Source organism: Anolis carolinensis, chromosome 5 (assembly GCF_035594765.1).
Source record: "Anolis carolinensis isolate JA03-04 chromosome 5, rAnoCar3.1.pri, whole genome shotgun sequence".
NCBI classification, from domain to species: domain Eukaryota; kingdom Metazoa; phylum Chordata; class Lepidosauria; order Squamata; family Dactyloidae; genus Anolis; species Anolis carolinensis.
This window is the reverse complement of record NC_085845.1, coordinates 40,452,144-40,596,322: the sequence shown is the minus strand read 5'-3', so window position 1 is coordinate 40,596,322 and position 144,179 is coordinate 40,452,144. Positions and strand designations below refer to the sequence as shown.

The window sequence follows — 144,179 nt, the reverse complement described above, 5'->3', positions numbered from 1 at the left end:
TGTGGAAAAACTAGCACACTTTCTGCAGGTATTTTGGAATCCATAGGGACAATCAAAAAAAAAAAGCACTTCCAGTAAGGGAGACTCATAGAATAGAATAGTAGAGTTGGAAGAGACCACATGGGCCATCCAGTCCAAGACTCATCCTCTCTCTGTGTGTGTTGTTACTCTACTGCTTTATCAAACCTAGAGGTAACACTGAATTGTATAAACATAAGTTCTAACATGTTCTACCATACTGATAAGATTTTGACTAAGGCTCCAGATGCAGATTAAATGTCTGTGGATTGAGAAGAGGGTGCGCGTGGATGGAATGGATGGAGTAATGCAAAATTTTAGATTGTGATTCATTACTGTATTGTGATATTGTGCATAATAAATACTCATATATAAATGGAAATTTAATGTGGGGAAAGAGAGAAATAGAACTAAAGAGTCAGATTATGTGTCAGATAAAAGGCTCTGATTTTAGTCCCAGAAATAGAGTATATGCCTGTTAGATAAGAACCATCCTAATATGGATTAGGCTTGTCATCAGAAGGATGGCCACCTGGAAGTCAATTGGTCATGCCTGTAATAGTAGTTATATTCTGCATCAATGGAAAAACTGTCACATTAACAGTATTGCAGATCTTTAGGTTATAGAATACCATCTTAACAGGCCACTTTATAATGCCTCTGAAAAAGAGATCCTGATGTTAGTGCAATCCTTTTTTTGGTTCTAATCTTCTGCCTAGGAAAGTTCCCTTGAGACAGAATTTCCCCTGCAGTCTTTTTAATTCTTATTGTTTGCAGTCTAGTGTTGCTGTTTCATATACATTTTGAATTTATGCATTCTATTTGTGTTTTATTCAGTGCTGTTACTGTCGTGTTTTCTGTCTTGTGTGCCATAAAAATAATCCAAATAAAATAAGTCTAGCTCTATATGAAAAAATTATGCTTAAGTGCATGATACCTAAATACATACTAGAAGAACATATTTAGGTATCATACACTTAAGCATATTTTTTCATATAGTTACAATTTAAAAAAGATTTTTTTCTAGTAGGTATTTATGCCAACAATATCAAACAAAGTGAATTTTACAAGATGCAGGTATACTTGCTGAATACAGTGAGAAAGACATGATTTGGCTGGGCAACTTCGATGGGGTTTTGGACACAAAGTTAGATAGGAGTAATAGAATAAAATGTAAGAAAGAAGTTAAATTAGCATGTTCTTTTATGAAAGAAATATATCAATGGGACATGTCTGTTATTTGGAGAACCCTTAATCCTACAGAAAGAAAATTTACGTATTACTCCCACAAATACAGAACAGTCTCTAGAATTGATATGATATTCAATACAAAAGATATCATCTGTAGAACAGAGAAGACAGAGATCCGAGCAAGGACATTTGCTTATCACAACCTGATTCAATTGAAACTAAGATATGAAAACAGCAGCACAACAGAATGAACAATTATATTCTGAGGATAAAAAGACACAGGGAAAAAATTGAGATGGAATTAAAGGGTTACCTGAAAGACAACGTTAAAGATAATATTGAGGATAAAGTGGTTTGGGATGCCAGGAAAGCCATAATAAGAGGGATATTAATTCTAGAGATGTGTGTGAAAATTTTTCCTTTGTTTCCTTTGTGCTATTGTCTCGTTTCGACCATTTGTCTACACAAAACAAATAATGACATTTTCGTAGGAAATGAGAGGTGACACGAAATGAAAGATGCACAGTCATTGTGCTTGTTTTCATTTTCATTTCATTTCTGCCCTGTAACAGTAAGCAGGTACTGAGAGAAAGCTGCTTTCCCATTACAGCTGATGTGTACCAATGGGTGTGTGTGTGTGTGTGTGTGTGTGTGTGTGTGTGTGTGTATATATATATATAATGATAGCTACTGTGGGAACCTAAGCTGAGTCTGGGAGAGGAGTGCCTCCCCATGACAGCTGATGTGTGTCAATGGGTGTATATATGAGGGTTGAATGAAAAGTAATGCCTCCACCTTTGTAACTCCTCAACAGATAGCAGTACTGGTATGCGGCAGGTACTGGCTTGTTCAGTAGACTCTCCTCTACAGTTCCATTTGGCAGGAAGACTTAACATTGAACGGTTGTGTTGTTAAAGTGTGAAGTATGGAACCCTGCGCAGACGGTTGGTCAATGCGACTTAAGCAACGTGCAGTCACTGAATTCTTGACAGAAGGTGTCACCTCAAAGGAGATAAAATTAAATGGACAACTGACAGAAACTATAGATATACAGAAAGGGACCAGAAAAGGCTGCCACTTTCGTCATTACTATTTATTCTGGGATTGGAAATTCTGAAATAAGAATCAGAGGATTCAAAGTGAGAGGCCAGGAAATCAAAACCAGAACATATGTGGATGATATGGTATGTGTACTATCCAACCCAACACAGAGCATTCCAAAATTATTAGAGATAATTAAATTGTATGGAGAGGCATCAGGATTTAAAATAAAGATAAACCCAAATTTATTACAAAAAATATAGACAACAAAATGGTTAGGAAGCTAGAAGTGGCTGCTGATTGTAAGGTAGTCCCAAAGATAAAATATCTGTGAATTATGATCTCAAGCAAAAACATTTACTTGTTTCAAGATAATTACGGGAAGACATGGCCAGAGATCAAAGGAAAGCTGAATAATTGGCAGAAGTTACTATTAACATGACTGGGTAGGATATCAATAATTAAGATGACGTTACTCCCCTTATTTCAGAATATACCCATCATCAAAGGGATTAAAAGTTTTAGTGTATTGAAAAAGGACATCATAAAATTCACTTGGGCAAGGAAAAAAGCCAGGCTTGCTTACAAGGATTTAATGGATACCAAATAGAGAGGGATAAAATTTCTCAGACCTAAAAACATACTATGAAGCCACCTGCATGAGCTGGATCAGAGACTGGAGACAATTCAAGAATATAAATTTACTTAATTTAGAAGGACATGGAATTAGATATGGGTGACATGCATACCTATGGCATGAAGGAGAGAGATTAAATAAGGCCTTTAATAAACATATAAATAGAGGAAGTCTAATCCACAATGTCTGGAACAGGTATAAGTTAGGTATGGAACCAAAAACACCCCTCTGGCTGAGACCAGTAAAAGCTATTGTGAGACTCACCTCTAAAGATGATGTAAGAACATACAGGGAATTTCTTATCAGGTTCAATTGACAATTGGTACTGAGGGGGTAAGATGAACTGGGTATTCAAGACTGGTTTTACTATCTTCAATTATACAAAAGATTCAAAAAGGACAAAAAGAGGGGATTTGCCTCAAAAAAATCAGAACTGGAAAATATACCAGACAAAAAAGGTCTAATATTTATTATTATTTATTTCCAATATTTCTATCCCGCCCTTCTCACCCGAAGGAACTCAGGGCAGCGTATAATTGGCAACAATTCGATGCCGACACATCATTAAAACAACGACATATAAAAATGTATTACAACCAGTTAAATACTGTATAAATTATAAAACATAAAACATATGCTTAAAATAATAGCCATATTCTATATTACAAACTGGAAGATAATTGTGTAAAAACCTCCATGATTTCATGGGCAAAAAATCTAGGGAGAAGTATAGATTTTGACATTTGGGAAAACCTGTGGAACAAAGGCTTCAAATTTACAGTGGCGACTTCAATTAGACAACTTATATAAAATGTTCTACAGATGTTACACAACCCTAGCTCTTCTAGCCAAAATAGGTAACTCACAGTCAGAATCCTGTTGGAGGTGTAAAATAAAGAAAGGGACCTTTATTCACGTATTATGGTCTTTTAAATTGGTGCAGGTCTATTGGAAAAGAATAATAAAAGAAACAAATAAAATGATCCATAACAAATTTAAAAAACCCAGAGATGTCCTTATTAGCTACATTCAGAGATAGTTAGGACAGCCGGAAAGAAAAATCTGCCAACTCAGCTTCGTGGCTGAATGCATTTCGATTGCCAAAGATTGGAAGGGTGAGAAAATATTAAACATTAAAAATTGGAAGGATAATTTGTGGGATTATACACAGATGGCCAAGATTTCTAGCAATCTGAGATATGAAAATCATGAAACTTGAAAGAAACTGGAAGCTGGCCTTAGCATACTTGACAGGAGATCTTAAGAAATAAAAACAAGAGGAATTTATTGAGCTAGAAGTAAAGAGGGTTAAATAAAATGTGCAAAAAACTCTGTGAGTTTAAGTGATTGAAGCCAAGGTGGTGGGTAACACTAGAGGTGGGTTGTGGGGTTACTGTATTGTGGATGGTGGGTTGTCTATGTATGTGTGTATATGTTTGTAATGTACATTGTGAGCGTATTACAATTTTAAAATAAAAAGAGAAAAAAGATAACTAAAATGTAACTTATTTCTAAACAAATATGCAAAAAATGTATCTAAGAACCATGAAAAAACCAATAGGAAATAGATGTATTATTTTGTCATAATATCTTCAAGAGTCTTCCAACCTGATCCCTGAATTCATTTGCTTAGAAGATGTTCTGAATTGTTTAATAAGACTTTTTTTCCAAGTAAATATGTTCAGAATTAAAACCCAAAGTGGATGCTGATACAATGGATGGGGAAGGGAGGGACAGCTACTGTCTGAATAATCATCCATTTATTCTAATGTAAACGCAAGTCAAGTTGCAGTTTTCTCTGTGTATGGCTTCCAAAATATTGGAAACAATTCTAGAAGTAGGCAGTTTGAGTTACAGGAAAATGACCTAATTCTCTACTGCATATAACTATTTCTACTCCCACTGCATTCAAGACATTCTGTTCATCTTCTGTCCTGTGGTAGCTATAAAATGCCAAATGTTTAATTAAATGTTTCCTCCAACCAGTCATAAAAGACCCTGTATTATGCTTTCAGCTTTAGAGTTTTTACCCAAGAGCAGCACTATGCTTTCAAATGTTTAAAGAGCCCCTTCTGATTTTCTTTTCAGTTTCCTTGTGAATCTTTCTACAAGAAACTCAAATAAGTACACACATGCTCTCATGCAGCAGAGTAAAACTAAAAAGCACCAGTTAAAGTCTAGAACGTCGAATAAAACAGACCACTAAATCAAAAGAAAAATTCCACCCTCAAAGAAACATGGGATTAAATAAAAGAATAACATTGGAACAGCTGTACTTTAGTTATTGTTCATTCATTATTCTCCACTGACAATAAAATAGATACCACAAAGGATTTTTGTATTAATTATTCTGTATTACAAAAAGATACTCTCCCCTCTTCATGTGTGCTAGGATATCAAAATCTTTTGCTGTTTCCTTTGCTTGCTTTTTTAACTTGAAGAAAAAGTATAGCAATTGCAAGTAACTGAAAGAATCAACTATATTTATTCCTTCCCAGATGATCTGACAGAGTGTGGACTTTTGAGCAATGTGGCATTTCAACTCTGCTTTGGTCACCTTAGTGGATTATCTTCATCTTAACAGTGACAAGTGATGTGTGTCCCTGTTGGTGTTTCTACATTACTCAGAGCCCATTCTCACAGACCCAAAAACCAAACTAATTAAACACCTGGTAAGATCCAGATCTTAGGTAAGATCTGGGTTTTACCAGGTGTGAGCCCTGTGTAAATTGGGCCCAGGGACTGCGTGATGTCATCCCCAGGCCCTTTGAAGGCACTTTGTTTCAGTGGTTCTGGTCATACCATGTAGAAAAACAAATTGAAACTGAACTCAAACAAGACAAAGGTGCTTGCCATTAAGGATCCTAACCTTGGGATGGAGGTGTATCAACCAGTTCTGGATGGGGTAATACTCCCCCTGAAAGGCTATGTTTGTAGCTTGGAAGTGCTCCTGGATCAATATTTCCAAATGTCAGCCCAGATAGTTGCAATGGACAAGAGTGCTTACTGGTAAGCTTCAGCTGATAGACCAGCTGAACTTCTTCCTAGAATTGCCTTCTCTCATACAATCCTCTCAAGACACTGAGGTCCTATGTGGGGTGGATACTCCAACCAGCCAAAATCTGACTGGCAACTGTCAGCCAGAGGACCTTTTCATCAGCCGTCCTAAGGCTGTGAAATAACCTGCCAGAAGAATCATGACTGGGCAGCAGGAAGCAAATTGATTTCCTGAGAGAGATAATTTGTTACCACCCCAGGTGACTGTCACATTCCTTTGTTTTTAATCCTGTATGCCTTCTATGTAGTGATGCACATCTCAGCAGGGAATGAAAGAAAAAATCTGCACAGTGGTTTGAGACCAGGTTTCATGTTTAACATAATCACCATCCTGGGGCTCAAAATGATTCCAGGCATGGCAATCTAATCACCTGTGCAGTGAAAATAGTTCCTCCTATACCAATTTCAGTGTAAATGTGTCCTCTGTCTGGAGGTAGTGCTCCTACACACCTTTTTTACTGGTACTTTGTCTATCCATATGAATCTGATGCTGATGCTATAGTTCCATTTCCATGCAGGCTTCCTTGGTTCAAGCAAAGAAACTAACAACCTTATCACAAAGTCCAGGCGAAGTGTCCATCGCTCTGCACGCAGCTCCTTCTTGACAATACTTTTCCTATCATACATAGGAAGCATCGCCCTTCTCTGGAGGATTTGTGCTGGCTACATTACAACCAGCACAACACTGGAAGCCTCTTGTCTTGTAAGGGAAACATCCAGGTATGCTTCCACCCCAGTTGTGGGCATGATCTCTGCAGGAAGTTATTTGATGACATGTGATGGCCAGCATGGGGCTTCATCCCCAAAACAGGCTGGAAGCAACCTAGGACACTGAATTTGTTGAGTGTGATGGGGTCATATGATGAACACCAAGGCTCAGGTGATCCATGTAGTCTAGAAACTGAGTGTAATTGTATGACAAAGAAGTAGGAAGCTGCCATGTAGTCTACATTGGATACTGCTTTTGTTCCTGGCTGGCAATTCAAAAAAAAAAAAGAAAAGAAAGAAAAGGAAAGGAAAGGAGTGATCAGTCCCACTAATCCATTTCCATGTTACTAACCCATTTCCATGGAGATAATAAAGGTACTGAAATGCCATCTCATGTAAGTCCTGAGAAATCGTGAACTCAAATGTTGGCTACCAAAAAACAAGCAAATTTGAGGATGTGTGCATTGTGAAATCCTCTGGAAAGAGTGGAAGTAGAATTTTTAATATTTTCATCATTGTGAATAAGAACCACAGAATAAGAAAAAGAGAGACATGTGTATACAAAATTTAAGCTTTATTGTAATTTGTATTTGACCTCAGCTAGAAAACTCTAGAATTCATAAGTCATTGAATATACCCTCCTAAAAATCCAACAGAAAATGTAGATAATTCTCTGTGAATGTCTCTTACATAATAAATGGCATATCTAAGAGAATATAAGCAAAAGTATTTCCATGTGATGATCATATTGGAATTATTGAGAACCTTGGTTTGCAATGGAAAATTAATAAAATGGGTCATTAATCATCTCTATGGGATTGCAGTGCACTGTTTAGAGCAAAGTTAGGAAAGGATCATGTAACATCAAACAAATATATTTCTGTACTTTCTTGTTAACCTTGATGAAAAATGGAAATGTATTGCAATATTTTGGAGCTGCTTAATGACCCTTCATATCACCCCTTGCTAAAGCTCAATTCTCCTGTTAATTTTTGATGTGCTAAAGTCATCACAAGGTCTATTAACAAATAAATGTCTTCTTGTACTTAAAGTCCAAGTATAGGGCATGTGACAGGACATTTTTAACCAGCCTTCCTTGAACTTATAGTACTAGCTTAGAAGAGCCATTATGTTAGACAACTGTTGCAAATGGCATTTCCCCCACCACTGAATTTCATTATCCATTGAAATGTTAATTGCTTGCTAACACTTTGCATGAAAATGAAAGCATTATTCCATGATTTACTTTGTTTTGTTGTGTCTTAAATCCCTACCTTTCATATAACTGTTGCTTTTGATGTGTTTTATGTAGTGTTCCTCAAGGCTGAAAAGGAAGAAGAAAGGGGGGGGGGAGAGTTTCTATACCAACTGGTTTTGTAAAATAAATCTTATAAATCCTTAGCTGTGTGATAAACCTCATAACACACTGTACTAGCATTCACACTCAGATGCAAACAGAAATGCAAACAGAAAACTGAAAAACTAATTGAATTGCTATCAGAGTTTTTAAAAACCAAAACCATTATTAATCTATTATATTTTCAAACTACACAACATATGTTTTATATCTTCCAGAACAATTAAGAACTGGGTGAAAATTGGAAAATTTAAGCAGCATTTGGATCGCTGTGATTCATAGTTTCTCTTTATTTGTCATGAAACACCCTTCCTCTCTTCATAGCCTTTCCAAGATGGAGCGACATTGTTTGATGGAACAGAGATATCCTCTTCAATTTGCTTTATCTTTGCTGCTGCACTACTAAGCCATCATTTTGTTTTCTCTGCGGTCACTACCACTGCTTCTCAATAATATAAATCAATATGGATGTCAGGGATCAGGAGATGATAGTTCCAAACACTATGAAATGAGATTCGCTTAAGAAAAATGCAGCTGTCCCACACTTGTCTACCTCATCATGATTAACAATAGTATAAATACACACATATAGGTTCAGACTTACCTTGGAGTAAATCCCATATAACTGAGTGGGACAGTTGGATTTATCTCTGTGTAGGAAAGCATAGGAGAACATTGCTTCTACCCTTTTGTGTTCTATCTCACAAAAAAATTATAAAATTTTGCCATGAAATTAAAATTATTTCTGGCTTCAGCTTGGTGGCCTCATATCCTTTTGTAAGTCAGGAATAACAGATCACCTGACACTGATAAATAACTGCCTTCAGCTCTGTAGATCACAGGCTTCTGGAAAATTACCTGGGGATGCAACAAACAGTGGCCCAGCCTCTTCAGCAATGTGCACAATGTGGCTGTGGTGTGATTGCTCTCCTTGAGTCACTCACATAGAGGTCATAAACTAGATACATAACCGTGGCTGCATCTGGTTCTACCTTAGGATAAGGTTAATTATCACCCTCACACATAAATCCTTGTCATAAAGAAGCAAAGCAAATCCCAAAAATCCATTTAGGGCTAATGAATTTTGTCAATGTATTGTATCAAAGCAAGGGTTCATAAAGCCTGCATCCTAGAATAACTACAGCACATATATGAAAAATCCGGCTTCTCTCTTTTTCCCTTGTCCTCATTTCCTCCTTGTCCTTCTTCTCTAATTCCTGATAGAGTAGGATGAAAACATCAACATAATCACTCTCATCATCCTTTCCATGATGGACTGCACAGGTGATCACCTAGGGAAGTGTCTACTCCTCATAAGAGGTAGCTGAATAGGAAATAATACTGTAACGAATGTGTAACTGTACTAGAGGAGAAATTGTAGCAAGGAGCAGTTCCTATGTGCAAGCTAATTATGAAGAAAGCCCATTCCCACCTGAAACTGTACCACCTCCTGACATATTAGTCTGTCCAACCAGAGCACTCCATGGCTGGTTATACCCCCCCCCCCACACACACACACACACAGAGAGACACCAGTAGTCTCACCAGCCATGTCAGCTTTGATTGGTTATTTCTGTCATCTCAATTTCTCTAGGCTAAATTTTGGTAACCTCACCTTAATTACACCCGTTACTGCTTTTCTGCGATGGTGAACTGACTACTTAGTGCAGTGGTTCTCAACCTGGGGTCCCCAGATGTTTTTGGCCTTCAACTCCCAGAAATCCTAATAGCTGGTAAACTGGCTGGGTTTCCTGGGTGTTGTAGGCCAAAAACATCCGGGGCCCCCAGGTTGAGAACCACTGACTTATTGTATACATCAGCCTTTTTCAAGGCCTTAAGCTGACCAAAATGGCCATTAAATTCCTACCCTCTCTCTCATCTTCAGATAAGACATAATTTAAGTCCTATGAAGGTCTATACATCTACTAAATGTGGTCCAAGCCCTGAATAAAGATCCAATAGCCATAACATGAAGGACCTAAGAGTAAAAACAGTGGTTCTCAAAGCCCAATAAAGCCTGACTGGGGGCTAACTGATATCAATGCACCTAAGAGAGGGTTACAGGGCCCATCTGACCTGATCGCCACCTAGCGCCTCCAGCTTCAAAACATCTACTACCTTATTATTACACATGATCAAAGTACCATTATTCTGATCCCAATTGAGGATTTGACTAAGTAGTGACCCAATCATTATCCCAGATCAATTGAATTGCCATTTCCCCAGGACCAAAATATTTGTTTAGGCTCCCTCAAGTTATGGCCCCACCAATCATGACCAAACTCTAGCCAATGCCCAAGTGGAGCCTAACTTTCCAAATTCCCAACTACAGGTCCACACCTCTTGCCCGAGCCCATTTGGGGACTAACACACAAACCATACCCCACCTCAGCAATTGGGCTTAACTGGCCAAATCACGGCCCCACACAACAAACACAGTTTGCAAAAAAAAAAAAAAAAACCGTAAGTGAGCCATATTACACAGCAGCGTGGAAAAAAGACACTTGCTGTGAACTCCATTCCCACTTTTAATCTCCTTCCAGTCCCTGACTGCTCTGAAGGAGAGGATTCTTCCACATGAATGAAGTCTGGTTAAAAGAGGAGAGTAGGGGGTGGCAAGAGTGCTCTTTATTGCAGCACATAGTATCACAACATACCCTGGTACCTTCTTCATTGAAAGCCAGCAAACATCTCCTACTCACCCACCCCCATCGGTGAGGGCCAAATTAATGTTGTATTTTATTGCTTTGTTTTATATAATATGAATGTTTTCATATACTACACTATCTAATTTAGTGTGACAGGTTTTTTATTCCTTTATTCTCAAGAATATGCTGTTAGATATTAATTGCTTGAGTACATTTAGCTGTTTTGTTACAGGATAATGAAAAAAGTAATTTACTATTTAAAACACACATTGAGCAGTGGGGATTTAATGTTAACAATCATTCTCCCCCCCCCCCCCCCCTATTCTTTGGCTTGTCTAAAAATATTTTTTTTGATACACAGAAGCTAAGTCTCCATTATTTTCAGTGTACCCCACACATTACAATCTTTGGTCTCATGTATCAAAATTATACAAAATTATGTAGCACTATATTCACAGATGTAACAAAACACATTAATGTGAGCAAGTTTAGGAACCAGACAAGCTTTATGATTTAAAATAGGTTCAGGAATATGCTTTTGCTAGCAGCTGCACTCTCTTCATATTGAAGTGATTGCTGGCTGTGCCTCCTTAGTGACTGGAATCCAGTCCCATTATCTGGCCTATATTAAAGGGAGAGCTGCAAGACTGATTCATAGGGAGCCGTCCAAGAAGAGGCAGGAGATGGGAAGCCATAGTCAGGAATTATGTTAAGCTAAGAGACAAAACAGGAAGGAGACAGAATTGTGTAGTTCAAGAATAGCATGTCCATATTCAATTATAATTAGTAAGAGCAGACATTGTATGAACTGATAAAGGTGGGGAGGACAGGTATGGGTTCCTGCCTCCCCACCTCATATCCTTGCTGCCTATCAAAATGTTTAATTGGAAAGCTCTTCCGTATTTCAGCAGTTATACTACCGAACTAATGTCCATGTAAGTTTGAATCAGTGCTACTCCTACATGAGATCAATTGTCATGCAGCATTTCCTGATTAACACTGTAGATAAAGCATTACAGGAGAGCAAGGGAGCAACACATCTCAAATTAGCACCCATCAGGAAGCAATAAGCTGCCAGAAGTTATTATGCTGACATTTTGGCTATCACAAAGATCATGCTTGTAGGAACAGGGAAGGAAAGATACTATACCAAATATATATTGTATTACAGATGGATCATTCTGATTATTGTTAGATCTAGAGTGGGTTGAATAGCAAATTGTAGCAGGTTTTTATCTATGAGCTCCTAAGTAACCTTATTCAACAACCATTTTTGCCATTGCATGTGATGTCTTTACTTTTTATATGTTATTCGCTACTTTGAATCCCAATGCAGAAGAAAAATGGGCTATAAATAAATAAATAAATAAATAATACGCAGAACAATTTCAAGTTTCCTAAATCCCAGCTGTATTTATTTATCATTATTTTTAACAGAATTCTGAAATCTTAATTCTGAAATCTAACATTAGACTTGCCTATAAATGGCCTGAACTTGTTTTATTGTCATTTTTATGTGTCCATTCCGCCTATAAATAGAAAAGTTTTCATTCTGAATCTGAGCCATTTTCTCTTTCACACTGTAAAGGTGTTGGAGAAACTACTAAATTTATTTATAAACTGTTTGTACCTAATATACTAATATACTAACTGTTTGTACCTAATATACTACTGTAATGCGCTCTACGTGGGGCTGCCCTTGAAAACGGCTCGGAAGTTCCAACTGGTCCAATGAGCGGCAGCCAGGATGTTAACTGGGGCCCCTTACAGAGAGAGGTCAACCCTCCTGTTCAAGGAGCTCCACTGGCTGCCATTTACTTTCCAAGCCCAATTTAAGGTGCAGGTGCTTACCTACAAAGCCCTGAACGGTTTGGGACCATCCTACCTCCGTGACCGCATCTCCGTCTACGAACCCACGCATTCACTTCGGTCATCTGGAGAGGCCCTGCTCGTGATCCCACCTGCGTCGCAAGCGCGGTTGGTGGGGACACGAGACAGGGCCTTCTCTGTGGTGGCCCCCCGACTCTGGAACACCCTCCCCAAGGATCTCAGACAGGCCCCTACATTGGCAGTCTTCAGAAAGAACTTGAAGACCTGGCTGTTCCAATGTGCCTTCCCAGATTAATAGGAAATCTCCAACACCAAGTCCCATAAGCACTTTATTAGAACTAAGATCGTATATCGCACTCTGCACTTGCCCTATAAGCCTTATATATCACCTGTCACTTCAGCACTTTTAATCTTGTACCCATTACTCCGGCCCGGCCCAGTTTTATTGTGTTTTAGCGTATTGTTTATTGCTTGTTGTTTATACTGTTTTAATTGTTTTTAATTTGCCTTTTGTTTTGTATTGTTATATTGTGTGTTGAGGCCTTGGCCTTTGTAAGCCACATCGAGTCCTTCGGGAGATGCTAGCGGGGTACAAATAAAGTTTAATAATAATAATAATAATAATAATAATAATAATAATAATAATATGTGGAATGAAACATTAAGGAGTCATATATTACACACCTGTATGTGTGTCAATCATTTTCTTTTCAATGCAAAAGGATGCCTCAACACATATCAATACACCACTGGGAAAATGTTCATTACTGACATTTTTTTCACATTTCCAGACATTTTGTAAAAGATTAAGGAAAGAAGGAAAGAAGGATGTGTTCACAAAACATTACTTTTGCATGGTAAAATAATCAGTATTATTTACACAGAAAATTGTGTATTTTAAAAAATAAAAAATTGAAGGCTTCTGTTCACACATTAAGATAACAATAGGAATTTTTAGCACAAACTTTTCAAAAACCCCAAGGATTAAAAAAAGTACACACACATTATTCTTAACCTTATCTAGTTTGAGAGATAACTTTATAGAATGCATTTGTTCTTGCAAGAGATAATAGCAGAAACAAGATCTACTTTTGTATTGCATGTTTTAATGCATATTTAGGAATGTGATCAGATGTAGATCATTCCACCTCACCCACATACAGAAACACAAATCGAGAGGTAATACATTTTTTAATTTTGCAGTGGATCATACAGGCGTTCTTTTCTAATAAAGGGACATGCTGCTTTCTTGCTTGTGTGAGTTTCTGCCAGAGCCTGATCCCAGAAGGGCAGTTGGTTCTCGCAGAAGCAGAGGCAGCAGGAGGACATTTTTGCTCCCTGGCTTCAGGTAGGATTTGGCTAAGATTTGGCTAAGATTTTAAACTGAGTGTGGGCTTGGCTCCTGTGGTCAAAGTCTAACTGTTGTGTGACTGTTGTGTTGAAAGAGAGCCAGGTACTTAAGTTGATTGACAGCAGGCATTGTCCCCTGTTAATTGAGTTTCTGGGAAAGCTTTATTTGCCAGTGTGAGTTTCTGCCAGAGCCTGATCCCAGAAGGGCAGTTGGTTCTCGCAGAAGCAGAGGCAGCAGGAGGACATTTTTCCTCACTGGCTTCAGGTAGGATTTGGCTAAGATTTGGCTAAGATTTTAAACTGAGTGTGGGCTTGGCTCCTGTGGTCAAAGTCTAACTGTTGTGTGACTGTTGTGTTGAAAGAGAGCCAGGTACTTAAGTTGATTGACAGCAGGCATTGTCCCCTGTTAATTGAGTTTCTGGGAAAGCTTTATTTGCCAGTGTGAGTTTCTGCCAGAGCCTGATCCCAGAAGGGCAGTTGGTTCTCGCAGAAGCAGAGGCAGCAGGAGGACATTTTTGCTCCCTGGCTTCAGGTAGGATTTGGCTAAGATTTGGCTAAGATTTTAAACTGAGTGTGAGCTTGGCTCCTGTGGTCAAAGTCTAACTGTTGTGTGACTGTTGTGTTGAAAGAGAGCCAGGTACTTAAGTTGATTGACAGCAGGCATTGTCCCCTGTTAATTGAGTTTCTGGGAAAGCTTTATTTGCCAGTGTGAGTTTCTGCCAGAGCCTGATCCCAGAAGGGCAGTTGGTTCTCGCAGAAGCAGAGGCAGCAGGAGGACATTTTTGCTCCCTGGCTTCAGGTAGGATTTGGCTAAGATTTGGCTAAGATTTTAAACTGAGTGTGAGCTTGGCTCCTGTGGTCAAAGTCTAACTGTTGTGTGACTGTTGTGTTGAAAGAGAGCCAGGTACTTAAGTTGATTGACAGCAGGCATTGTCCCCTGTTAATTGAGTTTCTGGGAAAGCTTTATTTGCCAGTGTCGCGCGCGCCTGACGGCGCGCACGAAAAAGGCACCTTTACTAACTATCCTTTGCAGTACATACAGGAAACAAAGCAACATAAACAAATACACAAAGAGGTGGTTTGTTGCAGTTTGCACATAAAGTGCGTGCATATTACTTAACTGTACAAAGATCCCACTTGGCCACCACGCTCACCAAGAGATGCAACAAAAGCAAAACATTCCCATCACATGCACCAGCTGTGGCATGTTCCGCTTTTTCACACAAAAACTAGACAACTACATCTGCTCCAAATGCAAACAGATGACTCTGATGGAGCAGAGGATCCAACAGCTCGAGCACCGTATTAAGACCCTTAAGGACATTCAGGCACTCGAGCTCTTCTTGGACACTGTACAACACGCTGCTGTAGATCAGCAGCCTGCATCACACCAACACCACCAAGACCATGATCAGGAACCTTATGGGGAGATCAACTCAAAGGCAGACAACCCTCAGGCTTGGAAGGAGGTCACCCATAGAAGGAGACGCAGGACCAGGCAGCCTCCGCAGAACTCCTCTGCTCAGCTGCATTTACACAACAGATTTGAAATTCTTACATCATTAACATACAATCAGGAAACACATCTTGTGGAGGACCACAGTTTCTTAGATACCACTCAGTGGACCACCCTGGATCAATGCGCAGGGGATAGCCCTGACGGGGACAGTGCATCACCACAGTCACACTTATGTAATCATGCAAATGCTCCATCCCCAATCATAGACCAGGAGCAACAGGAACATCCTTGGGAGAGTAATGGGCTCTCGGATGTATCTCAATGGATTGTCATTGATGAATGCACTGGGGATGTTGAGGAGGAGGACAACACTTTACACCTACATGATTCACTTCAACAGGAACACTCTTCAGGGGACATACACACTGTCTTGCACAAAAGGGACCCTGTCAATCCTCAAAGGAAACAGGTCTTGGTAGTAGGTGACTCCCTCCTTAGAGGAACGGAAGCCATCATTTCCAGACCGGATGGGATGGCTCGAGAAACATGCTGCCTCCCGGGGGCAAAAATACACCATATCACTCAGAGGCTCAGCAGGCTCCTAAAGCCCCATCACCCTCCCCACCTTATGTTGATTCATGTAGGTACCAATGACACCGCTAGGCATACTTTTCAAAAGATCACAAATGATTTTCGAGCTCTGGGAACAAAGCTAAAACTGTATAATGTACATGTGATCTTTTCATCCCTCCTCCCTGTTGTAGGACACGGCTCTACAAGGGCCGGAAAAATAGTACAGGTCAATAACTGGCTCAGAAAATGGTGTCAAGAGGAGCATTTTGGCTTCCTTGACCATGGTCTACTCTTCCAAGAGGATGGACTACTGGCAAGCGATGGGGTGCATCTCACACAAGTAGGAAATCATCTTTTTGCACACAGACTCACAAACCTCATCAGGCGCACTTTAAACTAGATCCACTGGGGGAGGGGAACAACAGCCTGGCGAACACTATATTACCCACGACCACAGGGAACCGCCGAAAGGCTAAACGGAGGGCTGCACAAACACAGCAAGGACCAAGTACAGAGAGCACAATAATCCCAAATAAACAGTTCGAGGGGAAGTCACAGGGGCTTACATGTCTTTACACTAATGCTCAGAGCATGGGAAATAAGCAAGACGAACTCCAACTCCTAGCACAGCACCACACATACGATGTCATAGGCATCACTGAAACCTGGTGGGATGACTCCCATCACTGGAATTTAACCATTGAGGGCTATAACCTCTTTCACAGAAATAGAACAAAGGGGAGAGGAGGGGGAGTAGCTTTATATGTCAAAAACAGTTACGTTGCAGAAGAAATGCAAGACTGTAATCCGGGAAACCAGCTTGAAAGCATCTGGATAAGAATCAAGGGAACCGGGACCCAAAAAGATCTTGTCGTGGGTGTCTACTATAGACCTCCGAGTCAGGATGAAGGACTTGATGAAGCCTTCTGTCAACAGCTGACCAAACAGGCACAAAGAAGAGATATAGTAGTCATGGGCGATTTCAATTATCCCGATATCTGCTGGAAAACAAACTCAGCCAAGAGTACAAAGTCCAACAAATTCCTCACTTGCCTTGCAGATAATTTTATGGTCCAGAAGGTAGAAGAGGCAACAAGGGGATCAGCAACTCTTGATCTAATCTTAACAAATGTGGAAGACCTGATCAATACAGTTGAAGTGGTTGGATCCTTAGGGGCAAGTGACCATGTGCTCCTGCAGTTTGCAATACAAAGGAATGCTGAAACTAAGACAAGTCAAACACGCATTCTGGACTTTAAGAGAGCTGACTTCCAAAAAATGAAGGAATTACTGAGCGGCATTCCATGGACGCCGATATTAAAAAACAAGGGAGTTAAGGATGGATGGGAGTTTTTCAAAAGTGAAATACTCAAGGCGCAAATGCAAACAGTGCCAACAAAGAAGAAAAATAAGACAAGTGCAAAGAAGCCAGAATGGATGTCCAAAGAACTTCTAACTGAGCTAAAGCTCAAAAGTGACAAGCACAAGAAGTGGAAAAGGGGAGAAATTACCAAAGAAGAATTCAAACGTATAGCCAACACCTGTAGGGAAAAGGTTCGCAAGGCTAAAGCGCAAAATGAGCTCAGGCTTGCCAGGGACATAAAAAACAACAAAAAAGGCTTTTTTGCTTACGTTGGTAGAAAAAGGAAGAAAAAGGAGGCGATAGGGCCATTGCAAGGAGAAGATGGGGTGATGGCGACAGGGGACAGGGAAAAGGCAGAACTACTTAATGCCTTCTTTGCCTCGGTCTTCTCACAAAAAGAAAGCCATCTTCAACCTCAGCAACACGGAATGGACGAAGGATTGGGGGAAATCCAACCCCAAATAGGGAAACAAGTTGTCCAGGAACACTTGGCCTCTCTAAACGAATTCAAGTCCCCAGGGCCAGATCAGCTACACCCAAGAGTACTGAAGGAACTAGCGGAAGTTATTTCAGAACCACTGGCAATTATCTTCGAGAGTTCTTGGAGAACGGGAGAAGTCCCAGCAGATTGGAGGAGGGCGAATGTGGTCCCTATCTTCAAGAAGGGAAAAAAGAACGACCCAAACAATTACCGTCCGGTCAGCCTCACATCAATACCAGGCAAAATTCTGGAAAAGATCATTAAGGAAGTGGTCTGCGAACACTTAGAAACAAATGCGGTCATTGCTAATAGTCAACACGGATTTACCAAAAACAAGTCATGCCAGACTAATCTGATCTCTTTTTTCGATAGAGTTACAAGTTGGGTTGATACAGGGAATGCTGTGGATGTAGCGTACCTGGATTTCAGTAAGGCCTTCGACAAAGTCCCCCACGACCTTCTGGCAAACAAACTAGTAAAATGTGGGCTAGACAAAACTACGGTTAGGTGGATCTGTAATTGGCTAAGCGAACGAACCCAAAGGGTGCTCACCAATGCGTCGTCTTCATCATGGAAAGAAGTGACAAGTGGAGTGCCGCAGGGCTCCGTCCTGGGCCCGGTTCTGTTCAACATCTTTATTAACGACTTAGACGAAGGGTTAGAAGGCACGATCATCAAGTTTGCAGACGACACAAAACTGGGAGGGATAGCTAACACTCCAGAAGACAGGAGCAGAATTCAAAACGATCTTGACAGACTAGAGAGATGGGCCAAAACTAACAAAATGAAGTTCAACAGGGACAAATGCAAGATACTTCACTTCGGCAGAAAAAATGGAAATCAAAGATACAGAATGGGGGACGCCTGGCTTGACAGCAGTGTGTGCGAAAAAGACCTTGGAGTCCTCGTGGACAACAAGTTAAACATGAGCCAACAATGTGATGCGGCTGCTAAAAAAGCCAATGGGATTCTGGCCTGCATCAATAGGGGAATAGCGTCTAGATCCAGGGAAGTTATGCTCCCCCTCTATTCTGCCTTGGTCAGACCACACCTGGAATACTGTGTCCAATTTTGGGCACCACAGTTGAAGGGAGATGTTGACAAGCTGGAAAGCGTCCAGAGGAGGGCGACTAAAATGATTAAGGGTCTGGAGAACAAGCCCTATGAGGAGCGGCTTAAAGAGCTGGGCATGTTTAGCCTGCAGAAGAGAAGGCTGAGAGGAGACATGATAGCCATGTACAAATATGTGAAGGGAAGTCATAGGGAAGAGGGAGCAAGCTTGTTTTCTGCTGCCCTGCAGACTAGGACACGGAACAATGGCTTCAAACTACAGGAAAGGAGATTCCACCTGAACATCAGGAAGAACTTCCTCACTGTGAGAGCTGTTCGCCAGTGGAACTCTCTCCCCGGGGCCGTGGTGGAGGTTCCTTCCTTGGAGGCTTTTAAGCAGAGGCTGGATGGCCATCTGTCGGGGGTGCTTTGAATGCGATTTCCTGCTTCTTAGCAGGGGGTTGGACTGGATGGCCCATGTGGTCTCTTCCAACTCTACTATTCTATGATTCTATGATTGTGGATGGTGGGCTGCTGTATGTTGTGAGAACAAGAAATACAAAAGCTTTAGAAAAAGTTGCTACTGTTTTTTATTAGTAAAGAAAGTGTAATAGTGGACTGTGTGATGTGAAAGTGCATCTTTGACATTTGGCAAAAGGAATGGGGCCCTGCTGCTGTTCCTGGAAAAGTTTCAGGGCAGGGCCACTGGGGATACCTATTTGGGGATTTTTGAAGTAGCTTTTTCTAGAAAGAAAATATATTACTAAAAATCAGGGGATGACCCAAAAAGTATACAACTCGATGGACTAACAGTGGTAGATGTGCCCTCCATGTGTGGCCATTTTCATCCTGATAACTCTAAAAATGATGAGAAAGAGAGCCTGGGAATTCCCCCCCCACACACACACACAATTGCCAACAATGGACCAAATTTTGCCACATTTTTAAGCTGCAGACTGAAAATGGCTTTTCAGATGGTGGCTGTTTTAGGGAGGTTCATGAAAAATGCATCTGCGAGTCCACCAAAATTCAGATAACAGAAATGGATCTCAGTTCAGCTGAATTGCACATGCCTATTATTGACACTGTTTTACTAAAATAGTGTCTTTAAGAAAAATGGCAAAATAAATATTTGCCTTTTAGATTTGTGGGAGGGGGGAGGTAGGGAAATAAATGATGTTTGCAAATGATGGATGATTATATCTGTGGGTACAGAAGCTATGGATATGGGGGGTTAACTGTAAATATGAGAATTTAGCTATGGGAAGAAGATTTTGGGAGTTTTATTCTAACTAAAGCAATACATTTTCCAAACTTATATATGACTGTATTGTGGTCCTGTAATCACATTTGACATGTAGTGTCCCTGCTACGATTTATGTGATCTGAAATCTAGTAAAAAAGGGAGAGTTTGACTTCAGCACTGGTCAGCATGGGTTGGGTTTTGCTGGAACCTGGCCATTTAAGTGTGAATCGATGGCACAAATTAATGTATTATTATTATCATTCCATTTAAACATTTGACATTAACCCAAATGCTAACTCCAATAAGAATGGGACTATATATGAATCAACATGATTTATAAGACTTCTCTTGTGTTATTTCAGCTGATATTTTCATTATTTTGTTTGTTTGTTTTTTGTTTCTGAATTTTAAGTATTTGCTTTAACTTTTTTAAAAAGAGCTCCCCACCCTTTAACACACACACACACACACACACACACACACAAAATATGTAGCCAGCTGACAATTTAGGTTAAAATACATGAGAGGTTTTTGCTAGATTCAGCTATGGTGTAAAACAGCAAGCAGAAAAAGCCTCAAATAACCTGACACTATTTATCACTACTGTAGCCTGTTCAGAGAGGCCCTACAGTGAATCAGAAACAGTGGCAGGTTGGGATTAAAGTACACTGACAAGTCTCATGAAGGAAACTTGTACAATGTCTATGTATACTTGGCTCAGGCTGACATCAACTGTCTGCTGCTCCAGGAACTGTCCCTTATTTTTAGAAAGGAAGGGAGGAAACAAACAAAGGAAGTTTTTCATAAAAGTGCATGTGCTAATAGTTTTTTGGAAAAATGTTGAAGTAACAATATTTCTGAAAAAAAGACATCTATAATACTATTCATGCAGTCTTTTTTTAAAGAAATCAGTGCATTGTAAGCATGCATGAAAACTCATAATTGCCAACACATAGTTTTTTTATTGCTGCTGTGAATATGTTGCTTTTTATTCTTGTTTTGTTGTCATTCTTTTTTATGTCTGGTGTTCTATTATCTTACTTGTTGTGTTATAGTTACCCCATACTGATTACCTGACTAGGTTAGGAACTAAAATGTTGTCATTTCAATCCATTTCTGGTATCACAAACAGTTTAGTCTAGGTTTCTAGCTTTTGGGATGGACCAGTTTCTTATAACAGGACAAATGCAATGTAATTTCCTTACCTGTAAATTTTGTCTTATTCAATTGTATGGCAGTGAGACTTATCACCTCATCAGATGGTTGGTTTTCCCCATCTTAATGAGCTGCCAGTATGCTGCCAGAATGGAGCCTGCTGAAGTCCATCAAATTATGTAGGGCTACTTCCGGTGGGGCTCTATGCTGGCAATGTGCCGGACGCATGCCAGCAGTGTGCTAAGAGGAAGCCCTAAGGAGTCGGGTGACTACCCATTTCCTCATTGAAGAAGCCGGGGACAGCATGCAAGGAAGCAAGGGACAGCACAGAAATGTTGAGGCCCATGACCCTCAATGGTACAGGGAGAAAGCTGAATGATACTCCACAGTTTTTCTTGCTGTCCCCCCCAACCCCAGGCTTCTGGACCTCCATATGATGAGGTTCTTTGCTTGAATGCTGGATGGATAAAAGACTTAGTTACAGATCCTGCCTCTGGAAGGACAAACCACAGAGATATAATTTAGAATGCAAATGGTGTTATTAATTTATTTTTGAGAGAGCATACATGCTTTTCATGATCTGTAAATATTGAGAGAATTGCAAGCCTCTTCAATAGGTTGTCGAAATAAATAGTATGGTGGGACTTGATAATAGATATGTAGAAGTATATATTTAACTATACTATGGCATTTCAAAGATTTCTAAATGACTGCTGTTAATTTTTTTCAGCATATTTTTGGTTCTGGGAGGAGAAAGAAGAAGAAAGAGAGAAGACAACAATTTTAATTGAGTTTTTTTTTTTACATAAGCATAAATACCACTTGCCAAAATGGGAGATATATTTGGGCATACTTTAATACGAACTGACCCAATTTATAGTACTTAACTAATATGTAAATTGAATGCAATTATTCTACAGTTTTAATACATCTAATTTTTGCAGCACAGTTCTGTGATGGGAAAAATGTGTGCAATATACATAAACTAAGGAAAGCAGCATACAAAAAGGCATACATTGTAAGAATGTGGTAATAAAAATATGTATAGCTGTATAGATCTGAGTGCAAAGTCTTTTATAAAAATTAAACTGATCAATATGGATTGTCAATTTCAATTTCCCCATCTGCCAACAGATGCCTGGAACGATGAAGCAGTTTTTCATTCATAGCTTTGAGACATTCAGGAATTTCCTCCCACAATGATATAAATGTATTTACCTGGTCCTCATTGTTAGCTAGTATCATATCCGCAAGGGGATCAGCCATTCTGAATCTGATTCTAGCCAACAATGAGGACCTGGCAAATGGAGTGGAAGCGGTGAGATCCTTAGGTGAGAGTGACCATGTCCTGGAGTTTGTGATACAGATGAAAGAGCAATTGAGACTTCTATAATCCAGTTCAAAGCAAATAACCTGGGATCAGGTCCTGGGATATAAAGACAGTGTAGAAGGTGCCTAAGAGAAGTCAGACATGCATTCTAGATTTTAGGAGAGCTGACTTCAGGAAATATAAGGAAATACTGAGCACATTTCCATGGACAGAATTCCATGGACTCGAGGAGAGGGGCCCTGTTTGAGGGGGGCCTTGAGGGCGGGGATAGTGTGATGACTCATGGGCCTTGTAGTCCTGTTCCTAGTACTATTGTGACAGACGAAGAGGAAAACATGGGATTTTTGCCGGTTCAGCAAGAGCCGGAGCCTCTTCACCTGCAGGATGTTGACGTTTGCCCTCAAGAATTCAGCCAAACAGGCCTTGGGCCGAACTCCCCCCCCGTTTTCCCGGAGGGACAATTATACTAAAGATAGGGGAGTCAGGGAGGCTAATCGCAGAAGCCTGAGAATCGCTGCCAAACAAATGGCTGATTAGGTCTGCTTCCCTTGGGAAATTCTAAGGAGTCATGCATCTGGACAGAGTTGGGTTTCGCTTCTCATTCTCTAGGGAAAGAGTTCTGTTGGCGGGAAAACGAGACCCAATATAGGTGTTTGTCGCAAGGGGTACTTTGCGGAGTCAATTGATCAGCTTGAGGAGAGAGATCGTGTGTGGACTTCGTAATCCCAGTTCCTTGCTTCCCGGATCAAGCTTCAAGTCAAGCCTTGTCTCACGTTTTACCACGGACTCTGTTTCATGCTTTGTCAGGACCCAGGCTACAGAGCACCAATAACCATGCGCAGAGGCCAGATTCTATCTAATATCTTTATTAAAGGAATATATAAAGTCAATAAAAACAAGTGAAGAATATAGTTCAGAAGTAGACCTTTCAGGAAAGGTCAAATATAGTCCAGGAAAACAATGTCCAATATGTGATATTAGAGTCCAAAGTTATAATCCAATAACCGAAACACACACTTGCCGAGCAAGTGTGGGGAAATGACAGGGTCCTTTAGTCCAATGGAGCTTGACAACAAGGCTGGAAACAAACTAGATTCTTGGCAAACAAGACTTGATACGTGGCAACAAGAGGCAAGAAGCAAGGATGAGGTCCGTGGCGAGGTCCGGGGACAAGGCAGGCTTGGAACTAGAACAAGGTCCGTGGCAAGGTCCTGGAAACAAGGAACTGGAGTAGCGTAGTCCACACATGATCTCACTCCTGAAGCTGACGAATTGACTCCGCAAGGATTTCCTTGCGGGTAAACACCTATATAGGATCTTGTTTTCCCGCCAAGGAACACTTTCCCTGGGGAACAAGAAGCGAAACCCATACTGTGTCCAGATGCATGACTCCTTAAGATTTCCCAAGGGAAACAGGCTTAATCAGCTAATTGTCTGGCAGCGATTCTGGCGCTTCGGCGCTTCGCCTCCCTAGCACCTCTATCTCGATTATAATTATCCCGGCGAGAGAACGGGGGAGATTTCTGCTCAAGGCTTGTTTGGCTGACTTCTTGTGGGCAAACATCTTGCAGGTGCAGGGGCTCCAATTCTGGCTGAAACGGTGGGAAACCCAAGTTTTCCTCTTCGTCTGCCACAATAATACTAGGAAGGGGACTACATGGCCCATGAGACATCACATGCTTCATGTTCATCTTGCCTTCAGTCAAGGATCTAGTCGAGAATCAAGTTATTTTCCAGCCTTGTTGTCAAGCTTCATTGGACTTTAAAGACTCTGTTATTTCCCCAAACTATTGCTTGGCAAAGTGTGTGTTTCGGTCAAGTGGATTAAAACTTTGAACTCTAATATCTTATATTGGACAATACATTTCTGGACTATATTTGACCTTATCTGAACTATATTCTTCACCTGTTTTTATTGATTTTATATATTTCCTTAATAAAGATATTAGATAGAGACTGGCCTCTGTGTAAGGTTATTGGTGCTCTGCAGCCTGGGTCCTGACAGTTTGACTCCGCCACCCTAAGCACCAATTAACCTAAGGCCAGAATGTCTACAGGAACCAGAGCGGAAGCTCAACCACCCAGTTACACCATTTCCCAGGAAGAATTCAATAGAATCCGAGACACACTCCGTACGCAGGAGGGAGAAATACGGGGCTTGAAGGAACGCGGAGCCCGTCTCCCTGCCCTAGCGCTACCAACCAAGTTTTCTGGAGAAGCCTCCAAGGTCCATGTTTTCCGTCGCCAGTGCCAGACGTACTTAGAAGCTCGCCAAGCCGAGTTTTCCCAAGAAGATATCAAGGTGGCATGGATCTACAGTCTCCTAGATGGGCCTGCGGCCACTTGGGCGACGGCGCTGTTTGATGCGGGTTCCACGCATTTAAGCACCGTGCAAAATTTCTTGAACCACCTTAGAAAGACCTGGGGAATCGAGGACGACGAGGAGGCGGCCGGCCATAAACTCCGGCGTCTCTTCCAAGGGGACAGGCCGTTGTCCCGGTACATAGCCGAGTTCCGGGTGCTGGCTCAGAGCACCGGCTGGAACGATATAGCCCTTAGAGGACAGTTTCGCGAGGGCCTCAACATCGAGATGCAGGAAGAAATCTCCAAGGTGGATCCCCCAGGGACTCTTGAGAGACTCATCAACCAGTGTTTACGAGCTGAAGTCCTGCTTGCCAACAAAAAACAGTGGCTCCGAGGCCAGAGTGGAAGAGCCGGAGTGAAACCTCCCGTTTCTGCCAGTGTTCAGCCAAGTCCAGTATGGAGATCCCCACCGCCAGCCCCAAACCCCATGGGAAGCGAGGAGGAGCCGATGCAGTTGGGCAATGTGCGCCCCAGACTAGATGTTGCCGAAAAAGCCCGCCACCAACGTTTGAATCTATGTTGGTACTGCGGGAATGGGGGCCACTTCGCCAGAGAATGTCCAGCCAAAAAGAAGCCCGCCGCACGCCTGGCGGCGGCGTCCTCCGCAGAGGTGGAGGCGGCCGAGGCGGCTGGAGCAAAGCCGGCGGGGGAAGCCAGCGACCGGGCGTAGAGAGGCTCGCCAACCCGGTCAAAAACCCCACTCAAGAGCCGCAAACCGGGGTCCTATTCCTCCTGGTGGTCACGCTGTGGTCAGCGAAAAAAGGACCCGTCATGATCCATGCCATGATAGACTCAGGGGCAACAAACAATTTCATCGATAGAGAGTATGCCGACTCTCTGGGATTACAATATCATGATTTCAAGAATGCCCGGGTGGTGCAGGCCATAGACGGCCGACCCCTAAAGACGGGTCCAGTAAGCCAATGGACTGAACCCACCAGAATGTGGATAAGGGAACACATGGAAGAAATTTCCTTCTTCGTTACCGAGGTTCCCCACTTCCCTGTGATTTTGGGTATCCCATGGCTAACACTCCACGACCCAAACATCTCCTGGTCCAACAGAGAACTGCAGTTCGCCTCAAGATATTGCCAAAACCATTGTCTAGTAGCCAAGGTCTGCCATGCCACAGACGCAGAGCCCATCATCACCTTGCCCAAGAAATATTCGGACTTTTGGGATGTTTTCAATGAAAAGGAAGCCGAGAAACTACCCCCACATAGACCCTACGACTGTGCCATTGACCTGGTGGAGGGGGCCCCAATTCCGCGAGGACACCTCTACTCCCTGACTGAACCAGAGCAAGAAGCTCTCAGGGAGTTTATAGAGACAAACCTCCGCAAGGGGTTCATCAGACCCTCTCAATCCCCAGCTGCCTCCCCAGTGATGTTTGTGAAAAAAAAGTCAGGGGACCTACGCTTGGTTGTGGACTAAAGAGCATTGAACGACATCACAAAGCAGAACCGCTACCCCCTGCCTCTGATCTCGGACCTATTAGACCGACTCCGAGGGGCCAAGGTTTACACCAAGCTGGATCTCCGTGGGGCTTACAATCTAGTTCGCAGAAGAGAAGGGGACGAATGGAAAACCGCCTTCCAGACCAAATTCGGATTATTTGAGTCCCTAGTCATGAATTACGGATTATCCGGAGCTCCCGCAACATTCCAGCATTTTGTCAACAATATCTTCCAGGATTATCTAGATCGGTTCTTGATCATATATTTGGACGATTTTTTGGTATATTCTAGATCACAATCGGAACACGAGCAACACGTCAGAATGGTGCTACAACGATTGCGGGATCATGGACTATGTGCCAAGTTAGAGAAATGCGCCTTTGATCTACAAGAGGTAGACTTCCTGGGATACCGCGTCTCGCCACAAGGGCTCTCCAAGGACCCGGCAAAGGTTTCGGCAGTATTGGAATGGCGGGCGGCAACCAACAAGAAGGAAGTACAGCGCTTCTTGGGGTTTGCAAACTACTACCGCAAATTCATCCCAGACTTCGCTCGCTGGTCTGACCCAATCACCAGCTGCATCCGAGGGAAACAGCCTTTCCGCTGGACGGAGCAAGCAGAGAAAGGGTTCCACCAGCTAAAGCAGTTATTCACGACCCAGCCAATTCTACAGCACCCTGATCCTAAAACCCCTTTTGTTGTGCAGGCTGACGCCTCTGATGTGGCAATTGGGGCTGTACTCATGCAACCAGTGGGAGAACATTTTTATCCTTGTGCCTATTACTCCCGTCAACAAACAGCCCCAGAGAGAAATTACACTATTTGGGAGAAAGAACTTTTGGCCATAAAGGCAGCTTTTGAAAATTGGAGACATTGGTTGGAAGGGGCCAAATTCCCCGTTGAAGTTCATACTGATCATCGAAATTTAGAACATCTAAGGACCGCACGAAAGTTAAATCAAAGACAGCAGTGCTGGGCTTTGTTCTTTGAACGTTTTGACTTCCAGATCCATTATGTGACCCCAGCTTAGACCAAGCAAGCAGATGCTCTATCACGGAAACCAGAGTATGCTGCAGGACGCAGAGAGACCTCAGAATCTCAATTGCTGCAACCCGAAAACTTTGCCACACTCACAGTGGGAAATACCAAAACCACTCCAATTGAACCAACTCCCTCTAAACCGGAACCCCTTTCCACTCAAGAAATTAGAGCCAGTCAACAGACAGATGCCTGGGCTCAAGAACAGATTCGCCAAGGACTACGTTTCCCATTCTCACTTAAGGACGGGCTACTATGCTACAGAAATCATGCTTACATCCCTCCAGGTCCTGGCAGAGAAAAAGCACTTCATTTGTGTCATGACAGCAAACCAGCAGGACATTTTGGGCTATTTAAAACCATGCACTTGATCCTGTGAGATTTCTGGTGGCCCAAGATCCGCAAGGATGTGGAGAAATATGTCAATACCTGTCCTGTATGTCAGCGTTCCAAGACACGAAGGGAAAAGCCGTCAGGGCTACTGCATCCCCTTCCTACTCCTTCTCGTCCATGGGAGATAATTTCCGCGGATTTTATCACTGATTTACCACCCTCCCTTGGATTCACCACGATTCTAGTAGTGGTGGACCTTTTTACCAAGTTGGCCCATTTCATCCCCTGCGATGGTCTCCCCACGGCCAAAGAGACTGCAGATTTATTCCTTCAACATGTTTTCCGACTACATGGATTGCCCAAGAGTTTAGTCACTGACCGTGGATCTCAATTCACCTCTCGTTTCTGGAAAGCACTACAAAAACTATTGGGCATAGACTCTCGTTTATCTTCAGCTCACCATCCCCAAACGGATGGGCAAACTGAGCGCACCAATGCCACTTTGGAACAATACCTTCGTTGTTATGTAAATTACCAACAGGACAATTGGGCTTCCCTATTACCTCTGTCAGAATTTGCTTACAACAATGGTGTCCAGGCTTCAACTAAAGAAACCCAGTTCTTTGCAAACTACGGTTTCCATCCACGCTTCTTTCCTTCTGTCATTGAAACCTCAGAAGTCCCTGCAGCGGAGGATTGGCTGCAAGAACTCACAGCGGTACAACAACTCTTGCACCAGCAACTGGATCAAGCCAAGGAGGACTATAAACGCCACGCTGACGGTCATCGCCAGCCGGGCCCCGAGATCAAGGTAGGAGATTGAGTTCTGTTGTCCACTCGCTTTTTGCCCTCCCACCGTCCCTGCTGGAAGTTAGATGCCCGTTTCATTGGTCCCTACCCAGTGGTGGCGCAACTTAACCCTGTGACTTTCAAACTCCAACTTCCACGCTCCATGCGCATTCATCCGGTGTTCCATCGTTCCCTGCTCCTTCCGGCGGATGGTGTACACCCTGATGCTAGCCGGCCAGCCCCCGCCCCTGTTTTGGTGGACAGAGAGGAGGAGTTCGAGGTTCAGGACATTTTGGATTCTCGCTTCCATCGCCGCCGCCTTCAGTATCTCATTGACTGGGTAGGTTTTGGCCCCGAAGAACGCTCTTGGGAAGACGCTTACCCCCGACTTAGTCCGCCGCTTCCATCAGGCCTACCCTACCAAGTCGCGGCCCCGCGACTCGAGGAGAGGGGCCCTGTTTGAGGGGGGCCTTGAGGGCGGGGATAGTGTGATGACTCATGGGCCTTGTAGTCCTGTTCCTAGTACTATTGTGACAGACGAAGAGGAAAACATGGGATTTTTGCCGGTTCAGCAAGAGCCGGAGCCTCTTCACCTGCAGGATGTTGACGTTTGCCCTCAAGAATTCAGCCAAACAGGCCTTGGGCATACCTCCCCCCCGTTTTCCCGGAGGGACAATTATACTAAAGATAGGGGAGTCAGGGAGGCTAATCGCAGAAGCCTGAGAATCGCTGCCAAACAAATGGCTGATTAAGTCTGCTTCCCTTGGGAAATTTTAAGGAGTCATGCATCTGGACAGAGTTGGGTTTCCCTTCTCGTTCTCTAGGGAAAGAGACCCAATATAGGTGTTTGTCGCAAGGGGTACTTTGCGGAGTCAATTGATCAGCTTGAGGAGTGAGATCGTGTGTGGACTTCGTAATCCCAGTTCCTTGCTTCCCGGATCAAGCTTCAAGTCTAGCCTTGTCTCACGTTTTACCACGGACTCTGTTTCATGCTTCATGTTCATCTTGCCTTCAGTCAAGGATCTAGTCGAGAATCAAGTTATTTTCCAGCCTTGTTGTCAAGTTTCATTGGACTTTAAAGACTCTGTTATTTCCCCAAACTATTGCTTGGCAAAGTGTGTGTTTCGGTCAAGTGGATTAAAACTTTGAACTCTAATATCTTATATTGGACAATACATTTCTGGACTATATTTGACCTTATCTGAAAGGTCTGCTTTTGAACTATATTCTTCACCTGTTTTTATTGATTTTATATATTTCCTTAATAAAGATATTAGATAGAGACTGGCCTCTGTGTAAGATTATTGGTGCTCTGCAGCCTGGGTCCTGACAACTGACCAGGGGGGCCAGCCACCGTTGGCCGGCCCCACGACAACATCCCACCACCCAAGGGGAAGGGCGTGTTGCCTTCGCGGCAGCTAGTGAAATGGGGTCCCAAGCTCCACTGACCAGGGGGGCTGGCCACCGTTGGCCGGCCCCACGACAACACCCCACCACCCAAGGGGAAGGGCGTGTTGCCTTCGCGGCAGCTATTGGAATGGGGTCCCAAGCCCCACTGACCAGGGGGGCCGGCCACCGTTGGCCGGCCCCACGCCAACACCCCACCATCCAAGGGGAAGGGCGTGTTTTCTTCACATCTGCTAGTGAAATGTGGGCCCAAGCTCCACTGACCAGGGGGGCCGGCCACCGTTGGCCGGCCCCACGCCAACACCCCACCACCCAAGGGGAAGGGCGTGTTGCCTTCGCGGCAGCTAGTGAAATGTGGTCCCAAGCCCCCTGACCAGGGGGGCCGGCCACCGTTGGCCGGCCCCACGACACCACCCCACCACCCATGACATCTCACCCAGCACTGCCCATTTCTGCCAAGAAGCAGGAATTTCCTTCTTGATTGTCTCTCTCATACCACGGTGTTTGTTGCATCACCCTGGCCAATCACAAACAAGATCCAAGCCTTCCGTTTGTCTGGGCACCACACTCGCATCAAACAATGATAAACTTGTTGAGATCCCCCGGTGGGCTCCATTCCACCATGTTTCCTAACCAGACTTCTGTGTCGACCAGACCAGAGCCCCAAAGTCTGTAGCCGCCATAAAGGCACACTCCCTGACAGCAAACCGTCTACGGCCCTGGCCACAGCCCTACCGGATGGACACAAGCAAGCTGGCAGTCCGCAGGGTAGTCGTGGCCACCATCACATCAATAATGATAATAATAATAATAACAACAGTAAGATCTTTATTTGTATTCCCCGCCCCATCTTCCCGGAGGGACTCTGAGCGGCTTCCATGGGGCATGCCCGTCAACAATACAATGGCAGCAATTAAACCAATAAAAAATATATATAGTAAAAAAAATGTTGCATCAATAACACATAAAATAAAAAAGCTGTCACAGTCAGCATACAGCATTACCCGCTTAAAAAACAGTGGTGTAAAAACACGGCTCTGGGCCAAGGGCTGAATACTTCCACAGAGATGAGGTAGTTTGACAGTTAAAAATCAATAAAGTGCGAAATACTCTTGGCCTGGCAACCAGTTCTTCAACTGGCAGCGATCCACCCCACAGTCCTCGAAGGCTTTTTGGAAGTGGAAGGTTTTAAGGCTCTGATGTTAGGTTCATGTTTCTATGGAGTTGCACTAGAGGGAAGACTTGTGTGTGTCTGGTGTTATTAAAGATCTCTAGCAGCTGAGCTGGAAAGAGGGAAATGACTTCTGTTGGTATACAGTTTCAGTAAAGTTGTGGATGTAAAAAAATGAAAGATACTGTCTTTATGGAGTAGAAATGAATCCAAAGAACTAAAAAATAGCACAAATGTTGAGACAAAGGAAACCATGAAGACATAACTCATTGTTTTTAATAGCAATACAGAGTTTCTGAGTGGTTTGTTTCTCTACTTATGGGTCTGCGGAAGATTAGCATCACATACTTACCCTCTGTGTCTTATCCTCTCAGACACACGCATAGAGAAAAAACTTGTAGCAGACAATGGCTGGGATCCATTAAAAAAAGGTTTATCCCTGTCATTGTAGGATTTCAGTTATCCCATATTGTAAAAGCATTGTAAAGGGGTTGGAGATAAATAAAATGTTTTCGTTATCCTAAACGACAAGAGGCTTTGGGCAGGGTGTCCCACATTTAACGATGGCTGTGTGAACAAATTTGGCTTGTAAGCCACCTTTCGTCTCATCCGTCAAAACACAGTCCTCATTATCAAATACAAAACGCTAAGAGTTGTCCTGGACTGTTTCAGCAAAAGTGTTGGAAAAGTGCACCTGATACGTTTGCACAGCAGACATTTCTGCAAGTACCATAATATTTTAAGATGTCAAAACATAAAATTATTTTATTTCTTTCATTTAAAAAAATTAAATCTAAATTATTTTATTTTATTTTGTCCTCATGTTGCTTGGGCCGCTGCCCCAAGTAATCCGGACCGAGTCCACGCAGGGATATGTTGTCGGGAAATAGAATTTTTTTTAATCATTTAACATTGATCGTTTTAATAACTCTCACAGAGTCCTCCTCGCTTCGAAGGGATTTCTTGATATTCCAGGACCGGGAGTTTGGTCTCGAGGAAGCGTATTCTCTGATCGGTCTATCGGCAAGCTGCTGCAAGGGGTCACACCATCGTCGGCCATGTTGAATACTCTCTTCAAAGCCTTGAACTGCTTGGAGGATAATTAATGGAATGAGCTGGGTTATTTGGGAATTCCAAGTCACCTAGTCTGTCCCACGAAAAGTGTTAGTTGACATGCTGGGAACAGAAAACGGATCAACCGCCGTTTTCATGATTGGGAACGGGTTGCGGCAGGGCCGCATAAGTTCAGCCTCTGGAATCATCTAGTTGTTTGTGTGGAACATTAAATGCGACATGCGTGGCTAGAGGACCTGTAGGCAGGATTTGAAATTTATGGAAGGCACATTTACAACCTATGGTATGAGATAACAGTCTGCTGGCTGAAAGAGAGTAGGGGCAGAGGAGCCTTCTCTCAAAGGTGAAAGAAGAAAGGACCTAAGCTTGGTTGTAAGAGAAGGAAGCCAAAGGGAACCACACAGATTTATAACTGTCAACAACATGGATTGGATGTCGACGGTTTTACAGACGTTTTATTTATTCTTGTGACATATCACTGTAGGTGCGGACTGTGGCCTGCAAGTTAGTAGAGGTTTTGCAGAGCTATGTCCACACTAGACAAAATAAGAGCAGAGACTTCACGCAAACATTGGAGGACCGCATACTCACATTGTCATCGCAATGCCATACCCCAGCAACCTGAGGATGTGAGAGCTTGACCGTAAGGAAGGCAGACCGTGGGAAGAATGGCACTTTTGAAAATAATTGCTTTTTGAAAAAGAAGACAGTGCCTGGGAGTGTAAGAAGACCCAACTGGTCCATCCTCCATGTTTTAATGCCCGTCCGCTTCAAGGAGGTAGTGAAATTACAGGCATAGCATCAGGATGGCATGGACTTGAAGGAAATGTCGCCGTTGATGTCCGACAGGGAATTCTTTTGTGAATCCGTCCGAGAGTTCTCCATAGATCGGAGAAGACTACAAGTCTTAGCTCAGAGTGAAAGACTTTCTGCGGTGTGATTCCACCCTCTTCTATCGTCCTACCAACAAACCAGCAAAAAGCAGTTCCCACGCCACAGAACCTGCGCCCAGAGGTCACTAGCAGCCACAAAGGCACACATCCTGATGGGCAAACGGCACCGTCCACGTGCGCGGCCAGAGGGCGAGGGGACCCTAAGGCGGCCGTCCCGCGGCAACAGCGTCGACCACAGCCTCTCAAGGCGATGGGACAGTGAAAGAAGAAAATTTTGAAAAGTGGTGGACAAGGCCGAGGTCCCGCTTTCTGCGGTGTGATTCCACCCTCTTCTATCGTCCTACCAACAAACCAGCAAAAAGCAGTTCCCACGCCACAGAACCTGCGCCCAGAGGTCACTAGCAGCCGCAAAGGCACACGCCCTGACGGGCAAACGGCACCGTCCGCGTGTGCGGGGACCATTATTCGGCCGTCCCGCGGCCAATGCGTCGACCACACCCGCTCAAGGCGATGGGACAGTGAAAGATAAAAATTTAGAGAAGTGGTGGCCAAGGCAGAGGTGTACTACTTAATGTGGCAAGACACAGAACCACAAAGGTTCTGATGGACCGTTATCTCTGTAAAGTGAGACTCTGCCGTATTTCTTCACCAAATATGTCTTACCGAAGGATCCACATCAATTATAACAATGTTCTTTCCGTACAGGAACTGCGAGGATCTGGAGAAGACCTAACAGTCATGGCTCATTCCCGAAATATTTTTGGACAAAAAAAGGGTAGAGATTTGAATGTAATCCGTTCTGTATCCAAAGCGGATGCAATATCCTACCTTGGCTTTTATGGACTAAGTTCCCCCAGAATATCCTTCTTCCCATCCAGAATCATTATTACAGGAGACAAAACCTATAGGAACCTCAGGGAACGGCCTGATTTACCCAAAAACGAAAGTGGGCAACGGTGTGTGATGATAAAGACGAGAACGGAAGGGATGAGAGGAGGGAAAGCATGGTAGGATAGAGGAGAGAGTTTTGGACATAGGCCAAAGGGGCAACCCCCCCGCCCCCCAACAGAAATAGCCAAAGTTAATCAGAAGCAGAGCTGCTTAAAGGAGGAGAACTGTTGTTCTAGGAGGCGTCGGTGTCAAAATCCAAATCGGGGAAATTCAACACGGGAAGGTTGGCCTTCAGGAAGACCAGTTTCTCAACTGTTTGAGGGTCCAGCAAGCTGCGGTGGGGCGTGACTACATCTCCCGCTAGGCTGAAGACCCTTTCGCTCTGCACGCTGGTGGGAGGACAGCTGAGGAACTGGCGGGCTACGTGCGACAGATCCGGCCACATGTGATCACGTGAAGCCCAATAGGCCAATGGATCACAAGAAATTATCTCAGGAGGCTCCTCAAAGTACCTGTTGACCGAGCATTCGGCCGAGTCTACCTTTTGAGCAGAAGCCAGCAAAGAGGAATCTTCCAAGCAGGCTAGTATGGCCACCGTCTCTGCAAAGAAAGCGTTTCCTGGTCGCGGCTGGAGATCCGTAACCCTACGGCAACCCCCTGCCGGCTCCCCGGTACTATCACTCTCGCCACTAGCGCTAGTGCTGGGGGTGGCAGGCATTTCCGGTAGAGGGGCCGCTGTGCCCGTTTCCCCCACCCTGGCAGCAAAGACCTCCCTCACAAGGTTAACTAGTTGGGCCTTCCATACGGTAAAGTCTTTTGGGCAGTTTCTTACTTTAGCCGTGGATCACACAAGGCCGCCAGCATATGGACCTTGCTGGAAAGAAGTGGTTCTAGGCGTTTCCGTACAGCAAAGGACAACCTCCTCACCACCTCCTGGGCCGGCGGTGTCAGCGGTCCAGCCAGGGAGTCCAGTGTTCGACCGGCCCCAAGCCTTTCTAGGTGCCTCCTTAGCCCCAAGACCATGGGCATTGCCTGGCTAAGAAGGGCTTTTGATTCCAAAAGGGTCTCTGTGGCATGTTTGAATGGCTTTAGGACGTCTACCAGCTGGGAGATGGTGTCCCACTCCTGCTTAGTTGGAACAAGCTTGCTAACAGGCGCAACCAATGTAAGGGAGATGCCGTGTACCGCCTTCTGCTGCTCGACCATGCGTTCGAGCATCTTATAGGTTGAATTCCACCGGGTAGAGATGTCCTGGAGCAGCTTGTGCTGCGGGAGGCCTTCAAGGCTCTGCCTGTCTCTCAGCTGCCGGGCTGCCTTGATGCTCCTGTGGAAGTAGCCCGCGATCTTTCTACAGCGCTCGATCAGCAGGGAGATGTTTGCGGTGCTGGCCGGCTGCTCTTCCGGGCTCTTTAAACCTTCCTTGACGGTATTGTGAAGCAAGTGGGCCATGCAGGTGACATTCAAAAACCCTGCACTTTCAACCGCTTTGATCATATTTTTACCAGCGTCAGTCACCATGAAGCCCCTCCTCATTTCTTCTGGCCTGCACCGCATCCACTCCCCCATCATGTTTTCCAGATAGCTGCAGATTGTCTCTGCCTTGTGATCACGATCAACTACCTCCAAAGCGAGGAGTGCCCAACGATGGGATGTATCCATACTGCCTTCCTTCTCCCACCAATGTGCCATGAGAGAGAGGTAGGAATGGCCTCCTCCCAAGCTTGACCAAATGTCAGAGGTAAAATGGATGTGTCCTCCCATGGCGCTACGCAACATCTGGATAATGCGTTCCTTGCAGCCCTCGTACAATCCGGGAATAACTTTTCTGGAAAAGGTGTGACGTGAGGGGATTTTGTAGCGGGGGCACAGGCGTTTCATAAGGCAGACGAAGCCTTCTTGTTCAACCAGGCGGAAGGGATGGTGATCAAGGGCCATCATCTCTCCCACACTTTGGGTTATCTGCTGGGGTGTGGGTAATGTTTCCCCCGTTCTCTTCCTGGCTAAAGGAATGCCCCAATCCTCCAAGGTGGACTGTGTCTGCCTTCCACCATCTTCACCAGGAGAACTTTGTGTGCTAATGCTGCCACTGGAAGGGCTTGCAGCTCCCCCGCCTACCGATATCAAGGGATGGTGTCGCTTCATGTGAGAACTCAACCCCGAGGTCGCAAGATGTCTCAGGTCTCTGCCTCTGCTGATATTTGCCCCACAGTGTCTACAAACTGCCAAAGTGGCACGCTGAGTGTGGACATGGAAATGGTCCCAAATATATGACCTTGGCTTCCCCACAGCCACTGTGCGTCGGCACACAGAGATAGGAGTCGTGGGCACCCTTTCAGCAGCATGAGAAAGTCTATGATTTGATGGTACAACCTCCTCTACCTCCTCCTCACTGTCAGTAGCGGGTGGAGGGGTGGGGTTATCTAGATCCTCACTATCCACCACCTGTAGTTCCAGGACGGCAACACCTGTATGTTCCATTGATCGTCCAGTTGTCTCAGCTACAACCGACAACTGGCTCCGGGTGGAGGGCTGTGAACTTTCAGCAGTCGAACAGCCAGCTTCTTCATCAAGTCCACCCACTCCCATCGTTCCGCGTTCAAGACGGATGGGACCCACCCTAACTTTTTTTGCCCCCCACAGTGTCCGGGCTGTTGCTTGACCACTAGCAAGACTTGCTCCACCAGACCCGTGTTCAGCTGAACGCTTCATGATAACGGGAGTGTTTTTAGGTAACAGAAGGGAGGAAGGTATTGTGTTACTGGGGGGAAAGATGTGTTGTTTCTTGATTGGCAATGTGTTCTGGGTCTAACTGCCGCAAACCCTTCTATTACAGTAGTTCTTATTGTTATAAGTTAAAAAGGGGATACCTGTATTTTCCAGACCTTGATAGGGTTAATATAGGAGAAAGAGATTTGCAGCAAGCCCTACTTTGGCAAACCCTTTTGCCAAACTTTGCTTTTGATTCACTGCGGCCCTGGCACAGACAAAAAGCCCTGCTTGAGCAGCTGAGAAGGAAAGGAGGCAAAATCAGGCTCCCTTTTTTCCCAAAAAGGAGGTGTTGTTCTACAAAGGACGATGGGACGTGCAACCCTTTTGCCAAACTTTGCTTTTGATTCACTGCGGCCCTGGCACAGACAAAAAGCCCTGCTTGAGCAGCTGAGAAGGAAAGGAGGCAAAATCAGGCTACCCTTTTTTCCCAAAAAGGAGGTGTTGTTCTACAAAGGACGATGGGACGTGCAACCCTTTTGCCAAACTTTGCTTTTGATTCACTGCGGCTCTGGCACAGACAAAAAGCCCTGCTTGAGCGGCTGAGAAGGAAAGGAGGCAAAATCAGGCTACCCTTTTTTCCCAAAAAGGAGGTGTTGTTCTACAAAGGACGATGGGATGTGCAACCCTTTTGCCAAACTTTGCTTTTGATTCACTGCGGCCCTGGCACAGACAAAAAGCCCTGCTTGAGCAGCTGAGAAGGAAAGGAGGCAAAATCAGGCTACCCTTTTTTCCCAAAACCCTTTTGCCAGACTTTGCTACTACCGTTGAAAAAAGAAAAGTATCCTAATCAAAACGAAAGCCCACCCCGCCCGCAACAGGCAAAATGGCGCAGCAGAAAAATTGCAGGCCGGGTGGGAAAATGGCAAACGCCAATCTTGTGGGGGAAAAAGCCCACAGGCCCTTTGGAAAAAAAAAAAACAGAAACACCCAACAGTTTCCAACCCCACCCCACCCCACCTCACCCACCCAAACTTTTCTCCCGGTCTTCTAATCTGTAGCCTAGCTCTAGCTCAGCCAAGGAAGCTGTGACGCAGCAATCTTGCCTGCCTGTGCCTGCGGAATCTCGCTCCCAACCTACCCTCTCTCTGCAGATCCCGAAATGAGCCACGAGGCTCCCGTGCACCGTCTTTTCATTCAGGACGTACTACCAGCCCCTCCCCCGGGTTAAACGTGCTCTCTGATTGGCCACAAGGTGGAAACAACAGCTAGGGTGCCCCAGTGCACTTAAACAAGTTTGGGTGATTTGCAAAAGCTTTTTTTCCCAACGAAAAAAAACGACGACATAAGAAAAACGGCCAGTTGCGGTTCGAAACCGCGATATCCAGACGTGTGGACAATCAAGGTCGTATATTGCTTCACAAGTAACGAAAGTAACGAATTAATAACGGGTAACGGGGAAATCGAATTATTTGAGCAAGCCTAGTGTCTAGTAATGGTACATCTCTATTATGCTTTGACCAGACATCACCTGGACTACTGTGTCCAATTCTGGGCACTACAATTCAAGACAGATATTGACAAGCTGGAAGATGTCCAGAGAAGGGCAGCTAAAATGATCAAAGTTCTGGGGAACATGTTCTATGAGGAGAGGCTTAAAGGATGGGGATGTCTAGCTCCCAGAAGACATGGTTGAGAGAAGACATGATAGCCATGCATAAATATTTGAAAGTATGTCATAAGGAATAGGGAGCATCATTGTTTTCCACTGCCCTGGAGATTAGAACCCAGAACAATGGGTACAAATTACAGGAAAGGAGATTCCACCTCAACATTAGGAAGAACTTCCTGATGATAAGAGTTGTTCAGCAATGGAACTGCCTCAGAGTGTGGTGGAAACTTTGGAGGCTTTTAAACAGAGACTGGATGGCCATCTGTCAGGGTTACTTTGATTGTGTGTTTTCTGCATGGCAGGTGGTTGGACTAGATGGCTCATGTGGTCTCTTCCAACTCTATTATTCTATATATGTGCAACTTTTCTATGAAAGATGTTTAGCTTTTGGAGGTTTTCTGGAAACCATGAAGTTCTTCCTGAAAACTGTGCAGCCTACCTTAGAAAACTGTGTAACTTTTGATATAGAAAGTTATGTTTCTTAACACTTTTTAATCCCCCACCCCACAGCTCTAAGAAAGTTGCCCCTGCTAAAACATCAGTACAACACAAGATCTCAGTGTGTTGGATTAACACACAAATGTATGGCTGTGACACTTCAATGAGATACTCAAACACAAACATATATGTTAGTCACAATGAGCAACGACCAATAAATTAATTTTTGAAAAATGTATCAACACACTGTTGAATGCCATTGGTGTAAGATACTAATTGATATTAATGAAGTCTTTTAGACCACTGAAGGATCTAGTTAAGCACGGTTGAATCCAGATTTTGCTTGCTGGTGATGACTTTCAGAATGATTCATAGCTGGCTCAGTGGAAGGAAGATTCATTATGCCAGAAAGGTCTTTCTCAGTAATGTATCTTAAAGAACTACCAAATGTATTGTGGAAATGTCCCCAATTTGAACTCATACCGCACATTCCAATGCAGGAAACCCTAAGCACTAGTTCCTAATTTAAGTTTATGTGTAGCCAGGTTTGAGTGCATCATTATTTTAGTGTACAGCGTGTTTGGTTCTAAAACCTTCAGGCATACTAGCAGTTTCAATGATCACAAAGTAAGGGCAACTTATACTGATATGTGCTGTTGCCTCAGGCCACCTTCCAAATAAACAGCAGCACTAGCTTTATTCTGTATCAGAGTGTCTGCTTTTGAAAATTACTCAGCAGCACTCTGCAATCAGTGCCTAAATGTTAGAAGCTGGATTCATAAAACATGAAATAAAGACAATTTAATTCTCTTTCTTAGTATTTCCTTTGTGAAATAAGTCTATAGCTAATCCATACTGTGAGGCTTAAAAGTGGTTATCTTGCACCCACATGCTATTACTTTGATTATATTTGGTAACAACTCCCAACCCACCCTACTGTCAGTATTTTATATATGTAAATCTTGAATTGCTGTTATTGTTCAGAAATGTCCTTCTTTGGAACTTGTATTTCTTGAGTGTTAATTGGTGTTACAAAATGAAGTGTGTGTTCTTTTTAATAACTTTAATAAAGAATTCTGCACTAAAGTCCACATATAATTATTCTATTTAATGTCTCATATATATATATATATATATATATATATATATATATATATGAATAGCTATTGTAATTAGGGGTGTGTAGTTTGTCAAAAACCCATCCCATTTTTGGTCCTGTTTTCAGCCAGTCTTCCATTCCGTTTACTGGGAAATTCCAGAAATTGGGAGGGGGGAACACTGTTCTGTGATCTGCCAGCTGGAAGCTCAATGTCGAGGCTTCTCTTTCCATCATGCTTATGGCTATAGGGATGAAAATATCCACACTGGAAGGACACATTTACGGGTGCAAGCCCCTACCCAAGTTTCAAAATGTTTAAGTCATGTATTGATTTTTAGGAAATTTTTAAAATTTCATCAGTACCACTTCTCCCTCACCCAACTCTCACTCCCACTGGCTTTCACTCCCCTCAAAGCCTGAAACTTGACCCAACAGAACCACTTACACCATGGCCACAACTCATTATAATTCTTATAATTTATAATTATTCCTATTTATTATATGTTTAAGAGAGAGTGTGTGCACTGCAATATTTTAACAAGCACACACAAACCAGAAAAAAATTTAAACTCACAGCCCCCCCTCCCAAATGTACTCCCACTCACTCGTCCCTGGCAAAATTACTAGTGAAATAAAAGAAAGTCTATAAGAAAGATAGCCCCCAATGGCACAGCGAGTTAAACCACTGAGCTGGTGAACTTGCTGACTGAAATTCAGCGGTTCAAATCTGAGTGAGCTCCTGCTATTAGCTCCAGCTTCTGTCAACCTAGCAGTTCGAAAACATGCAAATGTGATTAGATCAATAGGTATAGCTCCCGTGGGAAGGTAACGGTGCTCCATGCAGTCACGACAGCCACATGACCTTGGAGGTGTCTATGGATAATGCAAGCTCTTCAGCTTAGAAATGGAGATGAGCACCAACCCCCAGAGTCAAACACAACTAGACTTAATATCCAGGGAATTCTCAAAAAGCTATGTCTAAGCACTAAGAAGCAGGACGGCACTGAGATAGAACTCACAGATCTAGCTAGCACGATCGATCTCTCTCAAATGCCAGGATGACACAGAAAAAATGGCAGAGCTCACCCTGACATATACATAGACCAGCTTTGCAAAAAAAAAAAATGTGATCAGCTTTTTTTCTAATTGGCTCTGGCGAGACTAGCGGGGCGAGGGAAGGAAAACCCTCCATCTGCAGCTGCTCTTCTCACATGGCAGCCCCAATTCAACTGGATGCAGTCGAAGATCGGCCATTGCATGCCCTGTTATGGATGACCTCTGGCTGACAAGTGACCCGAATCCCCCAAATATCGTATATCAAAATTACATAATGCACAGCACACCCCTAATTGTAATGCTTTCCCAAATTCTGGCAATGTTTAGAATTGAATGGAATGATGATGATCTGTGAATGAAAGGACTTTTGTAGTTATCATGGACAAACCACTAAGTGGTCAAGTTTTAAGTCCCTGGGACTAAGAACCTCTGCCCCAGAAGACTTATGGATCTGGATGGATTTCTCTTGGCTTCTCTCACAGCATATGTGTGATCTCCTCTCAACTTTTAAATTCAGTCAGAACATTTTCTATCCCAATTGCATGTGACGTTCGTGAAAGTTATCTGCTTTTCTTTTCTTTTTTCTTTTCCCCCATTCATTCTTTCTTCTTTTAGAGGGAGGACCCTTAAGCTTGCTCTCTTTTTTTAAACAGAGGGAATGAAATTCTTAGCTCCAGAAGTTTCTGCAGTTAGATTTCATATTGGTATACATAAGCCAAATTTTAAGATGTCTAACAATTCTACCTGGGTATTTTTCTAAATAATTGCCAATCATTGATTCATATTATGACTACAATGGGAAGATTCGAAATGCTTGTTTCCCTATCAGATATAATTAATGCAATATTTAAAGTTAAAATTGTACTAAACATTTTGAACAAATAGGAAATGTCATTGTGTGACATTCATTAAGATATTCTTCCAAATGCAATATATGTTAGTATTGTTGATTGTTCTTACCAACAAATATAGATAAATTTCACATTTTTGCTTCAAAATTCTTATGATTTCAAAAACATATCAAAATGTATTTCTCAAATTTACAGTTGGAAGTACATTCTCACACTTCTTTTACACTATATAATTATAACACTATGCCTCCACTTTAACTGCCGTGGTTCATTCCATTTGGAGAATTCGGGCTTAGGGAGTCGTTTTATAGAATTCTCTGATAGATAACAATAATGACTCACCAAAATACAATCCCAGGATTCCATAGGGTGCAACCATGGCAATTAAAGTGCTGCAACTGTGTAGTGTAAAAGGCAGTGTCAATGGACATTTTATCTTTAAAGTTATCTTGGCTCCTTCATTATAATACTATAAATGAGTAGTTTGAAAGGCATTGTTAATAAAAAAATGTCATGAATTAAAAACACACACATAAAGCCAATAATCTATTAAATTGTTTCTCTAATATATGGGTTCTCAAACTTTTTTAGCTGTAGATTCTTTTTAGAAGCAAAAGTTTCTCGTGGAGCCCTAAGAAATGTTTCTACAGTATTTCAGTGGAAGACCCCCAGGGCCATCCCTTCCAACCCCCTTCTTCCATGTAGGAAAAGCACAATGAAAGCACCACAACAGAAGGTCTCCATTGTAACAACAACAACAACAACAACAACAACATCAACAGAAACCCCAGAGGCCATCCTGTCCAACCGCCTTCCACCATGGAGGAAAAACACAATCACAGTACCCCCTGAGTGGTTGGAGGGAAATAGGGTTTTGGAAATGAAAAAAAGTGGGGGGGGGGGTATCTTTAAGACTTACCGTGACCACTAACCTCTGCAGGGGTGGTGGACCCATTAAGATGGTCCGCCCCAGGAGACTAATGGAACCAGATGGCTTCCTGAGGTCTCTTGGGGATCTTCCTGTCATTGAGGCTGACGATCCTGTTGACGTCTTGGTTGATCGCTATAACAGCGAGATGGCCAGGGCGATAGACACGATCGCCCCCGAACGTCCCCTGTCAACCCGCCGACGCACCAAGGCTCCCTGGTTCACAAGGGAGCTGGCTGTGATGAAGCGGTCGAGAAGGGGTCTAGAGTGTTCCTGGCAGAGAACTCGTAGGGTATCCGACCGAACACGGGCTAGAGCCGCTATTAGGGCCTATTCTGCGGCCTTGCGGGAAGCCAGAAAGGCTTTCTCGGCTGCCCGCATAGCATCTGCAATCAATAGACCAACGGAGTTGTTTTGGGTTGTTGGGGAGCTCCTCCATCCTCCCCAGGGGGAGGAGACCCCTGACAACCCAGCAACCCAGTGCAGCGACTTTGCGCACTTTTTTGCAGATAAAGTCGCTCGGATACGCTCTGAGTTGGACACTGGGGTTAGTGCAATGCCAGGTGAGGTGCCTGAGGCATCTGTCTGTCCGATCTTGATGGATTCGTTTCAGCTTGTTTGCCCTGATGACGTGGACAAGTTCCTTGGAGCTACGAGAGCGACCACTTGTTCCCTAGATCCTTGCCCCTCCTGGTTAATCAAACTGACCAGGGGAGATTTGTTAATTTGGCTTGAGAAAATTATATATATATAATTTTTATTGAAATTTTTGCTTATACATAGCAGTGATCCAGAGGGGAAGAAACTAAGGGAAAAGATTGTGCGGGAAAGTTTTTGAGGGAGGGAAGTGGGTAGGTTTAGGGGGGAGGGGGCAAAGAAGAAAAAAAAGGGGGGGAGGGAAAAGAGGGGTAGGGATAAGTTGAGGAGGGTAGGATAAGGGGGCCAGGGAAGGAATGTTGCCTAAAGTTTGGGGGGGGGGGGGTGGGGAGTTGGGTGACTTCCATTCTTCTCTTCCAATGTGGCATCTTCTCTCTTCAATCATATTCTTTTTTAAGATACTCGTCGAAATCTTCCCAGTTTGTTCTTTTCATGGCCTTACCAGAGTTACTCTTCATCCAAAAAGTTAAAATGTCCATATCTCTTATTTCTATAATTTTATTTAACCATTGGTCTTTTGTGGGGGGTTCTTCCGATTTCCAATGTTTCGCCAAAGTTATCCTCGCTGCCGTTATAAAATAAGTAAAAAGTTTATCTTTATTTGTCTCCATTTTGATTTCAGAATCATACAACCCTAACAGGAGGAGTTCTGGTTTAAAAATCATTTTTAGTTTAAGAATCTTATTGCATTCTGAGTGTATTGTTTTCCAAAACTTTTCAATTTTTTTACAGCTCCACCACATATGTAGGTAGGAGCCCACTTGGTCTTTGCATTTCCAACATTTATTACTAACATTTTTATACATTAAGTTCAATTTTTTTGGTGTCAAGTACCACCTGTGTACTATTTTTAACCAATTCTCCTTTAAATCTGAGGCGTATGTATATTTCATTTTTTTTCCATATTGATTCCCATTCATCTATGTTTATAGGCCTCCCTATATTTTTGGCCCATTGTATCATAGATTTAGTGACTTCTTCTCTTTCGGTAACCCAATCTAATAATTTTTTATAGAGAATAGTTATACTTTTCTCCTTCACTTGCAGGAATTTGTCCCAAAAACCACTTTCTTGATTGAACCCTACTTGTCTATCTTTTTTATAGAATTCCTTAATTTGAATATATTGAAACCACGAGACGTTTTTATAATTCTTTTGTATCTCTTCCATGCTTTTTACAAAGGGCTCTTCATCTCTGTTATTTAGTCCACCCAAGATCTCCTTGTATGTTGGCCAGATTGTCCAGCCTAAGAGCCTTCTTTGGTTTGCCTCGAGGGGCGATAGCCACAATGGAGTTTTTGTGTAGAAATAATTTTTATATTTAATCCAAACTTTTAACAGGGCTGAGCGAATAAAATGGTTTCCAAAATTTTTTTCTACTTTCGTCATATCATACCACATATATCCATGCCACCCCCTTCTTAAATCAAATCCCTCTATGGTAAGTATTTTTTCTTTTTTAAGGGTTACCCATTCTTTCACCCACTCCAAAGAACAGGCCTCGTAATATAATCTTAGATCGGGGAGACCGAAACCGCCTTTTAGTTTGGGAGTGATCATAATTGAGTATTTGATTCGAGGTTTTCTATTCTTCCAAATAAATTTGGATATATCTTTATTCCAATCTTTGAATATTTTTGTATTTCTTATGATTGGGACATTTTGAAAAAGATATAATAATTTAGGAAGTATGTTCATTTTGATTACCGCTATTCGCCCTAGTAATGATAAATTTAGATTTTGCCAATTTTCGAGGTCTTTTTTTATTTCTTTCCATTTGGCTAAGTAATTTAGTTTCAGGAGTTGGTTGTTCTTTGCAGAAATCCAGATCCCCAGATATTTAATTTTTGTTGCTATTTCTAGTCCTGAGATTTTGTGTAGATTTTCTTGTTTTTTCTTAGTCATGTTCTTGGTTAGAATTTTTGTTTTCCTTTTATTTAATTTGAAACCTGCCACTTTGCCGAATTCCTCAATTTTTTTCTAGCCAATTGTTTAACTATCTTTGTGGGTCTTCTACTATACAGATTATATCATCTGCAAAGGCTCTTATTTTTATTTCTTGTTTATCCAATTTTGTCCCATTTAAGTTTTTATCCTTTTTTATGGCTTTAAGTAGTATTTCTAGGGCAAAAATAAATAACAGCAGAGATAAAGGACAGCCTTGTCTAGTTCCTTTTTCGATGTGGAATTCTTCTGATGTCAGGCCATTAATACTAACTCTAGCTTTTTGTTGGTCATAGATAGCGTTAATAGCGTTTTGAAACTGCCACCCTATATCTATTTCTTGTAACAGTAATTTGAAAAATTCCCAATTTAGGTTGTCAAATGCCTTCTCGGCGTCTATTGAGACAAGTCCTAACTCTTTTTGAGGGTTTGATTCATAATATTCTATTATATCCAATATGATTCTTACGTTATCTTTTGTACTTCTGTTTTTCAGAAATCCCGTTTGGTCCTCGGAAATCCAATCGTTTAAAAACTCTTTAAATCTATTTGCCAGAACTTTTGTGTAAATTTTATAATCTATATTGAGTAAGGATATAGGCCGATAGTTGCTGATCTCTTGTGCTTCTGTTCCTTCCTTGTGTATCATAATTATTTCAGCCTCCTTCCAAGATTCAGGGATTTTTTTCAAGTTTAACGCCTGATTCATTTTTTTTTTCAAATATTGTATTATTTCTTCTTGTACTGTTTTACAAAATTCTCCTGTGAAGCCATCTGGGCCTGGTGATTTATTTGCTTTAAGATCTTTTATTGCTTTTTTTATTTCCTCCTCTGTAATTTCCTTATTTAGTCCAAGTCTCTGGTCTTCCGTTATTTTTGATAGCTTATGTTCTCCTAAGTACTTTACAATGTTTTCCTGACCTATGAGATCCTTTGAGTACAAATTTTTATAGAAGATTTTAAATTCCTCCTTTATTTCCTCGTCTTTAATTATCTCTCTATCTCCTACCTTTATTTTAGCTATGTGTTTATTTTGTTTCCTCTTTCTTATCATTCGAGCCAGCCACCTACCTGGCTTATTGGCATTTTCGAACGTTTGTTGTTTCACCCATTTTAACCGATTGGCTAGTCTCTCTATTTCCCAAGTATTTTTTTGTTTTTTTTAATAATTCTAATTTCCTTTTCGTCAATTGATTTTTGGGATTTTGTTTAAGTATCTTTTCTTCTGAATCGATTTGTTTAACCAAGTCGCTTATTTCTTGGTTCCTTCTTTTATTTTTACTTGTGCTTAATTGAATTAAATCTCCTCTGATTACCGCCTTATAGGCATCCCAGATTGTCTGTGGGCTCACCTCAGGGGTATCGTTTAGTTTAAAAAATTCCTTTGATTTAATTTTTATTCTATCTATATCTTTCTCTAATTTTATTAAATTATCATTTAGTCTCCATTTTCTCTTATGGTTTTTATGATTTATTACCATAACAAGTGGACAATGGTCCAAAAGGTCTCTTGATAATATTTTAATTTTGTCTATTTTGGTTAACAATGTTTTGGTCACCCAAATCATATCGATTCTTGACCATTGATGATGTCTGCTAGAAAGATGGGTATAGTCTTTTTGATTAGGATTAAGTTCCCTCCATGTGTCTTTCAGGTCAAATTCTTCCTTAAATCTTATGAACATTTTTGGCAGGGTATTGAATTCTTTTTTCCTCTTTTGATTATAGGTTTTGTCTAATTTATTGTCTAGCACCCCATTGTAATCTCCGAAAATCATGATGTGATCAAAATCTATCTGATTAATATTTTCCCAAACAAATTTTATAAATTTCGTTTTTGGGCCGTTTGGTACGTATATATTACATAGAAGGATTTTCTCATTTCCAATCTCTATCATTACCCCTATAACTCTTCCTTCATTGTCCTTGAATTTTTCCAACGGCTTAAATTTGGTGTCTATATATAGTGCAACTCCTCTTTTTTTCTTAATATCCGAGGAGTAATATACCTGTCCTAATGGGTCGTTTACCAAATATTTTACATGTTTTTTTGCTATGTGTGTCTCCTGTAGGGCTGTAATATTATATTTTTCTTTCCATAATTTTCTAAATAGTCTTTTCCTTTTGGATGGCGAGTTCAGACCGTTAATATTGTTTGAAAAACATTTTATTGTTTGGGTAAAATCATTCATCAATTGGGCTGTCATCGATTGGGCTGTCGTCGTCCTCTTCATCATCTGCCTCTGAAGATGGGGCTGCTTTGTCCGTCTTGTCTTTCCGTCTTAGGTTTTCCTCGATTTCTTTTGGTGAGTCAAATCTTCTCTTTTTTTGGGTTTTTTGGATTGAGCACTTTCTCTTTATTTGGTGATATTGACTCTGGATCTATATCTCTCTTAAGTTTCCTGTAAAAGTCCCTGGCTTTATCTTCTGATGTCAGCCAGAATTTCTCTCCTTTATAAGTTGTCATAATCCCCTCGAATTTTTCCCACCTAAATCTGATGTTCAGCTTTTTCAATTCATCTGTGAGAAAATAGTATCTCCTTCTTCTATTCATTATTGATGCGGGGATTTCCTTCATTATTGCTACTTTTCTTTGTTTATAGTAGGGTGGGTTGGACAAATTACTTTTTAAAATTTCATCCCTGGTATTTTTCTTGATAAAGCGGACAATTACATCTCTTATTGATTGGTTCTTCTTTGCGTAGTTAGTTTGTATTCTATAGACCCGATCAATTTGAGAATCGGCCTCTGGTTCCGAACATTGGAGAATTTTGGCGATCAGTTGTGACACCACCGTTCTAATATTTTCTTTAGAATCTTCTTCAATATTTCTGAATCGCAATTGGAATTCTGACTCTTGATGTTCACATTTTTCTTGTATTTTTTCTAATTTTTGATTTTTGGATTCTAAGCTTTCCAGTTTCTATTGCATTTTGCTTTGAATCTTTTCCGTTTTCTTATTGTCCATTTTCAGTTCTTTTATATCTTTTGTGTTATTAATCGTTTCCGCTTTTATTTCCTGAATTTCTTTTGTATTATTGAGCATTTCATTTCTTAGGGAACTGAGTTCTTCCTTTAGATCTTTCATATCTTCTTGTAGCGATTTCTGTTGTTGATCCTGCTTAGCAGCGATGGCTTGTACCTCCTTTTGGATCATGTCTTGCTTAGCTGAGATCGATTGAATCTCCTTCATTAGATCCCTTAGATTTATCTCATCATTCAGCGATCCTCTGCGTAACATAGATTTGTTGTCTTTCGGGTCTTTTTCCATTTTCCACTTTGCTGTTATCATTATTTCCTTTGAAATCCCAGGGATTAACACTCTCTTGGTGCTACTTTGTTATCTGTTGAAATCTTAATTGATTAATTAATAGAATAGTTTGTAAATGCAGATAGACAATTAATTTAAATACTAACAGTCTTCCCCTTCCCTGAAACAATTAATCTGAATAGCAATTACCTGATTGTTTAAGTTCTTAATTAATTAATTGTTTATAGTTAATTTAATGCCCAAAATTTAAATTACATATCTTTATTTGTTTTCTATGTGGACAAAAGAGAAAAGAAAAAAAAACACACCCACAGCAAGGGGGGGGGGACCGCTGGCTTCCACCTCTGGAGGAGTCCCCTTCTTCTTCTTTCTTCCTCCTGCCTTCCTTCTCCTCTCCCCTCTCCCTCCTTTTCTTCTCAATTGAGTTTTCTCACTTTATTTAATTATTCTTGAGAAATATATTGTCTCACCTACATTGGTATCTTGCCTTAATTCTCTTGTAGACTCTCTATTGGGTTGTCCGGTCCGATGCTGTCTTCTCACACGTCTCAGTCCTTAATCTTCTTCAGACTCTCCTGTCTATTTTTTTTTGTGCTGTGTACTATAACTCGCTGCTCCACAATGACGGGTTCTTTAGTTACGGCTTCTAGCGTCCAAGAATTGATATGCTTCCCCGCAGTCCCATCTAGATCCGTCTCTTCCTGTTCTTCTATCCTTCTTTTAGTCTCTCTGGTATGTGTTTCTGAATTGGCGTCCGTGGAGCAGCACTTCCTGTTTTTTCCTTCTTCCTCCTTTTGGTAGTGCACCTCTTTCAGTAAGCTTGCCCCTCCTCCTTACACATCGCCACTTCCGTCCATTTGCTCACGTACCCACACAGCGTCGTAGACAAAACATGCCAAGGACTTCAAAACATGCAGAGGGCTTCAAGGTCGGAGTGGCTTTTGTTTAGTAGAAGGGGATATTGTTTATAATGTCTTTGCTGGCCGTGCCTTCTCTACTAACCGACCTGGGACTCGATGTTCAGACTAAGCTATCTATTCTTGTAGCTTTCCCGTTTCAAACAGCGAACAAATTAAGCTAAATCTTTCAGTAAACAATGGGACAGTGAAAATAAGTCTTGAGGCTTGAGTTTATCTTGACGTTTATCTTGATGGATATTGGCAGGAGAACCAACAGGGGAGATTTTGGGGGGATAGCCCGCGCATTCATATGTTTCCCTGACTCAGTCTCCCCCGAATCTTTGCCCTGCCCTTAATCCCCCAAGTCCCAGCTTAGCCAGAAAGATGAAAATAAAGCATTTATCAGCTCACAATTTTCGTTCTCATTCTTAGTTCTCCGTAGTTTTCCTTGGAAGCTAAGAACAATTTTTTTTTCTTGCTGTCTGCCCCCTCCCAGGCGGCTTTCTGCTTGAATCTTTAGTCTTTGTGAGCGAAGCGTACGGCTTGTGCAGGATCCCCTGCTTCCTTGCTGTCCGGATCTTCCCGGACCCTCTCAGCCACCCACTCTTGGGGAATGGGCGCCTGCTGGGGCCATCGGGTTCTCCAGCCGACCTTGCAGCTCCTCCCGTCTCTATCCGCGGTAAGGAGGGGAGAGCTAGGCTCTTCCCAGGCGCAACATTCGGGTGGTCACCAGGAGCACTGGTGATCCGTGTCCGTCGCCATTTGTCGCTCACCGGAAGTCGGCTTGAGAAAATTATAAATTCATCTCTGGAACAAGGGATTTTTCCATCTAGCCTAAAACAGGCAGTAATTAGGCCTTTTCTTAAAAAGCCATCCCTGGATCCATCTACTCTTAACAACTATAGACCAATTTCCAATCTCCCTTTCTTGGGCAAGGTACTGGAGAGGGTGGTTGCTTCTCAGCTCCAGGGATTCTTGGACGACACTGATTTTCTGGACCATTCACAGTCCGGCTTCAGGCCCTGTTGGTTCTCCTGGACATCTCAGCGGCTTTCGATACCATCGACCATGGTATCCTTCTGGGACGGCTCTCCGGGATGGGCCTTGGAGGCACTGCGCTCCAGTCCTTCCTGGAGGGCCGTTCCCAGTTGGTGAAGCTGGGTGATACCTGTTCGGATCCCTGGCCTTTGACCTGTGGGGTCCCGCAAGGTTCCATTTTATCCCCCATGCTCTTTAACATCTACATGAAACCGCTGGGCGAGGTCATCCGGAGTTTTGGAGTTGGGTGCCATCTCTATGCAGATGACACTCAACTCTACTACTCATTTCCACCTAATTCCAAGGAAGCTCCTCAGATACTGAACCAGTGCCTGGTCGCTGTAATGGCCTGGATGAGGGCGAACAAGCTGAAGCTCAATCCTGACAAGACAGAGGTCCTCGAGGTCAGTCGCAAGTCTGATCGGGGTATTGGGTGGCAACCTGTGCTCGACGGGGTCGCACTCCCCCTGAAGGCACAGGTCCGCAGCTTGGGGGTCCTCCTGGACTCATCACTGACACTTGAGGCTCAGGTGTCGGCAGTGGCCGGGAGGGCCTTTGCACAATTAAAGCTTGTGCACCAGCTGCGACCATACCTCGTGAAGTCTGACTTGGCCATGGTGGTCCACGCCTTAGTCACCTCTAGACTGGATTATTGCAATGCACTCTACGTGGGGTTGCCCCTGAAGACGGCCCGGAAACTTCAGTTAGTCCAACGTACGGCTGCCAGGTTGTTAACTGGAGCAAACTACAGGGAGAGATCTACTCCCCTGTTTAAGGAGCTCCATTGGCTACCGATTATTTTCCGGTCCCAATTCAAGGTGCAGGTTCTTACCTATAAAACCCTAAACGGTTTGGGACCTGCCTACCTTTGTGACCGCATCTCCCGCTATGAACCCATTCGTCCTCTTCGTTCATCCAGTAGGGCACTTCTTTCACTCCCGCCACCTTCCCAGGCTTGGTTGGCGGGGACGAGGGAGCGGGCCTTTTCTATTGTTGCTCCCCGGATCTGGAATTCCCTTCCAGAGGAGATCCAGCAAGCACCCACCCTGGCTTCCTTCAAAAGGCTGCTTAAAACCTGGCTCTTCCGCTGCGCCTTTGGATAACCGAGCCCATAGCTATAGTAGTTGCACAGGCCTTCTCTTTGACTTGAAACACTGCACTTTATTCCTCTGCCCCAAAGCATTTTAGAATATAACATTGTATTTTAGTTCCAGTGGTCCCTCCAGGCCATCCTCTCCTCCATCCCAGTGGTCTTTTTTTCTTTTTTCCTTGCAGATTCATATGTTATTTGAGTGATTATATTCCTTCTGCTTCCGTGATTGTTTTAGTCAATCGTTATGTTTTGTTTTTGTTTTTAATTCTTATAGCGTTTTATAGTGTTTTCAGTGTTTTATTGTACAATGTTTTATGCTGATTTTATATTGGAAACCGCCCTGAGTCCCTTTTGGGAGAGAGGGCGGTATACAAATAAACTTTTACTTACTTACTTACTTACTTACTATCTGGGTGGCAAGATTCTCGGCAGCGAGGAAGTTGGGGAAAAGGGTCTTTGCCCTGCTAGGAGGCTGCTGATGCTGTTTCCAGCAGCTCAAAACTTTGATTTCCCTGTATTTTTCAGGAGGAGGGAAGAGGAGGAAGCAGAAAGAGCCACATGGTGCCACAGAGTCCTTCACTATCACCCATGGAGCCTCAAGGGCTCTGCAGATGAAAGTTTGAGAACTCCTGCTCTAATACATATTTCTTGTTTGCCATAATCGGCAACTGATAATATAAAATATTATTTTACATATAAAATTATTTTTGGCTACTTAAGGAATATTTTTACCTTTAAAGCAGTTATCCTTGGCCCCTTTATGATAATCATGATCACCTTTGTATATAAATTCTTGAAGTGAATTTTGATAATATGCTTAGCTGGTCTTAATAAGCTAACTTTTATTAATAATACAGGAATACAGAGTTTTATAAATAAGCACTAATAAGGCATGAAGAAATGCTTACCAAACATGTTTTAGCAGAATGTTTAAGCTGAATGTTGCCAAAGGAGAAGTATAATCTATTTTTAATGTAAATCATATGATAAATATTTGTTTTTCTACAATATGCATTAATATTTAATGTAAAAACACAGGTGGTGTACTTCTTTCTTATACTGGATTCCCTGGGATATTACTCTAACCTTTGTGTTAGCATAGGTTTAATGTTCACAGAAAGTGACAGGAAATAGTATATTTTACTGTTATGAAAATTCTCTGTGACTCTTTCTGTTTCTAACCTCTTTTTCTTCATAATTACATTTAAATTTGTAACCTATGATCAGACATCTTTTTATTTGGTGTTCGTTAATCCAGAATGTATAGTATGGTCCTTCTCAAAAAGTCAGATATGCAAACCAAGACAAGGAGCCAGCCATACTGGACCCTAATAATAGATTATGTATAACTGAAGAAAATAATGTTGCTGAAAATACACATAACCAGTTCAAACCAGCAATTCTGTCTGAAATAACCTAATTATAGAATCATAGAGCTGGAAAGGCCCTATGGACCATCAGTTCCATCACACACTCCAACCCCTCTCAATTCAGGACCTCAGCCTCTTTTGAAGACATCTAGAGGAGACCTCCACCAAATCTCTATTGGTTCAGTTGCCTAACTGTCAGGAATGTCCTTTTTGTGGATAAAGTTTTATTTTACTCATTTTATTACCCATGGACTTTCTGCTTTTGATGTTGTGAATTTTTGGTTTTAATGCTGACACTTAAAAAAACCCTGTTTTTTAATGTTGTAAAGTTTTGAAGATTTATACTCTTGGTCTGCAACTATTACAATAAAATTCATTCAATCAATTGAAGTCTCCCATCCGGTGCAGCATGGAAGATGATGGGGAGACCAAAAACCACACCTCTGGACTCTTTTTTCTGGAGATACCATAGTCCACTGAAGTTTTGCATCAGGATGTTTGTGTGTCAAAAAGGTGCAAGACTTCAAGGGTGGGTCAACTGTACATGTGTGAGCTTTAGTATATGAACTCAGCCTGCTTTTGATTGCATTTCCCTCACTAGAGAAGTCCTTGGTTACTATAAGTCAGTGGTTCTCAACCTGTGAGTCTCCAGGTGTTTTGGTCTACAACTCCCAGAAATCCCAGCCAGTTTACTAGCTGTTAGGATTTCTGGGAGTTGAAGGCCAAAACATTTGGGGACCCACAAGTTGAGAACCACTGCTATAAGCAAAGCCAGCTAAATGTGTTATGTTCTATCTGGTGAATTCTTTTCTGCCATTTAAGAGGGGGGAGGAGAGAGAGAGAGCACCTTGTTATTCGTTTTTATAAAATCTTTTATTCTGTCTTTAATTTTTCATTTAAGACCAAAATAGAGTAGTGGGATAAATACTGATAATGAACATGGACTGGAAAACAAAAAGAAGAACTGTGAGATTAATGAGACAGAAGCCTGTGAAAAAGAGCAACAATTAAAAAAGTTAATTGCATCAATGTCCTACTTGCCACTATTAAAAGTACAGTATTGGACCAAATAGATTTTGTTTTTATATTAATAATATTTTATGACAAATTGTAGAATGTAATAGATCTAATAAATAATCTGTGCTTAAGAAAGATGGTATGATAAAATGGTCCATATTTAATGTGTGTTAAGTATATTTTGCATAGTTAATTGAGAATACTACCGTAAACTGAACTTCAAATACAATGAAACATTTTATATTACACGGTATATCATTTTCCTAATTATTTAGTGCTCTCTCCTATAAAGGATTTCAAGACATTCCAGTAATCAACATGAAGTGAAGCATCTGAACCTAGAAATCAAGAATAAATACTGAAAAATCACCCAGAAAGAAACTCACATTATGCAGTAAAACAAGAATGAAGGAATAAAGGACATGCTTATCAATTTGCAAATGACATCAAATTAGAAGTGGTAGCTAATACCTCAAAGAGGACAGAATCAAAATTTAAAAGGATCTTAAGGTTTAGGGAGTTAGACCAATGTGAGTGATATGGCAGCTAACAAAGTCAAAATAACTTGAGGCTATATCAATGGAGCATAGTGTCTAGAACAGTGGTTCCCAAACTTATTTGGCCTACTGCCCCTTTTCCCGAAAAAATATTACTCAGCGCCCCCTGGAAATTATTTTTTTTAAATTTTAACAGCAATTAAACAGAAAGATATATGTATTGATGCATATGGCAAATGCACCTGTGGCCATCCCCCCCCCCCCCCCGGATTGCTGCAGCACCCACCAGGGGGCGGTAGCGCCCACTTTGGGAATCACTGGTCTAGAACAAGGAAAGAGGACCTTATCACATTAGAAAAAAAACTCTGTTTCTATGACTTCTTGGAAATGATTTCAAATGGGCCTTATCACATGACATTTGCCACATTCCATCAGTAATTCATTGGAATCTATCTGCAAAACATTGCAAAATGGAGTAATTGCACACAGATTCCTGATTTCAAAATAATATCTGTCTTGCCTTCTCAAAAGGAGAAGCAGTGCTGACAGAATGCTTCTGCATTGCTTCAAATTCGACTTCATAGAACTGAATTACTAACCAAACCAACACCAACAACTGCAGCAATGAAGCTATGTCTACTGTAATAACTGTAATAACTAGCTTGAATTTTAATTTACCGATTAACAAAAACAGGAAACCACAAGATTTTTTGTTTCACTCCAAAAGGTAGCAATTTTTCAAATCTCATGAGAGTGGTAGTTCAAGGTTTCAAGGCTACACCACTGCTCAATCTTAGAATTTTTTAAAGGTCATGGAGTGATGTAGGAAGGCATTTGAATGGAGTGGGTAAAAAAAGCCTTCCGTAGCATGATGAGTCAAAGCACAGTATTTTCTCAATATAAGAACTTTTGTGGTTGAGTGTTATGGGATGAGTATGCATCTTGTCTGAATACAGTATGCATTCAGTCATTAAAAATGGGATGCATGCTGATTAAAACAGAGTATTTTCTAGTGTGATAAGGTCATGTATTCTGCTTTAGTCAGACTTCATCTGGAATAGTGTGTCCCATTCTGGACACCATAAATCAAGAAAGATATTGGCAAGCTCAAGCATGTCCAGAGGAGGGCAATCAAAATGATAAAGGGGCCAGAAGCTTAAGGAGTGGTTTAAGGAGCTGGATATTTTTAGTCTGGAGAAGAGAAAGTTAAGAAATAACATGATAGTCATGTTTATAAATATTTTAAAATATGCCATACTGAAGATGGAACAAACCTGTTTTTCTTCTGCTTTAGTGGGACTATTGATCCAGACTACATATTTTACCTAAATATTAGGAAGAACTTCCCAGAGAAAAAGCTACTTGACAGTAGACTATGTTGCCTCAAAGTTTGCAAAATCTCCTCCTTTGGAGGTTTTGAAACCGTGGCTGGATAGTCATCTGTCAGAAGTGTATTGATTGTGCTTTGCTGCATGGCAGGAGGTTCTCCTGAAAGATCCTTGTGGACTTTTCCAACTCTATGAATCTAAGATGCTCATGTTTGAATGGAGCATCCTTACAATGCAGACCATTCTCTCCTTCAACTATTCAAGGATTTCAAAAGATTGCATACAGAAGAAAGTAGATTTGCGTTTAGCTATCCTCTGGTATTTAACTGTATGCAGTATGTTTGGGGAAAGGACAATTATTGAAAAAAAGAAATAAAGGAAAATACAATTACTCGGAAAGTAACCTTTCTGTGTGAATACAACTTGTTACAATGAGTCATAAAATACATTTAAAAAGCATTTTGTGGTACAGATTATTATAAAAAGCAAAGGTACAAATTTCATTGGATTCATAATCATGTTCCTATTTAGTTACAGCAAATGAGTCAGTCTCTTTGGAGGGATCAGAATATCATCCTAAAATTCTCCTATCTAGGGAACTGGTGGATTAGTCCTAAGTGATGTTGTAGTGCATTGCTAGGAAGACTTCTAAAGCATTATGTAAACAATAGTTGACTACTACTGTTCTGTTATTGAAGTGAAATGGTTAAGTTCTGACTGATTGAGTGCTAAACAAATTTGATTAGTTAACTCAGTAGAATGAACTTAGTGTTAATACTTGGTGAGTCCCTAGTTTCTTTTTTCCCAATTAGTCATTAGAGACAGGAGATCCAAATTACAGTTTTATTTCTGGCCAGAGCAAAACTAAGAGTGACCAGAGAAGAAAGAAATGTGCCATGAGATTCGAGACGCAGCTTGGTGTGTTATAATCAGAACTTTCTGAGCATGCACAAATTTCAATGAATCTTTCCTTCCTTTTGTTCTCTCTTATTACACAAGGATTCCCCAGCAGTTTGCATTCCCCTTTCTCTCCCTTCCTGTTGAGTTCTCTGTTTTCAAAAAGTTTTTTCCCTTCATCTCTTCTTAATTTCCTATCTAAGGCCCCTTCTAAACTGTCAAATAATCCAGATTATCAAAGCAGATAATTCATATTATTTGCTTTGAACTGGATTATATGAGTCTACGCTGCCATATAATCCAGTTCAAAGAAAATAATGTAGATTTTATATGGCAATGTAGATTGACCTAAGACTCCTGCTGTGCTCTATTTTGTCTAGTAGAGACTGGCAGAGTGATTTTTAAATCCTCCAATTCCCCTTTCCCCCCTTCTCAAACTTCTTTTTAACTTACTTTAAACATTATTCTTATAAAATCCACTTTTATAAAATATCATCCTCTTCATAAGTGTGCAACCGTTATGCAGAGAATGGCAAAAGTCTGATTTTGCCTTCCCCCAAAGGGCTGTGTGGCTATTATGTGTTTGATGGGGTTGCACTCCCCCTGAAGGCGCAGGTCCGCAGCTTGGGGGTCCTCCTGGACTCATCACTGACACTTGATGCTCAGGTGTCAGCGGTGGCCAGGAGGGCCTTTGCACAGTTAAAACTTGTGCGCAAGCTGTGACCATACCTCGTGAAGTCTGACTTGGCCATGGTGGTCCACGCCTTAGTTACCTCTAGATTGGATTATTGCAGTGCTCTCTACGTGGGGCTGCCTTTGAAGACTGCCTGGAAACTTAAATTAGTCCAAAATTTGGCAGCCTTGTTTCTAACTGGAGCCCAATATAGGGAGCGGTCAACCCTCCTGTTTAAGGAGCTCCACTGGCTGCCGTTCATTTTCTGGACCCAATTCAAAGTGCAGGTGATTACCTACAAAGCCCTGAACGGTTTGGGACCCACCTACCTTTGTGATCGTCTCTCCCCCTACAAACCTGCACGATCTCTTCATTCATCGGGGGAAGCCCTTCTCTTGCTTCCGCCACTGTCACAAGCGCAGTTGGTGGGGACGAGAGAGAGGGCCTTCTCCGTGGTGGCCCCCTGGCTCTGGAACTTGCTCCCTAGGGAGATCAGGCAAGCCCCCACCCTGATGGCATTTTGGAAGAGCCTGAAAACCTGGCTTTTCACCCAGGCCTTTGGTTAAGATCACCCATCCCCATCTCAATCATAACTATATTCCTTGACCTTTCCTGCATTGGTCACACTTCTCCTGGTTACTTGACATTACCTCAGGGCTCCTCTCATCCCAAATTGACCACAAACAAATCTGTAGCACTTTAACTATGTTTTGAATTTACAACCTATGATGTGCACTTTGCTAATCTACTATTACAACCTCACTGTTTTTAAATTCTATGTTTTTAATAAGTGTGTTTTTATTCTTTTTGGTTAATGTGCAAATATTACAATTGGTGCATGTTATTGTTTATTGATATATTGTATATTGTTATTGTTTTGTATTTGATATTTCTGTGAGCTGTCCCGAGACCCCTCCGGGGGAGATGGTGGCGGGATACAAATAAACTTATTATTATTATTATTATTATTATTATTATTATTATTATTATTATTATTATTAAAACGTACTGAATACATACTGAATACATAAAACATTTCAAAAGAGCAGAATATTTCTATAATTAGTAAATCTTCAAACACAATGCAAAACATGAATTGTCTGATCCATTTATCTGTGTTTACTTATTGCATTTTTATGCATGCATATTTTGGGGAAGGTATGTTCTTTTCATTCATTCTGACAATATACATAGATTAGCTATTTCCATATTCTTGAGACAGATAGAAGGATAGATTGGCTGAGTTGGGTTTCCACCATTGCTGTAGAAATATTTCAGTTCAGGCTTCCCAGTTATGTGTTTGTAAAGTTAAACCTTTGAATGGCTTCAGTGAAGCACATGATGTAGAAATCCAATCTATCTTCCTTCTTATATTACTCCGCAGTCAAACTGCACATCAGACCATTGGTACGCAAAGGCAATGTAGTTCACTGGTGGAGTTAGAAAAGTGGAATGCAGCCACTTCCTAATGTTTTTTTTAAAAAAACCCAGCATTCTATCAATCCACTTTGTCCTTGGGCAGAACAGGTAATACAACAATGTTCTGAACATTTCTTAGGAACAACATTGGTTTTCCAAGTGAGAGCACAAAGTTGAATTATTTTGTTCTTTTTTGGAGGTATATGATTCTGCCTCACACTAATCTGTTTGGAGTTTAAACTTATGGGACTTGATGATATCTTTGGACTTTTCCATATTCTTTTTCCTTGAAAAATGTAATATTTTCACATTTTACTTGGTCAACAGTGAGATCGAATACTGCTGTTTTATCTACAGCAATTGCTATATTTTATTGTTTTTACCAGGGGGCCTGTGAATGTACGATTTTAAGTTTGACTTTTTATTGTCTATGTTTTGTTTTGCACTTGCTGTATTTTGTATGTCACACCTTGAGTGTTCTGTGAGCCACCTCTAATCCTTCCGGGAGATGGTGGCAGGATATAAATAAAGTATTATTATTATTATTATTATTATTATTATTATTATTATTATTATTATTACAGCATTACTCAAAACTCTTATCTATAAACTTTTGCTATTATGAAAAATCGAATATCATGTCATTTGCTATTGCAGCTATTTTAGTATATATTTGTCATATGCCATTTATAAAAGGGTCAAATTGGCATACTTTCTTTGTTACACTAGATGTGTCCCTCATGTGATGTTGGTGCTTGTTTGATAATAAATAGGTCACAGAGGAAGAAAAATGTTTTCCTTGCCATAGATATTTGTTTCCCATTTAGGAAGTGGCAATTAGTTAACCTGAAAAGTTAAAGTTGTTTCACCTCAGGCATATGTACTGAAAACTAAATTACCTTGTATACATTAACATCGAGCCTTTATTCAAGGAAACAATCGGCCTGATTTCTTATACCTAGCAGCAAGTAATTATTTTACATTGCTTCAATTAACAATGATAGTTGAATATTTGAGGATTAATTGTATGTTAGCTGACCAGTTTGTCTGCTGTGTTTTTTTCCCTAGTGCTAAGATGCAAAATATATTAGAGGTTTTGATAATAGTGGATTCCAGTGAACATTTGAAAAATGTATATGGCGTTTTTATTGGGTTTTCTTATACATAGTTTTGATGTATGTACCAAAGCAGACTCCAACTAAAAGATTCCTAATCTTGAAATTTATTATTGTCAATAGCCTGCATGACCTTTACTTTAACTGCATTTCAGCTGTCACTAATAATCCAAGGCTGCACTTCCAATGATAGAAGGAGAGCTTTTGCATATTGAGTCTCTAGGTCTCCTTGAAATTGTTCAAAAATCATAGTCATTTATTCCTATTGTCAGGACAAGGTCTATTATGAAAGCCCATTTGTCTTCACCTGGAGATGGAAAATAAATAAACTCCAGGTTTGTTTTGAATTGAGGACTAAGTACTGTCACTCCCTCAAGCAAATCAACAATCTAACATTTAAGCTCAATATTTGAGCCCTTTCTGCTTATTAAGAGCACTTCAATTTTTTCCACCCACTTCCATTTGTGCAATATACATTTTACACCAAATAAATAGTTTTTTAATATATGTGTAGGCCCTTAAACAACATTATTATAAGCTTAACACATTTGTGCATTTTACTAAACAAAATAGAGTTATATAATTTCAGAGAGAATTTATTTGTCATACAAACAATAGAAATAGGTTTCTATGAGTTTTATATAATTTACTTACTACTTTTATAAAGCCAGGCTTATTTTTTTCCTAAAAATATTTCTCCAAACTAACTGATTTTATATATGTAGTTATTTGTGGCCATGTCTATCTATTTTTGGAAAAAAATGTTTACCTTTTTAATTATTTTAATTAATTTTATAATGGCCATCTTCCAGGTAGGAGTTTATTTTGTGTGAGATAACTGACAAGAATTTTAGATTTTGTGTTCTCTTGAGTTTCACTACAAAGTCTTTATGATAAAGTTTTTAAGAGATAAACACAGTTCTGGCTGAACTGAGGCTCTTGGATCTTTTTTTCTTCTTATTGTTTCTTTCTTGTATGGTGTTCGACTGTCTCTAAGATGGTCTCAATATTAAACTCTCACTGGACTTTAATATAGGTCCAGCTGAACTTGAATACAGCTCTGACTGGACTTGAATACAGTTCCAACTGGATTTGAATATTGCTTTGATTGGTTGTGCTATTTTGTAGATTTTCCAGCCTTCCTCTCACTTCACCTTCCAGTCATGAAAAGGCTGACTCTTCCAATAACTAGAAGTACCTTGCCAGAGGCTCTGCCCCGAGAGGATTTTTAAAGGGGCAGGGTGACAGAGGCTTCAAATGCAAAGACTGACACCACTGTCTAGACTGACACCACAGAAACTGTACATAAAATATAAATCCCTATAACTTAAATAGCTTAACTAGTAGGGTAGGGCAAAAAAGCCGAATCTGTCGTATGTCGGATCCAATTCGTTTGTTTTGTCACTTTTGAACTGGGTTTCGAAGTGGGTTATCCCTCCATGTGTATCCCGTGATATCGAACCAGGATAGCCAGTTTTTCTAATGGCGTCGTATGTTTTTTGGTACTTAAGCCAATAAGCCATGCATTTTTAAAGCATCAAAACTTGGTTTGAGGGAGGTGCAGGCTAGTCTGGGCTTGCCTTGCCACCCTGTAGCCAATCACAGAAGGGAGGAAGTCTCGTTTGCAAAGGGCTGGCTGGCTGCGGTTGCTATTCAGGAGAGAAATCCCCTTTCCCTGTCCTGGAGTGGTTGCTTTCTATGGGCCTCTTAAACCGGGTTGCAAGAGGAGGGAGTCTTGTTTGCTCACTCTTCAGGATCTCCCTTGCAAACCACTTGCTCTTCCCCTTTGCAGCCTTCCATCCTGCATTTGCCAGAAGCTTTAAGTGAGGAAATGGGGAAAAGGAGCCCAATCCATGATCCAGATCACTTAACTCTGGTTTCGTGCTGGCAAACCCCAAACTAGAACTCTCCACCCAGGTTGGTGACTGACTTTCCACTTCAGGGAGAGAAGACAATTGGAAATGGGCGGGGAAAGCTTATATATATATATATATACACACCAGGATCTGATCCCACCTTATTTTCTTATTCCAGATTATCTGGCAGTGTGGACATATAATCCAGTTCAAAGCAGATAATCTGGGATCAGATCCTGGGATAGATGAGCAGTGTTGAAGATCTACACTGCCCTATATCCCAGGATCTGATTCCAGATTTCTGATTTAAACTTGATTATATGAGTCCCCACTGCCATATAATCTGGGATAAGAAGAAAAGGAAGGAAGGAAGGAAGGTGGAGGAGGGGGAAAAGGAGAAGAAGTTTCCCTTGGCTTCCTTTTCTCTCTCCCTCTTTTACACAAAAGTTCTCCAAAGCTTGGCAAACCTTCTCCTCTGAAAGGAGGAGGAAGAAGAAGAGGTGGTGGTGGTGGCGGAGGAGAATAATATATGTCCCCACTGCCATATAATCTGGGATAAGAACCTGGGATATAGGGACAGAGCCTCAGGCAAATCTACACTGCCCTAAATCACAGGATCTGATCCCACATTATTTTCTTATCCCAGATTATCTGACAGTGTGGACTCATATAATCCAGTTCAGAGTGGATAATCTGGGATCAGATCTTGGGATATAACAGCAGTGTGGAAGGGGACTCTGGCGAATCTACACTGCCCTAATCCCCAGGATCTGATTCCAGATTATCAGATTTAAACTGGATTATATGAGTCTCCAGTGCCATATAATCTGGGATAAGAAGAAAAGTGATTGATCTGGACCAAGCTTGGCACACAGACCCAATATGGCCAGCTGGGGGAGTTTTGGGAGAGTTGACCCAATACTTTTGGGAATCGTAGTTCACCCACATCCTTAATACATTTTCTCATGGGAGCATTCATAAAAAACAAAAGACCGAGGTTTTAAACCTCATAGGAAGAAACAGCTGCTCCTTTTTGGGACAGTATGGTGTAGTGTAGTGGTTTGAGAGTTGGACAATTATTGTGGCTTCATTCCCTACTCAGCCATGGAAACCCACTGGGTGATCTTGGGCAAGTCACACACTTTCAGCCCCAGAAAACCCAATGAAACCATTTCAAACCAGGAACAGATTTCCTTATTCAGAGGCTGATGGCCATCTGTCAGGAGTGATTTGATGGTGTACTATGATTTCTGTTCCTGGGTGATAAATGTCATTTCCTAATTGGTTCTGTCATAGAAACATGGCAAAATTTTATGACACTGCTTGAACTTTGTCTTTGTGCAAGGGACATGGTGCTATAATAGCACATTATGGTTTCCTGGGACACTGTCCACCAAATTAACAAAGTTTCAGCCCCAGGATGGTTCACCCCAGGAGGCTTATGGATTCATATGGCTTCCTGATGATTTTAAAATTTTTCCTCTCACTTCGACAGGCAATTCTGTTGAAGCTGTGGCTGGCTGGCCTCTCAAATGTAGAAATGTACAGGGCAAAGGACACAATCACTCCTGAGTGTCTCCTCTTATGGAGAAGAGCAAAACCAGCCTCTTGGTTTTCCAAGGAGTTGGTAGTGATGAAGCAAGTGAGATGGAGACTAGAGCATGTTGGCAGAAGACTCGAAGAGAATCTGACCAAACACAGGCAATGGAGGCATGTGTTGCTGCCAGTATTGCGTCTTTAAAGAACTGCCCAACAGAACTGTTTCAAGTGATCAGAGGGCTATTGCATACTGGTCCTCAAGAAGAAAATACTGTTCATTCAACAGCCCAATGTGAAGAACTTGTGCCTGCATTTTGCAAATAAAGCTGCACAGATCCATTCCAACTTGGATGCTGTTATTGATATGGTTCCAATGGATGTAACTATGACTCCTGCTTGTCCAGTGTTGATGGATACATTCCAATTTGTGCAGCCTGGAGATGGGGACAGGAACATTGGAGAGGGGAGAGCTACCACATGTATTCTAGATCCTTATGCCTCCTAGCTGATCGAACAAGCCAGAGAGGGACTGGCAGAATGACTGAAGGCTGTGGTCAATGCCTCCTTGAAACAAGGTAGAATTACAACTTGTCTAAAGGAAGCAGTTGTGAGGCCTATACTTAAAAAGCCATCCCTGAACCCCTCCATAATGGCAGCTATCATTCAGTCTTCAACCTTCTCTTTTTGAGCAAGATTTTGGAGCATGTGGTGGCCTTGTGTGTGGTGACCTCCCAACTACAGGACTTTCTGGATAAAGTGGGTTATCTAGATACTTTTCAATCTGGTTTCAGTCCTGATTATGGAATAGAAACAGCTTTGGTCACTTTGGTGGATGACCTAAGCAGAGAACTGGTTAGGGGGAGTGTGCCTATGTTGGTTCTCCTAGATCTCTTTGTGGTTTTCAACACCATCATCTATGGTATTCTTCTCAGTCGTCTCACTGGGGTGGGATGTGGATGTGAAGACCTCAACTACTATGGCTTTGTTCTTCCTGGAGGGGCACACCCAAAAAGTGGTGATGTGGAATTTCTGTTCCAACCATTGGTTATTGACCTGTGGGGTTCCTCAGGTTTCATTCTGTCCCCCATGCCTTTTAACATACATGAAACCATTAGGAGAGATCATCCAGAGTTTTGGAATACAGTGTCACCTATATGCAGAGGACACTACTACTCCTGTCCACCTAAAGCCAAGGAAACTATCCTGACCCTAAACCAGTCTCTGTCATCAGTAATGGAATGGATAGGCAAACAAATTGACTTTTAATCCAGACAAGACAGAAGTGCTCCAGGTCAGTTGAAAGGCAGGTTAGGGAACAGGGATTCAGTTTGTGTTGAATGGGATTGCATTCCCCCTGAAGGTCTGCAGTTTGGTGCTACTACTGTACTTAGCATTGAACTTAAAGACCCAGGCTAGGAGTGCCTTTGCATAATTAAAATTTGTGTGCCAACTGCACTCGTTCATTGAGAAGCCAAATCTGGCCACGGTGGGACATTACTTAGTTGCATCCCATCTTGATTACTGTAATGTGCTCTATGTGGGGCTGCCTTTGAAGAGTGCTCAGAATTTTCAGCTGGTCCAAAGAGATGCAGCCAGGTTGCTAACTGGGGCTGGTTATAGGGAATTGACTACCTCCCTGTTGCAGAAGCTCCACTGAGTGCCAGTTTGTCTCCAAGCACAATTCAAAGTACTGATTATGACCTTTAAAACTCTATATGGCTCAGGGTTCAGGCTTTTTTGCTGATCACATTTCCCTGTATGAACCTGTCCATGCTCTAAGATCTTCAGGAGCGAACCTTCTCATAGTTCCACCTCCAGAACAAGCTTGGTTGGTGGTAACAAGGGAGCAAGCCTTTTCAGTGGTTGCCCCTCAACTTTGGAACTCCCTGTCCAAGGAAGCCAGTATGGTTCCTCCTTGCTTTTATTCCAACAGGCTTTTAAATAAGACATTATATAATATCAAGTCCCCATGCAAAGGATCGTTACCTTGACGTGGTGCTGGGGCTTGAGCGCCTCGATGATGCCATGAGCCAAACCGTGCAGGGCCACTCAAGACGGGAAGGTGCTGAAGAAGCATAATTAGATAAGTTCTATGAGGATCTGCAGCACACCAAAAATGGATAACACACCAAAAAAGAGATATTATTCTCATTACAGGAGACTGGAATGCTAAGGTGGGCAGTCAAATGATAACCGGGATCACAGGCAAGCATGGTCTGGGACAACCAAATGAAGCAGGACATAGACTGATAGAATTTTGCCAGGAAAACTCTCTGTGCATAACAAACACTCTCTTCCAACAACCTAAAAGACAGCTTTATACATGGACTTCACCAGATGGTCAAGACCGAAATCAGATTGACTACATCCTTTGCAGCCAAAGGTGGCGGACATCCATCCAGTTGGTGAAAACAAGACCTGGAGCTGACTGTAGTTCAGATCATGAACTTCTTATTGCAAAATTTAGAATCAGACTAAAGAGAATAGGGAAAATACACAGAGCAATTAGATATGATCTCACAAATATTCCTAGTGAATATGCAGTGGGGGTGAAGAATATATTTCAGGGACTAGATTTAATAAATAGAGTCCCAGAAGAACTATGGACAGAAGTCTGCAACATTGTTCAGGAGGCAGCAACAAAGTACATCCCAAAGAAAAAGAAAACCAAGAAGGCATGATGGTTGTCTGTTGAGACACTGGAAGTAGCCCAAGAAAGAAGGAAGGCGAAAGGAATCAGCGATAGGGGAAGATACGCCCAATTAAATGCACAATTCCAGAGGCTAGCCAGAAGAGACAAAGAACTATTTTTAAACAAGCAATGTATGGAAGTGGAAGAAGACAACAAAATAGGAAAGACAAGAGACCTCTTCCAGAAAATCAGAAATATCAGAGGCAAATTTCAGGCAAAAATGGGCATGATCAAAAACAAAGATGGCAGGGACCTAACAGAAGCTGAAGAGATCAAGAAAAGGTGGCGAGAATATACAGAAGATCTGTATAAGAAGGATAATAATATAGAGGATAGCTTTGGCAGTGTGGTGAGTGAATTAGAACCAGACATCCTGAGGAGTGAGGTTGAATGGGCCTTAAGAAGCATTGCCAATAACAAGGCAGCAGGAGACGATTGGATCCCAGATGAGTTGTTTAAAATCTTGGAAGGTAATGCTGTCAAGGTGATGCATGCCATATGCCAGCAAATATGGAAAACATAAGATTGGCCATCAGATTGGAAAAAATCAATTTATATCCCCATACCAAAAAAGGGAAATGCTAAAGAATGTTCAAACTTCCATACAGTGGCACTTATTTACCATGCCAGTAAGGTAATGCTCAAGATCCTGCAAGGAAGATTCCAGCAATACATGGAGCGAGAGTTGCCAGATGTACAAGCTGGGTTCAGAAAAGGCAGAGGAACAAGAGACCAAATTGCCAACATCTGCTGGATAATGGAGTAAGCCAGGGAGTTTCAGAAAAACATCTAAAAAGGTAAAGGTTTTCCCTGAAGTTAAGTCCAGTCATGTCTGACTCTGGGGGTTGGTGCTCATCTATTTCTAAGCCGAAGAGCCGGCGTTGTCCGTAGACACCTCCAAGTTCATGTGGCCGGCATGACTGCATGGAGCGCCGTTACCTTCCTGACAGAGTGGTATCTATTGATCTACTCACATTGGCATGTTTTCGAACTGCTAGGTTGGCAGGAGCTGGAGCTAACAGCGGCCACTCACGCCGCTACCGGGGTTTGAACATGGGACCTTTCGGTCTCCAGCTCAGTGCTTTAATGCACTTCACCACCGGGGCTTCAAAAAAAATAATTTACCAGTGCAGGAATTTTCTGCTGCGCCATTGATTGGGGGGGGGGGTTATATTTTACTTTAAATATTTTACCCATAAAGAAACAAAGCAATGAACACTACTTTTTATTTCAGAAGCTTTTTTGGGGTGGCTGGTGAATAGTTTTATTGGTTTGTTTGTGGCCTTGGCCACCTCAAGCGTTTGTTTGCCAGGATTGCAAAGCCCATACTTCCCTCCCTTATAAGAATACTTTAAGGGAAAGGGATAGTTTTTGTTTGTTTCGCCTGCCACACGTTGCAAAAGACCACAACCTTATGTATCTTTTCTTTCCAAGGGTTGCAGAGCCCATACTTCCCCCCTTATAAGAATACTTTAAGGGAAAGGGATAGTTTTTGTTTGTTTCGCCTGCCACACGTTGCAGAAGACCTCAACCTTGTGTATCTTTTCTTTCCAAGGGTTGCAAAGCCTATACTCCCCCCTTATAAGAATACTTTAAGTGAAAGGGGTAGTTTTTGTTGGTTTCGCAAGCGAGCTTGGTCTTCTGGGCGTGGTGGCCGGTCGACAGTGCCCAGCGAGGGGTGGGGCCTTGTCAGCTTGTGGAGAGATGATGGAGTGCTGGTGGTCAGCAGACCATGCCAAGCTGGCTTTCTCTTTTTTTTTCCTAAGCGATCTGTGTACCATCACGTTTCCCAAATGAAGGACCTTTCCACTGTGGCCCACAGGTTCCTTCCTGGTGTGCGGCTGGATGCCTGTCTTTTTGGCTGGCGGTAACATGTTGGCATTGCACCCAGGGGTTTGCACTGTGAACTTTACATGTGCACTAAGGCTTCCCACACTGCCAGTGTCCAGGGAAAGGGCTCCTTCTCAGATGCCTGCGGAGGCACATTGCGCATTGTGGCAGCACAGGGTGTCCTGTCCACCAATGTCCACCATTTTCTCGGATTTTCGGCCACAAAAAAAGTTACCCAAGTATAAGAAGGACTTTCACAGTGATGATAACCCAATGGAACAGGAAATAAGACTTTCAAAGCAGGAACAAATTACTGCAATTTTTTAAAAATGGGTTCTTATATAAGCTATGGAAATTCCCCATAAATCAGAGGATAAGGGAAACGTTCTGCTATTTGGTGAGCTTGCAGGGGTGAATGTGTTTTCCCTCTGTACCAAATTTGATCAGATAGCTCAAAAAATGAGGGCAGGAGAGCCCTGTAAAAGTCCCCCCTCAGGGCGTTTTTTTTGCCACTGCGCTTGCGCATCTGCCATTAACGAATTATTTTCTAATATTCCAAATATTCGTTAGGTTCTGCAAATTTTGGAGATAAAAATCAGAAGTAGTTTCAGAAACGAACCTACAGCGCCACCTACTTTAGAAGCGAGTTTAGAATTATTTTTTTTATTGATCGCTCATGCCTAATATCAAATATATGATTTGTCTGCTTGATCCATAGGTGGACCAATTATCTATCTAATTAATTGGTGAGAGCATTTTTCTCTCTGGGCCAAGCACCTTCCTCTTTAATTTCTTGTTTTTTGTGTCTTTTACTAAGTTTAAGCCATGTAATGTTGTGTGTATTCCTTTTGTTTTTGTTTCAGTTTTGTTGTTAAAGAAAAAATGTATAAACAGCCATGCTTTTAGTACTAAGAATGGCTAATTTTCACACCTATTCACCTATTTCTCAAACAAATTCTGGCTTTCTTCTGAACCTCACAAATGACTTCTTCTTTAGTATTCCAGATTCCTCCCCTCAGTCCTCCAGAGCAACTGTTGAGAAATCCCAGGAGGATGGAAGAATCAACTCAAATCATTCCACATACATCTTCTTTCACCGTAGTAGTCGGTGAGCAGAATTCAAAATATTGGTTTAGTCTACTGTGACACGTTCTCTTTTTTTCAAATGAAGCACAATTAATGCATGATTATTCTGTTCAAGTACTGGCTTTAGGTCTTTGGAGGTCTATCTACATTGTTTTCTAGGATCACCCACCCACCAAAATAAGAGACAGAACTTGCAAACCTAGACTCTCTTAAAAACAGTATGTTTCAGATGCAGGGCTTTTTGTAGAACAATGAAAAACTGTGTGCTTATCACATCTTTTCTCCTGAATAGATTTGTACAATATAAGAAGTCTGAGAGTTACATATTGAATGGTCTCTTTATCTATTAGGAATGTTTAAGCCCTTGCTAAAAGCAAGTGGAATATGCACACTTAATTTAATTTTGCTAATTATTTGAAAGACAAGAAATCCAAATTGAAATTTTGTTGAAAATTTCAGCTGTTTCTCAATTACTGGACTATTAAATTGACTTTATCCAAAAAATATGGAGAAACACGTTGAAATGGTAGTTTTGTTTGAATAGCCTTTCACATTCTGTAGATCACAACTAATGAGGTTATAATTATACTGGGTACAAATTAATCAAGAGTGAAGTAAAACCAAAAACAAAATACTGCATTTAACACTTTTTTCATACAACATTTTAAATGTGTTATTTAGATTGTTATAACTATATGGTTTTAAGACTCCCTTAGAAAGTTTCACATCTTACATTTGAGAATTATTATCTGGAAAATCTGACAGTCAACAGATATTCAGGAAATGGTTTTGGCTATTGTATCCCATTCTATCCACAATGTATATTTATGGTTAACATCAACAAATATTATACAATATTAGAAAACAAAGCATAACAAAAATATGGCACAATCAGTTGAGTTTTCCCACAGAAAATGTAATAAAAAAGAAAAGAAATACATTTATTATAACAAGTATACCATATTGAAATGTATGGTAATTAGGAAGGAAATTAAGCAAAGCCTGTAAGGTACAGCCAATGACATGTCTACATGTATCAACGTTTAAGTAATGATCCAAAAGACAACTGGATATTATTGTGAAGATAATAATTGTATTTTTCTATTCTTGGTAGATATTTTTAACTTGAGGATAAAGCAGATAACATTAAAGCTCATAGTAATCAAACAATCAGAAGCCATTTTGTTTTATGACATTGAAATTTAGTCATTTGCTTACAGAAGAAACAGAATTTTAAATGGATACAAAATTAGCAGCTGATTTTATAAAGTTGTAAATTAAAGGGTTGGGGGAACAGAGAAGAACCACTTTGAACTGTTGTTATTATTATTATTATTATTATTATTATTATTATTATTATTATTATTATTTATTTACAGCATTTATATTCTGCCCTTCTCACCCCGAAGGGGACTTGGGGCGGATCACATTACACATATAGGCAAACATTCAATGCCTTTTTAACATAGAACAAAGACAAACAAACATGGCTTCGAGCGGGCCTCGAACTCATGACCTCCTGGTCAGAGTGATTCATTGCAGTTAATTGCAGCCGGCTTGCTCTCCCGCCTGCGCCACAGGAATCCTGGGGTTTGTAGTTTGGTGAGGTACTGAGATTTCTTTGCTAGAGACTTCTAGCATGCTACTCTGAAATATATCCTTAGGCCTTTCTAGCACAGAAGTTTAGGTACTTCAATGAAGAAAGTGAATAGCCAATTACTGATTGTATTGCAGCTTGCAAGGCTTTGACTCCCTCTATAAAACATATAGAAGAGGCTGAGAAAGGAAACACTGCCCTACAACTAATAGGCTACTTCTCAGTTACTAGTTACTCAATCTTATGTAACCAATATAACATTAAAATGTAAAAAAAAGGATTAAAATCTCTTTTGATGACACACTCTCTCTGCTTCAGAAGAAGGCAAAAGCTCTGAACAAATCTTACCAAAAAAAGCTAAGGATCACCATGAGTCAGAAATGACTTGGAAGGCACACAAGAATAACAAGCAAAGCAAGAGAGAAATGCCACCCAGCTGCAAAACACTGTGAAAGAACTGTAATAATGTCTAAAACACAGATATCATTGGGAAATAAAATAATTTATTATCACACTGGCTCAGAAAAGTAGTATGGAAATTGAGATTTATTTGAGTATGAAAACATTAGTTCAAACAAAGATGGTTTTTGGTTTTGTTGCAATTTAGCACCTGATCTTGCAAAATTTGACATGTTTCTTCCCACACTGGGTAATATCCTAGGATTTCAACTTCTTAAAATCCATTAATTGAAGATCACCCTGAAACTGATAGATCTGGCCTCTTTTCTCTTTTGTAACAGTATCCATCCAAATCAAAGAAATTCAAGGAACTGCTAATATTCTGAGTCTATAAGGAGCATCGCCCTTTGCATACCAAAAATCTGAAAATGTCAGAATGAAAACATTTGGGCACATCCAGATTTTGTCGTATTTGGTTAGAACCCACTGAGACTTGGTTTATGATAGTTAGGGCTAAATGTGACCTGTCTTTTCACAGGAAGGTAACAGTGATGTTATAAACATTAGAAATCTTCATTTATCAGCAAGGGTTCAACTTCGAATGCCACTAAGTTGGCTGTTCTTTCCTTGTGTTTCCGGTACATAATAAATTGAGCAGTAATAAAAATATCTAGAAACAAAACTCCAAAACTTCCAATGAGCCAAGGGAGATGATGCCAGAAGTATAAACCGATGAGATATGTTGTTGCAGGCATTTTTAAGATAAGACTTAGTCCGTAGGTACAGTTCCCCATCATGGCTAAGGCAAACAACAGGTAAGAAATTTTTATACAGCTGAGGAATTCTCGATCCTAAATAAAACACGCATGACACATAGCCACAAATGAAGCCTGACATCTCTATTATACCACAAGATCTCTCACTTTTGCCTAAAAAAGTATTCTGGACTTGGTTTCATAGCAGCAGTTGGCTTGGTAAAATCATACACAGTACTATGCACAGCAAGAGCCAAGCTATACATCCGTTCTTCAAGTTTGTACCACATTTTGTCACCTTCTGGTTCTTTAGCTTATAATAGGCAAACTGGGATATCATAATTATGTCCATGTAAATGTAAAAAATGGCAGTGATGATCTGTATTGGCAGTTGATTTGTCAAGTAACACCCAATAAAATTGGTGAGGTCTCCAGCAATCCAGCACAGAAGAAACCCCAATGACAGCGCTTGGTCCACTTTTCCATTCTGATAGGCCACATATAATTGAGGTAGAGCAGCAAAGAGAAAGCAGACAATGGAGATCAGCCCTATGACAACGCTCCAATACTCCCACGCGTTCCCAACACATTCTTCAAGGACATGCCAAATCCAGGGTGTTCCATTTAGACACAATATCCTCTCCTCTACTGGGGAGATATTAAAAGCTTGTAGATGCTGCTGGAGAGCCATCTATTCAAGTTCGGGGATATTATTTCAGAAGTTGGCTCAGTTCTGAACCCCATGCAAATCCGTTTACCAATTCTGAATATTCTCTCTCCCCCTTCAAAGCTCCCACATCCAGATGGATGACTTGGTACAACAATTTCTTTCCAACCTCACAGAACGGCCTCGGGGCTTGCATGTTCCTGCGAGGCCTCTGTGGTAGCTCTAACAACACAATGTGGCACATGCTGGAGCATCAAACTGCCCATTAATACTAGAAAAGATCAGCATGATGTGACCATTGAGCCGGAGTCCCGAGCGCCTCTAGTATTATTATTATTATTATTATTTCTTACCCACCTGTCCTTGTGGCTCAAGGCAGATTACAACATAGCTGAAAGCACATCATCAATATAAAGTAGACATATTAAAACATATTTCTACAAAATGCATATATTAAAATTCACAGAACAAAGATTAAAATATAGGCAGTCCAGAAGCAATGAACAAGATAGGTTCTGTAGGTTTGTTCTTAAGTTGAATTTGTTTGTAAGTTGAAACAGGTACATTTTTTCAAGTTAACTCCAGCTATATATATTTATATAAGCTTTGGATAGCATAGGGAAGGGTCAACACCCCTGTCATGTTTGTTTTGCTGTTCGTGCCCCTGTTCAGAAAATTTTCCCGCACTTTCTGTCCCTGTAACAATTGGATTTTGAAAAATTTGGCTTGTTGTGGAAACAAACATTGGTGAGAAAGCCGCAGTGGCAACATATTTTCCCCATGATAATTCTTTCAGGAGTGAATTTCCCTTACTGAGAAAAGATTTATCTCATTTCTTGTTGCCCCCCCTCATTCTTAACTATGAGTTGTTTGTAAGTTGGATGTTTGTAACTTGGGGACTATCTACATAGTAAACACAAGACACATGTTTAAAATTCATTTTTATTTATTTCGTGTCAAAAGCATTGCATAATAAATAAGTTTAAAAGCGATAAAATAAAGGAATCACAAACAGACCAAAAGTGGGCAACAGCAATCGCATTGTCCATAGCTTTAAACAACTCCTCCGTGCATGAGGCAGGACATTGTGGGCAAGGATACATATGAGGAGTTGTTTGTTCTGCTCCACAGTCACACAAGGTGGAGGATTCCTGCAGGTAGTGCCATCTTCCCAGGTTGTCTTTTGATCTGCCCACTCCAGGCCTGTAGCGGGGGGGGGGGGGGGGGAGGTTTAGGGGTTCAACCCCCCCCCCCCCGAAATTTTTCAGGTTAAAAAAAAAACCCTGGTTTACTCATGAATTTTAACTGGTTAACCAAATCCCCATGCTAAGTCTATGAGACGCAAAACATTACGAGTCCCTCCAGACACTATCTCAAGCAGATATTGACATGTCTGTAGCCGGGGAGGGGGTGCTAAGGGTTCAACCCCCCCCTCGAAATTTTCAAAACCCCTCTCAAAAAAAATTTCTGGCTACGGCCCTGGCCCACTCCACTTCTCAGTCTATTTAGGGACTTCCAAGTTGCCCATTCTTAGTTTACCCCTGGAGGCAGACCCTCATGGGGGGCCATCCAGTTGGAATTGCCTGGTTTAGCTGCCCAGAGAGACACCCGTGCTGTTGCTGGAGGAACATCAAGAGGAGTGGTGGTTCTCATGAAGCTTCTCCTTAACCTGAGTCTACTGGGAGGAGGCTGATAGTCATGCAGTGGGTGGCTTTCACAATGTTTCACACCTGCTTCGCATGGACAGACTTGTACCAGACAGGCGTATTCAGCAGTTGAGAAAGACAAGGCCAGGGCTGATGTTCTTATTAATTGTGGTTTTGCACCCCATGCACTGCCAGTAATTTCCACAGGATGTTATTGCATGCAGCTACTTTGTGCTTGGTGTTCGTGCAGTGTTTCCTATATGTTAGTGTTTGATCTAAGGTGACACCAAGATATTTAGGATGTAAACAGTGTTCAAGCTCTTGGCCTTCCCAGGTAACTTTCAGTTTCTTGTTGGCTTCACGGTTACATAGGTGGAAAGTACACACTTGTGTCTTGGCAGGGTTAGGCTTCAGGTGGTTATCTTTGTAGTAGCTGGAGAGATCTTTCAAGGCATTAGTGAGTTGGCTTTCAACTGTTTCAAAATATTTTGCTTGTGTTGTTAGGTCATCAGCATATATAAAGCTCTTTGTGAGTGGTGGTAGTGGCTAATCATTCATGAAGATGTTAAACAAAGTTGGTGCAAGAACGCTTCCTTGGGGTAAACCATTCTTTTACCTCCTCCATCTACTTTTCCTGCCCTGAAACTCCACAGAGAAGCTGCGGTTTTCCAGGAGGGTCTGGACAGTTTTTGTAAAGTCAAAGTCCCAGGTGATATGGTAGACTTTATGCAGCATTTTTCTATGTTGCACCGTGTCATAGGCTGCTGTAAGGTCCACAAAAACTGTTCCCGTAATGCAGCCTTTCTCATAGCCTTCTCATCTAGGCCAGGTGCTTTACCATCTTGCTAGCTTCTCTGAGTTCTGTCAGGTTTAGAGGAGCTGACAACTGGCGGGTTTCAAGTTCTGGCACCCTGTTGATTTTCATCTTTACTCTACTGCAGTTGGTTTTCCCATTCTGAATTAGCTGGTGAGCTATCTGGTCTGGTGTCATGTTTGTGTGTCCATAGTTGACCAGAGGGTCACTATCCAGGAGTCTCAGCAATTGCCAGGCTTTTCGGCTACTCTTGGACATATCAAGATTCTCAAGCAGCTCTATCCAGCAGTCTTATTTATTTATTTATTTGTTTCCAGCATTTATACCCTGCCCTTCTCAACCGGGGGGACTCAGGGCGGCTTACAACAGTTGGCAACATTTAATGCCAAGAAAATAATAATAAAACAAAAACAGTACATATCATCAATTAAAACTATAAAAATACATCACTAAAATACATTATAACATTTAAAACATATGTAAATTTGTCTAAAAACCTCATGCTTCAGCCTTAAATCAGACCATGTCAACGTTATCGTATTACTCGTTAAAAGCTTGTGCACACAGCCATGTTTTCATGGCTTTTCTGAAACCCAGAAGGGTTGGGGCTTGTCGGATATTTGTGGGGAGGGTGTTCCACAGCCGGGGGGCCACCACTGAGAAGGCCCTGTCCCTCATTCCCACCAGCCACACCTGCAAGGCAGGTGAAACCGAGAGCAGGGCCTCTCCAGATGATCTTAGGGATTTACTTGGCTCATATGAGGAGATACGTCTAGATAAGTAAATTGGGCCAGAACTGTTAGCATTAGGTATGGCTGTAGATAGTTTTTGGCCTGCTGCTATAGTATCATTGCTGTATGGGTTCTCTTGAAATAGTCTGAGACATTCCTGTAGCTGATTTAGCGATTCTTCATTTAGGCTTGGTAGGTAGCCTGTGCAACAGCCTCTAGGGATTGAGAGCCTCGAGGATCTTTTCACAGCTTCTACAAACAGATCGTAACCTTCTATAGAAGGTTCTATATCAGAAAAAGCTGCTTCCAAGGTCTCTGTAAACTTTGTCCAGTTAGCTTTATTGAAGTTATGTCTTCTGTGGAATGGGACACTTTTTAGTCTTACAGCTGCATATGCTATGCAGCATATTGGTCTGTGTTGAGTATTGGGCATCGGGTTTAACACTCTTTTAATGCATTGATGGAGTATTCTTTCATTTACAAAAATCAGATCAGGGTTATAACTCTACTTCCACCAGCCGCTATTAAAAGATGTTGGTAATTTCCTGTCATGAAGGAGGCTCATTCTACTATTGTCGGCCCATGTTAGAACTGCTTCACCATTTCTATCATCTTCATCATAGCCCCAGACACAGCTATGGCTATTGAAAACTCCCACAATAAAATGGGCTTCATGATTGCAGCAATTGGTTGGGGGCGTAAAATAGAAATCAATCTCAGGTGGTTTATAGAGTGATGATACACTGCAACTATCCAGTTCCACAGATAGGATTTCAATGTTGTTTACTTCTGTGAGAGAGGTTGCAGATATTGCTATACCAGATCATACAAAAATGGCACTACCAGATTGTCTGTGAGGTCGTTCCACTGCCAGTTGCATTCCAAGAATTTTTGGTCTTCTCATTGTGATGTCTCTGTGTGTTTACTGTATACATAAGATGTCACACGAGATGTCCTCAGACATTTTGGCTAATAGTTCTTCCTTAGCAAGTGACAAACCTTCTATATTAATAGACATAATTGTTAGCAATGGTCTTGATAAAGACCTTTGGTATTCATCCATTTGTGGAGAGATAAAACACATTAAAAATGTTTTAAAAAGTTTAAAATTGATGCAACGCTTTTGGGTTGGAAAGATTGGCCGTTTACAAGAAAAGTTGCCCAAGGGATGCCCAACTGGATTTACTCAATCTTCCAGGAGGCTCTTTCCGTGTTCCCCATTTAAAATTCATGATTAAGACTGACTGGATAGGCCTGCCAGAAGAGGTAGGTCTTCAGATGTGTTTTAAATTCCTACAGCTCATTTAGCTGTCAGATCGTTCCCAGCAAGTCATTCCACAGTCTTGGGGAAGGCAATGAAAAGGTCCTTGGGGTGATGGTCTGCAGTTAGGTTCTGGCTGGTGGGAGTAGCTGCCCCCAGAAGATCTCAATATCTGGTGCAGATTGCACAGAAGAAGGTGATCTTGTAGGTAATCTGAACCCAAACTATATAGAGTTTTAAAGATCATACCAACAGTTTGTACTAATACCTCCATAAATAGGTTTTATTTATATATTTGAAGCATGGCTTTCAAGATATCAGATTCATTTTACCAATGTATATCTTAAAGTTGTTGATGAACAAATGTTTGTGCTGCCAGAGATAAGGGATGTTTTTTCAGGAACGTGCAATGTAATACACATGTGTGTGTGTCCATGTCAGTGTATAATGTATATATGTGATCTCGGACTATTTTTGAAAACGATCAAACCCTGCACTGACCTTTTAATTGGCAAACTCAGCTGTGACACTATTATTTCCCAAAACTGACTTCATTATTATCAAAAGAGTTAAAACATTGTTTTTTAAAAAAATTATATATAGCAGTGCTTTGGCAATCCTGTTCTTTTACAAAAATATATAGCAGATTGATTCTGCAATCAAGATGGTTTAAATTCCTCATTTTACATAAACAAAACAGTGAATATTTTGCAAGTGCTAGAAATATTTTGACAAATCCCACATTCCATGGGAGTGTTGTCATTTTTTCATCTAGAGATGCCTTTAGCAATAAGTATAAATACAGAATTTTAAATCTTGTTCGACTTGGTGGCAAGTAGATACTGTCTGGTAATATAAGGTATAGGGGGGTAGGCAGCAAACCCTAGTTTTTTATGGGCCTTCTCAAAGTAAGATATTTTGAAGTCAATTTGGTCTCTTATGTATAAGATTATCAATAGAATTGACACCTGAGTTTTCTCGATATTAGTATTTGCCCATCCCTGAATGTGGAATCAAATATTTTACAGTTATTCAGATGTGTGATTCTCCATCCAGCTAGTCTTATGCACTTGTTATCATATATGTCAGTCCACACATAATTTCTAATTCAATCAAAACATATGGGTATTGCATAAAGATGTTTTTATCTTTGTTTGGTTCCATTTCCATAACACTGACATCATTGCAATCACCCCATCACAACTGCAACAACTTATTTCACCAGATATCATTCTGCCCGCAATTGAAGCATGAGCAAATGATGTTTCCATCAGGTTGCAGGAGGAGAAGGAGAAGACAAAGGGTCAGGACAGAAAAAGTTCCCAATTAAGTATAATTAACTAAATGCTGCCACAGATTCTGACCATAGTACATACCACTGAGGATATTTTAAAGGACTTTAGCAATGTCATTATGCCATTCTGCCTTCTGGTGTGCACCATCCTTATTTTATTTGTAATAGTTTTTTAAATGCAATTATAATTAAAGATTTATGCTGAATGTTAGACGACAAGCTTTTTGGAAGCCAGGTTTAACCAGAAGGGAGGAATAAGTTATTATAATACTAGATGACTAAATATATAAATAAATAACCAGTACAGCTATGTCTTTAGAAGTGTATGTTATTATATCCTGTTATAGAATACATTCAAGTAAGACATTTCAATTTTAATCCTCTTTTACTGTTTTTCCTCTTTTTAATGGGTACCCGATTCAAAAAAATTTAAAGTGACATAATATAATAATTAAAACATCTGGTAGAATCCTTCAGTAGCCAATTGAAAAAAGAGAGAGGTGGGAAGAAGAGTTTTGATTAAATATATCTATTAATTGATTCATTCACTATGCTCTACTAATTAGATGTCTCAGGATATTTGTGGAAAGATGAAAAAGTCATCATCAACTTAATTAATCATTTGGTACAGCTGATTTTAAATACCACTTTTTAAACCTGTGTACGTGTCCTTTCCACATAAAGCTTCAAGATATGCCTCTGAATGCTGCCTTTCATAATGTAGGTTACAGCTACACTGGGCATTTTTGGCATGATTTTCTTTATCTTGAATGGTATGAATAATCATTTCTGATAGTATGAAGTGGTTAATTCTATCAATGGCTGCTAGACATGATAACTATATATTATGTCCAGCTTTAGAGACAATGTGCCTTTCAGTATCTGTTGCAGGAAAATATAAGCAAGAGGGAGCTATTGTGCTAAATGGAGATAAAAGTAGTGTTTTCCCATCTGCTGGGCTATGCTGATGGAAGGATACTACAATAGGGATAGAAAGCATACTAGAAAATATTTGAAATCTACTTGATTTTTTCTGTCAAGAAAAATTCTGAAATGATGTGAATCTTTACAATTCAAGCATTATTCTGTGCAAAATGTATATATTACTGTTTCATGCAGAAAATAGCATTTTCTGTACAGAAATATTGTTTCCTGTGCAGATAATATTGTAATTGGAGAGTTATTCTGACCATAATTCACATATGGTTGAACTGAATAGAAACCAAAAAAATTCTGCATGGGAAAAAGCATACATATGATAAATAAAGAAATATATAAAAATATATATAAAATATATAAAAATGCTGCTTTATCAAAGAATATATTCTCAATTGTATATAGAATTTGAAAACTGCACGGTTTCCTCACATGTGTGTGTGTGTGTGTGTGTGTGTGTATACACACACACACACACACACACACACACACACACACATACACACACACACACACACATACGATATGTATGGTCAATACAAAAAAAATAGAAGTCATTACAAAATTGGGGGCACTGGTGTTTTGTTTTAAACATGTTTCTAAAGTATAGTTAATAAAACTTTTGTTACTATAATGAGAGTTACAAAATTTTGTTACTTTTTCGTTATAGTAATTGTGGAAGTGGGGAAAATTCGGAGGCTCCTTTCTCCCTCATTTTTACAGCTGTTGGGGTGAAACTTCCTACAATGGTAGAAGACATTTATCACTGTTAGTCCATCAAGAGTTTTATCCACAGAGTTTTGGAAAATTTTCAAAATTTTTTATAAATAACATTTTAAAAACTACAAGAGTTCTTTCCTTGAATTTTCTATACAATGACACAATATAATAGGGGATCATTCTCCACAACTTTCAGAAATATTAATACATCTACTAATTTTAGGGAATTTGAAGTTTTGACAAATACATTTTAAAAAAAAGAAGAAGCTACAACAGCCATCTCATTGAGTGTGTCCCATATTAACCAATAGAACTTCAATTCAAGGATTTCTTCCCAACCCAGCACAGACTTTTACTTATTAGAAATATCAGTCAGTCCTCCTCTTTGCATATTCAATAATTTATGGGAACTCTGCTGGCTGCTGCTATGGAGGAAAGGTAGCTCTCCCCTATCCTGATTGGGACTTTCTGATGCTGGGCAGAATTCTGCGAAATGTAGTTTAGGGCAGGGCCTTTTGAATTATCTGGCATATGGCTCCTCTCCTTCCCAAACTACATTAACTAGAATTCTGTGCTTTCTTTCCCAGTGAACTCTGCTTTCTTCCTGCTGCTTCTCTCTCTTAGTGGTGGGAGGCCATCAATTTAAAGAGCAAAGGCAGCCTTTTTGGCTTTGTTTTGTTTCCTTGTGCTGAAAATGAAACTGACTTTGGGAGGCTTCCAAGATTTACAAAATGCAAATGAAAAAGTATTGAGTAAGTCATAAGTACTAATTTAATGAATTTGATATGACTTACAATGACTAACAAAAAAAATTGCACACCATAGAGACACACACATGTATCCTACAAGAAGAAGCTTACTGAATAATTGTCTTGCTATATCTCCACAAAAGAGTTTGGGAAGTTTCACAAGTTAGATATCCGAAAGGCTCCTACCCTGCTGGGTTTCAGAAGGGCCGTGAAAACATGGTTATGTGCCCAAGCTTTTGATGAGTAAATGATAAAGTTGACATGGCCTGATTTAAGGATGAAGCACGAGGATCTCAGACAAATGTAATTAATTATATATATGTTTTTAAGGTTTTTATAATGTGTTTTAACAATGTTATGAATTGATCTATATGTACTGTTTTGCTTTTATGATTGCATTTTTGGGCATTAAATGTTGCCATTTTTTGTAAGCCGCCCTGAGTCCCCTTGGGTAAGAAGGGCGGGGTATAAACATTGTATATAAATAAATAAATAAATAAATAAATAAATAGGGTGATGATCTGAATAATTGCATTTCTATGTCTCTGCTATGGTTATTATGTTAAATTCTCACATGGTTTAAGCCCAGGTTGCCTGCAGGATCAGCTTCTCTATACATCCCAACCCATATTCTCAGGTCCTCTGTGGAACATTTACCTCATCTAACCAGAAATTTTGTCAGCCAGACTCCCAGATTTTAGAATGACCTGCTGGAAGAGCTTTGACAGCTAAACAAGTTGGAATTTCAAACACAGTTAAATGCAAACTTCTTCTTATAGATCTACCCATTTCATTTTAACCTGTGAATTTTAAATGAATATTTTATTGATACATTTTATACATTTCTCATCTTAGGTCTAAGTCTTTTAATATATGTTTTTAATGGTCTTAGCTGTCTAGTTTAACTATGTTGTACACCATCACAATCTTTGATGAGAGGTGGATAAAAATTCAAATTTCCTCTTTCTCATCCTCATCCTCCTCCTTATCAGCTGGCTGAGATAATGCTCCACAGATCCAACCATGGCAGAAGCACTGCCATCAGAAGGTACACATTACTATGGATTTTAAAGAGGCACGAATAGAAGGCAAAAGGGAGAAATGTGTCAAGAGCAAGAAACTTCAAGCAAACCCTTGTCAAGACCACCTTCCATCTGGAAATTCATGTCCTCATTGCAAAATACCAACTGCATTCCGAATAGGTCTCTAAGGTCACTTACAGACCCACTGCCAAAACACCACCCCTGGGAAGCAATCATACTCAGCCACGAGTGATGGCCTATGATGACAATGATGATGGCACTTTGCTGAATGAGAGTACCAATTCTACAAGAAAAAATGAGTGATGGATCCATATTGAGGCCTCTTCTACACTGCCATATAATCGATATTATCAAATCAGATAATCCAGATTATCTGTTTTGAACTGGATTATATAAGTCTATATTGCCATATAATCCAGTTCAAAGCAGATAATCTGGATTCTATATGCCAGTGTAGAAGGGGCCTGAGTCAATTGAAAAGTCCATTGAAATTAATGAGACTAATTTCAGTCATGATTTATTTAATTCCCACAATTTTTATTGAGTCTGGGTATATAACCAAACTATAGTGTCATTTCCTTGAGATATTCTGTCCCTAACTGACAGGGTATTATTAGGTAGCTACTCAGCCATCTGTTGAATTTTAGCAAAACCTTTTCCCCCTTTTCCCTATTTCTTTCAACCTGAAAGCAGGTGGAAACCCCCCTTTTGGACACCAAACCTTTAATCTGATTTTTTTAGCAAAAAGTTTGTACACTTCTATGAAACTTACAAGTTCTTTCCACCACTACACTACACTTTGTGGAAGAGGAAAAGCTTTGCAAAAATAAGGAAAGACATTCAGCCTACTGAGCATTTCTTTTCCTTTAAGTATGTGTCCATAGTCTCTAAGTATGTTTATTTATTTTATCATTTATATTTTGATCCATTCAGAAATAAAAAAATGGGGGTGGGGAGAGAAATAACAGCTTGTCTGTACTGTTGTGAGAACTCCAAGCATCTATTCCAAGTCTATTGAACTTTTTAAAATGTCAGTAAAAGGTTCACTGCCTCTTTTGCTTATTCCTCTCAAAATCCATGGATACATGGCAATGTGTCTTGCTATTTTGTGCGCTTCGTGTGCATCATCTTTTATAACCAATTTTCTTTTTATCTCTACCTGTCTAACTTTGTCTTTGATTTCTTTGAAATGTTGAAACTGGATTTACTGTATAAAACCAGAAGCAATTACAAACAATAGAGGGTTATGCTTAAGCCTTTCTGTACCCCCCTCCCCCATTTATGTTAAAATAGCATTTGGGGTTCTTTTCATGAGGTATCCATTAAATAAAATAGATGTTATATGTGTTTGTCTTTATAACACGTGAACAGATGTGGCTTTCTAAAGGAAACATTCTCACATCAGCTTGAGAAACCTATTTTCTAGTTTATATTACCCAGAATTGTCTTGTATGGCTTCTCTTCCATTGCTGCACTTTCTACGGAAGACCTGCAACACAATTTGATAGTGTAATTCAGGACTTAACATGAACAAACACTTGGAATAATTGGTTTTCTCTTCCACCATTTATTGTGCTCATATCTCCATATTTATTGTGCTTTTATATATATAAAACTTGCATTTTTCTCACAGAAGGAGTAAAGGTATCATTATTCAAGCTATATAGGGTGTATTTACACTGTACAATGAATGCAGTTTAAAGTACAGTAGAGTCTCACTTATCCAACACTCGCTTATCCAATGTTCTGGATTATCCAATGCATTTTTGTAGTCAATATTTTCAATAAATCGTGATATTTTGGTGCTAAATTCATAAATACAGTAATTACTACATATCATTACTGTGTATTGAACTGCTTTTTCTGTCAAATTTGTTGTATAACATGATGTTTTGGTGCTTAATTTGTAAAATCATAACCTAATTTGAGGTTTTATAGGCTTTTTCTTAATCTCTCCTTATTATCCAACATATTTGCTTATCCAATGTTCTGCCAGCCCATTTACATTGGATAAGCGAGACTCTACTGTAATGGTAACTTCTATGACACAATGCTATGGAATCCTAAGAGTTGCACTTTTACAAGATATTTAGTTTTCTCTGCCAAAGAGTACTGGTGCCTCACCAAACTACATCCCAGATAGATTACTGCAACACATTCTACTTGGGGTTGACTGTTTGGAAGCTGCAAATAATCCAATGGGCAGCAGCCAGGTTGCTCACTGGAGCGATGTACAGGGAGCATACCATCCCCCTGCTACATCAGCTCTACTGGCTGCCAGTCTGCTACTGAGCACAATTCAAAGTGCTGGCTTTAGCTTATAAAGCCCTAAACATTTCTGTCCCAGCTTACCTGTCCAAACGTATTTCACACTATGACCCACTTCTATGACCCAGATCGGAGGAGGAGGACTTGCTCTCGGTCCCACCACCCTCGCAAGTGCGATTGGTGGGGATAAGAGACAGGGCCTTCTCAGTGGTGGCCCCTTGTCTGTGCAACTCCCTTGCTAATGAAATCAGATCAGCCTCTTCCATCCTGTCTTTCAGGAAAAAAAACTTAAGACGTGGTTATGGGACCAAGCGTTTGAGCAGCAAGCATAGAAGTGCAATAATTAAGAGCCCTTAAAATAACTAATTGAATGATCCTGGACTATGATTATGAATTTGCATGATTTTAATTGTTGTTTTAATAAGTTATGTTTTAATGGTTAGTTTTAAGTGTAACTGTTATTCTGAAATTGTATGTGGGCACTGAATCATTGCAGATTGTGAGGCTGCCCTGAGTCCCCCTTCAGGGGTGAGAAGGGCAGAGTATAAGTATGGGAAATAAATAAATAAACTACGACTCCCAGATTCCATAGTAGTTAAAGTGATTTCAAACTGAATTTGTTCAATATTATGGATTCACCCATTGTTACGTTTTGTTATTGTGGAAATAAGTTGCAGACACTTTAATGGCAACAAGTCATTTCCAAGCTTGGGATAAAGGAATTCTAATTTCAGCAACTAGCTATAACATATTGGACTAGAGGCCAATCTGTGAACAAAGATTCTTAAAGAAATTGGGGATATATATATATATATATATATATATATATATATATATATAATTGACACAACAATCAATCTAGTCATTGACTGTAGCATAAACATCTACAAATAAATATATAACTAGAAAACCTAAAATCCAAACAAATCATGTTTTAATTTAGAAGCCAAATAGGGTCTGAGGCTTGTTGCTACTTGGATAGGGGTACACTAGGAAATAGCATGGCTCTCCAATTAGGGCTAAGAAAGATTGCTACCAGAAACATTCAGGCAGTGCTGTAAATCTGTGTTGACAATACTAGGCTAGGCAGAAGACTAGTCTGAGCAGTATAAAGCACTGTCCTATATTCTTATGAGACAATAAAGAATGTGTGTGTGTGTGTGTGTGTGTGTGTGTGTGTAGGTGAAGACTTCTAAATGGAGAAAATATACAAGCTACATTTTGTGTAGTTTCTAGTTTCCCACATGTATCCCCCCCTTCTTTATTGTATTTTGTTAAAACAGAAAACCTCAAATCCTATCAATTTCGATTGTATACAAAACCCATTCTCAGAGGTTCCACTTCTTTTGAGGAATGACAGAAAATAACCATTCTGAATTATGTTAATTGCTAAGAAGTCTTATGACTGCAAAAGAGAGGAACAACATTGTGAAGACATCTTAATATTGTCCCTTGATGTATGGTAAGAACACCTTTCCTCTGGGTGGATCTTTGTCTTGACTCTCATGGCTTGTTCTTGGCCTTGCAGCTCTTCTGATGTCTGTGGTGGAGTATCCATTGGCCTGTAGAGCCCAGTTTAGGTGGTTGATCCACCCAGAGGAAAGGTGTTCTTACCATACATCAAGGGAACTACTGACCGCATAGGGAAGCTGATGAAGAAGCACAACCTACAAACTATCTACAGACCCACGAAGAAAATCCAACAAATGCTACGGTCAGCGAAGGACAAGAGGGATCCTCTCTCTTCTGCAGGAGTCTACCGGATACCATGCAGCTGTGGACAAGTCTACATAGGGACCACCAAACGCAGCGCCCAAACAAGAGTCAAAGAACATGAAAGGCACTGCAGACTAATTCAACCAGAGAAATCAGCCATAGCAGAGCATTTGATGAACCAGCCTGGACACAGAATACTATTTGAGAACACAAAAATGCTGGACCATTCTAACAACTATCATGTCAGACTACACAGAGAAGCCATTGAAATCCACAAGCATGTGGACAACTTCAACAGAAAGGAAGAAACCATGAAAATGAACAAAATCTGGCTACCAGTATTAAAAAACTCAAAAATCAGAACAGTAAATAAAAAGCAATACTCTGAAAACAGAGGATTTCCAGACATGAATCAACCAAGGGCAGTTAACGACTCTAAACAAAGGATGCCCCAGAGGCAGGAAGAAGACAGCAGATAAGCTTTTCAATGCTAATTAAAGTGATTAACTACACAACATTCACACTGACCTCTCTCACCCTAGACTTTCCACAGATATATATTAACCTCTTTGCTTAGTTTTCTCCATACCTCACAACCTCTGAGGATGCCTGCCATAGATGTGGGCGAAACGTCAGGAGAGAATGCTTCTGGAACATGGCCACACAGCCCGAAAGACATACAACAACCCTGTGATCCCGGCCATGAAAGCCTTCGACAACACATTGATTAAGTGACTTCAGAAGTTATGAAATCAAGTTATAGTAGAGATGGACAAATGAGAAACTATCATTTTTATTTACTGTAAAAAGAGAGATAAAATTCAAAAATTTACGTATAAAAAGGATGGTTAAGCTTAAATGAAGATTTTCAATTTGCCTTTGGAAATTCAACATGGATAAAATATTTAAGGCCAAATAATTTAAAATGAATATAACTCTTTTCAGCTGTAGCAAAATAATCTTTATTTTAATGATAATATTCATCTTTTCAATCTAAACTTAAATATTTTGTTGTAAGAAAAGTTTATCTGTCCTGAATCCAATAGGAAAAGGTAGGGGAAATTGGCCTGAGAGATGTTAATGGGAGTAGTAAACTTCTCTATTCCTTACCTTTTTCTAACTCAGAAAAACTTACATATATAATTGAATTTTAATTTAGCTGACTTACATCACCAATACAAAAAGAGCCATGTACATGAGCAGATATGAGCAAAATGGGCATGCATACTTCCATGGCCCTACTGTGGCCCCACGATACTTTCCAACATCTCTAGCTCCTTCCACTCCCAATTTGGCACCAATTTCACCTTCTGAGCTATTTTGACCTTTCTGCTCAAACTCTGATGAGTATCTCTACAGATTGGGACTCATCATTCTTTACAGAATTTCTTCATCTTTTACTTAAAAACAACGTACAAGAATAATTTCTGTTTAAACAATAGTATTTTATGTTCTGAAGATGCTGCTTCTTGCACAGAACATCCTGTTTCATGTCTGAGTTTTGTACAGAATGAGTTCTAATTTGCTATTTTTTTGTTTTAAAATGACACTATTTCAAAAAACATTCTCAGTTTGAAAAGAAAACTGGGAAAATTACTTCTTGCTTCTATCAAGAGGGAAATTAGTAAAGCATTACATCCCATTCTTGGCAGGTGTCTTCGTTTGGCAAGGACAATCCTGATTGATCGTCTGTAGTCTCACTTTTAAATCAGTCTTACCATGTTTATTTCTCCTCCTACCATATTCTCTTTTTGCTTCAATTTCTGCCAATTAAATTTATGATGCAAAAGTAATTTGTATTCATCACAGCTCAGGAGAGAGGAACGAAGAGAGAAGTGTTTTCCCCATCCTTGAAGACACAGGTAAAAGCAAACCGCTGCAGGCTTCTTGGGTTGTGAGTTTTTTTCTGTCTAATAACACTATGTAACAAAATTTGAAATCTGTTCCTGGTTTGAAAATATTTCCTGTTTAAATGTGCAGTATTTACTTTGAATGTAGTAGCTATAATTGAGAAACTTTGTTTCTGTAGTTGCTACAAACTATGTTAAATTGGTTGAGACTCTAGGAGATATTCACTGAAAAGCTATAGCAAAAGGTGTTTCAGGATGCCCCGCAAAACTAATTTTTTCCATGATTTATGATAGAACCAGTTTGGAAATGACATGCATAACCTAGGAACAAAAATTGTGTTCCATAGTGTCATCTTTGTTTTCTCGACCACACTTGAATGTTGCTTGGCCAAATGTATCCCAGTTTAATCTGTGAAATACTGGAAGATATGAAATACTTAACATTGTGTGAAAAAGTATTAAGTAGAAAAGCAAAAATTGAATCATGCTTGGTTTTTTCTTTCTCCATTTTGCACTAATTTGCATTAGAGTTGAAGCAGGTACTCCAAAGTTCACTCCAGAATGAAATTAATGAAAGCCCATGAACTTTGTATGTGTAAATGCAAACTCAAGTTCTTTGTGTATTGGTGACATGCTAAATAAAGCTTGAAAGCATGTGCAAACAGAACAAACAAGATGAGCTAGCCAAAAAAATGAATCCTATCCACAACAACAACAACAACATAAGAACTACTGGGGTTGGGGAAAAAGCAAAAGTCAAGTGGGAAAATCATTAAGCCAGTAAGGAAAGCTATACACAGAATATCTAAGAGTGTTTTAAAGCTATGAATAACATATGGAAGAATCCGCATCAAGGTTATGCTGAGGAATGGAACCAGGAAATTTGCTGGAGAAGATGTGCTGTATTCTAAAATGCTATTCACATAACCAGTGAAAAGGAAATTGGTCTTGTTAGCTGTCACCAAAACTTCAGATAGATTCTGTAGATAGATATATCTGAACTACTGTTGTCAGCTGAAACAAGCAAGGACAAACAAAGGCTATTTCTAGATGGGTAACAAAGAAACTTGGAAATCCTCACCTTTGTTCCTGCGATATCCCATTCTGTTTTAGTTCGCATTATGTTTTGTTACTGGAAAAGCGTACGTCTTCAAGTAATTTCCAACTTATGGTGACCCTATCTCAGGGGGCATATCTACATTGACCACTTAATGTGGATTAAAGACAGCTTGAAAACATTGTGTTTAAATAACACATAGTGTGGACGTGCACAGAAACACACATCACTGATCTTAAACTGGAATAAGCAAATGTAGGGGATACTTTGAAATGGGATACATAATGTGCATCAGTATGCTTAAGTGTAACCCATTTCACAAGACAAAACTGATAAAGGGATGGGTACTCTGGTGCTCTGTGCATGCACATTACAGGGCAGGGTGGGGAAACAACCCACAAATTTTATATAGCCACTAGCTGTACCCGGTCACGCGTTGCTGTGGCGTTGTCTGGTGGTGTTGGTGAGAACTTGTTGAGGTAGTGGTGGTATTGAATGTCTGTTGTATGGTTGTCTTTATGTTTAGGATGCATTTGGTTGTTTGTGTACTGTGAAAGTGGTGAGGGTAGAGGGGGTCTATGTCCCTGTGTAGTATTGTATTTATACGTTGTCCATGTGTTGTGAATGCTTGGATTGTGTCCTGCTGCCTAGTAGAAAGGGTTGGGCTGCCCTTAGGGGTCTCTCCAAACTCTTGGATTCTATGCTTTTATCATCATCATCATCATCATCATCATCATCATCTTCATCATCATTATTATGTAGAGGCTGGATGGTCATCTGTCAGGATTGCTTGGATTGTGTCCTCCTGCATGGTAGAAGGAAGTTGATCTGGATGATCCTTAGGGGTCACTCCAAACCTTAGGATTGTATGATGATGTTGTTATTATTATTATTAGTATTAGTATTGAGAGGCTGGGTGGCCATCTCTTGGGAGTGCTTGGATTGTGTCCTGCATGGCAGAATTGGGTTGGACTGGATGGCCTTTAGGGGTGTCTCCTAACTGATGCTATAATTAGATGTGTATTATTACTGTGCAGATATTGGATGGCCATCTGTCAGGAGTGGTTGGATTGTGTCCTCCTGAATGATATAAGGAAGTTGAACTGGATGATCCTTAGGGGTATCTGCTAACCTTAGGATTGTATGATATTATTATTATTATTCTTATTCTTCTTCTTCTTCTTCTTATTATTATTATTATTATTATTGAGAGGCTGGCTGGCCATCTGTTGGGAGTGCTTGGATTGTATCATACAATGGCAGAGTTGGGTTGATGGCCTTTAGGGGTCTCTCCTAACTGTCTGATTCTATGATTCGATTTGTATTACTACTGTGCAGATCTTGGATGGCCATCTGTGAGGAGTGCTTGGTTTGTGTCGTCCTGCATGGTAGAAGGAAGTTGAACTGAATGATCCTTAGGGGTGTCTCCTAACCTTATGATTGTATGATATTCTTCTTCTTCTTCTTCTTATTATTATTATTATTATTATTATTATTATTATTATTATTATTATTATTATTATTATTGAGAGGCTGGGTGGCCATCTGTTGGGCATGCTTGGATTGTGTCCTCCATGGCAGAATTGGGTTGGACTGGATTACCACAGTAATTATTTCATATTACAATAGAATCTCACTTATCCAACATTTGCTTATCCAGTGTTCTGGATTATCCAACGAAGTCTGCCTTTTAGTAGTCAATGTTTTAAATTCATTGTGATATTTTGGTGGTAAATTTGTAAATACAGTAATTACTACATAGCATTACTGAGCATTGAACTACTTTTTCTGTCAAATTTGTTGTATAACACGATATTTGGTGCTTAATTTGTATAATCATTACCTAATTTGATGTTTAATAGGCTTTTTCTGAATCCCTTCTTATTATCCAACATATTCACTTATCCAACATTCTGCCGGCCTGTTTATGTTGGATAAGTGAGACTCTACTGTATATTTACAATCTTATATTATCTACTTAGAAATGATTATATGAGGCCCCTTCTACACAGCTATATAAAATGCACACTGAAGTGAATTATCTGGCAGTGTGGACTCAAGATAATCCAGTTCAAAGCAGATAATATAAGATTGTAAATGGGTAATATAGCTGTGTGGAAGGGCCTTGAGTCTACACTGTCATATAATCCAGTTAAAATCAAACAATCTGTATTTTATAGGCAGTGTGGAAGAGGCCTAAGTGAGGTCTAACTGTGCCTGTCCCCTGGGCTGAGTAGGTTGCTAGGAGACCAAGTGGGCAGAGCTTAGCCTTCTAACTGGCAGCAATTGGATAAAAACAATTATTCCTCTCCCTCTAACTAGGACTTTATTTTTCTTTTCTTTTTGTTGTATTAACCTAGAGGCATGGATGAGGGGTTGTCCTGCCAAGTTTAGTGTTTCTGGGATGTGTAGTTTTGTTGTTTTGTCCTAGGCCAAAATTTCGTTACCTTTTTATATATATAGATGAGGGTGCAGATACTGGATTGGAGCTGGCCTCTCTGGTCCATATAAGCAACACTTAGGCATAAACCCAGTTCCTGAGCTCGATGTGTGATCAGGTGCACATCTGAATCATTTTCCCCTCTGCTGTTTTCATCCCACATTAAGTTTTTTTTTAATTTGGATATAAATAATTTGTAACATTGTCATAATTGTATATACAATGATATATTACTATTTTTACCTCACGTAACACATTCTATTGATTACATTCTATCCTTTATAGTTCTATACATCTGTTACACATTTTCAGGATGTGTAAGCTGGAAGGCTTCTTTCATGTCCCCTCAAGCTAGAGCTGACAGATGTTAACTCACCCTATCTCACAGATTTGAACAGGCAACCTTCACGTTGGTAGTTCAGCTGGCACAAGAGTTTAACTCATTGCACTACCGTAGCTCCAAGAGAGGACATGATAACCATGTTTAAATTTTTCAAAGGGTATTGTTTTGAAGATATGAAGAGCTTGTTTTCTGCTGCTCTAGATACTTGGATATTGAACACTGGAGCCAAACTACAGAAAAATAAATTCCACATGAAAATTAGGAAGAAATTCCTGGTGGTAAGAGAAGTTTGAATGGAATATGTTGCCTTGGAGTGTGGTGAAACATTTCTTTCAAAATGTTTAAACAAAGATCAGATGTCCATCTATTGGGAATGCTTTGTTTGTATATTCCTGCAGTGCAGGAAGTTGGACTGGATGGTGGCTGTGATATCTTCCAATTCTATGATGCTATGATTCTACTCCATTACATGACAGCAAAGAGCCCTGATTTCTTGACTGAAGTCCAGGAAATCAGCTTAGGGAAGCTGTAGTTTACAATACAACTTCTGGTTTAGTGTTTCATGTTAGAAATGGCTGAATTCGATTAAAAAGAATGAGTGAACTTAGCATCTAAGAATGTGCTTGGGAGAAGTAAAGTTCTTTGCAATGGCTCCTAGGGAGTTTCTCATTGATAATCACATATAAGTTAAAATATGTGGTGAGGGAAGGAGTTTAAAAAAAAAGATCACACTTATATAGAGCAAGAAGTGGGAAGAATAAACTCACCTGCTTGCACTATTAGATTTCAAATGTTCATGAAGAAGCATGCATCAGTGAGAAACATACTTCGTGATGATAAATCTTTCCTCCATGATAAAGTATTATTCTCTGCTTAAAAAACCCTTTCAACACAGCAACAAAACCACAATGTTGGAAGGCAACAAAGAAATGCATTGGGGGGAAAAACATTAACAACAAGAACATACTTGAGCTCCGACCTAGCACCTGTTCCTAAGGCTGAACCCTTTGCCTGCCAATAGAAGCATTGAGAATGGTATAAGAAGTGAAAGAAAGAAAGAAAGAAAGAAAGAAAGAAAGAAAGAAAGAAAGAAAGAAAGAAAGAAAGAAAGAAAGAAAGAAAGAACTGTTGTAACCCCTAGACAGTGCTACAAGACTTCTCTTCCAGGTTGGCTCTGCACCTTGAGCATCAGCAAATTTCAAAAGGTTTCACAATGCACTACAATATTTAGTTGTAAGTCTTCACTTTAATGACAAGATGCTGAAAAGTAAGTAGCCTAAACCTACAGAAAGCACTCCTGTCCTGTTCCCTGCTGTGTTCATACATAGGTATGAACTCACATAGATACAGTGTGAGAGAAGCCAATATATCAGTAGAATTGTCACAAATACAATTGCTAGAAAAAGTGTTGTTGCTTCGTTTGTGAAAATTTCTGCAGCCCTGTTCACACATGTAGTTTTTTTTTCTGTATCTGCAGTTGGACAACTATGCAGTTGGTCAAACACACACACGTAAACATTTATAGAGAGAGAATTATTTGTGCAGGATCACAATAAACTAAGTAAATTTACCTTATCTTGTGAAACATCTAAAAACCAGTTATGCATATCAAAATTTGAAAGAAGAAGAAATAACATTCTACTATAATACTAATACAAATATGAAATAAGGCTTGCAGAATCTAAGTTTAAAAATGCCATGCTTTTCACTACTAAGATGGGCTGAATTTAGCTGAGATCCATATCATCAAAAGAAGGGTGTATTGTACAAAGCAACAAATATGCTGAGCTGCTATTGCAACAGATAATATCCTTCTTGACCTTTTGTATCAATTTGGCTCACTCTGAAAAATTTAAATCCTACTGTAAATGCAGTTCATTTATTTCTTCTTTGTAGAGATTTGACTGGCATATTTGACAAGTCTCAATGCTGGGCTTCACACATTGTTTAAGATTCGGGGAAAGGGTCATAGGGATGTTAGTCTTTAAGTGCTTTATCCTTGCATGTCAAGACAAATAATTCTCATTATTCTTCCATGCTGTAGGAGAAAATAAATATTTCTGAATAGTTTTTCCTGGTATTCTCAGAACTCATGGTGTCTCAGGAAATTATTATATGCCACACAGTTTTGTTAAAAAATATTTTTTGCAAAATGTGTAGTTCTGGAAAACATCGTGTTTGCTTTTGTGCACAGATCTGACAATTTTGCTCAAAAGTCAAATTCCTGTGCAAGATAATACATTCAAATGTGTAAAGTGCCTGTGTAACAATTGTTCAAAATGTTTGCCTTTTTATTGTTTTTCCTTATCAGCTTCCCCATTTTAAAGCAGGATAATGAAAACAAAACAAAACCAAGCAAAGAAACAAAACCCCCTATTCTTTTCAGCCCAAGAAGGGGAACAGGAGTGAACATCATAGACTTGATTTATCTATGGGCATATCAAAAATAAAATTCTCTAATTGGCTTAAACAGCAAACAGATTGCGGAAACAGCAGCTTTCCACACAAAACTATAACTATTGGGCTCTAAAAGTGATTTGGATAAATTAGATTTTTCCTTTATATTGAGGCTGGAAATACACTGCCATAGAACAAATCTAGATCAACACTATCTGCTTTGAACTGGATTATATAAGTCTATTCTGCCATATAATCCAGTTCAAAGCAGATAACCTGGGTTTTATATGGCAATGCAGATCCAGTCTGAGGAAAGCTGTATGAAGTTATACTTAGCTGCAGGCTTCTGCCTGCTCTGTAGTGTGTCTAAATGATGTGGTGGAGCTTTGGAGGGTGACTGGGAAAACTATCCTTCTTAGACCAAGAACTCAATGAGTGCTCAGGAAAGACACCAAGAGGGGATGCTTCTTGGAAGATCATTATACATGCTTTCTAGTATCACTCAGGGATAGAAACATAATTTCATTCCTTTCCCTAGGTCAGAAGTATTTTTCCTATTGTGATCACCTTTACCTAGGAGTCGGTTGCATATAAGGTTTCTCTCTGCTTATTGATAGGTTTGCCTTATGGTTGCCCTAAGTTGGCAATGAGTTGAAGACACACAAAAACAAAGGTATGTCAGAGGTCTGGAATAATATCTTTTATCTATCTATCTATCTATCTATCTATCTATCTATCTATCTATCTATCACACAAACAAATAAAAATCATTGCACTTTAGTCCTCAGTTCCAGAACTGAAGACTACGTTCATAATAAAAAGGGATCTTCACAATGAAGTTTATACAATAATACTGTAGGACTTAATCCAGTGCCATTAGCACAATCTTTCATCAGCATGTAATACAATGAGTAAAGACTTTCTGCACTGGACAGGTTTTAAAAAAACTGTTGCCAGATCTTTAAAAATTGGAATGAATGCTTCAACACTGGCTTTGCACAATGGGTAATTTACAGTCATCAAGATAATATCAAGATACTTTAAATTAATGTCATTTGAATTGGAATCATTGAACCTAGAGTGGAGAACTGTTATTTGCATACCAGTAGTACCACATAGGAAAAAAAAAGTCTGCCATATACAGGCCATGGTCCTTTTGAATGCATTGTTTAATAGGAAAGTTCAAGTTATTAAAAGTCAAGTTTTCTGCTATAGCATTGTTTTCAACATAACAGGATTGTGGGCATATTAGTCTTGTCCCTTTTTTCTCATTTCCATTTTCCCTTGTGAGCAGAGGATGACAGACTGAAAAAGAAAAAATTTCAAACTGTGCAAGCTCTCTATGTGATTTAGAACTATGGAAGGAAATAGGCTTCCACATCATTTGAAGAGTCTCCATAGATAGATGGGGTGCTTGCTCTCCAGATCTTCATGCACAGAAGTAGACAGAACTGGCCACAGAGAAGGTGGAGCTAGGACACTCTTGTTCCTTGCATGTTTAATGTATATTCAAAGCAATACACAAATACAATGCATGTGTGTATTGTGTTTGTGGGGTTTTGTGGGGGGGAGGGGAAAGAGAGAGAAAACGTGTTCCTTCTTCATAAATCATGTTTTCATCCTTTCCTATAAACAAACAACAAAAAGGAAATAGGAAAGAGTATCATCATCATCTGGACAAGAGTGGCAAATGGTTCCAGTATAAAAGGGGACAATTACAAAGCTAAAATATGGGAGATCTTATGCCCCTAAATGTTAATCTTTGTATGCAAATTTATTCATTGGGGCAGTGAAAATACTTTTGGGGGTAGAGTGGATAGTGTGAGCCAAGGTAATGGGATTTCCTCTTCTGCTAGACAAATTATTTGGGGAAGGGGGAATGTAATCTTCTCAGTACATATTCAGAGAGTACATCTATTTGAATATACTGTGAGAATTTGAACATTTTAATAGTCTTCTAAAGAAGCATCAACACTGTACAATAAATTCAAATTGACACTACTGGAACTACCATGGCTCATTGCAACAGAATCATGGAAGTTGTAGTTTTACAACTTCTTTACCATTGTCTGACAACATTTTTTCTAGCAGTTAAAATGGTGTCAAACTGCATTAATTCTAGTGTAGATGCACCCTAAGTCTTATCTGAGCCCACTCAACCAATTATTCTGTGCAATGTCACCTGCATATGCTAGAAGGTCAGGTAGACATTTTTTCCTCATTTGTGCTGTGCTGAATTTTTATAACTACACTGCATGGTTTTATCAGTGGTTGGTTTCAGTTACAGTGGGTGCCGCTCTACTTGTAAATAAACTAATTGGTCACAGCTTGGCAAGGCTATGCAAGTGCTATGAAATCATGTGAACTGTAAGTTGGAAAACATCGATCCTTTTTGGCACACTCCTTAGATCAGGGGTCCCCAAACTATGGCCCACGGGCCACATGAGGCTTTGTGTTTATAAAGGTATTTTAATTATTAATTAATTAATTATTAATTATTAAGGGCTGTTTTGCTTGTGCTTTTGGTGCACAAAGGCAGAAGTGGGTTGGACTAAATTGCCCAAGGGGTCTCTTCCAACCCGCTTTATTATTTTTATTATGCTTATTGTGATTATTAACATTGAGGCTGGGTGGCCATTTGTCAGAGGTGCTTTTCTTGTGCTTGAGGCTGGGTGGCCATCTGTCAGAGGTGCTTTTCTTTTGCTTTTGGTGCACAAAGGCAGAAGGGGGTTGGACTAAATGGCCCAAGGGGTCTCTTCCAACTGTCTTTATTATTGTTGTTGTTGTTATTATTGCTCGGTGGCCAACTATAGTCAGACCCTCCAATGGTCTGAGAGACAGTGAACTGGCCCCCTGTTTAAAAAGTTTGCCTTAGATGAAAAATAGTGTGATGTCATTAAAATAGTCCTGCCCCTTGATAAGATTTCTTTAGATTTATGAGATTTGTAGCACACGCAAAATCCAATATCACTATTTAGGGTTTGATCTCATTCTGATTTTAAGTGAATGCTGCTTCTCTGATTAATATGTGAGAGAAAAATTACAGGTATCTTTCATATTGTCCCTTTGTTTAAATTTAGAAATCAAAATTCTAGCTCTACTTAGGCATGTTATGTACAAAAATCTATAGGCTAAGAAATGTGGCATACAAACTGTGCATATTAGAATAAAACTGTACATAAAAGTGAACACGAATACATTGCTTTTATCTTATTTTATTGGATGCAAATACTGGATGGTATAGAATTATATGTGATTACATAATGAGCTGGCATGTACCAGATCAAGAATGAAGTGGCCATCACTGTCATAGCTTTCTCTATAATTTTTGAATAGCTCTGCTAATTTGCAGAAAAAATTGTATTCATTTGGTCATCTTTCCAATATATCTGGATCATAGTATCTGAAAAAATGCAATATTTCTCTGTCAAAATCCAGTTGACTTACTATTGTTCAAAGCTAAAGTTTCACCTTGGATTTTTAAAAAATCTTTTGTAAAATTACTTAAAATCAATCTTCAGTATGAGAAGAAAATGAAACTCTAAATATAATAGCTTCTATCCATATTTATCTCTTCTATGTTTACAGAGGTTTGGAAAAAGAAAAAAGAATTAACAAGAGACCATAGATTGGATGTGCCAAGTCTGTTGGCCCTTCCACCATTTTCATAATCCTATTCTTTATGGATTTAGTAAGGAGGCTTATTGATGTTGATTACATTTTCATGAATCTTTCAGTAACTGCCTCATGGAAAATATAGTATGCATGGTTTAATGAATGCAAGACAGTACACTGTACATTATATTAGAGCAGTAAGTTAACTCAATAGTTCCTTTATCATTTTAATATGTGGAACTAAGAGAATGGAAGACATTGTCTTGCATACTATGTAAGGGAAAATAATTATATCAGGGGAAAACATTTATTCTCTTTTTCTTTTGATGCAGGGGCATAACTGTGCAATGAATTCCTAATGAAAAAACAGGGTTGTTTGTGACTAGTTTGTAACTAGGAAGGTCATGCTATCTATCTAAAATAGGAAGCATTTGAAATAATATTTCAAACGTATCAGCAGTGTGCATGTAGGGCTGCCACAATATTATCCCCATCACAGTGCAATGGCACATTTATATGGATTATACATGCAACATACATACACACACCATTCTGTACTAAAGCTAATATGTTTTATAGTCTTTACTCCACAATTAGATTGATGACAATGAGAAATCCGATAAAATATTTGGTCTTGGAAGGGCAAGTATGAAGAAACTAGATAGGATTCTCAAGAGACAAGATAAATAATTGAACATCAAAATAAGGATGTCCAAACCATTGTATTTCCAATTTCTATACATGTTTGTGAAAGTTGAGCAGTTAAGAAAGTTGTTGTGGGAGCTTTCCACACAGTACAGGCAGTTGCCAAGTAACAAACATCCAACTTACAAAAACTTAGTTAAGAACAGGGCTGGGACAACAGGAAGTGAGAGAAATCTACTCTAAGAAGGGAAATTCACTCCTGGAAGAGTCATCATGGAGAAAAGGTTTCTCCACTGAAGCTTTCTCACCAATTCTTGATTCCACAGCATGCCCAATTTTTCAAAATCCAATTATTACAGGGACAGGAGGTCTGGTAAAATCTTCTGAATAAGGGCACAGACACCAAAACAAACACACAGGAATGAAAACCCTTCCCTATGCTGCATATATATGTGGATTTACACTTAAAATGTACCTGTTCAGACATTTAAAGAAATTCAACTTAAGAACAAACCTACATAACCTATTGTGTTCATAACTTCATAACTTGGGGACTGCCTATATATGGATATGTAGAGAACTAAAACAACAAATAAATGAGTCCTAGAGCAAATCAAGTCGGAACTCTCCCTAGAAACCAAGATGACAAAACTGAGAATATTATACTTTCATGAGAAGACATGAAAATACAGTATTACTTGGTAATCTGGAAGGCAGTAGGGAAAGAGGAAGACCACATTGTAGACTGGTTGACTCTATAAAGAAAGCCATAGTACTAATTTTGGAAGACTTATGCAAGTCTATTGATAACAGATTGATTTGGTGGTCTCCCATTACCCTATATTTAAGTTGACTAGATTACAATTAACAATAATGAGAAAATATGGGCCGTGACAAGATCTAAAATTTGCACCTATGAAAAAGTACCCATTTATCTTTTCCATTCCCTTATTTTTAGATTACATCAGTGATCTAAAAAGAAGTATCAGTCACAATCTAATGAAATCTAATTTCAAATAATGCATTTAAAGGCAAAAATGAAAAGCAAATCAAAAGTACTTTAAAAATGCTATTTCTAACCCAAGTGTCTGTAAATTCATTTCACTTCACTTCACTTCATTTCTTAATTAGTCACTCTCCACCAGAGTGCTCCGAGTGACGTACAATTTAAAATATCATTCCACAATATAAAAACATTCAACATAAAAACATTCAGCATAAAAACATTCAACCTAAAAACATTCAACAGTGACTATTTGGCAAATTAGATCTGATTTACTTAAATGCACAACCAAACAGCCTAGTCTTGAGCGCTTTTCCAAAAGGTCGCAACTCCGACATTTCTCTAACATATGGAGGCAATGAGTTCCACAGAATTGGAGCATAGATCGAAAAGGCTCTACGCCTTGTAGCTTCCAGGTGTACCTCCCTAGGGCCTGGTACGTATAGGAGATTTTCCTGGGAGGATCGAGGTGACCACTGATGGAAGAAAGGAATGAGGCGGTCCCTAAGATATAATGGTCCTTGGCCATTTCGAGCTCTAAATGTCAGGACCAGTATCTTGTAAGAGATCCGATGTTCTATTGGTAGCCAATGCAGTTGTTTCAGAATCGGTGTAATATGGGATCTTATAGATGATCCTGCTAGCAGCCTGGCCGCTGCATTTTGGACCATTTGGATCTTATGGGTTTTTGTCTTCAGAAGACCGGCGTATAAGGCGTTACAATAATCCAGCCTAGTGGTGTCTGTTGCATGGATTACCGTTGCCAATGCTTCTGTTGAAAGGTAGGATGCCAATTTCCTTGCCTGGCAAAGATGAAAAAAGGCCTGCTTACTTATGGCAGTGATCTGGGGCTCCATTGTCAGTGATGAGTCCAACACAACCTCAAGGCTTTTAACAGTAGCAGACGGAACCAGAACTTCCCCATCAAAATCAGGCAGTGACTGGGTTAACTCTGGTGGCTGGCTGGGCCAGACTATCTCAGTTTTTGCGGGATTCACTTTTAGTCTACTCGCTCGCAGCCAACTCATCACTGCTTCCAAACACAGCTTAAAGTTCTCAGGAATCGTGGTTGTCCCAGGTTCGAGATGCAAGAGTAGCTATCATCTGCATACTGGTAGCCCTCTATGCCAAAGCTCCGCACTAGTCCAGCAAGTGGTCAGACGTAGATGTTAAATAACAGGGGCGAAAGGATAGCACCCTGGGGAACTCCACAGCAAAGGCAGGAGCTCTCAGAGCTTTGGCCTGACCACTCCAACCTCTGTCTCCCGTCCTGGAGAAACGAATTGAACCATTGAAGAGCTAAACCTCGTACACCAGACATAGCCAATCGATGGATCAGCAAGTCATGGTCCACGGTGTCGAATGCAGCTGTAAGGTCCAAGAGTACCAATAGCACTGATCCGCCCCGGTCTAACTGGCGACGAATTTCGTCAGTAATAGCTACCAAGACAGTCTCTGTCCCATGACCTGAATGAAAGCCTGATTGAAAGGGGTCTAAGCCCACAGTCTCATCTAAGAATTGCTGTAGCTGTCCCGCCACTGTCCGTTCAATCACTTTGCTCAAAAACGGAAGGTTTGAAACTGGGCGGTAATTACTTGGTATGGTGGTGTCTAGACTTGGTTTTTTCAGAAGAGGGTGAACCACTGCTTCTTTAAGACACTCTGGGAAAATTCCTTGTTCCAAGGAGCTGTTAATGATGTCCCTTAAGGGATCTCATAGTCCGTCCCAGCACTCCTTAACCAACCGGGTTAAGCTGAAGCACCTGCCGGTAACTTGAATTAACACTTCATTTAGAAGATAAATGAATTTAAAATTATACTTTGATACCAACTAAAATTTAGTTGTAGGAGCTATCAGGTCAGGAATGCTTAACTCCATTTCTTCTAATCACTTAACAGTTGACCAACCACATGATAGTCTATTTGAAGTGACCAAAATAATGACTTCAGAATCTTCTCTGTGGTCTGACGTTTTGAATCTGAAAGGGTTTTTAAACTGAAGGGGACAGCACACATGAAGCTGCCTTATCTTGTACTGGAGGCATATATTGTCCCATACAATTTAATCTCAGTAGCAAAGGCTTTCTAGTATTTCAGAAGTGTTTTACCAACCTTCTAACCTGAGGGGGGTCTGTTCAACTGGGAGAGACCAATCTCACCTGAAAGGCAAAGTAGTCTTCTTTATTTTCCTCAGAGTTGTCCATCTATATCTCTTTGCTCCTTTTGATCTTTTTCCTAGCTTTTAATAGCATCCTTACCATCCTGGCCACTGAATAAAAGTTATACATATTCCAGCTTCTGCTAACATTATAGATAGTAGCTACAATGGCCTAACCCACTATTCCAATTGGGAACATCTTCATTGGATGTCTATGTTGGGAATGTTTTGCTGCACATTCATGCATATCAGAGAGTTGGACTGGATGACCCTTGTGGTCTCTTCCAGTTCTATGATTCTATGAAACTAATTATGAAATGAAACTGAGTCTAGAAAAAAACTTGTCATCAATGTATTTGGTATTATATGTTTTGAAATTTCTGAAAGGTTAAAAAACAAAAACACATTTATACATATTAATTATGTAATGTTTGATTGTTTGCCTCTCTTTAAGATGATTAAAAAAAATACTTCAAAGAATATAAATGATTTTTTCTGTCCAAAATATATTAAAATCACTAAGGTCTCTTTTTCTTTCTTTTCCGTGCCTTTAACTCTCTTTCTCACTCCAGGACATTTTAAAAATGTATCCATGACATTTTGAGGGGAATGGCAGTACATGAACTTCTCACATAAGGGGATTACTTCTTCACTATGGAAGCAATGTAGTCATTGTGCTCAGAAGCAGGATTGTTTCTTTCTTTCCATTCTTAAGGCCTGCCATTAAATTAAAAGTGAAAAAGTCAAGTGTAGTACTTGCACCTTAGTCTGCATGTGACTGGGACTTGGCCATTCACATTTTGAAGGGCTAGAAAAGATTAGAATGATAGTACCATGAGAAGTGCCTATTTCATCTAAAGTGTATCTGTTCTTTTGTGTTATACATTATACATCAGAGTGATATTTGAAGGGAGATTTATTATAATCTCTGGCAGGATGCTTTGTACATTTATAATGTAAAGCTTTTATCTCAAATTCAGAGCATTATTTTAGAATAAATTTGCACAGTTTCAGAGAGACAAGCCTTTTTTTGCTCAACAAGTATCTGTATGAGTTGAAAGCTTAGGAGTATACCGCAACACCTCTGCAGGGCATGAAGTTGAGGAAGGCTGGAATAAAGGTAAAGAGTTAGGAGTGCTGTTTGCTTTCTCAGGACATCCTATTCACATGAACAAGGTCTGCATATTGGAAGATGGCCAGCATGGTATAATGGTTTGCAATTTGAAGATCAAGGACTGAATTTCCCACTCGGCCATGAAAGCCAATGGATGACCTGACTCTCAGCTTGAGAAGACAATGGTACTTCTTCTGAACAATTCTGCCAAGGAAACTCTGTGATGGGTTTTTCTTAGGTCACCTTTCATCAGAAATTACTTGAAGCCACAAAATAACAATGTACAGGCAGTTACAAACTAGTTACAAACAAGATAGGTTCTGTAGTTTTGTTATTGAATCAAATTTGTATGTAAATTGGAACAGGCACACTTTTAAGTGTAACCCCAGCCAAATAATTTTAGCATAGGGAAGGGTCAACACCCCTATAGTATTTGCTTTGCTGTCTATGCTCCTGTTCAGGAGGCCTATTCATCTCACTTTCTGTCACTTTCTGTGATATTTTGATTTTGAAAATTTTAGCTTGTTGTAGAAACAAGGGTTGGTGAGAAAGCTTCAGTGGAGGCAGCTTTTCCCATAATAACTCCTTCAGGAGTAAATTTCCTTTCCTAGGGTAGATTTCTCTCACTTCCTGTTGCCTCTTCCCTGTTCTTAGCTATGAGACAATTGTAATCTGGATGTTTGTAACTTGGGAACGGACTGTATTTGCAATTTATTAAGGTGTTTCCAACTAACCCTTCTTTAATTGGAATGGAGTTTGGGGTCAGTGAGCTTACAATGCTGTTCAGTCTGGGTATACTAGTGCCGGAGTGATTATATTTGACTTTTGCCCTCTTTCTGTTATCCAAGACTATTCATATTTGACAGTGATTTGATTGCTAGATCAGCTGTCAGAATTTTTTAAATTTTAAAAATCATTTTCCTTTTTTTTTTTACATAGTTTGTTTTACAGCAGATACATAATATTCAATGCAATTTACCATATATTAACTTTTGGCATCTACTATTATTTTTATACTTATACATAATTTCTATCCTTCACCACTGTGTTTCCCTCCCCCTGAGCTGTATTTTAACTCTGTGTATCTACTTATATGTCTTTTAATAGCATTTTAACTTTTGTTTTAATTATTTTGTGTCCTGCCTTGAGCCGTAGTGAGAGCCATTCATTATGTTTTTTGTATTATTATTATTATTATTATTATTATTATTATTATTATTATTTTGAAAATAGGTCTCGATTTTACCCACTCCAGGTTTTCAAGTGTTTATTTTACCACAATCATCAGAATAGTTGGACAAACCGGGGCAGCTGTGGTGAGCCAGGGCACATACTCAGCATTTGAGGCTAGTGGGAGCCATGCAATTTTCACTTCTGAGGGACAGCCTCAAGAGGCACAACATCAAGACCCACTGACTGCTGACCTATCAGAGGAAGGAGCACAGTCTCCAAGCCCACAGGTCAGACAAGAGCACAAGTGATTGTGTGGTTTCTCAAAAATAAAAACAAACACCAATGCTCTTAGTTATGAGATGCTGGTTGCAATTGTTTGTCTACTTTCTGCAAAGCATACCCATGCACTTGTTTGTTTACTTGTGTGACTCATAGGCCTTGGGCTGCCTTACAAATTTGTTTAACTCTTGACCCATGGGCCAGCTGGCACACCCCATTTTGTTCCAGAACCCAGACTGCTTGATCACATATCTAAAAGGACTTTTACAGGTAAGAATGTTGGTTTATGGCCCCTGCCTTAGCTTGTCTTAATAATCTGGAGCTAATGTTTCTTTCTTTCAAGGTGCAATAGCTGAACACGGACAGCAGTATAACAATAGATTAAAAGGAAGAAAAAAACATGGTGAATAATAGAAGATGTTTAGATAGTTTTAAACTTTGGTTCTTTTGGGAATAGAGAGGAAGGTCAGTGGTTTTGTATGAGTGCTAAGAAGCCATGTTTCAGATTTTCTGGGCTTTGTTTAGAGCTACTGATGCCTATCAGACATGGCTTACATTACATTGTTGTTCTCTGATGTCTTTGAAGATAGGAGGCTGCATAAATATACGAGGGAAGACAGAGAACCAGGCAAGGAAAAAACAGTACATATCATTGAGGTTGCATAGATTTTGCTCGCATAAATACAAGCAGAGGCATACATCTTTGCATGCAAATAAGTTGTCCACAGTAACACATCTATCACTTTAAAATACTGATTGATAATAGAAATGGGTTTCATGAAACAATTGCATAAATTCATTTCAAATATTTAATCTGTAGTAGACATATGTAATCACAAGACTATCTTTTTGTTACATTAGAGGAGCCTGCAACACATGTAAACAGAAAGCATGTGAAAGAATTGTCAACATTCCACAAAATAATAAATATTGTTGCATAGTGTTATGTTTGGGGCAAGGGCAAAATTTCCCCCAAAATTTAGCAATCATTTCTTCTTATTTATGTATGTATATATTTATTTACTTACTTTATTTATACCCTGTCTTTATCCCCATGGGGATTCAGGGTAGCTAACAACCACACACTTTGGTTACCATTTAAAAGAAATCAAATGTAAACATTAAAAACAATTAAATAATACTATGTGTGTTAGGTTAAAATATAATAAATACAATTAAAATGTGTTTTAAAACACACAATCCCTCACAACCTCCCCAGCAGTGTGACCCTTACTCTCCCCAAATTCTTGCTGGCAGTTAAAGGTTTTGACCTGTTTGCAGAAGGCCAGCATGGATGAGCCAACATGTGCTCTCTTGGAAAGGAGTTCCAAAGCCTAAAAACAGCCACTGAAAAGGCCCTTTCTTATGCTCCCACCAAGCACACTTGAGTGGGAAAGCAGGCCCTCTCCAGTTGATCGTGAATGTCTACCGGGTTCCTAGAAAGAGATATCATCTTTCAGGTAATCTGGACTGAGGCCACATAGGGTTTTGTAGGTTAAAAAAAGCCAGCATTTTGAATTTTGCCCAGAAACATGTTTTGCCTGCTGGAAATGTGTATGCTCTCTGTAGCCAACCCCAGTTAGTAGCTGCTCTTTGAATCAATTTAAGTTTTGGAACACTTTTCAAAGACAGCCCCATGTAGAGCACATTCAGTAGTTCAACCAGGATGTAACCAATGTATGGACCAGCGTGGTCAGTTCCATGTTCTCCAGGAATTGACACAATTAGTGCACTAAGTTTAATTGTGCAAAAGCACTCCTGGTCACTGCAGATACCTGGGCCTACAGGTTTAGAGCTGAATGCAGGAATACTTCCAAACTGCAAGCCTGCATTTTTGGAGGAGGGGGGTAACTCATCTAGCACCGGCTGAATCCCTATTCCCATATTTGTCTTTTAACTGATCAGGAGCTTCAATTTGTTCACCCTCATCCAGTTAATTACAATTGGCAGGCAAAGGTTTAGCACAAGAACAGCTTCCTTGGAATTTGTTGGAAAGGAGTAATAGAGTTGGGGATCATCTGCATGTGGATGGTGCCACACTCTAAACTTACCAATGATCTCTTCCAGTGATTTCATACATATGTTGAACAGCGTGGGGACAGAATGGAGCCCTGGGGGACCCCACAGGCCATTGGCCAAGGAGTCGAACAGGAGTCCCCCAGCACTACCTTATGAGAACATCCCTCTGGGAAAGAATGGAGCTACTGAAGAACATTGCCTCCGAGCCCTATCCCAGAAAGGTGATTCAACTGAACACAAGAATCAGAACAGAAGAAAGCCATTAGGTATCTTTAGCCATGCTGGGACTCCATTTTTCTGTTGCGAGCAGGCTTATTAGGGAGACAGATCATATTCCAGTCCACTGATGATCTAAATTCTTTGTGCCACTCGTAACTATGCATCACTTGCCTTGCTTTTTTGACTCAAACAGCAATAAATAAACATTTACTTTCTACACACTTTTAAAAAACTACCACCAATGGTGTCCTTCACTTGACACAAGCTTCAAATGTGGGGTAGAAATATCTTTCCTTTTTTTAAAGCTGCCATAAAATGAGGAGATAATTAATATTTTTTGAAAGAATGGCTAATGCTCCTTCAGGTGGTGTGGCTCCCACTGAATTACTTTTTTAAGAGGGTGCCTTAACTTAGCTTCGTTGAAAGGGTGTTGAGGAGTAACAATGCTAGAAAAGATGGTTTCTTAAGATTGATGCCTTAAACCCAGGTCTTATTGAATTATCTGATGAGAAAGGATCCCAGAAAGGATGCTTTCTTAACCCTGATGCCTCAAACTCAGGTCTTATTGAAGGATCTGTGGTGAAACAATGCCAGAAAAAGTGACTGATGCTCTAAAAATGATGAAAGAGGGAGCCTGGGAAGTTACACCATTGCCACCAATGGGCTGGATCTTCCCGGAGCAAAAATGGATCTTTTGACTGCTCGAATTTTGTCTGCCTGAATTTGGGAGGCTCCTGAGAAATGGATCAGGGGGTCCCTGAAATCCAGACACCAAAAACAACACAGGGTTTAGCCAAATTTCACACCCCTAGAAGTTACAATTGGTGATAGTGGTTTTTCCCATATTTAGAGGCGGTCCAACAATGAGGCGAATTAGGCAGTCGCCTGTGGCGCAAAACATACGGGGGCACAGTCAAGACTGCTTTTTCTGTTGATTTGTTGTAAAACATGATGTTTTGGTGCTTAGTTTGTAAAATCTCAATGTAATTTGATGTTTAATAGGCTTTCCCTTAATTCCTCCTTATTATCCAACATTTTCGCTTATCCAATGCTTTTATTTTTCAGTGATTGGTTTGGGGAGGGTGCTAAAATTCTGTTTGCCTACACTTGAAAAATACCTAGGGCCGGCCATATTTCTGTATATATATTAGGGTGTGTGCGTAGTTTCATAGTCAATTTCGAATTCAGTCAAATTTAGTGATTTGTAGATATGAACTGCTGAAACAAAATGCTGGAAAGCCAAAACAGAATAAAAAAGCCCCCCCCCCCAGATTTTGGGAAATGTTCATTAGGTTCATTTATATTCTGAACTTTTTTCCATAGTTGAAGCAGCATTACCTCTCCGTGGGCAGCCATATCTGCTGCTTCACATAGTCTATCTCAGTCAATCACAGGCTGGTTTTCCTCTCCATTGTCCTGGACTTCAAGTTCCAGAATTCCCTTTTTGTCCTGCATGTTGTCTCCTCCTCTCTGTGGAAGAGTGAAAAAATCCCCTGATCATTCCTTTCTGAAAGGAAAGGAATTGGCAGCTGCCAGACACTAGTCTCTAGCAGAATATCACTGCTCATATAGCTTTAAAAATCAAGAGAACACATAAAGAAAGAGAGAAAACACTGGTAATGCAATTCATCACCAATGATAAGCTTGTCTACAGAACAGGGCTGATTGGCATGGATTCTGTGCTATTGAAGCAATTCACCTTTGGTCTGCAGCAAAGTAACTTTGTCCTTCCTCTTCTGCTGGCCCTGACACATTCCCTACTGTAAAAATCAATATGTAGAGAGATTTGTGGGAGTGAGCATAGTCTGTAATATCATATGTGACTTGAAGCACTTGGGGTGGTCCAGCCAATGAACATTTAACAAAATTCACTTCCAGAAATATAGCTGACATGTTCACTTGAGTCAAATTGATGGGCAGTCTGGAGGTGGCAGGAAAGAGTTTCATTCAACGCTAATCTAAAATTGACATCTTTGCCATCCACAGCTCACATTCAGCAAGGTACGTGATTTATTTCATATGAAACCTCATGCTACAGTAAACCTGTTCAGATCTTCAGATGCCAGAGTACTCTTTATGAAAACGTTTGTTTCCCTCAAACATCTGTGTGCGCAAGAATTCAAGATGGTGTCCTTTGTACCTCATCTAGGGCCATAAAGTAGACATTCTACAAATGGTTCTAATTCACTGACAATTCAATGTCTGTTTAACTCTCGGAGAGATTGAAACATTGGTAATTAACGTCCTGGGAGATTTAAGAGGGCATATGCACATATTTGTAGATGCATTAGTATTTGCTGGCAGTGTTCAAACATTTCCAATAAAGTGAAATGTGATTTGAGCCATATGTTTCCTGGTTTCTTAATTGGCAATCAGTCTCATTGAGGGCAAGATTTATATTCCGAAAAGCAGGAATGGAGTGGTAAGGTAAAGCACAACTGATGAAAGGACACATTAGAGAGGGTGTCTGCTTCCTGAGGGGGCGCTCATAATGACACAAATACACACAATCTGACAAGGCCGTCATTCACAGGATTATCAGAGAGCAGATGGTGTGTCTCGGCTACTCGCACACATTTTCCCTATACAACCTGTCACAGGAATTATTCTAGGGAATCCCTTGTGTCTGATAAAGGATACATTGTTGGGATGGTGCCCTTAGCAATGAATAGGGTATGAACTGCGGAGGAAGCACACCTTCAATTATCTACCATTCTTCTCATCTGAGTAGATCTATTTGTGTGACAGACTTTGCAGCTGACTAGTTTGTCAAGGGAGAATCTGCTTGGTGAGAATGGGATGGAAATACTCTGTTGTGACAGGGTGGTTTTGCAATTGTGTCTGGCAAGTTAGTCAGAAGGTGTCATTTCTCAATTGGGACACAAATGGATGAGTGGGCTAACTATAAGGCTGCTCCAGTAGACCACATAGAATTAATTCTTGCTTTTCCCACCCAGCTCAGCTACTATATTTTTACTTCTATTCAGCCAAAAACATGAGCCAAAACTGAGGTGTTTTGATCTTACAAGGAAGGCCAAACATCCTCTTTTGATGCCTTTTCTCCTAATCATACAGACAAATTAAAGGATAATGTCAGTTGTATTTCCTAAATGTTCTTAGTATGGAGACAAACAAAGCCAAATTGCCAAAGGTATTTTGCTGCCTAAGGTGGAAAAAGCAAATCTCATACCACCTGCAAAGTGAAGGAAAATAGCATCTTATACTGATCAAGTTATTTTTGCACCTGAAGAAAAACAATTCCCACAAGCATCTCCAGCAAAACACACAATCATAAAGCATTAAACATATAACAATTTTCTGTTTTTTTCATTGTACTCAACTGTTGCCTGACATAGGCATTTTGCATCTGTTTATGAAAATGCCAAGGCAAAGATCTTGCACTGAAGAGATGCAATGTAACTTTTATGCTCAATGATTTTTCAACATTGAGGTTTTATTGAGGGATGCATTTTTACTCAGTGATGAGCTGTCTATTTTTATGCAATAAAGTATCTTCCAATGTATTTTATAATGGCTTTATACATTAGGAAACAGTGTGTTGTAAACAGCTAAAATACTTACCCTTACATTGGAAACTGTCAATTTTGCCAAAGCCAGTTTGAAATCTTATGTTCAGAGATTAGTATTAAATATATATTCTTCATTGTGGGTGAACATGCCTTCTAGTTGCCTGAATTTCATTAGGTTTTCTTTGACAAGGAGTTTTCAGAGGTGATTTTGCCAGTTCCTTCATTTGAAATATGACCTACATCACTTGGAATCCATTGGTACTCTCACATCCAAGTACTTAACATGAATAGCTCTGCTTAGCTTCTAATGTGATAGGATCTGGTGCTTTTAAGGCTTCTTTACAACACTACTTCAGTAGTAATACTTACCGAATGCACAAACACGTCTGCATGCATAATGCACAACAATGTGTAAAAATGCATCAGAGTAATTCCATTTCTGCACTCTAGAACTAAACAGAGCCATTCTTAAATGGAGAAAAAATATTCAGTCACTTTCATAGGGAAGCAAACCTACCAGTCCAAATTGGTCAGCCAGCCTGACTGCCTGCCTGCAATCCCTCGTACTTTCTTGGCTATATAAACCAGTGCATGGATTTGAGCTTAGATTCTAGGGCTACCCCATACACTCTTCATTTTATTAATTTTCCCCTGGCTAAGTGCATTTGACATAATTGCCTCTTGCATGCAATGAAAATAAAACCAAAGAGAAAACAACACCTAGCAGAGGTTATGTAGATATGTGATGAAGTTAAATGACTGAAAAACCAATCCTAGTTGTCTGTATGATAAGATGAAGGAATGGAAAAGAAATAAAAGGAAAAGTAGTATTGTCCTTACTCTTGATGGTGTTACATAGCCAGTCATGTTTATCTATGTGATTTGTCCTCAAGAATACAACTGTATAACAGTTCCTTAACTGTAAATATCTAAATATATTTTGCCCTTTTTGCGGACCTTGCAGAACTGAGATCTGCTCCTGTGTAGTGAAACTCAGTTGTGAGGAATGAACATTTTTTTGTTTCACTCTAGAAATAGTGACCAGAGGAATATTTCATGATAGGGTCTTGGGATGCCATAGCAGCAATTGAAATAAGGATGGAGCAGATGGCTTATTATAGCCTGCCCTCCATCTCATCCTATCCTTGATGCAGCTTTTGTGGGTCATGGAACCAAAGAAGTGGGAAAGAAAACTAGTATTGAAAGCAGCCCTGGGGATATTTTCCCTTTATATCATGGAACTTTATGGAGAAGGGTCCCAAAGTAGATTTCCCTTGTTGATGACTGGCTGCATACCTATTTATTTATTTATTTATTTATTTATTTACAGCATTTATATTCCACCCTTCTCACCCCGAAGGGGACTCAGGGCGGATCACATTACACATATAGGCAAACATTCAATGCCCTTTTAACATAGAACAAAGACAAACAAACATAGGCTCTGAGCAGGCCTCGAACTCATGACCTCCTGGTCAGAGTGATTCATTGCAGTTAATTGCAGCTGGCTTGCTCTCCCGCCTGCGCCACAGCCTGGGCCTAGCCAATATGGTGGTTGGTATGCAGGACTTTGATGCTTTATTTGTGTGTAGTTGATGAAGAGGTTAAGTACCCCCTGCTCCTCAATCAATTCTCTTTAGGCTCCATCCTCCTGTAGATGATAAATATTTAAAGTTCAATTTTTAAATAGCAAAATTGTTGATTTCAGTGTTTAACACTGTTGTCTGACTCCATTCTTTCCTAGCTGCTAAAGCAACAAGTGCCAGGGTGTGGGAAGAGCATTTATTTATTTCCCATTTTGCCTCAGCTCTATTAGAGACTGCTTTTTAAACAGTGGTCCCTGTTACATCCCAAGGCTGTGAGAACACTCTGAAAACCACACTAGAGCCAGAATCATAAGCAAAGCAGTTTATTGAAGGATATACAGTAGAGTCTCACTTAACCAACATAAACGGGCCGGCAGAATGTTGGATAAGCGAACATGTTGGATAATAAGGAGGGATTAAGGAAAAGCCTATTAAACATCAAATTAGGTTATCATTTTACAAATTAAGCACCAAAACATCATTTTGTACAACAAATTTGACAGAAAAAGTAGTTCAATACGCAGTAATGCTATGTAGTAATTACTGTATTTACGAATTTAGCACCAAAATATCATGATATATTGAAAACATTGACAACAAAAATGCGTTGGATAATCCAGAATATTGGATAAGCGAGTGTTGGATAAGTGAGACTCTACTGTATATATATGCAAGCAAATAGCGTAAAAAGTCAGTAGAGTGAATAGTCCATAATATAAAGTCCTCAACTGTTCAACAGTTAGTCCAACAAAGTCTTTCAAAGTTGTAATCCACAAACAGAACTCGATAGTTCCACCAAGAAGCCAAAGTCAGTAAACAGCCAGAAGTTGCAGGGATCAGGAAAAAGGTGTGGTAAATCCACCAACTGTAATCCACATGGAAAGTATCCACTAAAGAGAAGTGGAAACGAGGTTAACAAGGCAAGGTATACTCAAGAGTCACAAGGCACTAACTCCACCTGGAGTTCCTGGAACCGGCATGGAAACGAAGCAAGGAGCAAGAGACTGGAATGGAGAATCTTCTCCCGAGGATGGCAATGTTGAGCAAGGAACAAGGCACCTTTAAGGAGTTTTCAAGACTACAAGGCAGTGAGAGTCAGGGCACTTACAACTTCACATGGGAAAATTACTCATTAGTGCACTTGAGAGCCAAACGCCGGCTTCGTTCACTCCCTTCCTTTGACTCCTATCCTCTGCAAACGATTGTCTCCGATCAAAAGTCACATCCTCCTCTGCAACAACACCATCTGGCGAACCCAACCTTGACTGAACATCAGAATGTTCCCCAATTAGCGGTTCTTCTGGAAGTACAACATCGGGCACCTGCAAAGCCATTGGGCTTTGATCCAAGTCCTGAAGAGGCCGAAAATCTGCATCAGAATCTGAGTCAAACTCCATCTCCTGTGGATGGCCAGATCCTGATGGCTGAGCTACAACAGTCCCAATCACAAATGTTGGGCTCTTAGGTCAATGTTGGCCTCTCAAAATATTTGGCAACAATAAAAGTTTTCTGAACATCACCTAGTGTCTGCTTGAGACATTTACATGAGTCTGTTGTGCAGTGTCTACAGTGGAATTGCGGAAGATGCTTCAGTTGTACTTCATGAAAAGGGAAATCATCCTGTTTAGCAAGTTTAGCAAAGGCTGATTTATCAGTAAATGATTTACCTGTAATATATTTAAATATGTATTTTGTATGCCCATATACCCAGGGTCACATAAAAATTTCTCAGGCCAAAAAGGGGTCATGAGTAGAAAAGTTTTAGAAGTCCTGTATTAGAGAACAGAAACCCAGGTTCAAATCACCTTTCAGCCACAAAGCTCATGAGTGGCCTTAGTTATGTTATTCTTACATAGCTGCTCCCAGATTATTCCGAGTATTAAATAACACTACATATATCACTAAGAGCTACTTGAAAAAAAAGGAAGAATATCTATGTTATCAAATATCAAGTAACACAAAACTCAAACCAAAGGCTTGCACATCAAGGAAAGTGTGCCATTCTTCCTTCCACCCCAATTTTGTTATTTCAAATTTCTTTGCATAAATAGTACTAAAACGCTGGTCAGCTCTTGTTGGCATGCTGCCATAAAGATAAAGAACTAACACTATACCATTTCAGTTGCAGGCTTTGAAAAAGGCACCAAGGATTATTCAAACATACAGATGTACATATATTATTAATACTAAAACTTTAGTGGGGAAAGAGATTTCATATTTAGAAATGAAATGACATTCCTATCAAGCACCAACTGACATAAAAAGTGGGTTGAAGAATGGTTTTTGCACCTGCATTTTATGTCAAGATAAAGACAGAGGTTCAGTCACAGAAGGAAAGCAAGCAGCATGAACTGAAAATGCCTGGCATCTCCCAGTCTTCTGGATGGTTTGGGGTTCCTTTCTGGCTACCAATTTTGGGGCTGTGTAAGATTTTTCTGTATAAAAATCCAATGCAACTTAGCATTTCAATTTGTTTGAGACATTCAAAATGTACCTTTCATTCAACTTTGATCACGTCTGAATCATTAAAGACAGAATGGCTGTGGTAGTTGTACAGACAGTACCATCAGAGGAAAAATATATATATAAAGTAAGGTTTTGTCATAAGGGCTATGTCCTTTGCTCTTTTGAATCAGTCACACTTGGATCTGATAGACTGTATGACTTTTTAATGCAGATACATCATGCTGCACCTCTAACTACATAGACAATCTGTAGTCTGAAACCACACTTTACTTATTTCAGTGAGTCATACAACCTTAAACTAATCTTAAATGCAATAAAAGAAAAGTCGACCTCTTTATTCCCATGACACTAATACAGTGGGGCTACTTTAATAAGTTACCTATTTCTTGTTGACATCAGTCATATCACAGATTTCATTCCATATAATATATATATATATATATATATATATATATATATATATATATATATAAAGAAAAGTCAGTACCAATGCTTAAGTCTATATTTCTGTATGAAAGGTTAAATTGCATCTTTTTATGAGAATTGTATTCCCTTGAATAAAAGAAAGTGACAATAATTTGAGATCTGATTATAAGCTGACTTCTTGTCTCTGGCTTTCTCATCTGAAAGAGACATGAAAGTGGCAAGTGACATCTGTAAGTAATATGTATGGCATAACATTTCACAGAATCGTTTTCAGTGTAGTGAGTCTTGTTTATTTGTCAGGATTTTATTAAAGTAAGAGACATTCATTTTCCATCATGCCTTATGTTCATTTGTGGCTTTTCTTATTACAATAATTCACAAAGGTGTTAGAGTTAGCAAATTTTGCATGTACATATATTCACTAAGTTCCTGTTTGCATGTTAATCTATAAAACCCTGAAGGCAAATCTTCATGGAGCTTTCTTGGCAAAATATATTCAGAGTGTGTGGCCTTTCTGAATTGGAGGGCTCTTCTAAACATGTAGTAAAACCTGGAAGTAACTGGGATAAAGGGAGGGGGAGTAAATGAAGTTTGGGGAAAATGCAGGCAGAATTGGATTAACAGCTGAAAAGCACATGTTTAAAAGGTGTGCTTAAAACCTGAATTGCTCCCAAAATGTACACCTTCGCAAGACTGTAAATTCCTGCAGTCATGCAAAACACGTGACTTCCTTTCCATCCCCCTATGTGGGCTGCTCCAGCGCACATGTTTTGAAAGCCTGAAAAAGCTGATCGGGCTGTCAAAAAATGGAATCATGGTGGACAAACAGGTGGTTAAAGGAAAACACAACTGGAAAACAATTAGAACTCTCTGCAACAATTACTTTCTTTCTTATAATATTGAACAGAGCTTGAATTAACTTTTGGGTGAAGAGAGAGATAAGAAATCTGTTTGTGTGTTCATTGAAATGTCCACATGTGTGCATTTGAGGTCCAGAGCATCTCAGAGAGAATTTTTAAAAAAATCTGCCGGATGTCCCTGTCCACCCTCCATCTTGATCTGCTTCAAAAAAAAAAAAAAAAAGATGAGAGGATGGAGGGGGGACCATTTCCTGGGGCTGACAGGTTTCTGTGTGGATTTGTTGTCAGGTCCCGGGATTTTTGCTCCACTTTCAAAACCATCTGGAAGTGTTCTGAGAGAGTATTACTTGACCAAGATAACCCCATGAGTTTCCATGGCTTAGCAGTGATTCAATTCCTCATCCTGAGAGTCAAAGTCCAATGCTAAAACCACTTTACCACACCAGTTCTGCTGGGGAAATTACCTCAGATTGATTTCCTAGGCCACTTCAGTTTCATTATGTAAATATTGAATAGGTATGTAAATATTTGATTTTATCCTCACATTCAATTATGTAGTTTTCTATCTGATATGTAGTATCTTTCTTCCTGTGCAGTTTTCACCCATTACCCATAGATCCCAGTGTATTTCTGGAAATGTACAAAATTAGGCAGAAATTGTAAAATTTTGTGCAAAAATTATTTTCCCATCTCCAAACAAATCTGTGCTTGAAGATCTATAGTTTTTCATCATCCACATAACTTATTTGCTATGATCTATAAAGCAAAGACTAATTTTCTTCTGAAATTATTTTTGGAGCTCTTTAATCCAACAGTTATTTAGACAGAAGCAAAAATCTGCTAGAATTTTTCAACATGACAGTCTCATATGTGGTGTAAATAGATTGCAAATATAGAAAAGAAACACATTAGTTCTTTGCTATAACATAGAATAAATATGCAATGTTTTCTGCACATACAAAAAAAATCCTGCCAATGCTGAACAGGTACATTTTTATCTTTCCATGAATGTGTCCCAGAAAGGAGAACTTCTGACTTTGATTTTTATAATATTTATATATAATTTGGAAAGCAGATGGTGAAAGGTAAGACAGGTTATTTCAGACTTCTTGTGATTTGCTTAATGGCACAAACCCAACTAGCATGGTACAAAGCAAAGTACCTATCCCATTGTCAGCCAAATCTTTTCCACTTGAGTCATTTTTTCCCTCATTGGAACCAAGCCAGCCCAGTTCAGCTCTTTTGTAGGGAATGAGGAACCAGTATTGATTTCCCATTTAAGCCAATCTTGTGTGAGCCCATTGCTGCCTTCCTTGCTATGAATGCAGGAAGGGGGGGAAACCAGCTGCAGCATTTCCAGCAGAGAATTGCTTCTTTCAGATAGACCTGCACAGAATTGCAAATCAGGCAAATAAAAGGAGAAAATGGAAGGGCAGATAGGCTTTCCTTTCAAGCTAGATATACAGACAGCACTCCCTTTCTGTAAGAGGGAAACAGGGAATTTGCTTGTTAGAGCAAGTGAAGAGGATTCTTATTATAGGCTTCAGTGCAGTTGTCAGACGTAATAATGAATTCTTATCCTGTAGTAGCCTTGGAACAGGCAGGTACTGTGGAGATACATATTTGTAATATGAAGGAGTTATCGTGAATATTTCAGAGACACGTGGAAATTTGCTGTAGCAGGTCATTTGTACAGAGTTTAACTCCAGATTTTAATGAGCAGTGGAGATTAGCAAACTCCATGCAATAATGCTTAAGTTACTCAAATCAATGTGTGTTCAGCAGACATCCATTTCCAATTGATTTCATATTATCTCTGGTGTGAATTTGAGCATTCTGTACTCTCATGCTGAGAGCAAACCTCAAATATCACGTTTAAATGTGGTCACAGCCTGATCTCATCTCTGCCTGTAGCTGTTGCAGTGCAAACAGAACTTTAAACACAACTGCTTCCCTGTTTTATCAGCAAAGCTGGTTTCTAAAAGCAAAGGGAAGTCTATTCACTATATTTCATAGTAGTGTAGGGCTATGGCATCATAAGAAAATGTCCCTTCCTTGGGCTATAACCAGACTGTGGTGGTTCCATACCATTATTATTCCTCTGCATATCCTTTTCCAGTAATATATTTCCAAACCAGATGTGAGAAATATATGGCACACCAGCTCCTGTTGAACTTCAACCCCCATCAGCCCTTCTCATCAGAGTTTATAATGAGAGGTAGCAGGAGTCCAACCAATATTGTTTAGGCACACATCCCACTTCTCTGGCCAAAACTAAAGATATCCTTCTTGAAAAGGCAGCATCAAAAGGATTTCTACTACAGCAAGAAGTCACAATGCAACAGCATCTGGAAAAGTGCAAGCCAGCATAGGCTATGGTGATTGGTGATGGAAGATTGCTTTAAATAATAATAATAATAATAATAATAATAATAATAATAATAATAATAATAATAATAATAATTGTATGACACAGCAAACAAGATAGATATTCTGGATTTCATATCACAAAAACACAAGTCGAACACTTCCCAAGTGTCTAGGACTGTGTGATGTATTTTTGGATGATATGCGCAGATCCCAGCAGGGTGGCCTTTTGCAGTTGGCAGATCGTAATTTTGTCAATGTCTATTGTTTCCAAATGCCGGCTGAGATCTTTTGGCACAGAATCTAATGTGCCGATTACCACCGGGACCACCTGCACTGGTTTCTACCAGAGTCTTTGAAGTTCAATCTTGAGGTCCTGATAGCGGCTGAGTTTTTCCTGTTGTTTTTCATCAATCCGACTGTCACCTGGGATGGCAACATCAATGATCCAAACCTTTTTCTTTTCCACAACTGTGATGTCTGGTGTGTTGTGTTCCAGAACTTTGTCAGTCTGGATTTGGAAGTCCCACAGTATCTTTGCATGCTCATTTTCCAATACTTTTGCAGGTTTGTGATCCCACCAGTTCTTTACTGCTGGTAGGTGGTACTTGAGGCATAAGTTCCAATGAATCATTTGGGCCACATAGTTGTGCCTCTGTTTGTAGTCTGTCTATGCGATTTTCTTACAGCAGCTGAGGATATGATCAATGGTTTCGTCGGTTTCCTTGCACAGTCTGCATTTTGGGTCATCAGCCGATTTTTTGATCTTGGCCTTAATTGCATTTGTTCTGATGGCTTGCTCCTGGGTTGCAAGAATCAGGCCTTCTGTCTCCTTCTTCAGTGTCCCATTTGTGAGCCATAGCCAGGTCTTCTCCTTATCAGCTTTTTGTTCAATTTTGTCAAGGAACTTTCCATGCAATGCTTTGTTGTGCCAGCTGTCAGCTCTAGTTTGTAGTGCGGTTTTCTTGTACTGGTTTTTTTGTCTGCTGTGCTTTGAGGAGTTTCTGATTTTTGACTTCAATCAAAGCAGGTTCTTCACTTTGCTTTACATATTCCACCAGGCCATGTTCTTCTTCTTTGTCTTCTTGTTTTACTTGTAAGAGTCCTCTGTCCCCTGATCTTCTAGGCAGGTATAGCTGGTCAACATCACTGTGAGAGTGCAGTGAATGATGGATGGTCATGAGTTTTCTTGTTTTTCTGCCCAAATTGTCCAGTTCCACCTGTGTCCAGTTTATGATGCCAACAGTATATCTTATGACAGGTAGGGCCCAGGTGTTTATGGCCTTGATGGTGTTGCCTCCATTGAGCTTACTTTTGAGAATTTTTCTGACCCTTTGTGTGTATTCTTTACTGACCACAGTTTTCACATGTTCATGCTTGATGTTGTCCAGCTGTAATGTGCCCAGATATTTATAGGCCTCTGGTTGGTGACACTTTATTGTTTGGCCATTAGGCATATTTATGCCCTCACTTTCAATGATTTTTCCCTTCTTCAATGGAAATGGGGGTACTGGGATACAATGCAAAAGGTTTGCTAGGGTAGATCCTCTCCCACTCAGATTCAGCCCCCCCCCCAACCAAAATGTCAGCCCCTCCCGAATCAAAATCCTGGCTATGGGCCTGTCTAGAGAGGTGGGGTCACCATAACTTGAAGGAGCATACACATATACACAACCTTGTTATCCCCACTGTATTGCAGCAGGCTATAATTAGTGGGCATAGCTTTAGATGTTATTGCAAAGTGATATAGAATCCCTTGTGCCATTACTAAGAAACCTGAAGATGCTAATAGGATGCACCCCACATATTAACTAGCAATGACAAAGTGAGAAAATGCCTGCTGAGTCAGATCAAAAGCCCCAGAATCTTACATCTTGCCCTCATACTGGTCAACCAGATGGCTCTAGAAAGCTCATATAAAGCACTTTAAGGCAATTGCCCTTTCCCTGCTGTTACTCAGCAGCTGATATTCAACGTCACATTGCCTCTGAATCTTGAGGTTCTGTTTAGTGTACATCCATAGATAAGCAGGTATGAATTTGTCTAATGCCCTTTTAAATCCACCTGAGGTAAGGCTTGTCATCATATCCTACATTAGTAATTTATCCTAGAACGATAATGAACTTTACTGTGAAAGCACTGGCTGTCGAAGCACATAAAATAAAAATCATTGCACGACTCCTAATAGAAGAAGCAATATTCACACATTGGAGAGTTCATGTTAGTTGATGACAAAAATTAAGTCAATGTTAATGTGGAAACAGCCTATAGGCTTGTGAAGGAAGAGAAATTGAGAAAGTGTGAAAACTACCAATAGAAATGTCAACAATGCTGGCAAGATTTAGTAGTCTTGTTTATTTGTTCTAAGAAAAAGAAAGACAACAGAACTGGTGATGGGTATATCTTTGGCATTAAAATAATGTGGTGAAAATGATGGTGAGCCTCAAAATTTAAGTGGCAGTCTCGAAAAGAGAAATAAAGAACAACAAATACCAATCAGTATGAAAAGCATTACACGCACACACATATTAACATATAGTCACATAAATCGTGTCAGGATAAAGAATGCTAAAAAAAGTATTTCAAACTCCAAATGTCACTCACAGGAAAGGGAGGAGGAAGTTTACTACCTAAGGCGATACTAATTCTTTAATGTGATGGCATTCCTGTTCAGAAAGGCCTGCAAGCTTTCCAAGCTGCCACACATGGTTGGTATCCATGTCTTTATGCAGCCTTCCCTGCAAGGATCTTGAGTACATTTTCATTTTAATGGGTTCCCAAGTCAAGCATGTCTGGCAGAGTCACACTGCGGAAAAAAGGAAAATGAGCGAGATCTCATCCAAAGGACAGTGATTTCCTTCTGCATCAGCTGCACTAAAAATAGCATTTAAAAAACAGCTCCACTGCACAGAATACAAAACATTCTCATGACAGAAATGCTGACACTTTAATTGCATGTGGCAAACATGGTTGGTGTGGTGGTAAGTATAGTTAATATTTTGCCCCCCCCCCGCGCCCCATCTTATCCCTAGCACTCAAAATACAATTGCACAATAAGTCATCTTATGCTAGTGATATTCATTTTCCGCTTAAGATTTGCTGCAGCTCTGCCCAATTGGATACTTTCTTCTACTTCTCTCTCTTACCATTTTCAGCAGGTTGGATTTATGACCCCGTGAAGAAAAAGAACAGAAGCTTCCCTTTCTGAAACCACCTGCACAGGTGAACATATCAAATAGCTGATGGAGTCTTGAATCAATCATACAACAAGAAATGAAGGAAGGATGGCACTCCCCTTTCTCTTTCTCTGACACACACAGGATAAGAGAGGTAAAGACAATGGTTTATTTCATTTCTCATCCAACATAATTTTGGCCACTGAGAATGACAGTATAAATGATCAAACAATGATCTGCTAATGCATTATGGATAGCCATACACAATTTGCTGGTTTTATACCTGTGTATTTACCCACTATGAATGCAAAATATACTAAGAGTGACAGGTAATGCAGCCAAAGCTTCCACTCTCTGTAAGCATCTGTGTACTATGAATTATAAATGAGAGTCTTGTGTCCAAAGGTAGCAAGCAATGCAGATAATACCACTGGAGTAAATGAATAAAAAGAAAACAGCTGCTTTTTGCATTCAGGGCACACAGGTACATCAAGAAGTCACCACTACAGATTGTAGAAGACTGGCCAAACAGCTGTGTTTGGTGTTGAGTGTTAGGTGTGAGAACAGGACGAAGGGCCTTTTCTCATCTTGGTATTTTTGACAACTTAACAGAAGAGGTGAGTTCCGCTCATATGAATGTTCTTGATCTGACCCAAATCCCATCTGTTGTCCTCAATGCTCTGTTGAAACTTGAAAGCACGATAGCTGTTTCAGCAAGGTTTTACTCACATCTCATAGCATTCAAGATGCAACAAAGTGACATTTGAATATGATTCTTTTCCCCCACTACACCACCTCAAACACACACTTCCCTGGCAGTTTCTGGAAAATCTTTTCATCTTTTCAAGAATATGCAAATTCACAAAGAGACAAAAAGGATTTAACAGATTTATTTTTTTTTAAAAAAAAAGTTTTATTTTTCCCTTTCAAATGTATAAGAGGCACATTTTGGGGTTCTGTTTTTTTAGAAATTTCTGGGTTGTTTCTTTTGTTTTGTTTGAATTTGAAGCTAAGGGCATTTCTAGACAGTGCCAAAATTCGTGTTTTAGAACTGAGTAAAAAAAATCCCAGAGCCTGACAGCAGGTCCACACAGAAACTTGTTAGTCCCGAGATATGGTCTCCCGCTGTACTCACAACATTCTTTGAAGCATATCAGGATGGTAACAGGTCTGAGAGAATGTGTAGGAAAGAACAATCATATCAATAGTCCTAGTCAACTCTTGATCCCATCTATTGGCCTGAGTTTCAACAGGATCATTGGTGATACCAATCATAAAACCTTCTGTGCAATATTTTCCTCCTCATTTCTCGTACTCTGGTATTCCTTTTCATCCCTATTGTCTCTACCACATTTCTCATCTCTTGTTCCGTGATTTGTAACTCTGTTTCCCACATACTTTTCAGATCCCACATTGTACATCCATCAGCCTCTATTAGCATTGTATATATTTTGCTGGCCTGTGCCTTCTTTCCTTCCCCCTTTTCTCTTATTGACAACAATAAAGTTTATTGCACTAGCCATAGGCCATGACATCAATAACATACAACCTTTATAAACACATTCCAATGTAAAGCAAAACCCGTTCAAGATTTAAAAAACTAGTACTTTAAAATTTTGCTGGCAGAAACCTAGCAATAACAGCGTCTAGTCTGTGACCTCCTTAACCATCTCCCTTTCCCTATCTGGTCTCCGGCGAGGTTTTGGTTTCTCTTCAGATTGTATAAATCTTTCGCCTTTTCTCTTATTATCTTTTCAAAGGCATTATCTTCTCTCCTAACCATATTTATATTTTCTTTTATTTTGCAATATGCACAGATTGCTCTTATCTGTAACCAATTTTCTTGTCCAAGCCATTGTTTAATTTTATTTTCTCTTACCGTTCCCTCTCTGTCATATAGTTGTTCTACTCTCTCTATTCCTTTTTCCTTCAATATTTGAATATTTCTATTCATATTTGATTCTTTATCCTTATTAATTATCCATACTGTTGACATTTTAGATTTTAAGGTACTTATTCTCCCTTACCATTTCTTCCACACTTTCATTGTTCCTTTCATTGGTCCTATTAATTTATCTATATTTCTCTTATCCCATTTTCTAAAGATTATTTCTTCACAATTAACTCCATTCATTTCCTTTTCAAATCTCACCCATTTTTTATTTGTCACTTGTAATTCTATTGCTCTTTAGATTTGGAAGGCATCACTATATAGCTCTAGGCATGGACAGCCCCATCCCCCTTTCATTTCTTTTGCAATTATCAATTTTTTCCTTGAATATGTAATTTTTTTCCTTGAATATTCCTTGAATATGAATATTTCCTTGAATATTTCCATGAATATGTTGGTGGTGGGAATTGTAAATGTTTTGTATGTGTACGGTATGTCTTTTTTGTGTTTTAAAAATAAAAATTTGTAAAAAAAAACCCCCCACCTTAATCATAAAACCTTCAAAGGGTTTCTGGAATCCCGATGAATTAATTAGTCTTCATGGGTGACCATATTAATAGTTCTACTCTTGCATAATCTCCTAAAAGTTACAACTTCCTCTGTAATAGTATTTATACCAGTATAAATCACCAACAGGATTGAAAGCATTACCAGCATGGTTGGAGTTATATAGTAAGGAAAAGTGAAACACCGATCAGCACTTCCTCATGCTTTTTGAATATATTGACTGGCCATTCTTGTACCTTGGTTGACTTTTCACTATAGGTGAATAGATATCCAAAAATTCTCCAAAAAATATGGAAAACATTTTGAACCAAACATAAGGGATGCTCAACCATTACTGACAAGAATGCCATGCACAGTTAAGACAATAAGTCACAATGGATGTTTCTGTCATTTATTTTACATGGAAGTATCGCTTTTAACACATTCTAAACCCATTTACAGTAATTTGCTCTTTAAACCACAATGTTATGCAAACATGAATAACTTCTGAGCTGAAAGGACACAAAAAATCTCTCTTGTCTGTTGTGTCATGTCTCTGTACATAACCTATCTGAAAAAAACCCTGTAAAGGAATGAAACCACAGTGAGTCAGAAATCTAACTTCACAGGTATACCCTCCCTTCACTCTTTCTCTCTAAAAAAGTGCTTTAGAAAAAGTACTTGGAAGCTGGCAAAATAATCTCTTAAATAAACCACCAGTGGGGAATAAAGTTGTAATCACAAAGGAGAGCCTGCTGTTCACTATATCAACAAAAATACATTGGGCCTGAGGCAAACCTGAGGGCAAACATATCCCAGATGGATCAGATAGGGCCTAAATACCCTCAACGATAAAAATTTAATTAGAGGGAATGTCACTGTAGTGAATAAAAGGGTTCTTTAGTTATTTTTAAAGCCCATTGTTTTCTGCTAGTATGGTGCACTTTTGATGCAAGAGGGTATTTTAGATTCAACCGTGTACTTAAAAAAATACACAATATGGAGACTGAAAGGGTTCATAAGGCCATACAATTTTTCCTCATTGATCACCCTCACACACACTTCCAAAATGATCAAAATATAATTCAGCTACTATTTCAGTTTGTTCAAAACTGAAATAAAGACAAAACAAAGGGAGGCATTATTTATTACAAGCAGTTTCACTTTATGATTCCACAACTTGAAACGTGGATTCTCAGAGGTACATTAAAAAAGATTTCAATGTGATTGTGTATTTAAGCTTGAATTATTCCTTCCCAGTGATGAGACAGTGCCAGGCAATGGAGAAAGCAATGTGGAAAATAAAGAGGTTGTAAAAAGACTTTGTTGCACAGTGGATAAATGACACTCTGAAATGTGCAGAACCAAGTTCTAATCTTCTTTAGTTATGAAAACCATCACATGCTCTTTTGTCAATTTCTCTTCCAGTATCTTGCTAACCTCAGGCTCAATGATATATGTGCCTTGCTCATTATGGTTTATTATGACTGACAGTAGTTCCCCATGATTTGAGGCAGAAGTTGGGTTTTTTTTTTAACGTTCCACATGATTCTTTTCAAAAGTGGAGGCAACAGCGTGTGGACTGAGATACTAGACTCACAGAAAGCTTAAGCTCTATCATTGAGCTATCTCCCCCCCCCCCCCCCCCCACAGCTTCACAGAGTTGCTGCAAAGAGAACATGGCACTTAGGTGCTCATTGACCTGCCTGAAAGTAAAAATATAGTTGTGCATAAAAAGATGTTAAAGAAAAGTGAAAAGCTTTCTTGGAAGAGATGCAATCTAAATAGACTAACATGTTACTGCAGGCCCAAAACTTAATGTCTTGGAGACAGTTATTAACTCATTTCCTCTTATTCAAATGGTTTTCTACTTTTGGTGGGAGAATGCAGGGGGTTTTTTTAACTAGAATTTGCATTTTAATAGAACTTCTGAAAACAGCTAAAGTAATAATGGGTGAATTAGGTCCAGTTTTTCACCACCATTCCCTTTCAATTGCACACATGAAAATAGCTCCTACAGAAGACATTAGTTCATTTGAAGTAGAGACTACACACAAAGTCTATGACAAAGAGGCTCATGTTTGCAAAGTCTTTTTTATATACAAGCATTACATAATTTTCCTCATCCTTCTGTATCTAGCTGGATGTTTTTTTAACCCACACCGACACTGGAAAGATGGTTATTGGAAGCTGCAGAAATGTAGACTTTGGAGGCTGGTTGCAGCTGAACAGCTATAACAATGGTTCCCAACCTTTAATTCTCCAGGTGTTTTGGACTTCAGCTCCCACAATTCCTAATAGCTGGTAAGCTGGCTGAACTTTCTTTAGTAATAAACAGAAGAAAGAAGTAGTTGAAAAAATTCAGAAATCTATTCTGGCTGATCCTACTGTAACTGTTGCAAAAGGAAACTCCAAATGAACGCTGCATGGCATGACCCAGCCCAGAATACTTCTCAGGTAAGAATGAGGTAAAGGTGAAATCACACTGCGGGGACAGCAATGAAATCATATAAATAAAAAAGTGTAAAAACAAACAAATAACCCTCTGGCTAAATGCAAGGGACTTGATGATCTGTGCATTTTGGTATCAGTGGGGAGTTCAGGAATCTATCGCCCATGGATACTGAGGCCAAATTGCAGTGAATTCTACCTTTGTGTTGCTGTTATAAATGTGTAACGGCTAATTCAAAAGATGTTGCATTATCTTGATGAAACAGTTGGATATAGGAATTTAGATTTTAAGATTACTCAGCATTGTTGCTATTTAGAACTGCCATTTAATTGAGTATCTGCTTATGTTGCTTCCTGGTAGATCTCATATCTCACACTGGGTCCAAAATATAGGCAAGCACATATATGGATAACCTAAGTGATCTGCTTTAAAAAATTAAATTATGGCAAATTGCACAAATTTCTGCCAGCTAACCTAGAGTCACTTTCATGCAAGTCCATAATGTAAGGCTATTACAATTTATCGTACACAAACAAGTACAGAAGTTTCTAGTGTTGGAGGTTAGGGTCAACCAGGACACTCTGCTCTCCTGATGATCAACCCACATATGCCAGAGCTAAAAGCAAAGGGCAAGAATATATAAGGTATCTGTGAGGTATCTGTGGAGCTCTGAGAAGCCACAAAGAGTAAGGGATACAAAAACAGGAAATAAAAGAAATAGCAATAGCAGAGAAACATACCAGGCTAGGAAATAGAATTGGAAGATATTTTTTCTAGCATAACATGAAAACTCCACAAGAGTGTCTTAGAACAGGAGATTGAAAATCCATTTGAGTGAAGTTATTATAATAGAGCACATAGGTTTAGATTTTTCTGCATTGTAATCTTATGAAAGAAGCTTGCAGAATTTTTTGATTCTCTATAATTTGTTTCCTTTCAGACTGATTTTCTTTACACTCTGTTCTATCCAAGAACATTGAAACTATTGATTTTCCCCAAAATTACATCTTTGTAATGATAGTGATAGTGTCCTGGGGAAAAAATGCAATTTCTAAGCTAGGTTGCTTAGACCTTCAGTTCGGGTATAGGCATAGTTGGCATTAATACTATCACACTCTCTCTGATTGTGCTCTCTCACACACTCACTCAATCTTTCATGCATTTTTAGGATGATCCCATAACATAAATGAACTTCAGTTGTGTTGACCAATTTATGTTTTAGTGTGCTTTGTCATCTATTTTGATAATTTTAATTTGAAAGGTTATGCAGATTATAATTGATTTTTGAAAAGTGAATAGGATGACCCAAATTCATAGCAGAGTCAGGGCATGAAGTCAAGAAAAATGCCTTTAATGGGCAGCCAACAATATGCCATTATCAAGGGGAGAGGGAGTAGTGAAGAGAGGGAAACTCCCTACAAAGAGCAAGTTTAATGCATACATCATCATCATCATTACCTTTATTTATTCCTTGCCTTTCACCCTGTGAGAACTCAAGGCAGCTAACAACCACACAAATCTAATGACAAAGCAAATATCACAATTGAAAAAACAAATGTTAGTGTGCAGATTTAAAGAACAATTAAAGTACAATTAATACAATTGAAATCACATTTAAAACTGACCAACTTCCCAAAAACCCACCCACAATCTCCCCAACAGTGTGCCTCTCATTCTCCCACAAATGCCTGCTGGCAAAGAAATGTTTTTACCTGCTTGCAGAAAGCAAGCAGAGATGGGTTCATTCTGTTCTCCCTTGGGAGAGAGTTCCAATGTTTGGGAGCAACCACCAAAAGTCCCTCTGTTGTAGTTGGGCCAGGGGGCAATAATACTACTAGTAGTAGAACTGCTAGCAGGAGAAAAAGGGCTAATGGTGAGCAGGTGTTTGATGAGGAACAGCAAGCAAAGCAGGTCCGGGAAATACTTATGGCTCCGTCTGAGGAAGAAACGTTTGAAGGCTTCTCTAGCGATGAGGAGTCCATGCTGGAAGAAGATGGATTAACAGAGAGTAGAGGATCTAAAAGGTCAACTCAGGAGCAAGAGTCAGATGAGGAAAGGGAAAGGAAGAAGATCCGGAATCTACTCACTGCTCCCACGGAAGATGAAACATTTGAGGGTTTTTCTGGGAATGATGGGTCTGGGAGTGAGATGGAAAGTGCTGCAGATTGGACTCAAGTAAATGTGTGTGCAGAGCCAGTTTCTGGGGGTGCATCAGGGGATTGGCAAGCTACTGATACACCAGGGACATGGGGAGATCTAAGTCTTGAACGAAGATGGAGGGACTGGAGGGATGATGGGCGAGGTTCATGTATGAGGTCAAGATCAGCTGTGGATAATGATGACAGGGCAGAGGCCTCATCATCGTCGGATAACAATGCGTAAGTTAAAAGTGGAGTTGGAAGTAAAGACTCTTCTGCAGAAGGCAAGGTGTCATTTTGGACATTGGGTTGTCACTGCCTGTTCTCCTATTGGGCTTGGGTCCTGGCTGTACAGTTTTGTGTTCCTGGATTCGGTTTGGCTCTTGATGACAGCATTGTTCGTTCCTGGCTTGGTGTTTCCTGGTTTCTCCTTGGTTCCTGAATTCGGTTTGGTTCTTGACAACGGCATCACTTGTTCCTGGCTTGGCATTTTCTGGCTTCTCCTTGGTTCCTAAATTTGGCTTGGCTCCAGACGACGGCATCGCTACTCCCGGTTGGCTCTCCTTTTGGTTCCTGAATTCGGCTTGGCTCTTGACGGCGACATCGCTACTCCCGGTTGGCTCTCCTTTGGTTTCTGGATTCAGCCTGGCTTTTGGACAACGACGTCGCCTGCTCTTGCTACGGGTGTGCATTTGGTCCTTTCCTGGCTTTCTGTGCCGTAGTTGGGCATGACAATAGTTTCAGTCAACTCTTGGCTGGAGTTAAAACTGATTATCAGGCAGGATAATCTGGATTATTTTCTGTTCTCGCATTTTTGCCTTTCTTGAAGCAAAGACATTTACTTTTATCAGGAACACTGAAGTTAAGTGTTCCTAGGTTCAGAATATCATTTAATAAACGTTTGTTATCTTTACTCCTTGTGTGTGGCCTTTAAAGAGGAGTCTGTGTCCTGACACCCTCTCCCTTGTCCCCACCAAACACACTTAAGCAGGTGGTAGATATTTGACAGGTTAATAGAGAGATAAATATATAAATATAAATATATGGTCTTTAAAATAAATATATGGTCTTTAAAATAACCTGGATGCAAGCCATTTAAATCATATTAAGTGCATTTTGTGTATACTTAAAAACAGTGTGAACTCAAAAATGATGCAAACATATTGTATGACATGCCAAGGAACCTTTATTTGGTGTACCTTCACTAGTAAATTTGGGTTAGGTAAAGGTAAAGGTTTCCCCTCGTGACTGACTCTGGGGGTTGGTGCTCATCTCCATTTCTAAGCCGAAGAGCTGGTGTTGTCCGTAGACACCTCCAAGGTCATGTGGCCGGCATGACTGCATGGAATGCCGTTACCTTCCCGCAGGAGTGGTACCTATTGATCTACTCACATTTGCATGTTTTCGAACTGCTAGGATGGCAGAAGCTGGAGCTAACAGCGGGTGCTCACTCCGCTCCCCAGGTTTGAACCTGGGACCTTTCGGTCTGCAAGTTCAGCAGCTCAGTGCTTTAACACACTGAGCCACTGGAAGCTCCGCAAATCTAGATTATCTGTCACTTAATAGGAAAAGTGGTCTTTGCAAAACCCACTAATATAAACCTTTCAAATGGAATGCATTCAGAGGGAAAATGATATGTCCAAACCTGAAGGGATGCTATGTAGAAAGTAGTGTGCCGGTGTGCCTTTGGAGAGCAACTGTCATATTTTCCTTTGGTTATTCCCTTGGGATATCTATCCTCTAGACTAGGGGTCCCCAAACTAAGGCCCGGGGGCCGGATGTGGCCCTCCAAGGTAATTTACCTGGCCCTCACCCTCATTTATAATATAATGTTTTTATATCCGTTTTAATATTATAATATATTGTATATACATATAATACTGATAATAATATTATCATTTTATACAATACAATACTAACAATAATATCATATAATAATATTAATTATATCAGGGGTCCTCAAACTTTTTGAGCAGCAGGCCATTCCACAATCCTTCAGACTGTGGAGGGGCCGAATTATCATTTGAAAAAAAAAAAAATATGAACAAATTCCTATGCACACTGCACATGTCTTATTTGTAGTGCAAAAAAAGAAAAGAAAGAAAGAACAATACAATATTTAAAAATAAGAACAATTTTAACCAACAACCAGAATTTCAATGGGAAGCGTGGGCCTACTTTTGGCCAATGAGATAGCAAAGTTAATTAGGATCGTTGTTGTTGTTGTATGCTTCAAGTCATTTCAGACTTCGGGCAAGCCTAAGTCTAAAACTAAGGGCGGGGGCCAGGTAAATTGCCTTGGAGGGCTGCATCCGGCCCACGGGCCTTAGTTTGGGGACCCCTGAATTATATGTTATATATTACATATAATATTACAGTATAGTGGTATAGTTCAATATAGTATAATGCCAATATTGTGCTATGCTAATAATATAAAATAGTGTATGTACATACAGCTGCTCTGAGTTCCCTTCGGGGGAGAAGGGTAGGATATAAATGTAGTAAATAAATGTAGTAAATGAATAAATAAATAATTTTGGACTTAGGCTCGCCCAAAGTCTGAAATGACTTGAAGACACAACAACAACAACAATCCTAATTAACCTATCTCATTGGCCAGAAGCAGGCCCACACTTCCTATTGAAATCCTCATAGGTTTATGTTGGTTAAAATTATTTTCATTTTTAAATATTGTATTGTTCTTTCATTGTTATTGTTGTTGTTTTGCACTACATATAAGATATGTGCAGTATGCATAGGAATTGGTTCGTTTTTTTCCCCCCAAATGATAATTCAGCCCCTCAACAGTCTGAAGGATTGTGGACCGGCCCTCTGCTTTAAAAGTTTGAGGACCCCTGCTCTAGACTGTTCCACTATTTTATGTCCCTGCTTCCCGTGGTTTTATTCATATGTCTTTCTCACCAAGTTTTAATTTAGTGTTCATGTGGCCTGCCCTGGTTTTTATTGCTTTTTCTGAATTTTGGATTGTAATGTATGTTATTATTTTTTGTATTGTTAAATTGTGTTATGATATGTTGTTTTATATTTTGTCATATTGTATGGTTTTGGGCATGGCCCCATGTAAGCCGCCCCGAGTCCCTGTTGGGGAGATGGTGGCGGGGTATAAATAAAGTATTATTATTATTATTATTATTATTATTATTATTATTATTATTGACACAACGACGTTGTATGACACAGCAAACAAGATAGATATGCTGGGTTTCGTTTCACAAAATCACAAGTCGAACACTTCCCAAGTGTCTAGGACTGTGTGATGTATTTTCGGATGATGCGTGCAGATCCCAGCAGGGTGGCTTTTTGCAGTTGGCAGATCGTAATTTTGTCAATGCCTATTGTTTCCAAATGCCGGCTGAGATCTTTCGGCACGGCACCCAGTGTGCCCATCACCACCGGGACCACCTGCACTGGTTTCTGCCAGAGTCTTTGCAGTTCAAACTTGAGGTCCTGATAGCTGAGTTTTTCCTGTTGTTTTTCGTCAATGCGACTGTCACCTGGGATGGCAACATCAATGATCCAAACCTTTTCCACAACTGTGATGTCTGGTGTGTTGTCTTCCAGAACTTTGTCAGTCTGGATTCAGAAGTCCCACAGTATCTTTGCGTGCTCATTTTCCAATACTTTTGCAGGTTTGTGATCCCACCAGTTCTTTGCTGCTGGCAGGTGGTACTTGAGGCATAAGTTCCAATGAATCATTTGGGCCACATAGTTGTGCCTCTGTTTGTAGTCTGTCTATGCAATTTTCTTACAGCAGCTGAGGATATGATCAATGGTTTCGTCAGTTTCCTTGCACAGTCTGCATTTTGGGTCATCAGCTGATTTTTCGATCTTGGCCTTAATTGCATTTGTCCTGATGGCTTGCTCCTGGGCTGCAAGGATCAGGCCTTCTGTCTCCTTCTTCAGGGTCCCATTTGTGAGCCAGAGCCAGGTCTTCTCCTTATCAGCTTTTCCTTCAATTTTGTCAAGGAACTTTCCATGCAATGTTGTGTTGTGCCAGTTGTCAGCTCTAGTTGGTAGTGTGGTTTTCTTGTACTGGTTTTTTGTCTGCTGTGCTTTGAGGAGTTTCTGATTTTTGACTTCAATCAAAGCAGGTTCTTCACTTTGCTTTACATATTCTGCCAGGGCATGTTCTTCTTCTTTGACTTCTTGTTTGACTTGTAAGAGTCCTCTGCCCCCTGATCTTCTAGGCAGATAGAGCCGGTCAACATTACTGCGGGGGTGCAGGGAATGATGAATGGTCATGAGTTTTCTTGTTTTTCTGTCCAAATTGTCCAGTTCCATCTGTGTCCTGTTTATGATGCCAGCAGTATATCTTATGACAGGTATGGCCCAGGTGTTTATGGCCTTGATGGTGTTGCCTCCACTGAGCTTGCTTTTGAGAATTTTTCTGACCCTTTGTGTGTATTCTTTGCTGACCACAGTTTTCACATGTTCATGCTTGATGTTGTCCAGCTGTAATATGCCCAGATATTTATAGGCCTCTGGCTGGTGACACTTTATTGTTTGGCCATTAGGCATATTTATGCCCTCACTTTCAATGATTTTTCCCTTCTTCAATGCCACTGTCGAACATTTGTCCAAACCAAACTCCATGTTGATATCAGTGCTAAAAATTCGGACAGTGTTGGTCAGAGACTGAATTTCAGTTTCTGTTTTCCCATATAGCTTCAGGTCATCCATGTACATCAAATGTGAAATTTTGTGAGAATTCTTAGATGTTTGGTAGCCGAGATTTGTTTTTTGTAAGATTGTTGACAGAGGGATCATGGCAATAATGAAAAGCAGAGGGGACAATGAATCTCCCTGGAAAATTCCTCTTCTGATGTTGACAAGTCCATAGCTTTCATTTCCAACAAACAGTTCAGTTTTCCAGTGTTCCATCATGTTTTCAATGAAGGTGCCAACGTTTTTACAAATCCCGATGGTGTCCAGGCACTTGATGATCCAGCTGTGTGGGAGTGAGTCAAAGGCCTTTTTGTAGTCAATCCACGTCATGTGAAGATTAGCTTTTCGGCTCTTACAGTTCTCCAGGATCATTTTGTCAATCAATAACTGGTCTCTTGTGCCCTTGCTTTTCCGTTTGTTGCCTTTCTGTTCATCTGGCAAGATGTTTTTTTCTTCAAGATAGTCTTGAATTCTGTCAGCTATGATGCCAGTGTCTGCCCACTATGTTTAAACTACTGACTGGCATCATAGCTGACAGAATTCAAGACTATCTTGAAGAAAAAAACAAAGCCAGTCGGGGTTCTGTTATCTGTGAGTCAGGGTACTCTTGTTTCCACAGTTGATGCATCCTTTTTTGGTAGCCACGCCTTTGAGGTTCAGATTTGTAGTAGCATTTCATAATTGTGCGGTTTTCTGGCATTGTGTATTTCTGCCGCTTCTGTGACTGTTCATTTGGGTTTTGATGATTCCGTAGCCCACTTGTCGATGGATGTCCAGAATCAGCAGCATCCACCGCGGTCCTTTTTATCCTGGGCGACGACCGAGCCAGTATAGACTTCGTTTGGGTTTGATTCTCATAATGCTAATGGGTTAGGTGCTCTTAGTTCTGCTCCTCAGCTGAGGCCTCTCTGGCTTGGTTGGACCTGCCGGTAGTTACACTACCGCCAGCACAGCCCTCAGTCATCATTGGAGCAGGTAAGCCCCCCCACCACGTCAAGGTGGCACCTGCGGAGGGGATTATTATTATTATTATTATTATTATTATTATTATTATTATTGGGGAAGCTTATTTGTTTTTCTGTTTTTTTGTGTGGGTGTTTTGTTCGGTTTTCTTTTTCTAATCAAGACACTAAAAATACAGTAAGAAAAAACTAAACATTAGGAAGAACTTGACTGTAAGAACTGTTAACAGTGGAACAGATTGCCTTGGAGAGTGCTCGGTTCTTCATTTTAGAGCTATTTAACCAGAAGTTGGATGGTCTTCTCTTGTATGTATTTTATTGTGTATTTCTGAATGACAGGGTGATGGGCTAGATGGCTCTTACAGATACTTCCAATTTTACAATTCTATGGTCATTATTTTAATGTTGTAAATGTTTATGAGTATAATTAATGCCTCATTTCCAAATTTCCATCTGCCCTAAAATAGGCTATAGTGAGGCCAATTTTGAAGAAAGCCTCCCTTGATTCGACCATCCTAAATAACTACAGACCAATCTCAAATCTTCCTTTTTTGGGCAAGGTCCTGGAGAGGGTGGTTGCTTCTCAGCTCTAGGGGCTCTTGGATGACACTGATTTTCTGGATCTGTCACAATCCGGCTTTAGACCTAGGCACAGTACCGAGACGGCTTTGGTCACCTTGGAGGATGACCTCCGCAGGGAACTGGACAGGGGGAGTGTGACCCTACTAGTTCTCTTGGACATCTCAGCGACTTTAAGTTGAGGCTTAATCCCGACAAGACAGAGGTCCTCCAGGTCAGTCGTATGTCCGATCGGGGTATTGGGTGGCAACCTGTGCTGGACGGAGTCACACTCCACCTGAAAGCGCAGGTCCACAGCTTGGGGGTCCTCCTGGACTCGGAGTTGACGCTTGATGCTCAGGTGTCGGCAGTGGCCGGGAGAGCCTTTGCACAACTAAAACTTGTGTGCCAGCTGCGACCATACCTCGTGAAGTCTGATCTGACTATGGTGGTCCATAACTAAGTTACCTCTAGGTTGGATTATTGCAACGCACTCTACGTGGGGCTGCCCTTAAAAACAGCCCAGAAACTCCAACTAGTTCAGCACACGGCAGCCAGGTTCCTAACATGAGCAAATTATAGGGAGCGGTCTACCCCCCTGTTTAAAGAGCTCCATTGGCTGCTGTTTATCTTCCAGACCCAATTCAAGGTGCAGGTGTTGACCTACAAAGCCCTGAATGGTTTGGGACCCGCTTACCTTCATGACCGCATCTCCCCCTAAGAACCCGCATGATCACTTCATTCGTCGGGGGAGGCCCTTATCTCGCTCCCACCTCCATCACAAGCGCGGTTGGTGGGGACAAGGGAGAGGGCCTTCTCCACGGTGGCCCCCTGGCTCTGGAACTCACTCCCCAGGGAAATTAGGCAAGCTGCCACCTTGGAAGTCTTCAAGAAGAGCCTGAAAACCTGGCTCTTCACACAGGCTTTTGAATAAATACCGCCCATTATATGTTAAACCTTTATACTGGTGGTTACTGTTGACCGGTTGTATCTGTTGGTTAACTCTTTGATATAGTCACAGGGTTCACCCCAGTTTAAGGTTCTCCACATGATCTTATAACACCTTAACTTCCTTCATGTTTACAAGTCTCACTCAGTGCACTTTGCCCAGTTCATCTCAAGTTTTTATCACTGTGTTTTAACTTGTGTTTTACAATGATTGTGATTTTATTTTTATGCCTTTAATTTTTAATTTGCGTGTTTTTCTGTACTTGATACAATTGTATGCTTGTTTTATATTTGTAAGCCGCCCCGAGTCCCTCTGGGGAGATGGAGGCGGGGTATAAAAATAAAATTATATTATTATTATTATTATTATTATTATTATTATTATTATTATTATTACTATTATTATTATTATTATTATTATTATTATTATTATCCTGTATTTTTCCCTGTTAAATTTATTTTATGGCCTGTGTTTTTTATTTTCATTTCTAGTCTGATACTCTGATCCAAGTAGCCTATTTTTTGAACAATCTACAGACTGCTACATTAGCCTTCTTTACTATCTGGTTCATTAGTGCCACTGCCCATGTATTAGCATAAGCAAGTATGAGGGAGATGTCTGTTTCTAATAGTGCTTCCAGGCTAGCCTGGAGGAATAATCTAAACGTATTATTTCTTGAAACCTCTGACCTAGAGAAGGAGGCCAGCCACCTTCTTATCAGGCATAACGCCATGCTATTCACAAATCTTGGCAGCCTTACAGAGAACTCAGTTCCCTCTCCACATTTATTAGAGCTAGTTATCTGGAAATTTACCCAAGTAAAATGAACACACCATGCACATAGCCGCCTCTGTCCCTGACTCTTACGTTAATGTTCTGAGTCACATACTTGTAGCCGAAGTTGAATCTCAACACTTAAATATCATCAAATACAAGAACCCACATATATCAAAAGAGTATGAAGACTAATATCTAGTTTTCACATATTTCAAATATTGTCCTTAAAATGATTAATTTTATGTGGAACTTACGTAAATAAGAGAACTTTCTCTAAAAATAATTTGAATTGTTAATTTGTATTTGGACCCATAATCTCTGGCTATGATTCTGTACTTAAAAGTCATATTACATATATAGTAGATGCTACACCATTTACTAAGGTTGAGATCCTTCATCAGGGTTGTGTGTTTAAAACCTTCCATGGAGAGTTACCAATTTATTGTGCTACACAGTCCTTGTATTGCAGGGGACTTGTGTAGGTCTGAATCATTAATCATGCAACCAAATGCCCAAACATCCACGCACAATGTTTAGTGAACATTTCTGTTTGATGTTCATCAATAGACAACAACACCATACATGCATTCTGTAACCTTGAACCAAACATGGGCTCCTGCATTGGACAGAAATTCCAATATTTGGTATAAGGAAATACATTCATGTTTAAGATGTCAAAAAGATACTGCTCTTCTCTTTGGTGATATTTGTGCATCCATGGCATGAAGATCAAAAGCATTTGATGAGGGACATGAGCATGAAGGAATAAGAGACATAGCTTAATATGCTGCACCAAATTTTGTGACAGCAGTGTTATTAGAGGCATGTCCCAACAGTTCCCAGATTTGAAAGTGATATTGTTTCATGTTTGTACTACTTTTATTATTTTAATTCATACAAACACATAATTTTTAATCAATTAAGAAATTCTGTGTAGTGTTTGTTAATTTATAGTACATGTTTACTTTAATTAATAGAGAATAGTCCAAGCCACTCATTTGAAATGAAGAAAGAATACATCCTTATAATGAAATAATACTGCTAATCAGAGCCAGCCCTAGGTATTTTTCAAGTGTAGGCGAACAGAATTTTGGCGCCCCCCCCCCCAAAAAAAAAATCACTGAAAAATAAAAGCTTTGGATAAGCAAAAATGTTGGATAATAAGGAAGGATTAAGGAAAAGCCTATTAAACATCAAATTACATTAAGATTTTACAAATTAAGCACCAAAACATCATGTTTTACAAAAAATCAACAGAAAAAGCAGTCTTAAGTGCGCCCCCGTATGTTTTGCGCCCCAAGCGACGGCTTAATTCACCTCATTGTTGGACCGGCTCTGCTGCTAATGATAGGAGAGCAAGAGTGTTAATGAATGCACCACAAACAGAAGTGCAGCTGGTTTATAGTGTCCACAATTGAAGTAACACTATGAAATAAGAGACTAGACAACAAAACTATGGAACAAATGGTTTTTTATTGACCTGCAATTCTCTCATAAAAATTAACCTGGAGGGAGCAACAAAGACGTAGATCATGATGGAGGAAATGGCATCACCAAATGACTACCTCTGGGTGAACACCTGATGACCCCAGGGGCAGTCCATTTAATGGATTGCTGGCCCAGACGGTCTGTATTGGAAGGCCATCCCAGGTAGGCATTCCTTCCCAAGCCCCAAAACTCTATAATAGAAGGCAGGAACCCCCTGGTCCAGCCCCAAGGGGGGAAAATCTCAAGATGTCCCCAAGCTCCAGAACTTACAAGGACCATCAAAGAAATCCCCCTTCATCCTCAAACCATCCTTAACTCTGATGGTGCAGTGAGTTAAACCCTTGTGCCGGAAGGACTGATGACTTGAAGGTTGGGTTGCTGACCTGAAGGTTGCCAGTTCGAATCCAACCCAGGGAGAGCACAGATGAGCTCCCTCTGTCAGCTCCATGTGGGGATATGAGAGAAGCCTCCCACAAGGATTGTAAAAACATAGGGGTGTCCCCTGGGCAACGTCCTTGCAGTTGTCCAATTCTCTCACACCAGAAGCAATTTGCAGTTTCTCAAAGTTGCTCCTGACATGGGAAAAAACAAAACAAATTGAGGGTGCAAGGTGAACACCAACAATGTTCTCCCCCCAGTTTCCGCCACTGGAAACTTATTTAACAGTGCCACCCACATAAACTCTTTTCTCCAATGAAAACCATATGGGGTCGGTGAACACCCTCTCCTTTTAGGAGAGGGAAAAATTCCTACCTGGCCCCTAGTGCGACCACATTCACTCATATCGTGCTGAGGGCAGATGGGTGGGTCGCCAAATGAACATTGGAAGCAGGAGGAAGGGGCCAGCTGCTTAACCTCCTGCCCAGCCCCTCCCCCCCCCAATCTGCTGAGGCTGCTATAAAGCATCGGACTCCAATATAAACTGGTCTCTCATGGGGGCTTTCAATTGCTTGCCTCCAGCCAAATCCTTTGGCTATTGGCAAGATGTGTCTACAAGCTCTATTTGTTCGTCTTTATACTGAAAGAGTTATCATTATTAGATTCTTTCATACCATTTGTCAGGGATCTGTCCATGAATAAATGCATATGACAGAGTACTGCTGTTGGTTATCCAGACGGGCATTAGAAGCAACCAGCATTTTTTGGGACTACTATAGGACAAAAGAAGTCAAATGTCATTCCATTTTCTGTAAATAAGTTTATTAAATGTGTGTTCTATTAAGGCAGATTGTAAGGATTCTGTTTTAAAGATTGGATGAAAGGGGCTGGGTGGGTGGGAATTGTGTACAAAAACTATAGTTCCCATAACCTTGTAGCTAAAATATTCTGAGAGTTTTAATCTGATTGGATGATAAATGGAATATTTGCTGAAACTGCAGTTTCTCAAAACACAAATATTTCAGTATTTGTTTTGAAACACACACATAGACAATAGATAGGTAAATACCTGAAAGGTCTTGGAAACTTGAAAAAAAGAGAGAAAGCAAAAGAAAGAATGGCCCTTGTGTCTTTGTTATTTGCTCACAAAAGGACCCAGCTCTAGAGCTTCTTCAGCTGGAATATATAGTGTATGATTTGAAAACCAGCTGCTAGCAGATGAACGAATAATGATTCAACATATACTAGATTTGGTCAAACTTTTCATGAAGATGGTGGTTTACTGAACATGGATTCTTGATCTCATGAAGTGGTTTTTCACAATTTGGGGGGGGGGGGAATATGTCTCACCTTTCTCATGGTTATTCTATACACAAGGCTACCCTTAAATGGTGTTATGAAACTTCAGTTTGTCCAAAATGTTGTGGCTAAACTGGTAAAAAAAGGCTACTTACAGGAAACATGAAATTCCCTTTTTATGATAAATTTACCAGCTGCTGGTCTGTTTCTAGGCATAGTTCAAAGTACTGCTTATGATTTACAAAGCTATACAGAAGCTGGATCCAGGCATTATGGAGAGCCTTTCTATTTCAGCAAGCTTCCAGGAACATACTGACTTCTAAGTGTAGAACTGTTACTGGGTAGATGTAATGATCTGTACTTCTGGTGTTCTGTAACTGTAGTTTTATAGCCGTTTTTAACTTAGTTGTGTTTTGATACTTTCAATAATGTAGTCCTATTTTGATCTTGTAATTAGGTGTGAGTGTGTGCTCATCTTCAAGATACCTGTAGACTTATGGAGGCCCATTAATTTAATCTGTTATTTTAGGCTATGAATACTCAGATGTGGTTTTGCCAGTTCCTTCCTCTGGTATTTATTGGTGTCTCCATTCTAAATATTAACCAGGGTTGATCCTGTTTAGCTTCCAAGATCAGATGGGATTTGGTGTCTTTTTAAATATACTGTGAACTCCAGTCTAGGGTAAAGATCTATTCTCTTTATTGCTTGCTTGCTTTACATCCCACTCTTCCCCATAAGAATTCATTATTGTAATTTATGTCAGGATTTATATCATCAGATTACACACACACACACACAACCCAGGAGACATTTTGATTTAGAATGTTCACATTCTGATCCTCAGACAGGAAGAAGATTGTGCCATTCAGCACAACCATTCTCTTTCTTGACCTTAAATTCCTAACACATAATTACTTTTTGTGCTATATTTCACTTCCAATACTTATGAGTCAGTCATGGCTCCCAGGAACAGAGCTGCTTCCAGACAACCATTCTTTCATGGCAATATCAGATCAGGAAGGAGTGAGTGCTGAGAAAGTGAATAGGAAAAGTGAAGGGCAAGGACTGTATCTTAACTTTAATAGCAGGTTTGGAGACAAGTAAATTTGTAAAGAGCCTTCAGTTTATCCTGGGTCTATTTCAGACCGTGTCACATCATTGATGACGTTATGGGGAAATGATATTAGCATAATAATGCATAGTCTTCCTTCTTACCATACCTGATGTAGCAGGATAATTGGCTGGCACTGCTGCTCCCCAATATCTCCCACCTGACGTAATAACCTACTCTGCCTAATAGCTGAACTGACCCTTGCTATATGTGAGCTATCCCATCTCTCACAAATAATATCTAGGCTCTGAAAAAGGATAGAAGTGAAGAACCAAATCTTTAAAAATAAAATTAAATGGAAATCTGAGACTACAGCCTCAGTTCCACCTGGCTTGCTCTGCTTACACATAAGAGGCTAGCGGATTTCTATATCTTATAATCTAATGTAAATGGCAAAGGTATCAGCCATCTGTTTTCACTTCATGCATTCAGATTAGATAAATTTTATAAATCTCTCAAGCCTCTAGGCCTATCAGGCATGCCCAGTATTGCCATAAAGTTTCACATTGATCTTTGTTAACCAGCAGCTTCTGATAATCTGAGGCTGGAGAGGGATATGAAATGGAAAATAAAATATATCCCTTGGAGATGGCATGAATAATTTGAAATGCTTCTAAGCTTTTGAAAACATGAAGAGGCATTCTTCTTATATCTCGCTTATTATGAAATAGTGAATGAACTAAAGCACATAGTCTGTTTTATCCAGCACAGATGGGAAATTAGCGTGTCATAAAATCCATGAAAAACTGTCTGTTGATGCTGTCTGTTTCAAGCAAATAATTACATAATGATTGGCTCTCCTGAGAATTCTAGTGGCCTCGGGAATGACAGACTGTCTCATGGCTCTAGCACATCCAGGATAATTATGCTTTAGATCTACAATGCTTTAGATAAGAACACCAAAGGAGGAACGTGTCAACTAGCAGGGTAACAGTCTTACAAAATAGCTTTGTACTGACTTAAACCACTAGTCTACTTAGTGCAACAATTTGGGCTTCACTGACTACCAGTAATTTACCCAAGGTTCAGCAGGAATGTTTCCTAATGCTTCTAAAAGAAATGCAACAGGAGATAGACTTCATCTCAAACCTATCTTTATGGTTTACTATCCATATTTAAAGAATATGGATATAATTTTGAATCCTGATACAAAAGCGGATTTATTCAGCTGGTGATCAAAGAGCAGGAGAAGAATATTTTCTCCTCCTGCCCACCAGACTGCAAGGCTATGACAATCAGAAGCAGGACCCCTGCTGCAAGTTTTCATTGAAGACTCATTGGCTAGTGGAAGAAGGGCAGATTTGTCATTCTCCTGCAGCCTGATTGCCTACTTGAAAACTGACTGGTAAAGAACAGATGTGATGGCATTCACAATAATGACAATAATATTATGGTCATGATTAATGGTGTTCATGAATATGGATCATTTAAACATCCAAGACTGTACTACTGAATTCCAGACCATATTTTCAAATAAACATGTACAAGTATATTGACATGTTAATTTACATTACATGTAATACATTTACATGTATTTGAACCACTGTGCAATCTATGGAGAAAAAATAAAATGTGGTGGATATCTAAACTCTAATCTGAATTTTATCTAATAGATAAATCTGTAGATATTAAAAGATTCAGCCATCTGTATTTAATTATGTCCCTAATTTGCCAAATGAAACATTCAGAAAAACCAGATAGTCTGAACATGAAAAAAGGCAGAATCAGGTAAATATCTGAAAGAAATTCTAGTTGTTAGAACTGCCATCTTGGCATGTGTCCTATATATATCTTTTTCGGGATCTAGCAAGCCTCCTTTCAAATATAGTAGGATTTCTTTAACCCAGATGGCATTCTTTGTTGACAAGAGCAAAATCAAAAGTATTTTCAGGATTAATGTGAGTTTAAGTCTGTATATCTAGAATTCCTGATTGTTGGCATTGTTAATACTAGAGAGGCATGACCTAGGTAGGAGGTCTTTTGGAGTTTTGAGTAAATGATTGTTTCAGGCTTTTGGGATAATATGGTATAATCTAGATGACTGGGAGAAAAACTGAAAAATGGATCCTATTAGAATAGGTTTTAATTCAATTAAATATTTTTTCATTGTCTGTTGAATTTCACATTGAAATTCCACAGAAAAACCAATTGTGTTTGGAGATAGAGCAGGGTGGGGCAGAGGTTATATGTGTATGTATGTCATATTTGCAAGACGATATACATATGGAAACATGCAAGAAATGGAAAAAAAAGCTCTGCAGTTTTTTCCATCAACAATGTTCTACATTTTGCATATTTCTGCATTCTCTCCCATGATCACTGAAAAGAAATCATTCATGTGATGCTTTTCCATAGTATCTTATGATTGATGAGGCCAGAAACCTACCAATAGCCCACAATCCATGTGATGGTATGCAGGAACCTTTGGGAGAACTATGATGTCTGGCTTTACTCGGGGGCTATCTGTATGCCTTTTGTTAAGATCAAGACCCTTAACATATAGAGGCCCTTTGGGCGAGATGAAAGTTAACCAAAACGAGTTTACTGAAAACAAGGTGAAAAAAAGGTTAACTCCACACGGGGCTATTAAAAAAATACATTACAAAAGGAGATTTTGCTGGTCACAGTCATCTCTCTGGAATCTTTGAAAGTCTTTTGCCTCTGATGTAAAGCTATGGGTTTGGCTTTCTACATTGTGAAACTTGGGCTAACCACAAGCTTCTGTTTTTATTGCAACTGGTGGTATATGCAGAGTTGAGTGCTAAGGATGCCTGTTTGGATTGCTAGGGCCTAGGATTTCCAGACAGTATCCAGGCCTCTAAACTCTGTAGTTCTATTGCAAAAAGAAAGAAGAGCCTAGCAAGAAAGCTCCGTGGAGGCAAATGGACTAAGGCTGGCCTCTAGGAGTTTTTTTTTTAGTTCCACACAAAAACTAATACAAATGGAGGCATCTACACTATTGGGAAACCTAAACAGGGGAAACTGAAGCAAAGGAGAGGAAAGGCAGAGCCATGGCTTCACAATCCAGCAGTTATGTTTTGACAAGAACCCATGGACTTCAACTTGTTCATCTACGAACTGACTTGTTCACTGGCCCACACAACTGTGATAATGAACAAAAGGAGAGCCATTTACTTGTCCACTCTTTAGTTCTCCTTTCCACAAATAGACAAATGGTAGCAATAAGAAAAAATAGCAGCTGGTGAAGTGGCCGTGGAAAGATTTTTTGATGGGTTTGCCTATTGAAGATACACTACTCAAGAGTGTTCTAGACCTAACATAACTATAGAAATATAGAACTGTTTGGAATTCATATTCTTTTGCCACTCTCACACATTTTACTGCCTGTATTTATTTACAGAAAGTATTTTTCTTAAAGTCATTCCTATGACATGCTAGCATCATATTCTTAGCTCTGCTTCGATCTCATTCATCTTCCACAAGATTCACCTTCCTATGACTTTCCACCTCTGTTGAACTAGTCAGTTCTTGGTTTGTCATACCAACTCAGAAATCATCTTTCTGAGATACAACACTGAGGCCTTTGTGGTGTGAAAAATTAAAATGTGTCTGCTACATGTTACTTTCAACTTCAGATTGAAGGGCTAAGAAGATATAGGAGGAAAGACAAATTTTGTACATTGATTTTTATGCCACAATCTAGTTAATATTCTCCATTTGCAATATTAGGGGATGGGGGAGTGAAGGATCCTTTTTTGTTATATCAAGAACAACTTTTTTTGAAAGAGTGTTAAGATTGAGCCCCAGTGGCGAAGTGTGTTAAAGCACTAAGCTGCTGAGCTTGCAGACCGAAAGGTCCCAGGTTCAAACTCCGGGAGTGGCGGGAGCGGCCGCTGTTAGCTCCAGCTCCTGCCAACCTAGCAGTTTGAAAACATGCCAATGTGAGTAGATCAATAGGTACTGCTCCGGTGGGAAGGTAACGGCGCTCCATGCAGTCATGCTGGCCACATGACCTTGGAGGTGTCTACGGACAACGCCGGCTCTTCGGCTTAGAAATAGATGAGCACCAACCCCCAGAGTCAGACATGACTGGACTTAACGTTAGGGGAAACCTTTACCTTTACCTAAGATTGGGCATTCCTTTATATTACTACAATTGATGCTTTTCCTTCCTTCCTCACAGCATTATTAACTTTTATTCCTCCTTTCCTAATCTATTTCTGAAATCCAACCCATTATCACCACTCTTTACCCTATATTTGGTCATTTAACTGGGTCTCAATACTGAATATTCATGTCACTTTTATTTCAGTAGTAATTATATGAAGGAAAGGCACTTCACTTATCATCCGCCCTACCAACACACGCTGTAAAAATGGATTTAATTCCAATTGATGTCATTTAGAAATTTTAAAAAATTGGCCATGTCTGTGTTTTTGTAATGTGTGTCTTTCTCTCTCAGAGGTGTCTGTTACTTACTATAGCAGATATTTGCAGTTACATATGTTACTCTCTATGTGTAAGATTCCCCCATAAATAAGGAGAAACATAAAGAGGTAGTAAGTTACATGAAGGTGCCTAAGTTGTTTAAACACAGGGAAGCAGCATGCATTAGCGAACTTAAAACAAACTTAAAGACAATCTTTGCATTCTTGTTTGTAATTTATCAGGGTTAGGATATAAATGTCATGTACTTTCAGAAAAGGCAAACAGGTTATGACTGTTTTTGTATTCCCATGAAAAAATAATTGGGAACCATGGAAATGCCAAGTCGTATTCAG

The 144,179-nt window shown here is 40.0% G+C and overlaps 1 pseudogene; it reads right to left on the bottom strand.

Annotated features, from left to right (window-relative positions):
- Window positions 1–70,962: 70,962 nt before the first annotated feature.
- On the bottom strand, window positions 70,963–72,620 carry LOC100553514 (lysosomal amino acid transporter 1 homolog; annotated as a pseudogene).
- Between the last annotated feature and the right edge of the window lie 71,559 nt (window positions 72,621–144,179).